At 40.9% G+C, this 119491-nt stretch overlaps 2 protein-coding genes and 1 long non-coding RNA gene across 3 annotated transcripts; all 3 read left to right on the top strand.

The window, feature by feature from the left end:
- Nucleotides 1–11491: 11491 nt before the first annotated feature.
- On the top strand, nucleotides 11492–14332 carry LOC311065514. Its single transcript, XR_014602841.1, has 4 exons — nucleotides 11492–11578; nucleotides 13032–13114; nucleotides 13281–13352; nucleotides 14054–14332. It is a non-coding gene; the product is annotated as an uncharacterized lncRNA (long non-coding RNA).
- Nucleotides 14333–28848: 14516 nt separating this feature from the next.
- On the top strand, nucleotides 28849–37901 carry LOC311034057 (uncharacterized protein; the record flags this gene model as incomplete). Its single annotated transcript, XM_084041797.1, has 8 exons — nucleotides 28849–29026; nucleotides 29406–29791; nucleotides 30169–30372; nucleotides 31208–31322; nucleotides 33069–33186; nucleotides 33741–33932; nucleotides 35838–36028; nucleotides 36538–37901. 8 exons carry the CDS (start codon nucleotides 28849–28851, stop codon nucleotides 37899–37901), a joined length of 2748 nt encoding a protein of 915 aa, XP_083897923.1.
- A 19411-nt stretch (nucleotides 37902–57312) lies between these two features.
- On the top strand, nucleotides 57313–83301 carry LOC311033556 (solute carrier family 4 member 11-like). Its single transcript, XM_084041123.1, has 20 exons — nucleotides 57313–57479; nucleotides 63860–63910; nucleotides 65634–65729; nucleotides 66019–66062; nucleotides 66988–67207; nucleotides 67823–67904; nucleotides 68920–69043; nucleotides 69351–69560; nucleotides 72842–72926; nucleotides 73730–73855; nucleotides 74272–74385; nucleotides 74749–74881; nucleotides 75749–75822; nucleotides 77340–77586; nucleotides 78381–78487; nucleotides 79244–79409; nucleotides 80134–80307; nucleotides 81406–81601; nucleotides 82022–82191; nucleotides 82656–83301. The coding sequence occupies exons 1-20, from the start codon at nucleotides 57443–57445 to the stop codon at nucleotides 82720–82722; spliced, it is 2523 nt and encodes an 840-aa protein (XP_083897249.1). The 5' UTR covers nucleotides 57313–57442; the 3' UTR covers nucleotides 82723–83301.
- Nucleotides 83302–119491: the final 36190 nt, after the last annotated feature.

Genomic DNA, 119491 nt, shown 5'->3' with positions numbered 1-119491 from the left:
GCAGTTTGTCACTTGAAAAAGCCATTGATATTTGCAGGGCAAGTGAATTAACAAATACTCAAGTCAAAGCACTGACAGAAGAAGTGGAAATGAACACAGTAAAAACTGTCAGGAAAAAAGACTTAAGAGTAAAAACAAAGACAGAACAAAATGTGCCAAGTTGCAATAGATGCGGTTTCAAACATGGAACAAATAGATGTCCTGCAATTGGCCACATTTTCAAAATACAGCCAAATGAAAAAATCACTTTGCCAAAATGTGCAGATCACAGAGTCAGACACAGAGTCAGTCGGACTCTTGGCAGCAACAATATAGAAAGAGAGTGCATGCAGTAGAGCAAAGTGAGGAGGAAGATGACATGTTCATTGGCACACTCAGTAAGGAGCATGACAAGCACATCAGTGTGATGGAGTCTGCTGAGACAGAAACTGAGGGAGGGAAAATGGACTGAAAGCCTGAGATAAATACAAAAGTTGTGACATTTAAATTGGACACCGGGGCAGACTGCAATGCAATGTCAGTTAAAACATTCAATATGCTGGAGGTCAGAGGCAGGCTCAGTGCGAGTAAAAGCAAACATGTTGCTTTCTTTGGCAAAAAAATAGCGCCACTGGGCAAGAGAGCGTTAACATGTGAATATAAAGGCTAGAAGCACAACATTGAGTTTGAAATCACACAAGAAAATGTCCCAGCTATACTGGGAGGAGCCACTTGTGTGAGACTAGGCTTGGTGAAGAGGATGCATGAAGTTGGAATGGAGGATGACATCCTTAAAGAGTATGAGGATCTGTTCAATGGACTGGGTTGCATACCTGGTCAGCACCATATCCAGATTGACCACACTGTCACACCTGTCGTGCACGCTCCCAGGAGGATTCCTGTGGCGCTCAGAGACAGAATGGTTGAGGAACTACACCAGCACCCCGAGAGAGACTTTGCTCTCACACCCAATACCAGACAGACCATGGGAGAAAGTAGGGACTGGCCTCGTTTCATTTTGAGAGGATCTGACCCTTCTGTGTGTGGATTATTTCTCTAAGTTCCCAGAAATATTAAAGGTGAAAAACACCAGCAGTGTCATAGTGACACTGAAATCAATATTTTCTAGGCATGGATTTTGCGACCTTTCAATTTCAGACAACGGGCCTCAATATGCCAGTGCTGAGTTTAAAGACTTTGCAAACAAGTGGGAATTCAAACGCATCACGTCCAGTCCTGGTCACGCCCAGTCGAATCGTCAAGCAGAAAGGGCAATACAGACTATTAAGAAAGAAGAGTACAGCAAAGATGACCCCTACATTTCACTATTGGAGTATTGCAACACACCGCTGGAAGGTGTAGGATTGTCACCGGCACAGCTGCTAATGGGAAGGCTGCTAAAAGGAAAACTGCCAACTTCAACCTCACTGCTTACTCCAGACGGATCTGACAAGGTACGCAGCAAGCTGAGAGAAAAAACAAGCTAAAACTATACTTCGACAGGCAAACCAAGAGCCTGTCTGACTTGCAAGCGGGAGACGTCAGGGTGCAAAGAGGAGAGACCTGGCAGCCAGCTGTGGTCCTGCAGAAACATGAGCAGCCGAGATCCTTTGTGATCCATACACCTGATGGGAGACAGTACAGGAGAAACAGAAAAACAATGAGGAAACCTTTCAAGCCACTAGTGAACAGGACATTGATCTGAACACAGACTCGGAGACAAAAGACTGTGACACAAGTGTCAGACATGCTACACCAACAGGTTCACCAGAGCACACCGTTGTTACAGACCAACCAAAGACAACTGGTGAACACTCTGAAACACTCTCATATCAAAGCAGGTCTGGCAGACAAGTTATACCACCTATTAGATACGGAGTGTAGGTCGAATCTATGCATATACTGAACATGATTGTACTGTTTAAGCTGTGATCCTATTCATGACATTTGAGATAATCTGCACTTAAAGGGAAACATTTACAATTCAATTCAATTCAATTCAAACTTTATTCCAGACACACAGGGGTCCATAGAGTACATACAAATGATCAACATCACACAACAAATTAAACAAAAAAAAATAAAAAATCATACATAGAGGCTGACTCTCCAGTGTTTACGCAGCCTGGATGAGTACCGGAGACAGCTCTTCCCAGGATTGACTATATCTTCAATAATACTGTTCCGAGACTCATCCAGGGGAGACATGAATCCATACGTAGAGTGCCTTAATAGAGCCTCACGTGTGTGGATTCCACAAGTTACAAACAAGTGACTGGCACTATGCCATCTAGGGACCTTAAGTAGTATCCTCAGGGCATCATTGTAGGCCACTTTAAGCCTCCGCATGCTAGCTTTTTGTAACAAGAAAGCTGTACACATGGGAGTGCAGAATGCTTCAAAAAGTGCACACTTGGACAGGACCTGAACACATACTGAACCTGCAAAGCAACATATTAGCGTGGGCATAAAGTTTGCGGCACTGCCTAGAGATATCTCTATCATCATGGAGATTGTCAGTGAAAATGTGGCCAAGGTACTTCATTTCCTGGCACGCAGATAGACGACTGTCACTTAAGTGGAAGGCTGGGAAGGCCAATTTCTTGTCCTCATGGCTTCTCACTATCATGACACTATCTTTTTGCATTATAAATTATGTCATGATCATTGCCATCATTTCAGCACATTTTCAATAGCTGCTGTAACCCTCCACTGTATGGACTCCAGGTCATCAGCGTACATAAGGTGATTTATGATAGAGTTAGCTATAAGACAGCCCGTATTGCACTCATTTAATTCACTAGATAGAGTAGATCATCCATGTAAACATTGAATAAAACAGGATACAAAATCCCCCCTTGACGAACATTTTACAAACATTTTACAGCATGTAAAATGTTTTGGTTTGTGTTATTTTTAGTTTTGTACACTTTTGTCGTTGTCACGCCTCATCAATACATTACACCTCATATTTGCAAAACTGTTACTTTTCAGGATTCAAAAGCATTAAAAGTAGCAATTAATAGCGATTAGTCTATTTGATTCATCGAAAACAAATGGAACAAATGGAACCATTTGTACACTCTCTGAGTTATGGGGGACCAAAGTTTGAGAATCACTGCATTAAAGAAGTGTGTGTGTGTGTGTGTGTGTGTGTGTGTGTGTGTGTGTGTGTGTGTGTGTGTGTGTGTGTGTGTGTGTGTGCGTGTGCGTGTGTGGGTGTGTGTATTTGTGTGTGCATGCATGCGTGCGTGTGTGCGTGTATGGGATGATTAATCACTTTTCAGAAGCTTCACTCAACCACCTGTGATCAAGAGTTTTAATGGGAGTCAGGGAGTATTTATGTTGCCACTCAAGAGTCATTTTGTCAAAAGTAATGGGCTTTTCTCCACTAAGTCACCCAATCAATTGCACCTGGGGGGCTTTCATCTGTCGAGTGGGCTTGTGATGTATTGTCTAATTTTACCCCCCCCTTTTTTTCTTTTAATGATCCAGGCAGTCAATACCACAGTGCCCTCCAATTAAAACTTACTGGAATGGAAGAAATGACCACGGGTGTGATGAGCTTTAGTTTAGTTTAGCTGGCCTCTATTCTAGGAATCTTATTGCATGTTTTAAAACTGAACTTTGGCATGATGTAAATCAGAATAGTGTTGATCGATCATCTTTAGCTGTTGTTTCTGTGCTCTGTTGTGCATCTGCTATTTTTTAATCCTTTAAAAAATGTATCAAAAACATTTGGAAAATTTGATTTTTTTAACATGGCACAAAACAATTGCAGATGGGAGTCCATATCGAAATAAATATCAATTTGGGGGTCCTTGACTAAATCAATTTGCTGATTTGTATGGCAGGAGATTTTAACCACTTGAACTCTAGCATCCAAATATTTTTTTGGGGGGGGAACATTTGCCCCCTCAAAAAAAAATCGATCTACAAGCTCACAACATGCCCCATTGTGACACGTTGTAAGCTTGTAGATCGGCTATTTTTTTAGAAGAGATTTGGTGTACTAAAAAAAACGGTCCGATTCCAGAGTGTGCAGCCTGTTTTTATGCTGTTTTGGACAATATTTGTTTTGGGTTAATTGATTTCCAATAATAAATATACTAATTGCAAATAATAAATAATAAACTTGCATAAATCAAGCATATTTTTCCACTCCCATGTTAATAAGGGTATAAAAGACTTGACAAATACCTCTCTACGGTGCATTGCAAACAGATAAAAAATGGATAACGATAACGTTGTATTTTTTATTAAGGATGTAGAATTTGCCTCTGTGCTGATATAGCAGGCTGAATTAAAAACAAGGATTCACAACATTTTGTATAGTCGTATACTATATGGCCATAATGATGTGTGGTATAGAGAGTCCACAGAATCCCAAGGCACACCAGTGTGCCTCAGCACAGCGTTTCTGAACCCCTGCATGGAGTACAATTTGGTGCTTCTCGGCAGGCTGGCTGTGGTCTTCTGGGACTGAAGCATACAAAGTCCCACAGATCTCAGCCGGGGTCCAGCAGATACAGCGAGAGGCTCGTTCAGCCTCCACATAAACCTTGCATCTCCCAGTGGTGTAAAGTAACTAAGTACATGTACTCAAGTACCGTACTTCAAGTTCAATTTTGAGGTGTTTTTACTTCACTGGAGTATTTCCAATTTTCAATACTTTTACTTCTACTCATCATCATCTCAGAGGCAAATGTTGTACTTTTATTCCACTACAATTATTTGAAAACTAGTTACTAGTTACTTTGTAGATTTTGATTATTATTACGAAACCACTTCAGCCCTATAAACTTTGGCAATTTGAAAATAGCCGATCTACAAGCTCACAGCGTGTCGCTTTGTGGCGCATTGAGCTTGTAGATCTGCTATTTTCCAAGTATTTGTATACATTTGAAAACATGTGAAATATGACAGTCACATTCTACATAATGAGCACTTTTACTTTTGGTACTTTAAATATATTTTGATGCCAATACTTTTGTACTTTTACTCAAGTCATTTTGAATACCGGAATTTTACTTGTAACAGATTATTTCTACATTACAGTATTGATAGAAAAATGTAGTACTTTTCCCACCACTGCACCACATCTCTGCTAGCGCATTGGTTCTCAAAGTGGGGTCCGGGGACCCCCAGGGGTACTTGGGGAGGTTCCAGGGGGTCCCCAGCAAAATGTGATAATATAGCATCACAATAATTTTAACCACTTTAACCTTTTATACTTTGGCTATTCAAAAATAGCAGATCTACAAGCTCATAGCACGGCACCGAGTGCCGCGCTATGAGCTTGTATATCTGCTATTTTTGATAAAACGTGAACATTTGTGCAAACCTTTGAATATAGATTTTTTTAAAGCGAACATTTGTGTTCTCAAATCTTTGCTACTAGGGGTCACTGGAACAACATATTTTGAGATGGGGGTCCGTGGCCAAATACATATCATTTTGGGGGTCCTTGACATGAAAGAGTTTGAGAACCACTGTGCTAGCGGTATAAATCAGCACCATATGTTAGCTCCAGTCTAAGATGGCTGAAACTGTATACAGAATGTCAACAAGCTCACTGTCTTAAAACATGTTGCTGGAGTAATGGAAGTGCTGTAGGAAAGGAAGGAACAGTTGCTTGGAAAATGTCCCCCCGCGGGGGGGAGAGTTTCAACTTTCGGGGGGCCAGTCTGCGTCTGGTCAGCCCCCGGGACGGGAGGCCCCTGGGTATATCAGGTGGGAGGTTTCAGGGGTCAAGTTGAATTGGGGGCCCAGAGGAGCATCTGATACACCCCACGCGCACAAACACATTTGTATTACTACTGTGTACTTGTGAGGAAAACCCACTTTTTAGGACAGTGGTTAAATAAATAAATGCCTTTTTTTCTTCTTTTCTTTAGCCATTTTTGATCTTAAAGGAGTAGTTCACCCAAAACATTACTTATTTTCTATCAATTACACTCCCCGTGAAGCCTTGAATTCATGGACTATTTTTTGTTTTTGTCACATTCCTAAGCCAATACCAAAGTATTGGTATAAAAATGTACTCAAAGTATGAAAATTAAAAGTACTCATTGTGCAGAATGTCAAACTTCAAGTTTTCAAATGTATAAAAATATTTTGAAAATAGCCGATCTACAAGTTGTAGATCGGCTATTTTCAAATGGCCGAAATGTATATAGGGCTGAGGTGGGTAATGTATGTTTTGTAATAATAATCTAAATCTACAAAGTAACTAGCGAACTAAAGTTTTCAAATAATTGTAGTGGAGTAAAAGTACAATATTTGCCTCTGAGATGCAGTGGAGTAGAAGTAAAAGTATTGGAGATTGGAAATACTCAAGTAAAGTACAAATACCTCAAAATGGTACTTAAGTGCAGTACTTGAGTACATGTACTTAGTTACTTCCCACCACTGGATGTGTAATGCATCAATGTTCTTGAGCCGGCTTGCATTGCATATGAAGTATCCCATGTTGGCTTCTCTGAGGTTCTGGGGATCTATTGACTTTCTGTCCATCGCCTGGAGCTATAAAAGACCATAATACAGCAGGTTGTCAATAACATTTTGTTACGGAATTTGATACAAGTAAGTTAAAGGCTAAGTTAAATCCACAATATAAGCTCATTGCTTATTCCTGCAAAAGTTTGCAATATTTTATACAATAACTCTGATTGGTAGAAATAAACTACTTTCACCATTTATTTAAGTTTCCATCATTTATACATACATAATTATATCGACGCTGTCGGGTGGAAACCTCAGATGTCCAAAACTGTTACTTTTCAGGATTCAAATTCTAAAGTATCAAAAGTAGCAGATCTACAAGCTCAAAACACGTCGTTTTGCGGCGCGTTTTGAGCTTGTGGATCTGCTACTTTTGATGCTTTTGTGTGACGCTGTAGTATGTTCAAGTAGGGCGTTAATTTACGAAATAAAACACATGCACATGCACATGCTCACAACGCCTCAAAACGCCTCGTGCTGCAAGGCGTTGTGAGCTTGTAGATCTGCTATTTTTGGCAAAGAGGTATAGGTGTGGAGGGGGGGAAAAAAAGAGTAGACCAAGTAAAAAAAAAAAGTTGAACTTGCAACACAATTTTATACACGTAGAGGGGGTCCCTGCTTCATCTCTCTCTCAGCTAGGGGGTCCTTGGGCTGAAAAACGTTGAAGACCCACTGGCTGTCAACTGTGAATTCTTGAACTCTTTTGGCATACATTCCTATAGGCTGTGACTCACCGCCACCATCACTGCAAACTCTATATTATAAACCACACACCACAACACACTGTGCTTATTCTTTCCCAGAATTGCATAATAGTTATATTCCTGTGTCTTACACAGCCCTTTCAGTTTATATTTCAGAACTGGAACCGTTGTCCAATAGATCCAAAAAGATGAGACAACATAATTTGTCCTCTGTCTGCCAGCGGCTTGGGCATCACGGCCCGATACAGTTTCATAGAACGATTAGAAACCATATACTGTAGTATGCAGTATAGAGCTGCCCTTGACTAAATACATTCTTAGTTGAGTACTATAGAGGCTATGCGCGTGACATCATCGTACCCGGAAGTTATGCGGGAACGCCTACTGAACGGCAAAAAAAACTTTTTTTCTGGCCTTGACAGCCCATACATCCAAACAGAAAAGGCGTATCCGATTGTATTAAACAATGTTAAACTCACCAACATTGCAGCTGTACAGAAAGCTTGAATTATCCTCTTTCTATCTGCAATGTTTCATAAAAATCCACCGTAGACATCTAATGAGATACTTTCTGTCAATAAATTCCGTGCAGGTGATTATTATGAAGTGTCGTTTTCAATAACGCAACGTCCTGCTGCCTCCTGCATTATGTGACATTTAGAAACAGGTGGTACGCAGGAACGTTGAGTGATTTCCAACGAGCGCTTCCAAACTCCAACACTCCATGCATGCTGCTCAATGTTTTGCCACTCAGTCTCAGTGAGGGGGGCATGTCCGAGCGCATACTCTCTATAGTTTTAGGAATTTGCAGACTACCGGTATAAGGGAGAATTTTGTTAGTCCTGAGGTGGAAACTCAGTTACGGCTTCGCCCAGTTGATGGTTGCTCAGATGGTTATGATGATGAGCGCTCCGGGGGAGCAGTTAGGGGTTGAGTATCTTGCTCAGGAACACTGCCAACTCCTAGACCACAATCTGGCACCACACGCATTTTAGAACAAACATGGGAAAGTTCTCATTCTACTGCTCTGCCACCAAAATGTGGAATACCCTGAGAACATCCATTAAAGGATGTGTATCGCTAGTTTCTTTAAAAATGTATCTGAAAACATCTATCAGGAGACCAAAAGGGGAGATAAATGTGTACATAATTGTATGTTGAATGTATTGTATGCCATGTTGATTAATCAAATACATAGTCCCACAATGGAAACAAGTCACCAGGACTTTTTTTGTGTAGCTTTAATGTCTTTCTGTACCACGCGCTGTTTACATTTCTGACTAATAAAGTTAGTTTAATCAATCAAAACCATAACTCTAACACTGAAGATCTTTGCTGTGTTTCTGAGGTTCTGATCAGTGGTCAGTTGACTTGGGGGAAGTACACACGGATCCTTTACTCAGGGAAAAGCAGAGGCAGCACAGCTGTTTCTTTTTTCTCCCCGGGAAGGGAAGGGTTTTTCGCTGAACCCAGCATTTCTCTGTTCATCAGCTCACGGTTTCACGCTCATAGAGTTTCACACATTCACTCCTGGGAGCTGCCAGCTCACTATAGCATCTCCAGTCTCCTCCTGAACCACTGGAGCAATATTGTGGCTTTTTAAGTGTCAAGGGTTTCTTTACATTATAGGGGAAGGGAGAACATTACTCACTCAGCATTTCCCTCGCCCTTGTCTTGGGATTTGAACTCGTAACCTTCCTGCCAGTCTGCCAGTCTGAGACATAGTCTGACCTCTAAGCTACTGACGGCCGATGAAACGCACAACGTTACAGTATTTTCTCTTAAGCATAAAAGTATCACAATCAAAGACACATGTTCTTTGAGTAATTGTCCTTCAGAGCAAGGAAGTATTCCATCATTACAATATTAACCTTGTGGTTTAGGCTAAATAGGTTTGTGGTCCAATTATGCTTGGCTCTGATTGCTTCAACATTGTTTTATGGATCGACCACATCTGTAATGTAAAACTTTTAAATGAAAGCAATTACTGACGTTGCTTAGGTATTAGCTGACTGTTACGGTAAGCACATTGGTCACATCACTACGATCTTGGTTCCCAGGTGGTGTTGGATGTCAAGCCCCCTTTCTACGTGCCAGAACTAGTTTGTGCTGTCATTTTGAGACCGGGGCGTCATGTGCGGTTCCAGGGGATGGCAGTTGCCACCCTCTAGCATTCGCATTTAACCTCAAATTCAGTTATTTTGGGCATTATTGTCTCTACTTCTGAACGTTGTTTTGCAGACAGATCAGGTTTTACACCAGGGCGCATCTCAATCCACGCCCGTCCATCTACAGGGACACGTGTTTTCTTCCTTACATTCATTAACCATGCACTTTCAACCTGCTGACTCTATTTTCTGCATGTCATTATAAGCAAACGTTTCCAACCTTTATATAAATTATATACAGTGGTGCAGTGCTCATTGCCAGTGGTGTTAAATAACTAAGTACATTTACTCACGTACTGTACTTAAGTACAATTTTGAGGTATTTTTTACTTTACTGGAGTATTTCCAATGTTCAGTACTTTTACTTCTACTCCACTACCATGAATATTGTACTTTTACTCCAGTACAATTATTTGAAAATGTTAGTTACTAGTTACTTTGCAGATTATTATTATTTATATTATAAAATATAAATTAACCACTATTTTATAGATAGGCTATTTGAAAATAGCTGATCTACAAGCTCACAACGCATCGCGTCACGTCGTGTCGCATCGCGACACGTTGTGAGCTTGTAGATCTGCCATTTTCAAACATTTTCGTACTTTTACATGTACTTTTACGTGCACGTGGCACGCACATGCACAGATGTGGAAACAAACATTCACTCGTCTTACCAAAGCTTAAAAGGCTGCCGAGTGTCAACCATGTGAAATAACATATGATTGACCCTGGCAGGATGCATATTGGGAGGTCCATTGTGTGACCTCCCACACGGAAAGGAAATATATGAACATATATGCCAATATATGGCAGGTATATGCAGAATATATGCTGCATATATGTCATATTCAGGTTCATATATGTGCATATATGTTGATATATAGGGAATATATGTTTCATATATAGCTCATATATGTTCACATATATGCCACAATCAGGTTCATATATGTGCATATATGTTGATATATAGGGAATATATGTCTCATAGTAGCTCATATATGTTCACATATATGCCACAATCAGGTTCATATATTTGCATATATGTCATAAATGCCTACATATATGCCTACATATATAGCTAATATGTATTTGACTTTTTGCATATATGTCATACATAATGCCTATATATATATATAGCTCATATCTCCCTTTTTTATTTGCAAGGTAATATGTGCATATCAGTCCAAAGTTATATAAGAAAATGTATTCATTATTGTATGTATTTCCATTCAATGTAGATTGTGGTTTGTGGATTGTGGAATTATAACATAAAGACAATATTGTTTAATTAGGTCTGCTGCCACTCTTATTTATTTTAAAACACAACTAAAGACCTTTCTGTTTTCCATTGCCTTCTAGAGGCACAACAATTTAAAATGTTTTACATGATGTGAACATACTCATCATTATCAGTTATTATTATCATTAGTAGTTGTATCCTTCAACTTCTTGTTTATGCCCCAAATGACTGCTATACAGGTTTTGTAGCAATTTTGTAGCAATTATGGAAATATTAGACCCTAATTGTCGAATGTTTAAGAATGTTCTAATCATGTATACTTTATTTTACTTACAAATATTTTCCTTTTTTTTTTTTTTACATTTTGGACAAAATAGCCAATTTACATTGAGGTGTGCAGATATCCCATGCCGTGCCCATCTATCCTGTTACTTACAGCAGTGGTTCTCAACCTTTTCAGGCCGAGATCCCCCAAAATAATCATATTTGAACTGGGGACCCCCAACCCTAATATGTATTTGGAATGTAGGAGTTGATGCATTTAGTTTGACTCCACAGATCAATATTGTGAAAATAGCCGATCTACAAGCTCACAACAACGGCTTGATGGGTTATGTTTGCCTCTTTCTTATATTTTTGGCAATTTGGCCAATGTTTGACCATTTTTTTTGTATAGTTTGTTGATTACTTTTGATGCAGTAATAGTCTTTTTCTTTGCTTTCTTTTATTTATTTTTAAGGTATTAAAAAGTTTACTTAAATTTTACTTCACTGTCATCTGGGAAACTCCCCAAAATCATATGGGGACCCCCCTGTGGTTCCCGACCCACAGGTTGAGAACCACGCTCACAGAAATACGTCACGCAGCTCTGGGCGGAGCCTATTCGTTTTGAATTCGTCAGGTGGATCTAACGTCTGTCGGCGAACATTTATTTACAAACAAATCGGGTGCTTCCGTGCTTCTACTCTACTAGATAGCAGGTAAGTTCTTTAATTAGTTTATGGAATTATGTTATCCAACTTGTTAGTATCGTAAAAGTTCAATTATATTAGCGTATTAGCCATGGATCACACGACGCTCCGTCATGAGCGTCATGGCTGAACTGCAACCTGGTTTTTGTACTTTCTCTATTTACAACCTGTACATCCACATACACGTTCAGATTTTAAATATAAAGTGCTTACTCCATGGCCACGGATGTTACAAGTCTACTAGGGCACTCGGAAATACCTGTATTGTCTGTATTGTTCAATAAAAAGCATTTTAATTCGATCGGTGGCCATTTTTTCCGTATTTCCTCATGCTTTCAACTACGCGACCCTATTGGTTGGGAGGTGTACTGCACTCTGATACATTATAACTCTATGACACAATGGCCACCGATCGGATTAAAATGCTTTTTATTGAACCATCCGGAATAATACGAGTACTTACACCCACCCGAAGTGAATTGTAACATCCGTGGCCAGGAGTTGAGCACTATATATCTGAAATCAGAACGTGTATGTAGATGTAGGGCCGTAAATGGATAAAGTGCAAACACCAGGTTGAAGTTTCGTCATGACTGTCATGATACAGTGATTCGCTCCGGTTCAGCTTAAATTATGTTTTGTCGTAAGACTGTGTTGCACTCCCAAAAATCACTGATCTACAAGCTCACAGCGACGCATTGTGAGCTTGAGATAAGGTTTTTGGGTTGTGTAACACAGTCTTAGATATGGCATTAGCATATTCATTTCTCATGTTTCAGGGCTAATTAATTTCCATGTGGTGCATAATGAGTGTTTATTTTAGGTATAAATCAGTCCACCTCAGTGAGCTAATGTTGGCGTTTGTTTTAACTGTAATTCATTATTATTATTATTATTATTATTATTATTATTATTATTATTATTATTATTATTATTATTGTTATTATTATATCTGTGAATTTTGAACCTACAGAGACAGTAGCTAACAAAAGCAGGTAATGGTTCTCAAAGTGAGCACCAGGGACCCCCAGGGGTCATTGGGGGGTTTCTAGGTGGTCCCCTGGTAAAGCATCAAAATCAGTTTAACCACTTAAACCCTATACAAAGTGCCTATTTGAAAATAGCAGATCTACCAGCTATTAAAAAACTAAAGAACACTGTAAACAATATGTGTGGAATATTTTTGAAGCACTTTTGTCAAATCTTGAGTCTGCATAGCCAAGTACATACTAATTAGGGGGTACTTGACATGAACATGTTTGAGAACCACTGATTTGTATAACATGAGTTCATTATTCAGTTCTGCATTGTGCATTGTGAAAACGCCAAGTTCATCAGAAGAACTGAATGAATTATGAGAAGGGGGCACGGTGGCGCAAATTATGAGCAATCTGATGAGTTAACATTACTTTTTAAATTACTAACACACAAATAATGTTTTAAAATATTTCTACTATCACAGTTGCTGAAAGAAACACCTGGCTGGCAGTGAGCACCAGTGCAAAGACTGGACACGACAAGAAGAAGTGCGAAGACGATTTTCAGGTGAAAAGAATATCTGCTGCTACATGATGTCTTTACTTGCATTAGTCTGATGATGTCTTTATTTTTTATTTAATTTTGGGATACTGTGTACTTTCGTTTGATACTTTTTTTGTTGTTGTTTGACATTCTTCTCCTCTAAAATAATAATCATGAAATATTTCTTAAGGTGGCAAGCCAAAGCGAGGTGAAGGGGATCAGCTGGAAGCCCTGGACGCTGAGAAAAAGACAGCCATAATTGGTGAGTAAAAACAAAAGAATTGAGAAAGGAAAATGGGTAATAGTAATAGCTGATGCCTTAAGTTGGCTACTTTAACATCCCTGTTTCACTATTTATTAGCTATCAGTGGAGACGGCATCAGGTAAGCATCGACACCATTGGTATCTTGTACGGCTTGGCATCTACTGTAGGGTGATCATACACCAACTTTCCAATTGCTCACTTCCTGATCACAGGATTCTAATAGATCTGGCTTAGTCTGCTTCCACTGTGGTGGTCCTCTGTGTTAGAACACTGTTAGAACACCGGCATCTTCATCCCTCCTTCACCCATACTCACGCAATGACCAGACCATGCCTTTAATTCATTTTCATTCATGCCTTTAATTTATTTGCTTGATTGCGAAGCATATCTTATTGCTCTTACTGGTAAACAACCTGTGCTGATAATCTGTTGTTCGTACAAGTGCAGTTCATGTGATGTCAAACATACCATGAGATCATTTGACAAGTTGTCACTAATAATTGTAAACTTGGACAGACTCAATAAATGCACTGAATTTTCAGAAAGTTCTATATAATTTTAATATTAAGAAAAGATCATGACTAAAATCACTAATCAAATTGTTCCTCTTGCCATGGAGTGGAATGCTTGGAGTCTATATTAGACTGAGCATTTGGTCCTGTCTTCTAGCTCATTATCTCCCTTTCTCTTCTCTGTAGAGGCAACACAGAAGAAGTGGCCACATGCAACCAAAGGCCAGCTGGGTACAGCCATCAATTCCAAGCTGACAGAGCTCCGTTATCGCCAAAGGCAGACTAAGTGAAGAAAGCTGTGCTCCAATGTTTTGTGAGCTTGTAGATTAGCTATTTTGTCTGTTTTATATTGAAACTCAAATATTGAAAACATGCCCATGATGGGAAAGAAAGCTGTGCGCCAATGTTTTGTGAGCTTGTAGATCAGCTATTTTGTTTGTTTTATATTGAAACAAAAATATTGAAAACATGCCCATGATGGGAAAGAAGGCTGTGCTCCAATGTTAATTGTGAGGTTGTTGATCAGCTATTTTGTTTGTTTTATACTGAAACAAATATTAAAAACATGCCTATGATAGGAAGGATGTGGTAGAGGCGTGAACAATATATATATAATTTGTTTTGTTTTTCCTGAATAAATGAATGTTAATGACTTTTAGATTTGTTTTTTATTTATTTATGTAGGTAGGTATATGCATGTATTCCTGAACAAATGTGTAAATAAACATATATGACATATATTTAACATATATATTAAATACATATATGTGCATATTTAACATATATATTGAATACATATATGTGACATATTCGAAATTGGCCGCCTACATATATGTTCTAAACATATATAGACATATATGTGCATATATGTAATATACATATATGTGACATATTCGAAATTGGCCACCTACATATATGTTCTAAACATATATAGACATATATGTGCATATATGTACATATATGTAATATACATATATGTAGGCGGCCAATTTCGAATATGTCACATATATGCTGAACATATATGTGACATATATTTTAAAAATGTATGTTCATATATTTCCTTTCCGTGTGGGCTGCTAAGTACTGTATAGGTGTGTAGGCATGGTATACTGTCAGATGATCTGAAACAGTCCAAAGAGAACGTCTGGATAACAGTGGTGGCTGATGGATTCAGGAACTAAATTACAGAGGTGACGTCTGCAAGGTAAATGTATCCCCATTATGCAAGTAAATCTATAATACAATTTGATATAGTGTGGGTTCATAAATAGGCCTACATATTAAAGAGGTTATTTCAATCGGCGATCGCTCAAGTGACGTGTGCGTGTGTGCACGTGACTTGTGTGTGTGTGTGACGTCATTAAAATAGCGTCCCACCAGTTAAAAAAATCACCACTACAACACTGATTTTATATACTGTATGTGTATATATAAGATCGGCTATTTTCTTATCTTTGAAATGTGGCAATTTTTTGGGCATCCCCTACTTTCTTTTTTTATAATGAGGCCTCTGAGACTCTACAGACTGTATGATACAGTGAGTGAGAGTGAGTGGAATCACTTACTGTTCTGGTTCCCTGATCACAGAGCACGGAAACAACAGCTAAAGATGATCCATCAACAATATTTGGACTTACATCGTGACATGGGTCTGCCAAAGTTCAACACCGCTTTAAAACATGCAACATGGTTCCTATAGATTAGAGGCCAACTAATCAAAGCTTTTCACTCCTGTGGTCTTTTCTTCCATTCCAGTATAATAATTTAAAAATAAAACTGAGACAATGCTTGCTTGACTACTTGACAGATGAAAGCCCCCCAGGTGTAATTAATTGGAATTAGTGGAGAAAAGCCCATTACTTGCGACAAAATGACTCTTGAGTGGCAACATAAATACTCCCTGACTCCCATTATAACTCTTGAGCACAGGTGGTTGAGTGAAGCTTCTGAAAAGCGATCAATCATTGCATGTTCACACACACACACACGCACGCGCGCAATGGGCAAATTGATTTCTGCCCCACATTTGAATTGATTCAGTTCTGAGCAAGTTGTCCTTATCAGTATAAGGGTCTGTTGTGTTTAGAGTGGTCTGGGTGGTTGCTGTTGTGGTGAGGAGGAGGGTATTACGCTCCACAGGCTTCCTGTAGTTGGTAGCCTGGGCAGCGTTCCTTTTCGGGTATATGATCCGGTCGGGAGCGGAAGTAAACAAAAAAAAAAAGTGGCCAGATGGGCAGAACCGGAAAGACGTCTCACCCCAAAATAGGTCCGTGCTAATAAAATCCTTGATGCGGCATAGTTTAGCTTATTTTTTTAATGTAAATGTGCGTGCACTATCCGGAGACTATTTAGCGTCTGTATTATCCCACGGGGAAATTCTATTCCATTTAAATAGGGATCGGGGAACCAAAACAAAGCGGCACCGCAAAACCGGATGGGCAGAATCCGGAAAGAGGATCATTTTTTCTTTTTTTTCCAGTAGGCGTGGCCTAGACCGGATCATATGGGTCTTTAGTAACGCAGACCAGGGTTTCCTCCGAGGTGGAAAGACTGGTGATGCGAGGTTATGTAGATGGAGGTATGGATGCATCCCTCCATCTCCATCCCTGTGTTTAGATCAGTGGTTCTGAAATGTATTCATGCCAATTAAGGATCCCCAAATTGATACATGGCCACTGACCCCCATCTGAAAATGTTTTGTGCCAGGGACCCACAGAAGAGAAGATTTGTGTGTGTGTTTTTTTTTTTAATTAATCAAAATTTTCCAAACATTTTTTTTAAAACAAACAAAAAATAAATAGCAGATGTACAAGCTCGCAGCGCGCTGTAGATCATATAAATGGATCAACCGGTTAAAATGATTGTGATGCTCTTTTAACACATTTAGCTGGGGTCCCCGGACCCCACTTTGAGAACCAATGGTACAGAAAGTTATATATCCCACAATGTGAAGCGTGTTCTTTCATTGTGCCATTCAAGACATCATCTGAGAAAGCTTTTCTTCCAACAGTTTGCTATGAATGGATTTTGTGTTTGTGTTGTAGATTACCTCTTCCTGCAGAGCACTTCACACCAGACTTTACAGAGCAGCCACCGTGTACACAGCATGCGGTCCCCCTGGTCTGCAAGAGGTAGCAGTCCATGAATCTGAAATCATGTTTTCCTAAAACCAGTTTTGAAGCATGTCAAGTGACTGTTCATTGGGGTGGTATAGGCTCTGGGGGTCTCTAGACATTGAGGTATTTATCATTCGGGACACAAGTGTATACAGTAAGCTTACATAGACACTTGCATCCATGGATACAAGTATTGTAGAGTGTTTTTTTTTTTTTGTCGTTACACCTGTAAACCTGTGACGTTTGCAATAAAGTTGAGTTGGAGTTGAAGTTTTATGGCAGTTATTATAAGTATACTTTACTTCAGTATGAAGAATAGTATGAACTATTCCCACAAGGGTACAGTGGAATAAGTCAACATATTTATTAGCAAAAGTCGAGAGCTCTCTGAGACAAGATGGCAAGATTTACAAATAGTTACCCTGACAGACTATACCAACAGGTGAAAACATGGTTTGCTTACTGAACTGTGAGTTGTAAATAGATCTGCATAGTGGACAGATGTCCTCTTAGTTGAGGCTCATAGTAATAAATACATAAATGAAGGCATGGCAATCAAGGACAAAACATTGCGGTATTGTCATATCTGACATGACAGTTTCCTGCACCACTCAGGCTCACAGTCACCCAACGCCCACCCCCAGCAAGATCAGATACGTTTATTGATCCTGCAAGGGAAATTCAGTAGCGAAAGGTAGCACTGCCGGTAAGATACAGTTACAGGGCAAGATACAGATACAGCAGGGTAAAGACAAGACATCACAAAAAAAAGCACCATCAATAATGAATAAAATATACAACAGTGCATACTGTTGTATATGTCAGATAGTGTACTTACAGTACTATAATGCATTGGTTCTCACAATACTATAATGCATTGGTTCTCAAAGTGGGGTCCGGGGACCCCCAGGGGTCCTTGAGGGAGTTCCAGGGGGTCCCCAGCTACATGATAGATTAGGCACCAAATGGACCCTTATGGGTCTGTAACTCTGAGAGTGTACAAATGGAACAAAATGGACCCTAACGGGTCCATTTGGTTCCATTTGTACACTCTCAGAGTTAAATTGACATAGATTTTACAATATAAATTGCGGTCCAAGTGATAGAAATGCCATTAAATGGGGGTCTGTAGCCTCTAATGCATGTCAAACAGGGGGTCCTTGAAATTAAAATAGTTGAGAATCACTGCTAGAGCCGTAAAAAATCTTCTCTTATGGGGGTCCCTGGCATATCTTTTGAAATGGGGGTCCGCGGGCTAATAAGTGTCAATTTGGGGGTCCTTGACATGAAAAAGTTTGATAACCACTGCTATAATGAACTGTAACTATGGTACCTCAGGCAGTGTATGAGGACGGGAGAAAGAATCACTAGACCAGAGGAGAAGAAACATCTAGGGGAAAAGTCAAAAGCTAATCTAGCAAGCAAAACTTCAGAAGTAGACCACCTTTCTGACGAGAGCCATGTCGGACGCATAATGAGTACTTCCATGCCACAGTATTGGCCTGTACCATAGAGCGGGGGTTCTCAAAGAGTTTTATACGTGGTGCAGGGACGTGCACAGAGAGACTCTAGGTGGTGTTAGAGCACCTGCCCTTTGCCCTCTTGACCAGAAGTGCCCTTTTGAAAAGAAGAAGAAAAAAACGTGTTTTTTTTTTCAGTTTACAGCAGGGGTCTTCAACAGGGGGTCCGGGACCCCTAGGGGGTCCTCAGAGTTACTACAGGGGGTCCGCCAAATCTTTATGTGATATGATTTTTCTTTTTACCATAACCACTCCAAACCTAGCATCCCTTTTCTGAGGAGAACTTTAGCCAAAAATAGCAGATCTACAAGCCCACAACGCCTCGCGCTTGAGCACCTGCCCCTCAAAATGTCTATGCACGCCACTGACATGGTGTTTAAGTGTTTTATATTGTATACGTTGGCTATTAAAATAGCAGATATACGTGCTTGTTTATTTATTTTTTACACAAATCCTCTCTTCAGGGGTTGTCCCTGGCGCAAAACATTTTCAGAAGGCAAATATATATCAATTTGGGGGTCCTTGGCAAAAAAAAAAGTTTGAGAACTACTGCCTTAAGGTCCTAACGGTGCGTTTTAACAGCGGGCGATTCAGGATAGTATTCTCCGGAAGTGCATTATATGTCTATGAGAGCCGGCAACTACTGGCGATAGCTGGGCGAAGAGGCGAAGTGGGCGGGGGGACGATATTGATCTGAAAAGATGGATTTTATTTATCTTTTGGACGATGTCGTCCCGCAATCGTCCGGAGAGTCGCCCGCTGTTAAAGCGTACTGTTACACACCGGGGGCGTTTTTTTCATGCGAATAATACTTTTTCTTTTTTAAAACCCTATCAAGTCAATGCAAGCCTCCACATCAGTTTTGCGGAGTGAAAAAGCGCCTTTTATTTATTCGGACCGAGTCCGAATTTTGCGTATATTCGCATAATCGTAATGACCTTTAGAGCCATGGTGCTCAAAGTGGGGTCCGGGGACCCCCAGGGGTCCTTGAGTGGGTTCCAGGGGGTACCCAGATAAATGTTGCATAGTTAGTAACCAAATGGACCCTTATGTTTCTGTAACTCTGAGAGTTATGGTGGTCCGTGGTCTAATGCAGGGGTTCCCAAAGTGGGGTCCGGGGACCCCCAGGGCCCTACATACATCAGCTATTTTCCAAAAATCTTGATATTCTTTGAAAATGTTTGAATATTTTTTTTACATTTTTAACACCACATCTGGAACTCTTTTCAGATGGGGGTCCGCGACCAAATCCGCATTCATTTAGGGGTACTTGACCTGAAAAGGTTTGAGAACCACTGCTTTAGAGTGCAACAACACGATAGAGGACAGCCATGACAACACTGGAACCTCCCCAGTCCCACATACTATCTAATAAGCCTGACTAATAACTCATCTCAACCCCAGCCCTCACACCCATGGCAGGGGGTACTTATGGAACATTCTTTGCACTGCATCATGGGAACAGAAAGGAAGCCAGAAACGTGGCGGCTCCCCTGAATCCTTGGGGGACTGACTGCATGCTCCCATTAGACCCTTGTATAACAGCAGCCCCCATTTGACAGGCAAACACAGCTGAAGGAAATGAACATTAATTGAGGGTGTGATTCATTTAGTGTCAGCATGGACAGCAGCTCCTGTACAGTTTACACTGAAATGAAAGACACCCACAATTAATGTCATTACTTTCAGCTGTGTTTACCCGGCAAATGGCTGCCATGTGAAAAGGGTCCATGAGGACATGTTCAAGTTTTTAAGTTGTTTTGATGTTGTGTCCTAAATGCCACAATGGATGTACAGTATGTTTATCTATTTTGTATTAATGCAAGTGCATAGAAACAGAAGACAAATAACAATAACATTAATGATAGTAATAATAATAATAATGGTCCTCCTGATTCTTTTGAATTATTGACCCAAGAAATGGGTCCCGGCCCATTGTCTGAGAAACACTGATCTAGATCAGTGGTTCTCAAACGTTTTCGTGCCAAGGACCCCCAAATAGACACTTATTAGACCGCGGACCCCCATTTGAAAAGATAAGCCAGGGACCCCCATAAGAGAAGATTTTTACAGCTCTCTAGCAGTGATTTTCAACCATATTAATTTCAAGGACCCCCAGTTTGACATGTATTAGGGCTACGGACCCCCATTTAATGGCATGTATGTCTCTGGGACCCACACTCATATTGTAAAACCAATGTTAATTTAACTCTGAGAGTGTACAAATGGAACCAAATGGACCCGTTAGGGTCCAGTTGGTTCCATTTGTACACTCTCAGAGTTACAGACCCATAAGGGTCCATTTGGTCCCTGTCCATCATTTAGCTGGGGACCCCCTGGAACCCCCTCAAGTACCCCTGGGGGTCCCCGGACCCCACTTTGAGAACCAATGATCTAGATCAGTCAATCTAGTTTGATAAATAATCTGGGCTATGCCTCCCCCTATTGCTAGGGAAGAGCACTGCAGCCCCTCTCCAGTGTTCAAAACCAAAAGGACATTTGTTCTAGAACTGGTTCCGTTCTGGATTCTTGGAACCTCGGTGCTTTCACAAAATGGCCTGTGTTTACACCAGTGGTAAGGAGAGCTAGGGGGCAGTAGCTGAATGGTTAGAGTTAGAGAGCCCGCCAGGGAAGCAAGAGTCTCCGTTTTCCCCTGGTTCAATTCCAGGCCTGGCCAGCGATGTTGACTACGACCGGTCAAAGAGTCCATTTGGCAGGGCAAATTCAATTGCATTTACAGTTTCTTTTATAATGATTTTTTGCTTGCTTATGCCATTGTTTATATCGCATCTGCATCTTCCAACCTGTAGAATAGTGACACGCCCACTTTGTTTTTTCTGGCGCAGAAACAGCAAGTATTTTTTTCATTCCAGTTCTGAACCAATTCATTTTCAGTGGAAACACTCTGTACTGGTTCAAAATTAGGCAGGAAAAAAAGAACGGAACCGGTTCAAACCCGGTAGAAAATGGGCCTTTGAGCATCATTGTGCCCAGCAGCTAAATAGTTAGCAGTGATACATCACTGACACATAAGTATTGTTTTTTGGTGTACTGAAGGTACTGTGTCATGTCATTCTAAAAGAACGTCTCTTGTGGCTTTCTTAGCAGTCGCAGCTTGGCAGCTGGCAGTAAAACTGTATGTAGTCATGGAAACTCCAGGGAACAGAAATCGTTCACAAGTGCTAGAGTATACATACTGTATCAAGAAATGTCAAGTTTTGTGCAGATTGAAGCCAGGAGGAGAAGGCATGTTCATCATCAGATGGAAACACAAATGCCAGCTATTGAAAGTTCAGTGATTGAAGACACAAAGCAATTTTCATAATGCAAACAGAAGCCGCCTTGTATGGTGAAACATTGTAAGGTTAAACACTTTCGGGGTCATTATTATGATAAGGCCTTACTAAAGTATTGCATTTTAGAAATGAATGAATGATGCAGTCAGAACGGGTATGCTTTATTCTGAGGCTTAAACAAAGCATGCCATAAATGAATGAATGATATTAACCATTACAGTCCATATTTGGTCTCTTAACCCATTCAATCCAGGGATGCATCTCTGTCATTTTAGATTTCTTTGGCTATTCAAAAAAAGCAGATATACTGCTCATAGCTCATAGCGCGGCACCGAGTGCCGCACTTTGAGCTTGTAGATCTGCTATTCTTTTTTAAATCGTGAAGTTTGAATATGTATATATTTTAAAGCAAACATTTGTAACTCAAATCTTTGCTTCTGGGGGGTCCCTGGAATAAAATAATTTTACAAATGTTTGCTTAAAAAATATATATTCAAAGATTTGCACAAATTGTCATGATTTTTCCAAAAAAAAAGCACATCTACAAGCTCATATCGCAACATTTGGTGCCGCGCTATGAGCTTGTATATCTGCTATGTTTTGAATAGCCAAAGAAATCTTAAAATGACACACAGATGCGTTCCCGGTCTAACCCGGTTAAGGGTGTGCAAATGCATGGCAGATTCAAATGCAAGGCCAGATGAGATGGGTCTGTAACCCTTGTGAGTCGGACACATAAGGGTGTGTGTTCTACCGTGCTACGCTATATACGTAGTGTGACCTGCAGAAAGTGTTCACAGCCAAGCCTAGCCCTCTTCTAACTATTTCATCCATTGAAAACGTGTATCTCCACGACCACGCTCATGTCGTGCAGGGAATGATAATCATATCCCTCCAAAATAAAACTAGAGCACACCACTGAGAGTGCCAGTGTTCTAAAGTGCAGTTCACATGTTAAAGAACGTCTTTTCCTCACGGAAACCCTTCAGTTTATTTTTACAGCTATTACCAATAAATGATAGACATGGTTATAGAAAGCTGTCACTTTACCTTACCTCTATCCAGAAGCAATGCACTTAAGATGTACAGAGCCATTGCACGCTGGAATGTGCTCCCCCCACATTTGACTCTAACTAGAACTAAATGTGGTTTCAAAAATAAACTTAAGGAAGCAATTATCAGAAAGTAAATTAGATTAGATTAGGTTATTATTATTGTTTTTTTCCAGACAGACAAACCTGTTTTATTTGTCTTATTTTACTTTTAAGGTAAATTTTGTTCTCTAATTTTGTGTATTTGACCATGCTGTACTGCATTTTATGTATTGTGAGTTTTTTTTTGCCTGGACCCAGGAAGAATAGTCTCCACTACGGTGTAGACTAATAGGGATCCTTAATAAACAAACACGTCCTGTTGAATGTGAACTCAGGGTCAGTACTACCTGCTGAGCAGGGCCCAAATTACTGAAATATGGTTGTGAGAACCTCATCTGAAACCGAGTCGTAGCGTATTTATGGAAACAAATCCAGTACCTGTGAAATATGGCACGGCATGATGGTTCGCTTAGGTTTTTTTTTTTGTCAAAAAGAGCTTATTTAGTGAGCCCACGATTTCAGCCGGGCTCAAAGACTAAACGCCTTTTGGTGTTATGAGAACTTGTCACAAAAAGCCTTTAGAGAATAGTCACTTCCACAGCCAAGACACCTTGATCTGAAGTAAAGTTCCACCTTGTGGAACTTATTAGTGCCACCTCACTGCCTCCTGGCACCGCTCCCTGACAGAAAATATGTCACCCATCAGGTGTCATTATGGCTCCATTTCTTCTGGAGACCACAGTTCACCTCTGAGTCTCTACTCTCTCCAGGGGTGGAGAGTATAACTAAGTACATGTACTGGTGTGTGTGTGTGTGTGTGTGTGTGTGTGTGTGTGTGTGTGTGTGTGTGTGTGTGTGTGTGTGTGTGTGTGTGTGTGTGTGTGTGTGTGTGTGTGTGTGTGTGTGTGTGTGTGTGTGTGTGTGTGTGTGTCTGACTGACTGACTGACAGTGTTACTGAGTTCATGTTGTCCTAGTCTAGTCTTCATTGTCTTGTCCTATATGTTTCTTTCTCTTTTTCTCTTTCTTCTCTCTTTCTCTAGACTGCGCCCCGGGACAGTGTAATAAAAGGCTGTGTTTTTTCTTTTTCTTTTTTTTAAATCCCCGCCTAAAAATAACTAAATATTGAAAAAATCCCAGCTCCCTCAAGTATTAGAAGGACAACACCAGAAGGAACAGAAGGAAGCCACCAGAACCAAAGACAGGTGTTTTCGATAAATCTATCATATATAGGACAAGGTGTCTGATAAAATGAAAATCAAATGCCTAAATAGTGAATCAAGCAACTGAAAAACTGGGGTGCTCATCAGCCTGAGTAGACGTTAAAATGAGCCCAAACATGTTTGAAAGTGAAATATCCCTAATCTGAGTACTTCTTCCACTACTGGGTTTCTCACACTCTCTTCCATTCTGCTGTTTGGTCTAACCAGTGGGAGACAGACCGGTCAGGTCAACCAGAGCCCAGGGTCACTGATTACCTAATTGTTGCTCATTAACCCCGAAGGCGCCTGTGACCTCTTGGCAAAAGCTTTCCGTATCAGTTACAGCAGATCCCTAAATGCCAGCAAAAAACAGAGGTGAGATCCAGCAAAAGAGTTACGCCTACGTCTAATCATGATTAATTGGGGTTGTTAAAGTCAAAACAACACAAAACATGTGTCCCTTTAACCCATTAAGACCTGAATACAATTCTACAAATGCCTTCTAAATCAGTAGTTCTCAAGGACCCCCAAAATGAAATCATGAATTTGGCCGCCGGCCGCCATCTGAAAACGTTTTGTGCCAGGGACCACCAGAAGAGAAGATTTGTGTTTAAAATAGCACATCTACATGCTTGCCGTGATGTACAAAGTGACACATTGTGAGCTTGTAGATCTGCTATTTTAGAATAGCCAACACTAAAATCTAAATTGACACAGACGCTTTACCGGTTTTAATGGGTAAAATGCTCCTCAATTCATTTTGAGGGAGAAAACCAGTGAATATAATTTCCCAAAACACGTTGTGCTGTGACTTTGACATATTTCTTGAAGAATTCATTTGAATGATTTGAAATATGTTTAATACCAAAATCGGGGTCCCTGGCACAACAGCTTTTCAAATGATTGTCTGCGGCCAAATACATTTAAATTTGGGGGTCCTTGACATGGAAATGTTTGAGAACCACTGTTTTACAAATGCATAGAAAGTGCTGGTAATGAAGCCTAGCTGTTACCATTCAAGAATGCTGTACTTTTTTTAAAGGTTGAATTTCTTCCTCCCTTTTCAGTTTGCAGTGAAAGGGAAGACACGAGCGCACCGCAATCACACACTAATTAAATTCCAGCCTGTTATGATAGCAAATAATTATACAATTCAAATTCCAGGGCTCTTGAGTTCAAATTAGCGAACGTTAATTAATGTCTCCTATTTTGTAGGTGAATGAATACATTACTGAGGAAGAAGTTATCAGGGGAAAAAAATGACACCTAGAAAGAAAGAAATTCACTATCCATCCGTCCGGATGGATGGATGGAAGTACCTATAATTGGCTGGTAAAGCTTTCTTACTGGATTACTTGAGGACTTTGTGGTTATTGAAAAGGATCTCTGGCTAATAAGCCAAATATACCATAATACATTACAATTGTCCTCTATAACTAAAATGTAATGTAAAAACACCTTACATATTTTATTTATTTTAGAAATAGTTAATCTTTCACTCAATAGGGGCAATGCCTGTCGCAAGTTGATGATGTAATTTGCCCATGTGGATGCATGTGTGCGTTTGTGTGTGGGGGGGGCGTCCAGGGGGTCTACAGTTGTTGTGTTCATCACACCAAAATCTCTCTCTCTCTCTCTCTCTCTCTCTCTCTCTCTCTCTCTCTCTCTCTCTCTCTCTCTCTCTCTCTCTCTCTCTCTCTCTCTCTCTCTCTCTCTCTCTCTCTCTCTGGAACCTCTCTCTCTCCCTCTGGAACGTTTGTGCCGTTAAAGTGTCTATCAGTAGCTTTGTAGTATTTTTAGGCCCTGTCATCGGCTGGCTGTGAGGTGGCTATACATCCCAGCCCCACACAGAGCGGACACACACACACACACACGCGCATGCACGCAGCACGCACGCAGCACGCACGCACGCATGCACGCACGCACGCACGCACTATAAAGCAGCCTATAAAAGGGGCCTCCTGGGTGTCACAGCTACACACAGCAGAGAGCAAAGATACACCCATATCCACACAGACAGACAGACAGACACTGCAGGTATACATTCAACTGTCCACCATACTTCATTTGCAGGTAAGAGTTACATTATCAGACATGCACAACACATTTTATTCCTGAAAAAAAATAATGATATTCTTTCTACTCCAACCCTCAACTTCAAGTTGAAATTACATGTGTTACTGTTCATTCAGTATTGAGCTTTCATTTGTCATCATTTAAAGGACGACTTCACCCATTTTCAACCTTGACAATTTTGAGAAAATAAATCATTGTTTAAACTTAACATTCATATAATCCTCACTAATGCTCATTATACAGTATGTGTATCGGAGGAGGGCTGTGGACAGTTCAGAAACCTTCCCTACCAGTGACATCATCGATGGGGAATCCAACCTAATGGAAACTGCAGGCTTTCTATTCCTGGAAAGTTGCCGTGCTATAATAGAAGCCATTGTTCTCACGTTCAAAATAAAAAAAGTGAAATAATTGTTTTTTAAAAAAAGAAAAAAACCTGCCTAACGATGATGTCACTGGTAGGCGGGTTTCTGAACTGTCCACAGCCCTCCTATGAGACACAGAGTTTTTTTGGTTTGTTTTTTACCATATAATACGCATTAGTGAGGACCACTTATATGAAGATGGGTCGAAAATGGGTGAAGTCATCCTTTAAGAGGTGAACCCAATTTGACCCTGAAATGTGGTGGTTATTTATAGAGGGGGGTCGTCAGAAATGACCTCTCCTCCTCGTTTGGGGATCCAAGGGTTTAAAACAGAATGAGACTAGGCATTTGTCCATAAGGTATTATCCACAAAAATGAAAGCAATCATCTACCTCCGTGTGTAATCTGTCACCAATTATGTCACCGACACCTCCGTCTCAGACTGCGACACCACAATACAGAGACAGAGACTGAGACTGAGAGAGAGAGAGACAGAAAGAGAGAGAGAGAGTATTCTCACTGTACACTATAACCTTTGTCAGTGGCGTGCACAGACATTTTGAGGGGCAGGTGCTCAAGTAAATTATACATTTTTTTGTTTACTTGGTCTGCTCTTTTTTCCCTCTACACACCCACAACGCCTCGCAGCGCGAGGCGTTGTGGGCTTGTAGATCTGCTATTTTTGGCTAAAGTTCTCCTCAGAAAAGGGATGCTAGATTTCGAGTGGTTATCTTATCACATAAAGATTTGGCGGACCCCCTGTAGTAACTCTGAGGACCCCCTAGGGGTCCCGGACCTTCTGTTGAAGACCCCTGTTGTAAACTGAAAAAGGGCACTTCTGGTCAAGAGGGCAAAGGGCAGGTTCCCTAGCACCACCTAGAGTCTATCTGTGCACGTCCCTGACCTTTGTATGTGACTCATGCTTTACTTTATCTTATTTGTTTATCTAGACAGGACACCGCATTCATTATGTGGTAATGCGATACAGTACATGTTAATGAAATGTAAATACACCGGACTTAGCAAAGATGCTAATTTTACATCTGCAGTCCTCACAAAGAAAACACATAAAAACTAAAACATTAGACAGGGAAAACAGAGCGTAATACATAAATACAAGAGCAGAGATACGAAACAGGTACAAAAGGTGCAAAGTATATCTATTTGAGGCTAAGAAAAACATTTTTTACTTGGCTCATGTAGTATTGCACTAAGAAAATAGCAGCATTTATTTTATTTTTTTACTTGTGTGAGAACAATGGCTTCTAATATAGCATGCTAACTTTCCAGGAATAGAAAGCTTGCAGTTTCTATTAACTTGGATTCCCCATCGATCATGTCACTGGTAGGCGGGTTTCTGAAATGTCCAGCCCTCCTTTGAGACACAGACAGAGTAGACAAAACTGGTTCGATTTTATCATGAGCATTAGTGAGGACCAATTAAATGAAGAGAGGTTGAAAATGGGTGAGGTTGTCCTTTAAGGGTTGAACTGCTTTACCGGGCACGTTCGAGATCATTCCAATTATCACCTTGCGATTTTCATTTCAATTTCAATTATCACTTTGCCACATCTCACAAGTCAAAGCTTCATTGTTTCGGCGCATAGACTTACCTTCTGCCTGTATTTTGAATATCTGTATTTTTATCGTAGTTATTTTTATCCACACTGATGTGGAAGCTATAAGCACACAACATTCACTGCCTGCGATACCATCTGTACTGCACACGTATGTGATAATTAAGAAATAAACTTTTGAAGCTCTTTATCAGTATTTTAAGCATATTATTTGTATGCTGTGCTCCTGCAGGAAGGTAGGCATGGTGGACACACTAGCCCAAACCGCTATAAGAGGGTCTGACTTTGTGTGTCTGTTTGTCTGTTTGTCCGGAGCTAATCTCATAAACTCCTAATCTCATATTATCATTTAAAACTATATTTTATAGTGGAGGTCAACGGGGTGAAACCTTGCCCCTCATCACAATAATATGACTCTTATGTTTATAAAATGCCTCTAAACACAAACAAACAAAAACAGAGAAGACAGACATCACATTAAAACGCACGCACACGCACACGCACACACACACACACACACACACACACACACACACACACACACACACACACACATAATAAAATAACTCAATATTAAACTCCCTTTTTATCTATTATGTATGGATATTGATAAAATATAAATGGATATGGATTATTCGCCATGATGCTCCCCCTTCACCATGATATGTGCATAACCCCCATCTAAAATCATTCTCATTCCGATTCACAGATCTCTCACACAAAAGGAACTGTGAAAGATGGGTAATGTAGTTCAAATGCTGGCTGCCGAGCACTTTGAGTCACATGGCAGCTCTTTGACAGGCCACCACTCGGTCCCTTTTATCAGTAATACTCAGCACAACAATAGCAACAACTGTAACAATACCAACGTGACTGAAGAAGACCCCTTCCGGTTGGACACAACCACCACATCAGGTCAGTGTTGCCATGTCTGCTTATTATAGGTGTAGTTGCTTAATCTCAAATATTTTAATGTCTTGGACCCCCAAATGAATATATATTTCTATTACCTATAACCCCGACCAGGGAGTATCAGGAGCCCCTGTACCAGATGCCTGTGTTAGAATGTTTCAAACATCTTCCAAATATTCCACATTTTATTTCAAGATATTTTGAAAATAGCAGATCTACAAGCTACATCTACATCTAGCTTGTGAGCTTGTAGATCGGCTTTTTTCAAATAGCCGATGTATGCGTTGTATGTGTTTGATCAGCTAACTTTGCTGATTCGGATTTAAGTGATTATGGGTCCCAGGTTATATTTTATTTTAAGTAAGGTCACTCTAAACCTCAGGTCAACAGCTAACATCTGAGGATGGGACGACAAAACTCACCCAGCAGACGTCCTTCAAGATACAGGCCGTCCACAAAGAGAAGACCTCTGTCCTCAAGCAGGAATGGAGACTCGAGGTGACCTCCGTGACCTCCGTCAAGAGCAGCTTCGTGACAAAGCGGCTTTACGCTGCAAAGGGCACCCAGGCGTCTGTGTTTCACAAGTGGGCCGCTATGGACGCAGCGGGGGCCCCGTGGCCCCTGGGCGCTATGGACGTGGCGGGGGCCCCGCGGCCCTGCATGGCGAAATGCCAGCCGTCCGCTGACAGCTCGGCCTCCAACCTGAGAGTGATGAAGAAGAAGAAGAGTGCTCTGACGAAGCAGAGGCACGGAGATCACGGAGGCCAGGTGAACAGTAGCAGAGTTGAGTACTGTACTTAAGTACTTTATTTTTACTTTTTGTATGTTTGGATGCTGATGACTTTCACTCCACTACATTTCAGTGACAAATATTGCACTCTTGACTCCACTACATGTCGAGGAAGGGTAAAAGTACTTGAAATGTAGGGAAAATAGCAGATCTGCAAGGTCACGTATAGATATAGTTTCACTGTGCTATATAGTTATGTGTTTTTTTTCTGTTGAACAGACTGAAGATGAATATGTATATATATATATATATAAGATAATAGTCTTTATTGCCCCCTCACGGATCCGTGAGGGGACAATAAAGACTATCATTATATTATTGCATTTTAATATTTTCTTACATTGATGATAAGCAGAAGGACCTAAAGGACGGAGGTCAGGGGAGAACGATGGGAGGACAAGCCCAGGGCCCTCAGTCTGTCAGCGGGGGACACACGGACACAGGGGTGGGTGGTCCAAGTGTCACATCAAGCAAAAGGAAAACCAAGAGGGAACTGTATGATGCTGGTGAAGAGACTTTCTCCACAGTGGATAGACATGCTATCCACGCCGGAAAGGAGGTGAGCGTCTCCATGCAATGCACGCGTGTCAAATAGAGCCCGACCCATGGCACATTTTGGGGGTCCGATGGTGATCCCGAGTCCAAGACCACCGATGTTTTGATTGATATCTTGTATAGAAAAAAAAGTAATCTTAAAATCGATCTGAAAAACGTAAGTAAGTACGGTAAATCAGTAGGTCAGAGACGCTTATTGTCGGTATCAGCCGAGAATGCAGGAGTTACAATGCGCTATACCCGTGGTTCTCATCCAGTGGTCCGGGGACGGCCAGTGGTCCTTGAGGAGGTTCCAGGCAGTCCTCAGCTAAATGATGGAGAGTTGGTAACCTAATTTATAGGTCTTTAACTCTTGAGAGTGTAAAATGAAATCAAATGGACCCTTACGGGTCCATTTGGTTTCATTTTACGCTCTCAAGAGTTAATGTACAAGAAGTCTACACAATTAGAGAATGTAGAAGAATTGTTATTTTGATCAACGTTTGCCTGTTATCTCTCCTATGGTACCAACATCAATACAGCATGGATGGAATTGTGGACAAAATCTTATCCAACGATAACAAAATATTCAATGTTTTGGGTCTGAGAGGCAAAATCTCATCAAACGGTGGTTCCGTGGCTCAAATGCCCAATAAAATAATGGACCTTGATATGAAAAGGGTTGAAAACCACTGCCCTAGACCCCTGGGAGATGGAATGCTGAGGTGGTGCGCCAGCTCTCTACTTACCGCGCCGATATAGCGATATATTGGTTGGGCTCTGATGTAAAGGTAGTTAATTTCACGTCACTCTGTCATTCAATGCATTGTGATTTGATCATGGTTATCAATGTGTTTCAGCTTCGTTGCAGAGGGGTGGTCTCCCTCCAGACCATCACCCAGACCATTACAGAGGCAGCCCACAGTGAGCTGGAGACACTCCGGGCTATCTGGATCTGGCTGTGTCATTACATTGGTAACTAGAAAATGTGCTCCTCGGAGCACAGGTCTCCGCCAGCGGACCCGTGCTATTTTAACTAAAGGAAATCACTTACCCTATCTTTAACCATAGTTTTCTAGAAATGTTAGGTGTTCTCAGACGGACACACACGCACGGTCGGGTAATTTGTACTGGAAAGTACTGTTCCTGATTGATCCTGTCTTACCTATTTATATTACATTGTGATGTCACGTGAAGCTTGACCAATGTTGGGTGTTCTCAGACGGACACATACAGAGACGGACGGAGAGGAAAAGATACTCTCCATTAATCCTGTCAATATTACATATTGTCACGTGTCACTTGACCAATGTTAGCTTGGCTGATGGATAGGTGTGTCACTTCAAAACATATAAATGATGTTTTGAAGTGACATACCTATTTATAGGTCTCTATTTCATCATGTGTCTCGCTTGCCAATCAAAGCACAACATGACATATCAACATATTGTCACGTGTCACGTGAAGCTTGACCAATGTTAGCTTGGTGGACACACGGAAGGACGAGAACGAAAACATAGTCTCCTGGCGGAGACAAAAATTAAAATCTCCTGTTCTTCACTATATATAGAGAAGAAAATATATACTAGTCTTAACCACATTAACCCCTGACATTACTGGGATTTACACTGAAGCCTCACATGATCAGATATACACATAATTAACACTACCATCCACAGGTGAGGAACCACTGAGGACTTGGTGTTTTATTTTTACCGTTTGCTACGTTTGCACCTATCCACACTAATCAGGCATTATATTGACCCCCTAAAAGGGAGAAAACACTGTGACCCCTGTTTTGTTGTGAAAACTCCGGCATTGCGCTTTAGCGTGTACGGGGCGGCAAACCAATAGGACCTCACACAGTTCAGTCGTACCATGCCAGGCGTTCATTAATTAAGACAGACATTCAATTAAACCGTGTCTTTGAAATAGAAACGAAGCGTCTGCACCCACAGCTCAGCCTGTCACACGATAACACGAGCCCCATCATTATGTGACTAATTGGCAGCAGATTGTACCGTTCGGGTCATCATAGTTTACGAGGGAATCATTATTATGCTGTAGTTCAGCATGAGTTCACAGCTTCACTGTGTAGGCTATCTCATCATCAGCTGCAATGTTACACATGGATTCCTGCCAGGTTTCGGGGGGGCTGAAGAATGGATGCCACAAGATGCTGAAGTGATTAATTTCCTGATGATTTTACTGACAAAACCTGTCAGTAACAGTAACATCAGAAAATGAATCACTTAACCCATTAAGACCTGCATGAGGCCGATTCTACAAATGCCTTCTAAATCAGTAGTTCTCAAACTGCTTTGTGCTATGGACAAAACATTTGTATGTATTTGGCCACGGGACCCCCCCTTCTGAAAATGTTTTGTGCCATGGACCCCCTAGAAGAGATGTTAAATAAGATGTTTTAAAAAAAGCTGCTAAATATCTTCTATTTTGAGAACCACTGTTCTAAATTCTTAGAGTTTTTTTTTTTTCTTTGCCAAATAACGCTAAAATCTAAAATGACACAGATGCTTTCCCGGATTGAATGGGTCATTTCATGATGATGTTACTGACTAAAGACACACTGAGAGGGGTGTGTGTGTGTGTGTGTGTGTGTGTGTGTGTGTGTGTGTGTGTGTGTGTGTGTGTGTGTGTGTGTGTGTGTGTGTGTGTGTGTGTGTGTGTGTGTGTGTGTGTGTGTGTCAATTCTTCCTACAGAGTACGATGTGAGCGGCTACTTGGGTCTGACCGGCAAGCTGTGCGCTCCAGAGGAGGTCATTAAGGCTGGCAAGGCTGTCTGCTCCGGATACTCCAGTGTGTGTCTGCACATGTGCCAGTAAGTCAGTGGGTTCCCTCAACCGTGTGCCCACTATGCACGCTTGGGTGAGCCTTGAGACAAGTCCCATGTCGTGCCCTGGGATTTTGTGACAGCCCACACATTCTATTGCAATATCGTTGCTGTCGGGCAGAAACCTCTTATCTCCATATTTTAACCTTTTGTGTTTTTTGTGTTGGTCCTACTTGATCACACTACAGTGCAAAAACGTGGCGGATTCGCGCCGCGTTTCGAGCTTGAGGATCTGCTACTTTTTATTACATTTTTTATCCTGAAAAGTAAATGTTTTGGACATATGAGGTTTCCCCCCGACAGAGACGATATACCAGTGTGTGTTGAGATTTTGACTTGCCCATTGCTGTACCTTGGCCACAAAAGGTTTGAAAACCACTGCAGCATAAGTGAATACTGACTAATAATGATCCAGTATTTCTTCCCACGGTCATATCAGATTAATTCTACCATCTGGTTTGTGGTGTAATAACAATACACAGGCAAGGACACAGCTGGAGCGAGTCTGTTTATGCTAATAAAACAGCTCCTTTGTCTTCCAGGGAGGCAGGCGTCGAGTGCAGAGAAGTGCCCGGCCACGGCAAAGGCATCGGCTACAGACAAGGCCAGAGCTGCCAGAACACCAAGTCCTCCCACATGTGGAACGCAGTGCGTCTGGAAGGCCGCTGGTACCTGTTGGACGCCTGCTGGGGAGCCGGCCGAGTAGACATGGACAACAAAACCTTCATCAAGAGGTGACTTTGTCTTAAGACCGGGAACGCAGTCTGTGTCAAGCTCATAGATCTGCTTTTTTTATCGTGGAACATTTGTGCAAATCTTTGAATATATATATATATATATATATGTTTTAAATCAAACATTTTTAACTCTTTAACTTGTGCTTCAGGGGGGTCCCTGGAACAACATATTTTTTAGATGAGGGGGTCATCATTTTGGGGGTCCTTGACATGGAAAAGTTGGAGCACCACTGATATAGAAACATACTGTTGGGATTTAGAAATATTTTTCTGATATGTATTTGGCCGCGGCTCCCTGTCTCAAAATGTGTTGTCCCGGGGACCCCCCAGGACCAAAGATTTGACCCCCCCCCCCCCCCCCCCCCCAGCGGTTATTGTATTATTGTATTAGTTTTACTGAGGTTAAGGTTAGGAATAAGTTTAGGGTTAGGCATAGGTTTACTGACGTTAGGTTAGGTTTACGCATAGTTTTACTGAATTTAAGTTTAGGAATAAGGTTAGGTTTAGGCATATAGTTTTACTGAGGTTACGTTTAGGAATAAGCTTAGGTTTAGGCCCAGTTTTACTGAGGTTACGTTATGGAATAAGGTTAGGTTCAGGAATACCTGGTGGCGACCGTTCCGAGGTCGGCGGATTTGACCCGGGGCGAGCGTTCTTGTGTTTTTCTGGAAGGTGTCATGCACCCCAAAAATTGCCGACCTCAGCCGACCCACAGGTAGGTCAGCTATTGTTGGACACGGTCGTGTGACTAACTATTAATGGGGCTTTAGTATACAAACACAGCACACCACTTCTCAGCAGCACACACAACTTTTAGATAAGATAAGAGGTTAAAAATAACCTCTGCTATTTTGACAGGCTGCCAAAACACTAGTAACAAAAAAACGTAAAAGTCACATCAGTCGAGCCGAGTATTCCAAAATAAGCCCGAAATTATTCATTAACTGATCAAACTGTTTTAGATCCTGCTTCTCACTGTGAAATAATGCTCAACACCTGCTTACACACACAGAGACACAGAGACACATACGCACACACACAATCTACTTTGTGGCTTTGCAAGTTCAGGCTTTGATCTTCAATTCATGTTTTTTTTATGTATTGGTTTGATTCCTGTGTACATCAAAGGTTAAAAGAAATGCTTATGAGTGTAAATAAGCATTATTCAGCATATCTATTTCTCTACTATTAGTATACAGTAGCTGTGTATGTGAGAGATAGATGGACAGACAGACAGACAGACAGACAGACAGACAGACACAAACATGAGATGTATATAGCATCCTTGCTTGGCCCTCCAACTTACTTTAGCATTAAGAGAGGATAAGTCAGGGTGAGTTTCCGTTAGCATCATAGTTTAAAATGATAACAGCACTGTAATCCAGTGGTTCTCAAAGTTTTTCATGTCAAGGACCCCCAAGTTGACACTTATTAGCCCACGGACACCCATTTCAAAAGATATGCCAGGGACCCCCATAAGAGAAGATTTTTTTACGGCTCTAGCAGTGATTCTCAACTATTTTGATTTCAACGACCCGTCGACCCCCACTTTGACATGCATTAGGGCTACAGACCCCCATTTAATGGCATTTCTATCACTTGGACCGCAATTTATATTGTAAAATCTATGTCAATTTAACTCTGAGAGTGTACAAATGGAACCAAATGGACCCGTTAGGGTCCATTTGGTTCCATTTGTACACTCTCAGAGTTACAGACCCATAAGGGTCCATTTGGTGCCTAATCTATCATTTAGCTGGGGACCTCCTGGAACTCCCTCAAGGACCCCTGGGGGTCCCCGGACCCCACTTTGAGAACCAATGCTGTAATCTATGTGAACTGGATGTCAACTCACTCCAGATTGTCATGTGACCACCGTGCCAAACAATTCTTACTGTCCAGGTACGATGATTTCTACTTCCTGACTGACCCAGAGGACTTCATCAACTCTCACTGTCCGGACCAGGTGGAGTGGCAGCTGCTGGACTCTCCGGTTCCCCTGGAGGAGTTTGAGAAGAGGGTCCTGAGGACCTCCCACTTCTACACACTGGGCCTGACTCTTCTCCAGCCAGAACACTACAGTTTGGTGACAGGTAGGCTAAACATCTCTATATCAGTGGTGGTTTTGAAATGTTTTGGAGAACTTTTAATAAAAATATATATGTACTTTTGCTTTTGTACTTTAAAGCTGCACAATGTAACTTTCCTCTTCGTCCCCGGATTTCAACCCTGTTTCTTGCGCAAGTGCTGAATTTCTTTTACCATTGAACTAATAGAGCCGGCCTGCTTGCTCAGGGGATCAATTGAATCTTGACCATCATGGTCAACAAATTCCTGTGTCTAGGTCAGACATGACTTTGACATGATCTAAATGTCTCAATAGAAGAGCAGAGAGACAACATAACATATACTCTAGAGTTTGGACAACATTACATTTTATTCATAAAAAAAGTATAGGTATAACTTTATGCAAGGGAAAATTTGGAATACAGGATTTCCTATGTGACAGGAACATGCAAGTACTTCGTCCACTACTGTTCGGTGGATGCATGATGAAACTGTACGTCCATGTTTTCATCCAGCAATGATATTTTTTCCACAGACAACAACGGTGAGGCCCTGGTTTCCATGAAGCTCAGCCGGCCTGTGGACTTCACCTACCAGATCACCCAGAGAAATGCTCCTCAACCCACGGAGTTCAGCTGTCCCTCAGGTCTACTCACCGTGGCCCAAGACACAATGAGACTGCGGCTGCTGCCTCACGCCAGCGGCACGTATGACGTCATGATATTTGCGCGTCCCGTTAATAACTCGCCTCATGGGGTCTTCAGCTGGGTTTGCTCCTTCCAGCTGGAGTGTCTGGAGCCCAAACCTAGCGAAGAACTCCCCGGAAACCCCTTCCTGTGCTGGGGGCTGCAGAGGACCGCGGAGGGCCTCGGCGTGACCAGATGCAGCCATGGCTCCGAGATGGCGACGGCGGCACATGGGTCTTTGCAGTTGGATCTTCAGACCTCTAGGCCGCTTCTGATGCTCTGTGAGCTGAGCCACAAAGATCTCGAGCCCTCCGTGGCCGAAAGGTGCCTCGCCACACAGATTCAACCCGATCGCCTCGCTTGCCACGTGCTCTGCCCATATCCGGGCTACTACCGCTTGTCTGTGTTCGTCCGGGACTATGGCGGCCCCCAGCGGAGCTATCAGAACGCTGGAAACTTTCTTTTGCACTGCACGGGAGGAGGCGCAGTTAATCTGAATGATCTGTTCCCGTCTTCCCTCAGTTCGTCCTGCGGGCCTGGGACTCGGACCCGTGATGCCGGTTTGTGTAAATTCAGCCACACGGGGGCCGTGGCGAGCGCAGAGCGAGGCGAATGTAACATCACTTTTGAAAACCGGCGAGCGGACCTGGAGATCCACGCCACGCTGTCCAAAGACCATCGCAGCAAGACTCCAACGTATCCACTGTCCAGGTACATCCTCTTCACCCACGACGGCAACAAAGTCACCATCAGCGCGATCCTTCCCGAGTGCGGGCTTTACAAGCTCAGACTTTATGCAAAATCTCCCGACGACCAGGACTTTAGCCCCATGTGTGACTACATACTTAAGAACTCCTCTCAGGGGGGTTCCCCTTCCCCCCTGCCCCCGTTCCCATGCACTTACACCGCCTGGAGAAAGGGCTCTGTGTTATTTGAGCCGCGCAGAGGCCTCCTGGAGGCCAAGAGCTGGGTGAGGTTCAGGGTCAGGGTGCCCGGGGCTCGGAGGGTGAGCGTGCTGGTTCCGGGTGAGAGGCTGGCTGACCTGCACTTGAACAACAACAGCAGTCAGGCGGTGTGGGAGGGGGACGCGTTCACCGGAGCCGGTGGGAATCAGCTGAAGCTGCTGACTGCCACCGGCAGAGAAGGAGGAACCTCCTCCAGCGATATGGCCGTCGTAATGAGCTTTGACGTGCTGAGCAGTGGTGGGAAATAACTAATGTATTCAAGTACTGTACTTAAGTACTTACTTTACTTGAGTATTTCCAATGTTCAATACTTTTAATGCTTTGTTTTCTACTCCACCTCATCTAAGAGGCAAATATTGAACTTTTACTCCATACAATTATTTGACAACTTTAGTTACTAGTTGCTTTCTAGATTGTGATTATTATTACAAAACATACATTAACCACTTTCAGCCCTATATATGTAGGCTATTTGAAAATAGGCGATCTACAAGCTCACAACATGTCGCTTTGTGACACGTTGTGAGCTTGTAGATCGGCTATTTTCAAAAGATTTCCATTCATTTTGAGAAGTTGAAATGGGACATTTTGCATAACTTTTAGTTTTACTAAGTATATTTTGATGCCGATACTCTTGTACTTTTAACTCAAGTAAATTGTGATTACCAGACTTTCACTTGTAACAGAGTGTTTCTACATTACAGTATTGATACTTTTACTTAAGTAAAAAGTAATACTTTCTCCACCACTGATGCTGAGCCAGCAGAATTGACATGTAAAGGTGAGGCATGATATTCGGCAAAGAGCGAGAGATTTTATGTAAAGCTCGTTTTTTGAATTACTCATGAAAAATGGTGCTCTTTTATGAATGTTATCTTTTCAATATACGGTTATTTTAAATGAGTCAAAAACATATCAGTGCTCTGGGATATTGGTTTTATCCACATTACATGTAATGCTTCAGATAAAACATGTTTCAAGGAGCTAGCAGAGAGAATATTAGATAGAAACCTGAGTTTACTTTGGGGGGAAAATGCTTCCTACTACATACAGCGAAAGCCTTGGAATATAAAATCTGTGTAGATAGATATATACATTAATAATGTAGTCTATTGATTTGATGTATTATTCTGATAGAGGATCAGGACTTCACGATTGATCATGAATGAATAAATAAAAAAAACTCTCAACTCCCTGAAATCTGCTGCTATCTCTTTCATATATAACCCTGTATATATTTTTATTTTAGATGTCAGGTTTAGGGTTGGTTGAGTCATACGTTTGGAGTAGGAGTGTAACCGCTCTAAACCAATCGATGTAATCAATTATAAAAACATAATCGATAATGGATTGTTTAATAAAATAATCAATTAATAATCGATCCCTTCTTTGGGCATGTCATTAGACCCATCCTGTCTGCTCTACACTGGCTGCCAGTGAGTTACAGAATTCACTTTAAGATTTTATTGATCAGTTTTAAAGCCTTACACGGACTGGCTCCTAGTTACATTGTGGACTTGTTGGAACCACATAAGTCTTTGCTGCACAGCCTCAGATCCTCGGATAGGGCCCTCCTGGATCCTCACAAAACTCGCCGTTTCACCCGGGGGACCGGGCTTTTGCAGCCCCGGAAATTAATTCTAACTTATAGGAGTAAATATCAGGTCAGGGTTATAGATAAATTCATCTCTTTGTGACAGACATGTCAAAGCTAGTCTCCTTGTCATCATCTGCTCTCGTCCAATCACACGTGGGCAATGATAGTCGGCACACAATGCATTAACCCACGCATGCAATGGAGACGTACAGACGTTGGTACAAAAGGTCATTGGATATCGTTGTTGTCGGGCAGAAACCTCTATTTATTCCAACTTTTTGTGTTTTTTTTTGGTAAATTAACCCTTTACTTGATCATACTACAGCATCACACAAAAGTATCACAAGTAGCAGATCCACAAGCAGAAACCTTGTATCTCCATGTTTCAACTCTTTTATTTTATTTTTTTGTATTTGTAATTTCATGCATATACTTTGTCATACACAAGAGTGTTGCACAAAAGCAGTGGAAACAGCAGATCTACAAGTTTCTTTTAGATCTGCTATTTTCAAATCATCATCATACAAAAGGAACGGTTTGGTTTCCACCCGACAGAGACGATATATATACAGTATATATATAGCTCTAGTTCCCCGTAGGCAGAAATCAGACACAGATTAAGGATTCTATGTTCTATTAGTATTAGAATAATAAAACTATTAATAGTAATTATAGGGATTCTATGTGAACCTGTATGTGGCATAGATCGGTCCAGTGGTTTGCAAGATTAGCTCTGGACAGACACACGGACAACCGAGCCCCTTTGACGTCCAATATAGAACATTATGTGAACAAAATAAAAACTAAGTGGGATTCTATGTTTGATCTCCTTTCCCCCTTGCCCCCCTCCCCCCACTCTTCTCCCGGAAATAACAATACGATGTGAATTATGTACAAAAACACATTTCACCCACTCTTTTACTTCTGTAAACCTGTCATGTGACAATAAAGCTGACAATTCTGAGCCTGGCAACAGTGTGCACGAGAACTTTGGCGGTCCATCAGTCCAGCAGTTTGCGAGATTTTCTCCGGATAGACACACAGACCCACACGCCAAACTGTAAAAAAAAAAAAAAAAATCACACCCTGTGTGAAGAGAGTGGTGCCTTTGATGAGCCCCGTGTTGATGTTGTCATCAATGTTTGTCTTTTGGACATACACACAGACAAAGTCAGATATAGGAGTGGTTCGCACCACTCAAAAGGGACGATGGTAAGAGATGGCGGGTGTCGATGGGCATGTTCTTTCCTACTGAGACTGCCGGGGCATCAGGCGTGGATGTTTTCCCAATGGATGGGTCGCATCCTGTCTCTGCCTCCTTGACCTACCGGCCAGGCTTTCCACCGGCCTGTATGACCTACCGGCCAGGCTTTCCACCGGCCTGTAAACATCTGTGGCAGTAGCTGAAGTTATGCCGGTCTGGGAGGGGGTGGACCCCTTGGTCTAAAATGTGGTAGGAAGCCCCTGTGGTATCTGCCTCATTGGTTGGCTGCCCTGGTCTGGAGCTCTCTGAATCTCGTCACCTTCACCTCCCCTCAGTCTCCCCGGGTGCCGACGACGGCTGGCGTAGGAGGGCGTGCCTGTGCTGTTGTTGCGGCATCTCTCCTTCTGGGGCGCTCTCTGCGAGTACCGGGGCGTGCGGCGTTTGTAAGGTTTCCAATCGGCGGCGTACTTGTTCCCTTGCACCGGAACACCTCCTGGGCCGGTGACGTTGGCCGCCTCCACTCCCTTGTCCCGTTCGACCACGTCGAATTCCACGATCTCTCCTCCTCCGACGCTGTGAAGGTAATTACTTGGGTTGTACTTTTTTATGTCCGTCTGATGCACAAAGACGTCCTCTTTTGTGTCATTCCTGTTGATGAAACCGAATCCATTCTTGACGTTAAACCACTTCACTGTGCCCAAGACCTTAGTTGCAATGAGCTTCTGCTTGGCAGAGGCTGCATTAGCAGGCTGCGGCGGTTGTTGCATGTCGGCCTCGCTGCTCATGCTTGCTGAGCGGTGGTGTCAGTCTAGTATTATGTTGCTCGGTTGCTAGATGGTAACCTTGGCCGCCGGTGGTGGGGGGGCTGTTGTCTGCTTTCCTCTATACTCTCGATAACTCTCTCGGTTTCTGTCTATCACCTGTCAAGATCTAAAGTATTCTGCAGCACCCTCACCACCTTATATAGACTGGTCACACAATGCACAAACTGTTGCCATGCGTGCCTCTGACAACGCTCATTTGTGCAGGCATTCTTATCTGCACACATTTCTCTTAATGTTTCTCACAGCAGCCATATTGTGAAGAAATTCACAGGTGTTGCCAATGATACTAATGAAGGCTCTGTTCCATTCTGGTCAAACAGAGTCAGAGTGCTGATATTGTGCATGTTGGCTCACTGGAAACACTCTGCTACACCAGTGGGTGTAAAATTGGGGTCCAGGGACCCTAATGGTTCCTTTGAGGGGGTTCCAAATGGCCCCTTACGGGCATGTAGCTCTGAGAGTGTGGTTCCATTTGTACACTCTCAGATTTATGGGGGGTCGTGGAAATTAAAAAGTCTGAGAACTACTGTGCTACACTAAATGGAACAGAGCCTTCATTAGTATCATTGGTAACGCCTGTGAAGGAAGTGATAGATAATATGGCTGCTGTGCATAGAGCCTATTGCTAAGACACATTTCTGACACATTTCTTGAAACCTTCACCCATTTTCTCAAAACGTTAAACACAAAACACACCTATCTTACACTCACGCAGCACAGAATGGTGCAAAGCTCAGAGCAAGTGTCATTGCTAGTTTACAAATGATACATGTTCATCCATGTGTAGACAGGGGTGGAAAAAGTACTCAATTTGTTTACTTAAGTAAATGTATCAAAAAATGTGCTTGAATAAAAGTACAAAAGTATTTGCATCAAAATATACTTAAAGTACCAAAAGTAAAAGTGCTCATGATGCAGAATGTCCCGTTTCAAAAGTTATCATTATGTGTCAAATATATTACAAAAAAGCACACAACATGCAAAGTGTTGTGTAGATCGTCTATTTTCAAATAGAGTAGATAGGGCTGAAGTGGTAAATGTATGTTTTGTAATAATAATCCAAATCTACAAAGTAACTTTTAACTAAGGTTTTCAAATAATTGTAGTGGATTAAATGTACAATATTTGTCTCTGAAATGCAGTGGAGTAGAAGTTAAAAAAATTGGAAATACGCTTCAAACATTCAAGGCATATTTGCCAGCACTAGCCTATATATGGATAAACTTACAAAGTCGTCATAGATACCTGAACGTGTGTCATATATACGGAGTCTGACATCAGCAACCTCTGCCCAGATCTCCATATATAGAGATAACCATCACGTCCAGGACTGACGGCATAGTCCCATATTCGGGCATAACCGACGTAGGCCGATCCATATAAAAGTCATAATGGTGTTTGGGAACATACAGTATAGCAGTGGTAGCAAAGTTTTTCGTGCCAAGGACCCCCAAAATGTATATATATATATTTGGCCGCGGACCCCCATCTGAAAATGTTGTGCGCCAGGGACCCCCAGAAGATTTTTGTACAAAAAAAAACGTGTATATCTGCTATTTTTGAATAGCCAACATATACATGGATGAAGTGGTTAAAATTATGCTATAAATACATTTTGCTGGGGACCCCCTGGATTTTTTTGAAAAAGCCCAAAGTTCGAATATGTAGATAACAGGTTTCTGCCTGACAGCAATGATATACATATATTATAATTTTTCGGACACTTCACCGTCTCTTGAAGATAAAAATGTAATGCCTTCATTATTTATGACCGTGTAACAAATTAACGCTGCAGATATCGAGGCTCTGTGTTTTGTATCGCAACAGGTGCTATATGTTCTGCAACGGTTAATTAGACTGTCTAAATTCAACCGTGTTTTCCTATTTTCCCATTAATGAGACGTGCGTGCACTGGAATTGTCATTCATCGTGCATTAGCACTGAATGTTTTTTTATTATTGCATTGATGGAACACCAATGAAAGCAGGGACCTTGAAATGAGTTCTATAGCTACTATAGCAGATCCTACCTATAGGCACATATAATGGAAAGAATCAGTCTGCGATGTATGTGTGTTTTCAATGAACATCACATATCGTTGCTGTCGGGCATAAAACTCTTATCTCCATCTCAACTTTATGTGTTTTTTTCATAAATCAACGCCCTGGTTGATCATACTACAGCGTCACGCAAAAGCATCAAAAGTAGCAGATCTACAAGCTCAACACACGTCGCAAGCTTGTCAATCAGCTACTTTTGATTCTTTAGAATTTGAATCCTGAAAAATAACAGTTTTGTACATGAGGTCTTCCGCCCGACAGAGACTAAATGGTAATCCTCACATTTCCAGTCCTCTGGTGTACAAAAGAGTGACATTTTCACATGACTAATCGAATGCAGTTTTGCTCTCAGGGAAGAAGTAGAGAAAAAAGAAAACAGACCTCCTTAAAGAGATCATAATAAAACTGGGACAGCCATTTTATTCTCAATTGAGATGCTAGAAAGGACATTACATTCGGCAGAGCATTGAGCCGTTCACCGACAATAATGCTGCTGCTGCAGCCCAGCGACCGTTTTGCCCCGCAGGCAGCTAAGCAACAGGGCCCTTCTTGGCTGTGTTGTGTTGTGTTGTGTGCTGGCTGCAAGCCTGTGAGGCACGCTTTAGGGCACAACACTGAACAGCCTGCGTACACACAGTGTGTACACCGCTTCAGTTTGGACCACAAATAGCCTGAAGGGTGATGAATGGCACATTGGAGAGAGAGAGAGAGAGCGCTCGTGACTTTTGTGTGATTAACAATGTCGTCCCTGCCGATTCATAACTAGCAGACCTACAAGCAGCGATGGGAGATGTACTCACATATTTCATTTAAGTAAAAGTATCAATACCGCAATGTAGAAATACTGTTAGAAGTAAAAGTCTGGTATGCAAAACTGACTTGAGTAAAAGTACAAAAGTATATTGGCATCAAATTATACTGAAGTACCAAAAGTAAAAGTAGTAATGCAGAATGTCCAATTTCACAGGTTCAAAATGTATGAAGATCTAATGTAATATCTTCATACATAAAAATAATAATAAAAATAGCTGATCTACAAGCTTACAACGCGTCGCACAGCGACACGTTGTAAGCTTGTAGATCAGCTATTTTCAAATAGCCGAAGTATATAGGACTGAAGTGGTTAATGCATATCTTGTAATAATCGTAAATCTAATTCTATAAAGTAACAATTAAGTAACTGAAGTTATCAAATCATTGTAGTGGGGTGAAAGTACAATATTTACCTCTGAGAGGAAGTGGAGTAGAAGTATAAAGTATTGAACATTGGAAATACTCCAGCAGAGTAAGAATACCTCAACATTGTACTTAAGTACAGTACCTGAGTAAATGTTCTTAGTTACTTTCCACCACTGGTCACAATGCTGCGACGCATTGTGAGCTTGTACAGACCGTAGTCTGCTATTTCTGACCCGCAACACTGTTGTGCGACGGAGAAAATAAATGAGTCTTTACAATGGCATTAATGTGTCAGAATACAATGTTTGTTTACGAGCCATTTTTTCGAGAAAATCAATATCCTGACCCTGTAGTCTTCAACTATCGATCGTTGAGTAATTATGCAGTTGAAGTGGCGAAGCTGTACTAAACAGGTCACTTTTGTGTATGTCCTAGAAGTTTGTCCAAATGGAAATTATCTTTTAAATCTCTATAGACCAGGGGTCTTCAATGTTTTTCAGGCCAAGGGCCCCTTAGCTGAGAGAGAGATGAGGACACACACACACACACACTACATATTGTATAAAATTGTGTTGCAGATTAAACTGTTTCATAGATTTCATAGAGTGGTACAGTAAAACATTAAGACAAAAAAGTCCTGTGGACTTGTTTCCATTGTGGACCTATGTGTTCAAGTCATCGACATAGCATAAATAATTAACACAATAATACATGTCATACAACAAATACAAACAATATATGTACAAAGGAGAAAAAGAAAAACTTCATCAGTGAATGACGCCTAACCTGACTCCAAATGGAAGAAGAGTCAGGTTAAATGACACCTCCTTTCGATGGGAATTTATATTTATCTCCCCTTGTGGTCTCCTGAAAGGTGTTTTTTCAATGTTGAAAGAAACCGGCAATGAAACACATGTACCCAGATGTCCCTGGTGGACATTTTGCCCAAAGTAGCCGATCTACAAGCTCACAGAGCAGAGGCTTCACAGTGGTTAACCATCATTTTAGTTTTTGTGTTATTGTCCAGGCAGGAGGAGACGACCACGGGAGAACGATATCCTGACGGTGTACAGGGAGATCCACAGGGAGAAGCAAGTGTTTGAGAGGGAGAGGAATGCATTGGAGGATGCACGATACGAGGAACGGCAGGCCGGACGCCAGGAAACGCGCCAGAGGGCAGATGAACACCGCCCAGAGGAGGCAGGAGATTGCCCTCACTGACGCATTCCAAACAGGTTTCCTGACCACGCTGGGCCAGCTTGTGCATGAGTAGCCGCCGTGGATGTTAAGCTAGATTAAAGTGTGGATTGTATTTATTTATATGGATTTGCACTGCCCCAGGACTTTCAGAACACTTATATAGTTTTCTGTACTTTTTCTAAGTATGTTTTTACTCTGAATAAACAATTTTATTAACATCCATTTGGTTCCATTTTTACACTCTGGGTTTACAGATCTGTAAGGGTCCATTTGGTTTGTATCTATAGCTGAGGTAAAAAACAATTCTTATATTCAAATATAACCACACACACATTTTTTTTTGTTTTACTTAATACTCAATAATGTGACGACAGGACTTTAACTATTAGCAAGTATTTCAACTTGCAGTGTTCACAGCTACAAAATCAGAGTTCCTCCACCTCTACTGCCTGCACATTTGATTTCATTGGTGTACAGCAACTGTTCTCAAACTATGGGTCACGAGTACGACCCAAAGTGGGGTCGCGGGAAGGTGCCATTGGGGTTGTGCATTGGCAACTGTGGGGTGATGGGGTCTCCACAAAAAAAAAACTCATAATATGGGGTTGTGGTATAAAAAATGTTTAGAACCCCTGGTGTACAGGATCTGTACTCCACTTGTACTTGCATTACAAAGGCGTGTCAATGGCCGTAGTCTGCTGTGCATAGCTGTGGATTCGCGCGGTTTACATTTCAGGTGCTGAACACATGCATGACAAAGAAAGGCAGCCGTTGAGTCAAATTACAGCAATAGGCAACAATCTCCACCTGTACTTGCATTACAAAGGCGTGTCGATGACCGTAGTCTGCTGCACACTAGCTGTGGATTAGTTTTACATTCAGGTGATGAACACATGCATGACAAAGAAAGGCAACCGTTGAGTCAAATTACATGGCTGCTCCAAATACAATTAAAATGTTGATACAAGAAATTAGCTAGCTCGCTTAAGGACGAGAAACCGGGGGGAGGGGGATACTGCAAGGGGGTACTTTTGTGTAATGCAAACGGCAGTCATTTTGGGTGCTGGGCCATGCCGTGTGGTGTTGTGTGGGGCTAAAGTGGCAGTGGAAATCCAGAGTGCCAAAGTAAAATGTGTCAGACTGTTTTGAAAATAGCTGATCTACGTGCTCAAAATGCATCCCCATGTGACGCGTCGTGTGCTTGTAGATCAGCTATGTTTCAAATAGCCAAAGTACAAAATTAGACTGGTCAATATATGAAAGAACATCATACAACCCCCAAAGAAATGATACAAAATGGTTGGAGAGACAGAGAGTTTAGAAAGGTCGCCAGCAGCCACTGGGAGATGAATGCAATGCAGGGATGAGGAGAGGGGTTGTTGATGGGTAAAGGTGTGAGATTTGGGGGGTTTACATGTATTGGCTTCACATAGACAAGAAATATTCTGCTCTGTAACTGTATCTGTTATTTTTATTGTATAATTGTGTTTCCTTTGCGTGACCCTAACCCTAACCCTATAACTATAACGATAACTATAAAAATATAGTTTTAAAAGTCAGGTGGATAAACTTAACGATATAGTAATTGTTATCGTTATAGTTATAGTGCTCAGTGTGAATGACGCTTAAAGCAGGGGGTCTAGGGGGTCCCCAGCTAAATGATAGATAGTTAGGAACCAAATGGACCCTTATGGGGCTGTAACTCAAATGGAACTAAATGGACCCTAACGGGTCCATTTGGCTCCATTTGTACACTCTCTGAGTTAGATTAACATTGATTCTACAATATAAATTGGGGTCCCACAGATAGAAATGCCATCAAATAAGGGTCCGTAGCCTAATGCATGTCAAACATCCTTAACATTTTAATGGTTGAAAATCCCTGCTATAGAGCCGTAAAAATCTTCTCTTATGGGGATTCTTGACATTATCTTTTCAAATGTGGGTCCGCAGGCTAATAAGGGTCAATTTGGGGGTCCTTGACATGACAAAGTTGGAGAACCACCGGCTTAAAGCACATTGAATTGCCTTGTCGTTGAAATGTGACACAAATAAAACTGCCTCACCTTGCCTATATTTCAAAATCATATTGGACACAAACCGTTTCTTCACGTGAGTGACTGGCACACAATAAAAATGGTTGACACAGATTTCCGCAAGGATTCCTTGCTCCTTGAATGGCTTACGTAGCAAGGACTGCTTAGCCATTGTGATTGTGAAACCCTCTAGCTTAGGGCCCAATAAAAGGCCACAGTATGTACAAGTTGTCTTGGTTGCTCTGCAACAGCGGTTACATCACATAGTTAAACAGTAGTGCAGGCCAGTGGTACAGGGTCCAGGCAGAGGCACCACTGACCCCATGTCAAGTGATGGACCTTGTGTTTAGTGGGGAAAGCCAGTATCCTATCCGGTGTGGGATATCACAAGTGGAGGCATGATCCATTGAATGAAAAAAAAAGTTTGACAATCCCTGGTTTAACCAATTATGCCCCATTCTCTATAGTCTCTGTCATGCAATGATGATAAGCTGATCTGCTATTTTCCTAACCTAGTATAAGCCCACATTTAAAGAGGTTCAGAGTAGAAACCTCATATGTCCAAAACTGTTCTTTTCAGGATTCAAATTCAAAAGCAAGATAGTGTGATCAAGTAGGGCGTTAATTTACGAAAAAAACACAAAAAGTAAAAAATATGGAGATAAAAAGTGTTCTGCTCCGACAGCAACGATATGTATGTTTCTCTTTACTGGCAAGTAAAGAGAAACCAAGAGATAGTAGGTCATGATGTGTGTGTGTGTGTGTGTGTGTGTGTGTGTGTGTGTGTGTGTGTGTGTGTGTGTGTGTGTGTGTGTGTGTGTGTGTGTGTGTGTGTGTGTGTGTGTGTGTGTGTGTGTGTGTGTGTGTGTGTGTGTGTGTGTGTGTGTGTGTGGGCAATCAGGGTGTAATTTAGCATAACAGTAAAGTAGCTCACAGCTCAGAGAGGAGGAGGCACTACATACAGTTATGTTTATCAAAGGTGCCCAGCATGGGTTAAAACCTGGCCTCATCATCACACCTGCCCCCCCCCTCCAATGCCTTTCCCGCCACCTCCTTACAAATTCCAACCTCTTGCACACAAAGGCATCTGCGATCTCATTGGCAGAGAAGACATTAAGGTGTTATTCATTGGTATAGTGGCCATGTTCCAGTCTTACCTGCAGGCCTGTAGGATCACTCATGCTGCACACATAGAACAACACAGCCTCAGGAACAGGAACTAACCCAGGCTCCTGGCCATCCATCCGTCCATCCATCCGCCCAGCACATGCATGCATGCATGCATGGTTCATCTGTTCTGCTCCGTCTTGTTGTGGTTCTGATTGAGGCCGATCATCATCCAGCTTGGAAACCCACCACAGCAGCACCATGAGGACCGAGAAGGAGAACCGGGAGAAGGAGATGCCGGACGCGGTCATAGTGAACACCTTTGCAGAAGGTAAGAGAAAGTATACGTTTGACATTGCGTTACATTTGAAAGGCATTGTTTCTTTAGCGTAGAAGACATGACATGGAGCCCAAAACAAAAGCTGAGAGCCCCCCACATGTGCACGCATGTGTGCGTGCTCGCTCACACGCACGTGCACACACATGTGGCGTTTATGCTATAGCTCTTCTTCACAATGATGTTACAGTACATGTGGGAGACATGCAGCTATGTTAAAAGGATAGTTTAACCAACAAAAAAAAAATTCTATCGATTAGTCACCCCATGGAGATTGGAGATTTTTTTGTTTATGTCGCATTCCTAAGCCAATAATTTGATGACCAACGGACCGGTAGGCAGCAGTTCCGGTAGGAGACACAAAGGAGACTCTTTTGTGTCTCCCGTAACCGCTGCCGGTCATCAAATCATTGACTTAGGAATGCTTTAAGTTGACAGAAGGATCACAGATATCGTACGACGATGTGAATGAAAAGCAAGGACCTAAATGATCAGGAGAATTAGTTCTATGACTTTGTGTAATGTTGGACTACCACAAGCAGACACTGCCTCAAGCCCCCCTTTACAATGCTTGACCTCAACTTTTTGCATCGACCTATACTGTATGTGTGACCACTTGCTGTGTTTTTTTTTCTCGTAAATTAACGCCCTACTTGATCATACTACAGCGTCACACAAAAGCATCAAAAGTAGCAGATCTGCAAGCTTGTCGATCTGTTACTTTTGATACTTTTGAATTTTGAATCCTGAAAAGTAACAGTTTTGGACATTACACATAATGAGGTTTCCAGAGAGACGATACGATATGATATGTTTGTTGTATGTGCTTTTTGAACACACCTTTGTTGTGTTGTGCTTTGTTAAGTAGAGCTGGCAGAGGGCTTGATAACCTTGTGTTTAGAATGAGGTCAGGGTGTTGACATGATAAGCAGCCGGTCAGTGTTTCCATCTGGTGTTAACCCATTCAATGTGGGAACGCATCTCATGTCATTTTAGATTTCTTTGCCTATTCAAAAATAACAGATATACAAGCTCACAGAGTGCCGCGCTGTGAGCATGTATACACAAAATACTTTTGAAAAATACTGGGGTTACTTTTTAATTGATGAAAAGTTGTGACTTTGTTTAAACTTTTTTAAATCTTTTGAAATATATATATATATTTTTTTTTAAATAATTGTTTTTTTTTATGTATAGGAAACCCATAAAAAATGGTCTGCGACCCAAACATGAGTCCAGACCCACTGTTTGGGAAACAGTGGTGTAGTGCATTGGTTCTCAAAGTGGGGTCCGGGGACCCCCAGGGGTACTCGAGGGGGTTCCAGGGGGTACCCAGCAAAATGTGTAAATATAGCATCAGAATAATTATGACCTTTTTTGAAAAATCTTGAACATTTGTGCAAATCTTTGAATATATATATTTTTAAAGCAAACTTTTGTAACTCAAATCTTCGCTTCTGGGGGGTCCCTGGAACAAAATATTTTTAGATGGGGGTCCGCGGCCAAATACATATCATTTTGGGGGTCCTTGACATGAAAAAGTTTGAGAAGCACTGGTGTAGTGTATACAAGATATGTGTCTATAGTTAGTACATAAGTACATAAGTCAGACCAGTGGTTCTCAAACTTTTTTTTTTTTTAATTTCAAGGACCTCCATAACTCTGAGAGTGTAAAAAACAATGGAACCAAATGGACCCGTGCATTCTCAGAGTTACAGACCTGTAAGTAAGGGTCCATTGGAACCCCTTCAAGGAACCATAAGGGTCCATGTGGATCCCACTTTGAGAACACACAGAGTTAGACATTAATGTACCCAAATGATTGTCCACTGAGCCTCTTTGCAACGATCAATTCAACTTTGAGTCTTTTACCGTGTTAATGATGCAATATATCTTTCCACAAAGTGACCAAATGAGAGCTCTCTCTCTCTCATTGCACTGTCAGGCTCTACCATGTGATTAATGATCACACATGTGTTCTCAACAGTGGTGGAAAAAAGTACTCAAATGTTTTACTTTTAAGTACTCTGTTACAAGTCCGGAATTAAAAATGTACTCCAGTAAAAGTACAAAGGTATTGGTATCAAAATGTACTTGAAGTACCAAAAGTAAAAGTACTAAAATGTTTGAAAATAGCCTAGGTATAAAATAGGGCTAAAGTGGTTAATGTATGTTTTATAATGTAATTTATATCTGCAAAGTAACTAGTAACTGAAGTTTTCAAATAATTGTAGTGAAGTAAAAGTACAATATTTGCCTCTGAGATGTAGTAGAGTAGAAGTAAAAGTATAGACAATTGGAAATAAATTGGAAATAAAAATGTACTTAAGTACGTACAGTACTTGAGTAAATGTACTTTCCACCACTGGTTTGCAAGTGTACACAAAACGTAATGGTTGACTGCAGATGAGCTGCCCAGCCGTGCGTGCTGTAAAGACATTTATAGCTCTCATTCAGTAACATATTTTCAGCTACTGCATTTCTTCAGTAGTTATGACCGGTAAAAGTAGGTCAGAGCGGCTTATTGCCGGTGTCAGCCGAGAGCGAGGGCACCTATATCCCCACTGTCAATGCGCTAGACTAGACACCATGCAGGGAGATGACGTACCATCAGCTTCTAGTTATTTACCACACCCGCTGAGAGCAGTTTTTTCTGGGCGGGGCTAAACACCTCACCTGATGACACACACTGACAGATATCCACAGGTTGACAAAACTAGACATAGCTAATGTTCTGGACACTTTATTTTATATTGTGTACATATCAATGTATTATAACTCTTTGGTACATCCATAGACATTCTACCCGTAAATAACGCTCTACACGTTTGTTTACAAACATTCAGACCTGGTCCATACAGGTATGATTAGCATAAAGGCTCTTTCATTGGAAGAGTGGTTAATTGGGAAATGTGCTTAGCACAGGCCACAGTGTAGTGATTCTCTATTGAACCAGCAGAGGGAGCTCTTTCAACACTAAGCCAGTCTATAGTACTAACTATACAGTGGTTCTCAACCTTTTCGGGCTGTGACCCACCCAAAAGAATCATATTTGAACTGGGGACCCCCCCCCCCCCACCCTGATAAGCAGTTGGAATTGTAGGAGTTGATGCATTACATTTAGTTTGACTCGGTTCCACAGATAAACATTGTGAAAACAGCCGATCTACAACAAGCTCACGTTGCGAGGTGTTGTGAGCTTGTAGATCAGCTATTTTCACAATGTTATGAATGTTATGTTATTTATTATATGATTTGACAATTTGGCCAATGTTTGACCAGTTTTTGTAGTATAGTTTTGTTTGTTGATTACTTTTGATGCAGTAATCTGTCCTCATTGTATACAGTGTGGAAAAACAAAAAAATAAATAAAGAACACCAGCAGCTTTGGCAAATGTCACTATTGAGTGAAACGTCATATACATCAATTCTGGCCAGAGCTGTCAGAGTTGTGTGAAGTTTTAAACATAAATGCACAGTTTAAAAGGTAGAGTAAGTGATGTGTTTTGGTTAAAATAAGTGTTAAATAGCTCCATATTCTTTGATAGTACTAATTGATATATAGAATGGAGTCTCCATGTCTCTCCAGCTCGATCTTTAGTAAGCAGAAAATGCATTTTCAGATCAGGATACCTATTTAATCCACTCGCACAGGATACAGATTAAACAGAATTGGAAGTGATGATACAAAGAAATGAGCAGACGATATTGGAACTGGAACACTATCAAATTTAAGCTGATTAATGGGTACTCTTTCCTGATTTGCTGATGATTGGTCGCCCACCTGAAAATGTATTTTGTGTTTATCAAACAGCTGGAGAGACATGGAGACCCCTGTTACTGAACAAACACTCTATGCAGGGGTCTTCAACAGGGGGTCCGGGACCCCTAGGGGGTCCTTACTACAGGGGGTCCGCCAAATCTTTGTGTGATGTGATTTTTTTTTTACCTGAACCAAAAAATAGCTTGTAGATCTGCTTGAGCTTGTAGATCGGCTATTTTTGTGCAAAGAGGTGTTTGGTGTAGAGGGAAAAAAGAGCAGGTCTACCAAGTAAACAAAAAAAAGTTAAATCTGAAACACAAATTGTATACAATATAGAGGGGGTCCCTGCTTCATCTCTCTCTCAGCTAGGGGGTCCCTGGCCTGAAAACGTTGAAGACCCCTGCTCTATAGCAATGATTACTATCAGTATATAATGCTTTAACCTTTTAACTAAACACTTTTTGTTTTAACCAAAAAATATCACTTACCCTACCTTTAAAAAATCATGTTATGATTATCATCATCATCATGATTATTATGATTATTATGTAACCTCTCCTCAGTGAGTCAGTTTCAATCGATGCTCTGCCTTTGAAAACCAAGACATGTCTGCCATCTGCTGGTAGAGAAGTAGACAAAGAAAAATAATCACTGGTGTGTAGCCTATACTCACCCAATAATTAATCGCTGCCACTTGGGGTCAGATATTCAGGAGGTGTATTGTCCTCTAGTTTCATATTCATTTGAAAGTTCTGGCAGAAAACGTGTGTTTTGTATATTATTTCCATTTTTCTACGAAGATTCACACAGACAGTATTCTGCTACTAAACCAAACGAACCCGAAATAAATCTGCTGGACTGAACAAAAGAAAACTTCCTTTGTTTGGGAAGCACCAGCGGTGTAAACGTAAATACGTACATTTACTCAAGTACTGTATTTAAGTCAAAACATTTTTTTCCCACACCTGTCAATTGTGTGTGTGCCCCATACATAGTGATCCCCACAGGAAGTGTTCATGTTCGGTGCAGCAGTCATTTCGGTCCCCGTCGCGGGCAGAGACAGTCCTCCGTGTGAATCTTCGTGTGAAAAGTGAAGATATTTTACTAAACACACGTTTTCTGCCAAAACCATCAAATGTATATGAAACTAGTGTACAAAATATCTGTAGTAAGTAAGTCGCAGCAATTCATTATTGGGTTAGTGACGTGTGGAACAAAATGTAATGCCGTCCAGATGACTCTGCTACCCGGGGGCATGGGGGTGAGTGATCTATGGCTGTGTAACGGAATACATGAAATATGTGATATCACAGCCATTCTAGAGCATTACTTGGTCTGCTGAATGATGCGATGCCACGCCAACTTCCTGGTGGTCGCCAAGACGACATAAGTTGCAGGCGAGGCTTGCAGCCCCAAAGCTCCTCCTATATCCTATGGATGGAACTAACTCACTCCCAGCCAATGTTGCCAGATTCTGCGAGAGAAATAAGCAACCAGGTCTACGAAAACAAGCCCAAAATAATCTAGGCCACATGAGAACTTTATACTTTAGTTTAACTATGCGCATCGGATATTTGATCTGCTATATATGATAGTTTTTAATCTTGAAAAAAGTGAAACATTTTGAATCTTTTAAAAACATTTTAACAACACAAAGGATTCCCTGTTACAAAATATATTTAGAGAGAGAGAGAGAGAGTGTGTGTGTGTGTGTGTGTGTGTGTGTGTGTGTGTGTGTGTGTGTGTGTGTGTGTGTGTGTGGATTGATGTACTTTATTTAGTAAGACACGAGAACAACAGTAGGCCTACGTGGAAGTACACATTCACAATACAAGGTCTACTAAACTGGAAGGCTCCTAAAGCACCAAGCTTGTTTAAAATGAGATCCCCACGCACACACAAATCATGATGACATGTAAGAGACAGACAGATAGTTTGTGTGTGTGTGTGTGTGTGTGGGGGGGGGGGGGGGGGGGGGGGGGGGGGGTTGGGGGTTCCTTGACATGAAAATGTTTGAGGACCACTGATTAAACAACATTAGGAAACAAGCCCAAATAAACAACTACACTTTAGAAACAAGCTCCAAAAACCACAACCCCCAAGAGACTTTACAGAAAAACAAGCCCAAAATTGCTTTTAATAAGCAGACATGGCAATATTTCTCCCAGATCAAAGCTGCCCCCACCCTCATAACTCTATGCTCTCAACCCACCCATTCAGACTCTCATTCCCTATACCTAATTCAAATGCCCCTTTTACCTTTTAATTCTAACAATTTCGTTTTTTTCTTCCTATTTTCTTATTTTTGTTTACCATTGTAACTAGTTATTTTCTTAATAAGGCGCTCGAAAGGCGCCATATAAATTGCATTTATTGTTATTATGATGATGATGATGATGATGATTATTATTATGTTTGCCTCCACCCGCTCATCAAAATGCAAGCTGCCCTGTATGAAATAAAAACATTACTGAGAGACTAGAGTGTGCCGTGTAACTGCCTTTGATGTCATTAAAAAAAAGAGGTAATAAAGTTTTACAGGGCTGTGTAGCCCCTCAAAATAGAACCAGCCAGCCGGTATGTTGTTCAGAGTGTGTGTAATAATTACATCATCATCAGGATTTCAGGCAGTGGTGGAAAAAGTACTCAATTTTTTTTTTGCTTAAGTAAAAGTATCAATACTGCAATGTAGAAATACTCTGTTACACGTAAAAGTCAGGAATACAAAATGTACTTGAGTAAAAGTACAAAAGTATTTGTATCAAAATGAAGTGAAGTACCAGAAGTACACCCAGGCCCTATGCACAGCAGCCATAATTGGAAAGAAATATGGCCTCTTCCTTACTTCCTTCACAGGTGTTACCAATGATACTAATGAAGGCTCTGTTCCATCTAGTGTAGCACAGTGGTTCTCAAACTTTTGTCAGAAAAGCCCCCCCCCCCTCGCTGCTCGTTGCAGGCCGTGCTCTCTCTCGCCACTGACTGTTACGCCTACCTGTGTAAGTCTATGGCGGCGAGAGAACAATAGCCAGTCATGGCCGCATGGCCTCAATGCGCATACTTAGTTTCACCATGGTGGCGAGAGAAGAATCGCCAGCTCTGGCCGCTCGCAATTAGCATACTTAGTTTCACCAAGCATGGGTGGGTGGCCTCATTTACGTTCTCATTCATTGCATGATTGAATACACTGCTCAGGTCTACCAAAGGTTTCACCGTTCACCCGAAAACCGAGGACTGAGAGACGGAGACGCTGCTGTGATTCTGAATGCTGAAAGTCCTTGGCCTCCATGTGTGAGTCTAAACTTCAGACTCACCCACAGGAGCCAAGGACTTCCAGGGAGTGAATCTGTGGTTTTCCCTCACAGACGCAACCATAGTATCTGCGTCGCCACAAAGACTGCAGTCCCGGCTCCCGGGGAAGCTGAGCTACTTAGCGGTTTATACAACAGGGAATTCCTGCCCAGCCCTCTTAGAATACGAGAAGCATGTTGTAATGAGTCCATTGTCACCGCCATGTATGCCACACGGACAAAAAAATGTCTCAGTGACGTACCTTTGGTGAGACATATTGACATATGATATTATGTACACACCCACATACACACATGGTAGATGGAAAGCAGAGTCCCAAGAGACAATGCTAGCAAGTAGACTATAGTGTTGCTGTCGGGCCAAACCTTGTATCTCCTGTTGAGCAGAAACCTCTTATCTCCGTATTTTAACTTGATCATACTTCAGCGTCACACAAAGCATCAAAAGTAGATCTGCAAGCTCGAAACACGGCGCGTAGCGATGTGTTTTGAGCTTGTAGATCTGCTACTTTTGCTGTTTTTTAATTTGAATCCTGAAAAGTAACGGTTTTGGGCATATGAGGTTTCTACCCCACAATACTGTACAATACAATACTGTATTAGGCCTACTGGTCTATTTATACTCAACGTTATTGTGTTATAGCTCTATTCTAGTTCCATTAAAAACAAAAAATAATAGTCACCTGAGTAAATATACTAGATTTATAAATTATGCCTACATCAAAATGTAGGCATACAGTACGTGTACAGTAGTTTTTACCGGCAGCAGCCTGGTCTCCCTCCCACTTCCCTCAAACCCTCCCACTTCCCCCCGGCCATGTGCTGGAAGAGGCGCGTGGGGGAGGTGATCTTATTACTCACAGTGTGTGTGTGAGAGTGTGGGAGTTTCTGTGTGTGTGTGTGTGTGTGTGTGTGTGTGTGTGTGTGTGTGTGTGTGTGTGTGTGTGTGTGTGTGTGTGTGTGTGTGTGTGTGTGTGTGTGTGTGTGTGCGTGTGCGTGCACGTGCGTGTGAGTGCACGTGTGTGTGTGTGTGTGTGTGCCTCCAGAAGGCACTGCTGCCAGTGTGAGCAAGCCGGTGTTAGAGAAGTGAAGTTCTCGCTTGGATAAGGAAGATGATGATCATGGGCTGAGCTATAGTAGAGGAAAGTGTGTCTCAACTCAACTTGTAAACATGGAAGCCAAACAGGTCCTCCATTTCGTGCCATCTGGTAAGTTAAGATTTCACATTGAGGTTGTGGAGGGAATACTAGAGAGAGAGAGAGAGGAGAGAGAGAGAGAGAGAGAGAGAGAGGGGGCTTTCACCATGCAACATGAAACCACCACATGACAAACATGTGGGGGTCTGCTCTGGTCTGCTCATATGCTATGTACAGTATGCTGTTTCTCTCACTGCTCATATACTCATATAATCACTAGTGTTGTTGGTGGAAGGTGATATGAGGTGACATTTATTAATAGTGTTGGTTTTATTATAGAGGATTTGATTGATTGAAATAGTACTATACTACTACTACTACTACTACTACTACTACTACTACTACTACTACTACTACTACTACTACTACTATACTACTGTATAGCTGCATGTCTCTGCTTTGTCGCACTCTGTATTGTACTGTAACTCGGCTATAGTTGCTATTTAATTTTTAATTCTTGGGAGTCTTGGGTGGTTTAATCCATTCAACCTGAGGAAGATGCCTTTATTGCCCGGAAAGTTCAAAAGGAAATGGGGATCAGTTCATATTTACAGATCTGCCTATGAATGGGACACTTTGTCTGGGGAAATGTGAGCATGCACAGCTGAAATAATCCTTGATGTTTGTTTTAACCTAGTTGGAAGGTTGGTTCTTACTGTCATATAAACTGTCCATCAAAATCAGAAACATACTAAATTGACTAAACGACAAAAATAATGTTCCTATTATTGTGTAAAGTGATAGTGATTGTGTAAAGTAAACATTCAGGGAGTCATTTAGTCCTTTATCAGCTAGTTAACTTGACATTATCATATTGCATTTTCTAATGTAATGTACATGGCAGACTACAAATACAGTTTAGTTTCTGAATGGATAAAATTGTTATCCCAACCTGAAAATGTAGATATTTTCTGTTTAATAGAGAGCTGGAGAGAACCCTGTCACAAGCCTTTCAGGCCGTGACCCCTCAAAAGAATCATATTCGAACTGGGACCCAGGTTGAGAACCACTGCTTTATACTATAGCAAATATCACACAACTCATCTGGTAGGCTATCTGGGCAGATTAGAATAAACACAAAAATGAGTTGACAACATATAGCATTTATACTGTTTTTGCTCTAGCTTCTATCCACAGCACACTGTGAGCATGCACCTGGTTAATATATTCAATATAGTAATTGATTCAGTGCTGTGAATAGGGCTGGGCAACTAACCGAAAAAGATATCGAAACTGACATTTAGAGCCAATAACCGACTTAATCTTGCTCAATATAGTTAATTGAATAACCCAGAAGCAGATATTTTTTTCTGTATACATATATCAAATGAATCAGCACACAAAAATATGTATTTGATTATTTACTAAATAGATTTGTCTGATTAAGCCCTGTATACAAATATAGCAAAAATAGCCAATCTATAAGCTCACAGCGGGTTGCATCGCAACGTGTTGTGACCTTTTACTTTTTTAAATAATCCTTAATTAATCGTTATCGAGGCAAAGGTTTTAAATAATTGTGATATTGATTTGAGGTCATATCACCCCGCCCTAGCTGTGAATACACTGCGTTTTTGGAGTCAAGAATGGCACAGAAGTCTGATCGTTGTCATGACATGATCTGTAATGGCGATTCGGTATACCTTTAAGGGTTAAAACACTTCGGTTCCATTTTTTCTCAGGCTGAGGCTTAAGAAGATTATCCACTAGAAAAATGTTCAAGATTCTAATCTTTCCACTCCCCTTGACTGCATTATTAGGCTCAAACTGTTGAAGACTGGAATCATAGTGTCATGTTGTTTACATTTATTCAGTTGATTCTTCCTGTCTCATATATGATGTACACACTCATTGCTGTTGTCAGAAACCTTGTATGTCCATATTTCATCTTTTTATGCTTTTTCTTAAATTAACGCTCTACTTTGGTCGCACAATTAGCCTAGTGTGACGCAAAGGTTTCCAAAAATAACCGATCTACAAGCTCACAACACGTCGCGATTTGACTCGTTGTGAGCTTGTAGATCTGCTATTTCTGCTGCTTTTGAAAATGTTGGACATGCAGTGAAAGTGAAAATGGTTAAGTGTGTCTGTGGGTAAGGTTAATACAGTAATAATAACTGCATTGGATCCATTAGAACACAGGTAGACTTTGTTACATTCGCTGAAAGGTAAAAGACAGAGCTGTGATACCCTGGTTGGCTTTATTCTTCTACATCACAATCCTTTAGGCTTATAGGGAAGCAGCAACGTTTTGTTTTATAATCCACTTGAAAAGCACATAATGAAGTGAGTTCTGTCATCTCTTCCAGGGAATTACAGCTCCCTGTGTCACAGAGAATAGCTGTCATGGAGACGAGGTTCTTTCATGTCTGTCTAATTGTAAAAAAAAATAAGTCACTTGAAAAATGTAAGCTGTTGGATCATAGGCAGGAAGACTGCGTGACCATTTGTCTGTGCAATTGTCATTTGGTCCAGTGATTCTATCTCGTCTCTGTCTATTGGAAACCTCATATGTCCAAAACTGTTACTTTTCATGATTCAAATTCAAAAGTAGCAGATCTGCAAGCTCAAAACGCGCCGCTTCGCGCCGCGTTTTGAGCTTGCAGATCTGCTACTTTTGATGCTTTTCTGTGACACTGAAGTATAATAAAGTAGTAGGGCGTTCGTTTATGAGAAAACGCAAAAAAAAGTTATAACATGGAGATAGGAGGTTTCTGCCCCGTCAGCGACGATAATGCTCGACCGCAACGCACACTTTCAGGTGTGTGTGAAGTGTTGAAGTGGAATGAACTGCAGTTCCTCCATACACAATGCACACACCACGCTGTGTGCATTGTGAAGTTCACCCGGTGTTCTGCAAAGCCACCGGTGTTTCAAGTGCATGCACAAGGCAAGGCAAGGCCAGGCACTTTTATTTGTGTAGCACATTTCCACTACAGGGCAATTCAATGTGCTTTACACAGGACACCAAGCAAAGGAAACACAATTATACAATGACATGTATAGATATTACAGAGCAGAAGAGAAAAGAAAATAGGAAAAAGAAAAGTATAACTCAATCAAAGGCAGCGGCAAACAGAAAGGTCTTTAATTGTGTTTTGAAATAAATAAGATTGGCAGCAGACCAGGGAGTTTGTTCCAGTTATGGGGTGCATAAAAACTAAATGCTGCTTCCCCCACGTTTATTTTTGGTTTTAGGGACAGAAAGCAGTTGACATGCATGGTCTGTATGGTTCATGACATCGTACAAGATCAGAAATGTATTTGGGCCCTAAACCATGTAAAGCTTTATAGACCAACAGTAGTAGTATTTGACACACAGGGAGCCAGTGTAAGGATATAAGAACTGGAGTGATATTCTCTTGGTATTAGAAAGGACTTTTTTTGCACAGAGTTGCACAGAGTTCAAGTTTAGTCTTGCGGGAAAAGGGATTCATATTGTGTCTCAGTGTTAATCACAATAGAGAAGGAGAGCAGCATTGTCAAGGAAGAGGTGGCGATGAATGTCGTAGCTTCGAGAGCGCTGTGTCTGTTTTGACAGCATGGCCTTGTGAGTTAACAGATATAGTTTGAGAATTCATGACATTTACAGACGTTGTGGAAAAAAAAACAAGGCCATGTCAGATTAGTGTTTTTCTTCCCTCAAGCACATTATAATAACTAACCAATATTATAATAGTAATTCCTTCTCAATTAAGAAAGGCTGGTAAAGTGTTGTTAACCCCAGTTAAACCCTCTAATCTTAGTAAAACGGACCTGAGTTGCAACTGTATTTGAACCACTTCTTTTTTCCCCGTCTACAGCAAATCTCTTCCCCAAAAAATAGCCAACCTACAAGCTCACAATGCTTCATGTTGCGACGCGCTTGTAGATCTGCACATTTTTGGCTAATGTTCCTCCTAGAATATGGATGCTGCGGGGTTAAATTATGGCCCAGGTGTACTGCACTAAGCCAAAGCAATAGTAACTATACGCAAAGAATCAAACTGAAATAATATGAATATGAAGTGTTTAAACTGGCCAGCCAAATGGGTTATAACTTATAGGTATATAGAAGTGATATTACTACTTGCCCTACTTGATGACTACAGTGTCACAGAAAAGCATCAAAAGTAGCAGATCCACAAGCTGGAAACGCAGCGAGCTTGTAGATCTGCTACTTTTGCTATCTTTTCATTTGAACCCTGAAAAGTAACAGTTTTGGACAGTATGAGTATGAGGTTTCCACCCGACAGAGACGATATGAAGTGGTAGCTTATTGTTTGTGATAAAATAATCCCTTTGAGGTGGAGGAGGCATGGGAATATACTGTCTACTGCTTTGAGATAAAGTCCAGTGCCGGAGCCCATGGAGCCAAACTCTGTGCTTTTTGGCAAAACAGATCTCCTCCCCTACGCCTCACAGATACCTGACCACATACACAAACATAGCACACTGCTGGACGTCACATTTGCGTTGTAACCTAACATGCTCAGTCCTCGTAACCTTGTTCTCCCCAGAGAGGTCCAATTCTTGGGTTCCGTTCAGTTTCTCAGGGATACGACAAAGGATTAACATTTACACTATTCAATTCAGTTTCTAGATACAGTACAACGATTTACAATTTAGGCATTTAGCAGACGTTCTTAATCCAGAGCGATTTACAGTAAGCAAGGTAAACACAAGGTAATACATCCAATGCATAGACTCAGTAATCCAGATAAACCAAGAACCTATCATCAGTCTAAACATTATGATATCAAAAACATATATAATATGTACATTGAAACAATACAAACTATAGGGTGCCAGGTTAGCAAACGAACCTGGCGTCTGTCTAAATGAATATCTAAATAACCTTTGTTTTTGACAACACACATCCTACTTTCTTTGTTCCCCCTCTCTGCATGGTCTCCTGGATAGCATGAAGAATGTTTCTCGTAAAAATGGAAAAAATAGAATATTGTCCAGGCCTGCATGCATATACAGTAGAGTAGATCAATAGGTTTAGTTGAAACATACATGTTTTTTTTGTTAACTGCTGGAAAGCGTCAGTCCATGTATAATAATAACAGCAGTTGAAAAGTCTGCCACATGCTGTTGTGCCTGGGATTTCAATATAGTTGTTGTGACAAATGTCACTTCTATCTGTCAGCTATATGTCACTAACATTACTCAACGTCGGGCTTGGGGGCCACCAAGGTTCCAAACGGATCCTTAAGGGTCTGTAACTCTGACAGTGTACAAATGGTCTGTGACTCTGACAGTGTACTAATGGAAGTATGTATGGAACCATTTTATATTTGCACACCTACAAAGGCGACAGGTGCGTAGGAGAAGACCAGATCTTAAGGGCTAAAAAACGGACCAAAAAACGTTATTATATATGTTCCCATTTTTTCTTGCATTTGAAGACATTTATTTTTATTTATTTTTCAAACTGGGGATCCTTGAAATTCAAATGGTTCGAGTGTCACTGAGCTACACAGCATGACGTTTGTTTTAAAGGCCATCGCTGAAACCAGAAGCTCTGGGGTCAGACCCAGACCCCCGCCTGCAGGGGCCCTAGTTTCACAGAGCAGAGGCCCACCCAATCTGGGTTGTGCACTTATCGACTTAAAACCATGGGCCTTCTATAGACGGATTTCCGCGCGACGTCATCACAGAGCAGAATGCGCAATCTGCGCATGCTCGGGGGAAACGAATTGTTGCGCCGTTCACTCTGTTGTTGTGTTCGGGAGTTAGATAATTCTGCTATTATAGGCATAATAGGCATAATGCTGCTATTATATACAAACAGATCCAACTTCCGACAAATCATTTTATTGAGTAAACAAGGTATTACAAACTGCATAATTTAATCTACTTTCATTAAACCCGGTGAAGATAATTTCTTTTATGAATGGACATTTGACCAGAGCTGCTGCGGGTAATGGCGCCCTCTATAGGCTTCCCCCTCCTCTGCGCGGTCATATCCTCTCAATGTTTACAAACATGAAACCCGTCTATAGGGGGCCCGGGAACCCTAGGGGGTCATCAGAGTGACTACAGGGGGGCAACCAAATCTTTGTGTGATAGGAAATAACAAAAATAATAATAATTTATTAACCACTTGGACCCTTGCATCACTATTCTTTGTAATTATTATTTCAAAACATTTTCGAAAAATGTTCAGAAATTAAATAGAAACAGTTTTCCAGAGAATTTCAGAAATGTAAAAAAGTGGTTTAGAGGCCCCTCAATGTCTGATTCAAAGTTGGGCTGTATGACATGATGCCATACAGCCAGGGATTCTCAATACAGCAACCGCCGTTGCAGACAGATGATGGAACGTTGAACAATGAAATACAGAATGATTTGAACTGATATATCTCATACTGTATGATCAATTGTCTTTCTTTCTGTCTCCACAGGGGCTCCATCAACGGGGAGGTCCAAGAACGGATATGTCTTCCAAGAAATGGGTGTGTACTGTTACGCTGTAATGCATCTTACTAGTGCAGTGGTTAGGGTTAAATTCGCTCTTGTCCATAGCGTTAGAAGGAGTTCTCCTTAAGGCTATGTTACTTTCGAGCCGTTGTCCGCACACCCTCAATAGTGCAGGCTGCGCAGCCTCTCGTCTGTAGTGAAAATAAAAATACACTTTCGCCATTCACCAAAACTTAATCAGTTTCAAATTTGTTCCCAAAAAATTGCAAACATAACTGATCTACAAGCTCACAACCGACACAATGTGCATGACAAGGTTACAGCGACAACATTTTCAAAGCAGGTTGAACGGATCGTCTTTTATTTTTGTATCATAATCACCAACCTAATAAACAGACACAACGGGATACTGGATGGTACTTTAGCCCTCCACTCCAGAGCGAGAGAGACAGGCAATGCAGAACAACGCTCAAGCTCAAGGTCAAGGACACACTGCTCGAAAATGCGAAAGGACTCATAAACGATTGGAATGCTTTTGCCTTTAGTTATATAACCACAAGTTTTCATGACCTAAATCAGTACCAAAAAAAATGAATATCACTTAATTTTGACATGTTTTTTTAAAACAGAAAAACTTATATTACGGTCTCCTTAAACAGGATGAAACTGATGCTAGGTTTTTATATTAGCTGTTCAGTAACAGTCTCCCTGTCTCTCCAGCTCTTTAATAAACAGAAAATACATGTTCAGGTATAGGTGACAATTCTTCAGCTAATCAGGAGAAAGTACACACGTATCAGCTTAAATTGTATAGTGGTGCAGTTCCAATTTTTTCTACTCATTTCTTTGTGTCACCATGCACTTCCACATTCACTTGTTTATCCTGTGTCCTGTGTGAGTTCTCTCACCTGATTGGATAAAATTGTTATCCCGACCTAAAAGTGCATTCTCTGTTTAATCAAGAGCTGGAGGGACGGGGAAACTCTTGTTACTGAACAAACACAATGAGTACTGTCAGAATATAGAGCAATTTAACACTTATTTTAACAAACAAATATCCCTTTCCCCTACCTTTAATGCTAGATAATGTGCACACAGGTGACCCATTTCACGGGCTAGTGAGCAGCACTAGCTAGTGTCGTTGCTGGAGTTATTGACAAGTTAATTAATGGGCGAATAACAACGTAAGTGATCTATGAGGTGAAGACAGGTGGTGCTGGTGATATTCATCCATAGATCATGGGGAAGGAAGGGAGAGCCACGGTTCGCCAGAGCTAATTTCAGAATCCAGCAAAAACAATTTTGTTTATGAAGGCAATTTTAATTCCCCCTCCGCGCCATTTCTTGTCTCCTCATAAAACATTCTAGCAGCCATATTTCTGTTCTATACGATGAAGGAATTTACGAGGGGCTGATATTGTTATATAGCCGCTTGTCTGGTTTAAGGGGGATATTTTTATTGGGCCTGAGAGTGTCGTCCTCCCTTCTGATCCTCCCCCCCCCCTCCCTCCTTTGTTGCTGTGTGCTGGTCAACAGATGGCGGGGTGGTGGGAGGGCAGAATGAATACTTTTTATTTATTGTAGACATTGTTAAATCTAGTCAGTATTGCATCTTAACCTTGAGAAAAAAAAAACATGTTTTTTTCCCTATTATTAGTATGGCAGCCACCCACCGAAACCATGTAAACGTATGTTTTCTCATGCCAATAAAGCTGCTTGAATTGAACATTTAATTTGTTATTCATTGTGTGTTTCCAGAACTGCACGATGGGGAGCAGGAGAACTCCGAGGAGGGCAAAACGTCGCCTGTCTCTACCAAGGACCTCATATTCAACAGTCAGACCCACACCACAGGTGTGTGTGTGTGTGTGTGTGTGTGTGTGTGTGTGTGTGTGTGTGTGTGTGCGTGCGTGCGTGCGTGCGTGCGTGCGTGCGTGCGTGTACGCATGTCCGTGTGCGTGTGCTTATTGTATCATGATGACATATGCCATGTTTTCGTGAATGTAACCTTAACTGTAAGAAATAATAGAAGTCCGCACAACACTATAACTTTACAAGAAGCTCCCAGTCAAGGCTTTATTTGTACATTCTATGTTTAAAACGATGCTTATTGTGTCCACTTTTTATGTGTTTTCATCCTCAGACCCGGACAGCCCTGGTTATGGGCTTCTAAACACAACCAGAAAAGTAAGATTATTTTTATTTTGTGATGCCTCCCAAGCAGTGCCGCTTTAGACTCCACAGGGGCCCTATGCACGTGCGCTGCGCACGCGTGCATGTGTGCGTGCATGTGTCCGTGCATGTGTCCCGCGGATAAAGTTACTTTTTTTGTTACTTTATTTCGGTTTTAGTGTGCTGCGCAGCCTGCGCTGATGTGAACGCAGTAATGCACGTTATTTTCTGCTCAAGGGAGGGGGCGGAGAGGGGACCTCTTTGATCGGCGGGTAGGCGGGGCCCCACGCAACCTGCGTAGAGTGCGTGTAGGGAGAAGCGGCCCTGCTCCCAAGTTACAACTTAATTCAGTATTCCCAACTTGTGGGCCGGCGGGGCCCACTGGTGGGCCGCGAGGGTATTGCAAGTGGGCACCCCAAATAATTGGCAAAACACTTAAGATTTTAATGATTATGATAATATAACTATTTCTATAACACATTTTTTTTGTTGTATTTATTTCTTTAAAACCTTGAGAAAAAGAGTTTTCATTGTGATGCAGATAAATAGTTCAATTCAATTCAATATTTATTTTATTTTAAGTTGTCTCGAGATACTTTACATGTAGAGCAGAGACCCGACATTGGCAGTCGTTCTGCTGTCGTGTTAAGTGTTCAGTTAAGTGTTCAGTTCTGTGGTGCCGTTTTTCAAATTGTTTGAGTAGCAAAAGTAGCAGATCCACAAGCTCGAAACGTGGCGCTTCGCGCCACGTTTCGAGCTTGTGGATCTGCTACTTTGGATGCTTTTGAGTGACGCTGTAGTATGATCAACTAGGGCGTTGATTTATGAAAAAACATGAAAAAAATAGAATATGAAGATAAGAGGTTTCTGCCCCCGACAGCAACGATATCCAACTGTTATGCTTCCTCCTACTGATCCGCGTCTCTCTCAACTTCAATAGTATGTCAAGCCGATGAACTTCCTGGAAGAGGTCCGGGCCCACAGAGACCTGGACGGCTTCCTGGCCCAGGCCAGCATCGTGCTGGACGAGAAGGCCAGCACCCTGGACGAGGTGCTGAGGCGCATGCTGACCCACGTGGTGGACGAGGGCCACGGCAGCTGTGACGTGGACGAGGTCATGGCCTCGCTCTTCACCGACTCCGGTGGGAAGGAGCTGAATGGTGAGTTACAGCAGCAGTGACGACGCTATGGTGCTACATAGGAAGCTGAAGAACCATTAACCACTTTCAGGGCAAATAATGTTAAATCACACTTTGAGGGGCCTCTAAACAATGCAGAACCAAACGCAAGTTCACTTCCATCCATAGGGGGGCTCTACAAACGTGACAAATGTCACTGCTTATTGCTGAAACATGATTTGTTTTCTTCACCAAATTAGGTACAAATGGTCTCGTGAGTCATGAGACAAAATGACCGGGTTGACAGGGTTTTACTAGTCCGTACCGTAATTGTGGTCGGAGACTATTTCTTACAAAAGTTGTTGCGTTCTAATATCATGAACGCAGCATCCAATCATCCCCAAATTGGAATCGCATGTTATGGGGCTTCTATAGAGCGCACCTTCACATGCACTTTCACTTCCACTCCATAGGGGGTTCCAAAAATTGCACCATTTGTCGTACAAAGTCTATTTCCCCCCCGCGGCTTCCTCATGTCCTGAAGGCTGCACCACACAACCGACAACAGCCCTGTTGTAGGCAACCCAGCCTGGCAGAGGTCTTTGCTCAGAGGAGCGCACCTTTCTAATGTTTTGTTGTTTTTTTATGTTCCCACAGTGCAGCTTCTGTCAGAGACCATTCAGGGTGTAACCGCTACATCCACGGGCATCCACTACCAGCAGTCCTGGCTATGTATACTGTGAGTACACAGGTTTTAGTTTTTAATGAAAAGCTCTGACTGCGCCCCAGGCCAGTGTAATAACTGGATGGGGGGGGGGCGCACTGCAAATCCTGCACCTATGAACCTGTTTCAACTCATCCTTTGACCAGCTTGCTGGATAAAGGGAAAGATGCTCACAGAACCAAACATTACGTAACTAGGGCAGTAACTATCGATCATTTTCTTAGCAATTATTTTATTGATAACGTTTTTGATTAATCAAATAATCAATAAGCACATACCAAATTAGAAATACTTAATTGTACAACGGTGTCATACAAAAATAGCTAAAATAGCCGAGCTACAAGCTCACAACGCAGCACGATGTGACACATTGTGAGCTTGTAGATCCGCTATTTTTGCTCTTAAAGTAAAAAAAAAGAAAAAGCAACACTTCAGTTTCCCCCCCAAATCGACATTTTTATTTAAATCGATTACCGATATGTTTTAAAAGAAATAATCGATTTGTTTGATTATCTGTTGGTTGTTGTAGTAAGGGGTGTAAAATCTCACACAAATACCTTTGAATGGCAACAACACCAGCACAGCTGTTCTAATGGAGCAGGGCCACAGTATTTATCTTCAGTATGCTGTATGTAAACAGTGATAGCACAGTGTGTGAACGCTCTCACTTACACAGACATGTTGGGCAACAACAGGGCAGAAACTAGGGGACAACATTGTGTACATACAGATAAAGGCAGCGTGAATACAGCTGGACCCCTGCTCACTGTGAGGACAAAAAGTACCTGTCTGTCTGTCGGTCTGTCTGTCTGTCTGTCTGTCTGTCTGTCTGTCTGTCTGTCTGTCTTCAGCTAAAGGAGGTGTCATTGACTGGCGCCGTCTTTCCTTTTTCTTTTTTGTTCATATATGTCTTGTATGTGTTGATGACGTGTATTATTGTGTAAATGTTTTATGCTATGTTGATGCATTGAATACATAGGACCACAATGGAAACAAGTCCCCGTGACTAATAAAGTATTCAATCAATCAGCTCCACTGTGAGGACCCTCCAGCGGCGTCATGTTTGCATCACCCGTCTGGAGAGACCCCAGAACTGGGGACAGAACTGCTGCGAAGCTCGCTACGTCGTCCTCATCCTGGCCCCTCCCAGAACGGTAATAATGTCCCTTTTCCCACTGCGACCCCCCCCCCCCCTCACTTCTGTCACTATAGTACCAGTACCCCCATAACTCTGATTTGTTTTGGCTAATAAATCGAATTAGTCGATGCATATACTGACACAAAAATTGACTTTTCTGACATACAGCTTCCGTTCGCTGCTTTCAGAAGGCGTATAGTACAGACTGTATATAACATTTTAAGATTGCAGAATTGTTGTCTGGCTTGAGAGACTAATGATAACCTTCATGAAATAATATAAACAAAATGAATAAAATCCCCAAATCCTATCTCGCCTTCCAGAAAAGCACCAAAACGGCCATTGAGCTGGGCAGGACGTTCGCCACCATGTTCTCGGACATCACCTTCAGGCAGAAGCTCCTGGAGTCCAAGAGCCAGGAGGAGTTTGTCCAGGAGCTGGTCTACCAGCGCCAGCAGCTCTCCATGCCCAGCGACAGCCCTGAGGTGGAGGAGGTGGACGACACTGACCCACGGAAAGGCAAAGCCCTACAGGTCTGCAGAACACCTGGACACAAACATCTGCCAGAGCAGAAACCTCCTATCTCCATATTCTAACTTTTTGTGTTTTTTCGTAAATTAACCCATTGAGACCTGAAGCCGGTTCTACATGTCTCCTAAATCTCAGTATTCTGAAAAACGTATGTTTCTATATCAGTGGTGCTCAATCTTTTTAATGTCAAGGACCCCCAAAATGATATGTATTTGGCCGCCGACCCCCATCAAAATATTTTGTTCCAGGGACCCCCAGAAGCAAAGATTTGAGTTAAAAATGTTCGCTTTAAAAATATATGTATTCAAAGATTTGCACACATTTTCACGATTTTTCAAAAATAGCAGATCTACAAGCTCGTAGCGCGGCACTCGGTGCCGCGCTATGAGCTTGTATATCTGCTATTTTTGAATAGCCTAAAGTGTAAAATAATGCTTTTTAGCTCAAATCTAAAAATGACACAGTTCCAGGTCTTACTTGATCATACTACAGCGTCACACAAAAGCATCAAAAGGAGCAGATCTACACGCTCGAAACGCGGCGTGAAGCGGCACGTTTTGAACTGGTAGATCTGCTACTTTTGATACTTTTGAATTTGAATCCTGAAAAGAAACAGCTTCGGACATATGAGGTTTCCACCCGACAGAGACGATTATGACATATAAATAATACAAATACAAAATAAGTAACTAGAAAATGTGCTCCTCGGAGCACCGGTCTCCGCCAGTACTGTTCCTGATTAATCCTGTCTTACCTCACTTCAAAAGATATAAATTATCTTTTGAAGTGACACACCTATTTATTGGTCTCTATTTCATCGTGCGTCTCGCTAGCCAATCAAAGCACACCCTTTCAACATATTGTCACGTGTCACGTGAAGCTTGACCTATGTTAGCTTGGTGGACACACGGAAGGGCGAGAACGAAAACATAGTCTCCTGGCGGAGACAATAAATAATAATAATATGAATGTAATGCAACCAATCACGCGCACATTGGAATCAAATGTTGAGGGGCCTCGCTGAAGTGCACATCCAAAACCGTTTTCACGTCTGCCCATTAGCCCACAGAAGTATTAGAGATAGCAGTGCCAGCACACATATCTAATGGTTCATTAGTGGCCTGCTAGTCAGTATACAATGTATTTCTTACCATACCAAGAAGTGGCTTAGGCCGTTGGTTCTCAAAGTGGGGTCCGGGGACCCCCAGGGGTACTTGAGGGGGTTCCAGGGGGTCCCCAGCTAAATGATGGACAGGAACCAAATGGACCCTTATGGGTCTGTAACTCTGAGAGTGTACAAATGGAACCAAATGGACCCTTATGGGCCTGTAACTCTGAGAGTGTACAAATGGAACCAAATGGACCCTTATGGGCCTGTTTACTTTTTTGTACTCTCTCAGAGTTAAATTAACATTGATTTTACAATATGAATTGGGGTCCCAGAGGTATAAATGCCATTAAATTGGGGTATGTAGGCTAATGCATGTTAAACGGGGGGTCCTTGAAATTAAAATGGTTGAGAATCACTGCTAGAGCCGTAAAAAAAAATCTTCTCTTATTGGGGTCCCTGGCTTATCTTTTCAAATGGGGGTCCGCGGGCTAATAAGTGTAACTTTGGGGGTCCTTGACATGAAAAAGTTTGAGAACCACTGGCTTAGGCTATGTTGTAGATCAGTGCAATCATCATGCAACCTACTGTAGCGTACAGTTAATATAGCAACAGGGAAGCTGGGTATTACACCAGCCATGTCATGCATGGCTGCTTGTAAAACAGTGCATTTATCTCTGCACGTGTGGAGAGACCACCCTCGTATTTTACCCCTCCATCTAGTCATTTAAAGATGTGGTCCAGTAAAAAAAAAAAAAAAAAAAAAGTAGTTAAAACTCATTATTTGATCCTGTTTTCCACACTCTATCAACCCGCTCTAGAAGAATGCAGAGCAGCTGGGCGGCACATTGAATGGCTGCCAGGTTTGCCATGATGGTCGTCTGGCAGCAGAATGCTATGCGGCCCCATTGCAACGTTGCCAGATTTTGCGAGAGAAATAAGCAACCAGGTCTTTGAAAACAAGCCCTAAAGAAGCAACTAGGCCCACATGAGCACTATACACACTATTTGAAAATAGCCGATCTTCAAGCTCACAACGTGAGAAGCACGGCTTCAAGGCTTGCACATCTGCTATTTGTGAACATTTGAGAGAAAAATCTGTTTTCAATCATTTTGCATATTTTAACACAAATCTTCTCTTCTGTGGGGGTCCCTGGCACAAAACATTTTCAAATGGGGGGGTCCACGGCCAAATAATACATATCATTTTGGGGGTCCTTGGCACGAAAAAGTTTGAGAACTACTGATTCAGAAGGCATGTGTAGAATCGGCCTCAGGTCTTAATGGGTTAAGTAATCACATCAGGGTACTCGTTCCACCACTATTTCATTATACTCAGTGTTTAAATCAAGAGGACATGTGTGCACTGAGTAGGGCACACATTGCCCAGAGACAGACCAAAGCATGCACTTTTATAAGGCAACACTTACTGACCACAATTTATAACAGACTGAGGCTGAACTTTCAATAATAGCTTTCTTTGCTTCTGTCATCCAACGAAATGTATGTAAAACTCATCCCCTCTGTAAGTTCAAAATGTACAATGTTGGACATAATAGGTATGACTCAGAAATTGACAGAGTTTCAGCAACATTCTTGTAGTTAGACAATACCACCAGTTTTATCAGCCACCTCTGCTCGAATGGAGCATTTCGATGCTTGCCAATAAAAGAATGACTTTTTCCTCTAGGGGTACACACAAACTGTACACTGGAATTAGACAATGAAAACAATCTGCCATGCTTATTATACATTTTTCGACAAGCCCACAACGAGCTTGTCAATCTGCTATTTTCTGCGAGAGTTTTCCCCACAATTCAGATGCTGGGGTTTAAGTGGTTAGGGTGTGGTCACAAGCAAACTTTAATTCTGCCTATGCTTTTCAATGGGAACGGAGTGTGTTTTTTGCGGAAATCCTCGAATATCAACAAACCGCTCCGTTCCCATTGAAAAGCATTGGCAGAATTCGCCCGCATAGGCAGAATCAAAGCTCGTGTGACTGCACCCTTAAAGATTTTTTTTGTTGAACACATCAGTGGTGGCTTGAATGAGTTTCCCCCTGAAATCCCCACCTCTCTTCATCTTGTTCTGCATCACCAGCTCACTGCTCATCTTGTTCCGCATCATCAGCTCTTTGACCTCCGCTGACAAAAGTCTTGTTCTATCTCTTCACAGACCAAAGAATTCTTCAAAGCCGGCAAAGGTGTCTATGACGACCTCCGTCGCAGACTACCTCTCTACCCCTCCGACTTCACAGACGGTAGGACCGCTCGCTCTGAACATCACTATGGACCTTTCATCCTAAACTTAATTTTTCATTAAAGAATGTTTTATTTAATTGATAATGCTGCCTTATTAATATCTAATGATCAATCCAGCTACTGGGTTGTTTTTGGCTCAAGGGGTTGGTTTTCAACGTGTGGGTCTGGACATGATTTGACCCACATGATTTCACATGGTCCCACCCCAGTTCAAATATGATTATTTTCGGGGGTCCCCACTTCAAATATATATATATTTTTTTGGGGTCGTGGCCTGAAAAGTTTGAGAACCACTGGGTTAAGACACTGGTTTTCAACATCGGGTCCGGGGACCACCACAGGGTCCAAATGGACCCTTAACGGGGCTGTAACTCTGAGAGTATACAAATGCAACCAAAGTTAGACCTGTAAGGGTACATTTTAATGTACACTGATCATTTTACAGTGTAGATTGGGGTCCCAAACATAAAAAAAAGTTCCATCTGAGATACAAACGTTGAGAAACAGTGAGAAAAGATAATACTTTATCAGTCAGAAATGTAAACTGCACGTGGTACAGGCTAAAAGGATAACACAAAAAAGTACTGGGGGCTTGTTTCCATTGTGGTCCTATGTATTCAATTAATCAACATAACATAAATTCACAATAATACATGTCATCAACAAATACTATGTACAAAAGTACATACATACATTTTCAGGCCAATTTTTTAAAGAAACCAGTGTTACACAATCCTTTAATGGGTGGTGTCAGGGTATTCCACATTTTGTTAATGCTAACGTTTGTGTGCTTGGTCCACAGGTATGACAGGGAAAGACCGCTGTCTACTGAAGTACACCACCACTGCTATCTTCCTCTACATCGCCATTCTGCTGCCCGCTATCGCCTTTGGCTCTCTGAATGACGAGAGCACAAGAGGAGAAATAGGTACATAACGTATATGGACTCATAATGTGATGTAATCCTGAGCCTTTGACAAATTATTACATATCGTTGAATTTGACTCAACCACATAATATGCTGCACACCACAGTCAAAATACTAGCATTTACAATACAGTATGTTTTAATCTTGTTGTTTTTTTTAAAATTATATTTGGCTGTGAATTTTGCCACATAGGGCAGGCAGCTGAAAATGTCAATGTTATATACTTCCTAAGGGTGCGGTCACACCAAACTTTAATTCTGACTATGAGGGCGGATTCTGCCAATGCTTCTCAATAGGAACTCACCCTTAACGACTAGTTTGAATTGTTCTCATGGGATACGTGGTCACTGACTCTATTAATCTAAGAATAATTTGCGTTGAGTTATTAAAAATATGCTTCCCTGTGTTTTTTAAAGATGTCCAGAAGACCATAGTTGGTCAGAGCATTGGAGGAATCATCTATGTGCTGTTTGCTGGCTCTCCACTGGTCATTCCACTGACTACGGCACCACTGGCTATTTTCATAAGCGGTATGTATCTGAACTGAGACCCAATGCAAGGGAAATAGTATTGACTGTCCCATACTTAAGTCATTTAGATGTACCAATTTTAAGCCCTGCATGTTATCCACAATTGTAAAAAAGTGTCTAAAATAATAAAAACAGCCGATCTATAAGCTGTGAGCTACTTTCACAATTTTTCTGACCTTTCTGAATCTCACCGCTGACTGACTACCCCAATACAATAAATACAAAAATATATACTTAACTAACTAAAACTAAGCCTTTCCAGAAACTAAACAAAACTAGCAAAAACTAAATAAAATAAAAATAGCAAGCTAATTAAAAATGCAAAACAACAATAAGCTTGGTCTGTACATGTGTGTTTTCCAGTGATCAGGGGAATCTGTGATGACTATGACCTGGACTTCCCTGCATTCTACGCCTGCATTGGCCTGTGGAACAGTCTCTTCCTTATCCTCGGAGGCCTGTTCAACGTCAGCCTGGTGATGAAACTCTTTAAACGGTGAGTCCATATATACTGTAACATCAGGGAGTTTCACTCTGAAAATAACCACCATTACAAGAAAATATGTCTTTACCAAAACTGCCTAATCGAAGTGAAAATGGCCACGGGACACACATACCTAATATTGCCGTATGTATACTTTTGACCCAGTAGATTTTGTCATATTTTCAGAAGACCCATAATAAATGAATAAAAGAACAACACTTCAAGTTTGTTTTGCGACAATGGACGGGAAATGTTTTTTGTTACTCCACTGTGCCCCCAGATAGTGTCAATAGAGAAATTCCATTGACCAGGTCTGTAATGGGCGCAGTGGAGTAACTCAAATATGTTTCCATCCGGTGGAATATTTTCTTTCCTGGCCAAAACGTGTATTTTAGACGGTGGGGTCTCAGAGTGTTGCCACTGAGGAAAGTCTTAGGCTTTAAACATATTGTTTTGGTGAGTAGCAAAGTGATGCTACCGGGGCTAAGCGGGCAATGCCCGAAAAGTCACAGTAGAGTTTAGGTTAAGGAGAACTCTTTCTAACGCTATAGACCAGAGCTAACAAAGTATGTTGAGTTCTAACTATGTGAAACAATTATGGAAGTCCTACTGTATATACTTATAATAACTAGACTACACTAATGTTGAAAAGAACCAAATCCTGCCTTTCACTGAAGTCTACTCACTGATAAGAGAGGCTGGTCTGTTTTGTCTTCCTATTCTCTCTCATACAACTTTTTGTTGAATGTACCCTCTATCTATCTACCACCCACTGTCTTGCCTTGAATGCGCTGCTATGTCTGCCCATATCAAAGACATTGTTCTGATAAGAACATGCATTGGTCTCACCATGGCTGTTTTGTTTCCTGTGTCTCGCAGGTCGACAGAAGAAGTCATCGCTCTGTTTATCTCCATAGCTTTCATCGGGGACGCAGTGAAAGGCACCGTCAAAAGTGAGTGCAGCCGCCTGGGTCAGATTTCGCCCAGCATGCTGTTCATGTTTGTGCCTGCTGGGTCTGCAATTTCACTGTAATGTAGGGGAGTGTGTAAACGATCTGCCTATCATTTGTCATGGTTAATGTAGTCCAGCGAAATATTCATACAGTGTCTGTCATGGGGTCTTTAGTTTTCCCAAACAGTGGCTCCGGATCCATTTGTGGGTCACGAGTAAATATCCCCTTATATTTGTTTCCCCCATTTAAAACAAACAAATAAATATATTATTTCAAAATATATTTAAAAAAAAAAGGTTTAAACTTTTTCAAGTATTTGATAAATACATTTAAAAAATCAAATACATTTTCATAAATAAATAAAAAAGTAAAGTGGTGAAAATAGCAGTTATGCAAGCTCGCAAAGCTGCTTGCAAAGCTGCGCGAAGCGACACGTTGTGAGCTTGTAGATCTGCTATTTTCACTATAGTTTCAGTCCCGGGACAAATGTCTAATTTATCTTTTGGGTCTTGAGCTAAACAATTTTGGAACCACTGGTTTAGAGGAAAGGCAAGCATGTGGTCAAAGTAGACCGGCCCTCCCCAGGTGCTGCAAGACAACTGACGACAACCATGTAATGTGCATAGTGTAGTCTTTCACATTGCCTCTCTTTACATCTGTTTCTGAAGGGTTTTACCACAAAAAAATCAAGGGCTGTCCAAATGGTGGATGGATTCTTTAGAGCTTCATCTCCTTTTCCTTTTAGCCTAAGGGCTATTAATTACACTACAACTATACTATAAAAACAGAATTATGTTTTGATGTACAGTGTTAAATTTTGTCATTTTTAGATCTAAAAAATCATTATTTTACACTTTTGGGCTATTCAAAAATAGAAGATATACAAGCTCATAGCGCGGCACCGAGTGCCGCGCTACGAGATGTGCTACGAACATTTTTAACTCAAATCTTTGCTTCTGGGGGTCCCTGGAACAAAATATTTTGATGGGGGTCCACGGCCAAATAAGTATAATTTTGGGGGTCCTTGACATGAAAAAGATTGAGCACCACTGATATAGTAACATACGTTTTTCAGAATACTGTTGAGATTTAGGAGACATGTAGAATCGGCTTCAGGTCTTAATGGGTTAATCTAAAGTGTTGGATATGACAGTGTGGTGAGAGAGATACAAAGTAAAATGGACATAACATGTCGGGTGGGAAGCTCATATCTCCAAAACTGTTACTTTTCAGGATTCAAATTCAAAAACAGCAACAGTAGCAGATCCACAAGCTTGAAACGAAGTGTTGAGCTTGTAGATCTGCTACTTTTGATGCTTTTGTGTGACGATCTAGCATGGTCAAGTAGAACGAAAACAGCAACGATATAGAGTTCAAGTGGTTAAATGAGCGTTCAAGTCACAGACCAGACCAGCAAAGTGCAATAACCTCCGATCTATAGCCTACTGCTTTTCATCATCATCAACCCCCTTTTTCCCTTTCTTTCTTTCTTTCCTCCCCGGCTTCTCTACATACAGTCTTTGAGCATTTCTACCATGAACCCACCCTGGCCACCACTAACAGCACAGCCGTGCTCCTGCAGATCCAGGAGATTCTCCGGCAGGCTGAGAACGCGTCGGCGGGGGGGAACGGGACAGAGGGACACCCGTCTGTGTTCCTGCCTGACTCCCTGGTGCTGTGCACCAGGGAGAGGCCCATCCTCTGTCTGCTGCTCATGCTGGGGACCCTGTGGCTGGGCTACGCTCTCTACCTCATCAAGAGGAGGTAATAATTCTGCATGCATTTCAAAACATTCAACTTCATTTATTAATACATTATTATTCTCACATGTAAGTTACATAAAGATGTGCTATAGATATTTCAGATTTTTCTACAAAAAAACAACAAAAGAAAACAGTGTAGTGTTAGCTCACATATAGCTGTTTTAGGGTGATAGGGGGTTTGAAAATAATGCCCAGTAAGTATGTTGATCAATCAAGGTTTAACAACTGCAGCTGTGTCATACTGCAGTTATTGTTTTTTTAAGTTATTTGTTTTTTTTCTCATTTGGAATTCTTTATTTTTTAGCATTTACAGCAGGGATCTTCAACCGGGGGTCCGGGACCCCTAGGGGGTCCTCAGAGTTACTACAGGGGGTCCGCCAAATCTTTGTGTGATAGGATTTTTTATTTTACCTTAACCACTTGAACCCTAGCATTCCATTTCTGAGAACTTAAGCCAAAAATAGCAGATCTATAAGCTCACAACGCCTCGCAGCGCGAGGCGTTGTGAGCTTGTAGATCGGCTATTTTTGGCAAAGAGGCATAGGTGTAGAGGGAAAAAAAGAGCAGACCACGTAAACAAAAAATGTTGAATCTGAAACACAATTGTATACGATATAGTGGGGGTCCCTGCTTCATCTCTCTCTCAGCTAGGGGGTCCTTGGCCTGAAAACGTTGAAGATCCCTGATTTTACAGTATATGATAGGAAAACTTCTCACGTTCTCAGGGAATTTTACATTCCTTAATTGCATTTTCTCAACACTGATGTAATAAATGTGATACTTTCTCCCCCGCAGCCCGTATCTGAATGCCAGGGTCAGAGAGGTGGTGTCTGACTGTGCCTTGCCCACCTCTGTGCTCATCTGCTCTTTCATCGGCTCCTACCTGTTCCTTGACGTACAGCGTGAGTAGCAGCTCTGCTTTTTTCCTCTCTCAAATGAATGAAATACTGAAGGAATATGTATGACTAGTGAATGACAGGAATTAGACAGTTCCAATCAGAGACCCGTCGGTCAAGTTGCATTTCATTTTATGTTTTTCGTTAGAGATGATTGCGTTAGAGGGGACTTAGCTTAGCTTTAGGGGACATTATTTGTAGCCTAATGCTTCAATGATGGTGAAACGAGAGCTGTCAGCCACCTTTCGAAATTCCTTATAAACTTTGGCGAGTTGGTCCTTTTAAAGTCATTTGTTTCTGTTTTTCTATAGTTAGGTAAGTAAGTTTAGAAATTGTATATTTTTCTTTTGGTTAAGGATTAGGTTGGGGTAATCTTTTCTTTATTAGTCAGTTATTTTTACTACATTGTAAACCTGAAGTAATTTTCTCTGCTAAAAATAAATAAATAAAAGCAATTCACTTTTGAAACGACTGTTGTCCTCCATTACCTTAGACAGGGGGTCGTAACATAATTGGTTGTGTAGCAGTCCTTCAAAGTGGACCAGTGGCACCAGCCATACCTTGGCTATACCGTGTTAATTCGCCTCTCTTTTCATGAAATGTTGAAAAATCTTGACAAAAATGTTTCTTATGGGGGTCACAAATATTTTCAAATATATGTTGACATATAATTGACAAATATTAATTTTGGGGGTCCATGACATGAAAGTGATTGTGAACCACTGGTCTAAAAATGTACTGTAATGTCTCTTTTCCCATTAGTTCCTGTATTCAACGTCCACAACGGCCCGGTGTTCAACTTTGCTCCATTCGACAAGCTGACAGGAATGCAAACTCTGAGTGCCGTTGGTCTGGGCTTCCTTCTGGCACTGCTCATCTTCATCGACCAGAACATCGTCATCTCACTCACACACGTACCAGAACACAAGTAAGGCCCTGTATACCTGCGTTTGGCTACCAAGACAAATGAACGATGTTGTTTTGTGGTGTTGACACATCATGAATTGTACCACTGTTTCTCAACGTTGGGCACAGTCAGACACCACCTCTCTGACCCTGGCATTCAGATACGGGCTGTGGGGGAGAAAGTATCACATATATTACATCAGCATTCAGTAGCCAAGACCTGACCAGGTTTAGCATACTGATGCACTGTCATCATATGGAATGCATTTATCTCAAAACAAAGTGAAAGCACAGCCTGCTGGGCACATCGTTGAGAGATTAATTATAGACTGGGGGTGATGTTGTTGCGCTAGTTCTCTCTCTGAGACGTACAGGCATGGGCATGTTGTTCACACATGTGTTGATGGCTTCTCTATTGTCCTTAACTATCGTAGTTGATTGTGAATAGAACGTAGAATGACTGACGGTGTGAATGACTGAATGAGTCTTTACAATGCGTTAAGTAGTAGGCTACTGACATTTCAACAGAACATTGAAGTGAATCTAGCTTTCCTCCTGCCTGTACAGAAACGCTCGCTGGGAGGGTTAGCAGACATTACACGTATTTTGTCAGATTTTCCCACATAATTAGCCTCATCAGTATTCTGTACATTAATTGTCTCTGATAGTATCAGAAAGGTGCTTTGATAGTAACACTAAAAAGCCAATTAACGTGTCGTGTTTTGTGTGAATGTCTATGCCAACAGGTTGCTCAAAGGCACAACGTTCCACTGGGACTTGATGCTGACGGGCTTCATCAACATCCTCATGTCGTGTCTGGGGCTGCCATGGATGCACGCCGCGTTCCCACACTCCTCCCTGCATGCCCGGCAGCTGGCCAAGACTGAGCAGCACGTGGAGAACGGACACGTCTACACAACGTGAGTATGAAAAAAAAACACACGTTTACACGATGTGAGTATGTTACAGGTACCAGAATATGGCACCTAGTAGCAGATATATTTTACCTGGAAAACAGGTTAAAGTAGTTTAGAAGAAATAGAGACAGTGAAACGTGGTCAGTTTCCACCGAGTCTTCTCTCAGTTATGATTTATTTCAAACACATACAATTACAATATAAACCCTAACTGTCTGCTGTTTGCATTTGTCCTTTTTACTGTTATATTTTACCCAGCATTTAATACTGCATCCTTTTACTCAGCATATAACAATACTGCATTTTTACTGTCTATCTAGACAAATTGACATTCACTTGTTCATAGAACCTTCACCACTACATCAAAATCAAACAAAATACAATAACCATTCTGTTCAATTCAATTCAACACATTCAAAATAAACACAGCTTGTAACCTCTTGTGTCTCTTATCTGCATTAACACTTCCCAAATTCGTTTTGGTCATTAATTAACTTGCATCTAAAGTGCATTTTTCACATAAGATGCTCTAAGCACCATTTAGGACTGAGCATAATCAGTAACAGTAACACTACTAAATGAACATACTATTTACATCTGCATGTTTTACAGTTACATGGTTTGAAACCATTTCCCTCAAAACCGTTAACACTGTTCACAAAATACATACACATTATTATGAGAAGAACCAGCAGCGCATGCGCACTAGACTACCTCAACGACAATCTCAGTGGGCAAAGCAGGTTGATACCATGGTGTTGCACTGCCACCTATTGACCAAAGTTATTATTGTTTTGGTGAAAACATTACATAAAGACACAACCTGGGTTTGAAAGGTAAAATAAAAATACAAACACTTCTCAAAACACTGTGACACAAAACAATCACACTTCTGTGATGACACTTTAGTGGGCATCACACACTCCCTGACAAATAAAAATGGCTCCTGACATTTCCAAAAACACTCAGATTCAGCTCAATTCAACTCTTAAACCTTTAGTCTTTCTCTTAGACCTCTAACAGGTAAGCATTGTGGGTGGAATGTGTGTGTTTGAGAACCACTGCGCCTAATTGACTAAAGTCTATTTCTCCGTCCTACAGAATTGTCAGCGTGAAGGAGACCCGTCTGACCGCTCTGGCGGCCAACATCTTCATCGGTCTCTCGGTGTTCATGCTGCCCATCCCGCTCCAGTGGATCCCCAAGCCCGTCCTGTACGGCCTCTTCCTCTACATCGCTGCCACGTCCCTGGACGGCAACCAGATGATGGACCGCATGCTCCTACTCATGAAAGAACAGGTGAGGACACCAACAGAAGAGAAACTGTCGCTTTTTTTTATATCCTCTTTGTTTTTGCCTCTGGGGGCACCACCTCCTTTTTTGTGTAGAGACAGGAAATCGGTTTGGCTCCTCCCCTTTCTTAGTCCACTTCCTCCCGGGTGCTTCTGTGTTTAAAAGTACATGTTTACGGCAGTGGTGCTGAGAGATTTTGCTGTTAGCAGAATCTGATTATTTAGTCACACGCTCTTGTTAGAACTTTTCATTTGTTCAATATGTATAAAACCACTTTGACTTTCAAAAATAGCAGATCTACAAGCTCACAACGCGTCACATTGCGAGCTTGTAGATCGGCTATTGTAGATGGTCTGTCGGTTATTGTTGACCGTCTATTTTCGCTATTTTGTTTTTACAATTCAAACCCTCATCCTCTCCTCTCAGACCTCCTACCCTCCGACCCACTACATCCGGCGGGTTCCTCAGAGGAAGGTGCACTACTTCACAGCCCTGCAGATGGTGCAGCTGATCGTCCTGTGTGCCTTTGGGATGTATCCGCTACCCTACATGAAGATGGTCTTCCCTCTGCTCATGATCCTGCTTGTTCCTGTCAGGTGAGACTGAGACTGCAGTGACTGCTAAGTTATACATTGTTGCTGTCAGGCAGAAACCTCCTATCTCCATAGTCTGTTTTTTTTTTTCATGAATTGAAATGAATTCCCTACTTGATCATACTACAGTGTCACACAAAAGCATCAAAAGGAGTAGATCCGCAAGCTCGAAACGCAACGCTGCGCGTTCTGAGCTTGTTGATCTGCTCCTTTGTTGTTTTTGAATCCTGAAAAGTAACAGTTTTGGACATATGAGGTTTCCTCCTGACAGAGACGATATATATTACTGTGATATTATTACTTTACATAGTAACTAGTAGTGTGACGTATTACAATTGCCAAAACAGTCATAATATTACAGTTTTCCAATTAACTTTGAGTTATTAGGACTAAGTTTAGGGTTAGGCTTTATTTTTATTTTTTTATTAATCAAAAGCACCACTTACTTTTTTAATTTGTCATTTCAGGACCAGCTTGCTGCCAAAATTAATAGATGCCAAGTATCTGGACATTATGGACTCCCAACACATGTAGACACCCATGGTGGTGCTGTGAAACAAAGACAATTCCAAGGGAACCAAATTGCTTACGTTACTGACATGACTGTCACAGTACAAACATGAGTGTGTCATAATGCATTATGACACACTTATATTTGTACTGTACACTCATATTTGTACTGTGCACTCATATTTGTGACTGAAGTCAGTGTCTTTGGATGGATGATAAAGTTCACCCGCTCATTTGCTTTCTCAATGATGAATTGCATACATTTACAAGCTACATAGTTCTCTGTCATATTTGACATATACCTGTGATGTTGTATTTAACAATTGTATCCAGTTTGCAGTCCTTCCCAACAGATTCTTTGACTTTTTTGTAATTACAAATCTATGGCCTGGCGTACTTGATTTAGGTTTTATTATTGCCTTCAACAGTACATGACGTAATACTGGACACAATTTACAAATGGTTACATCATTTAACACATAACTACAATAACTGGAATTCTTCAATTTGCCAGAGTTGTTGAAATATGTACTGTAGGTGATTTCACAGTTTGTACAATTGATATGACCTACACTCATTCATTTAAATATTACACATATATGTTGAGCACGGTCAATACAATTTATGCAACTTCTGATTGGAGTATCTGGATGAATTCAACATGTTGTCAAATAATTAAAAACCTTTGTGATTGTGTTTTATTTTTTTCTCCTTTTTTTGCCTGCACCCATTTGGATGTCCAGTTTCAGTCCGGTAAAAGGTGAATGTGTACATCCATGAGTGCAGAATAGACCCATCTCTTCAGTAACAACACGAATATAAGTTATTCATATTAATAGGTACATATAATTGCAGTTATTACAGTATGCACTACTGAGATGCTACTAGTATGCAGGATGGTGACTGTATTATGTAACTAACTACCTACGTCACGTACTATATAGACACAGCACAGCGAACAGTTGTTCCATCACAAATCCAGGTTCTATTGTTCTTAAGGAATTTGAGTGATTGTGTACAAATTAGGTTTCTATAGGGAGTAATTGACCTATTTCATTGTCCTCTTGAATGGCCTATGTTAATTGAATAGCAAGTGGAGAGAGATACTCTCATTCACACATGGGTACATGGATAGCTTACATGCAAATGGGGGGAAGATGTGTGGACTGGACAGCAGTGACCTTAACATAATAAAAGATGGAATGTAGTTTACAATTTAAAATGTAGACATTTAGCAGACGCTCTTAATCCAGAGCGATTTACAGTAAGCAAGGTAATACATGCATAGAGACAGTGGGTAATCTGGGATCATAAACCAATCAATATATATATAGATATATTGTGACTGCCCCTGGGACCTTTGCTAGGGTTCTGTGCGTGTGTGTATGTGTGTGTGTGCTTTTAACTGCCTAAAACCAGATTCCATTGCAGTGCTGGTTTGGATGGTGGAGTCTGAGACAATCAGGGGAAGGGGAGACACCTGGCCATGGTCTCCCCAGACACTATAAAAGCCCTGCTCTACAGTATGCAGTTTATTTTATTTTTTAGCAAAAATACAAGCCTGGAGATCGAGGCTAGTTTCTTCAGTCCTCCACAGGCGTGCGTGGCCACACAGGAGTGCATTTCTGTTTGGTTTAGTTATGTCGGTTTGTTAACCTCAGTTCCAACGGGCAGCATGTTTCCCGGCCTGATATAATTTGGAAACTTAACATGTTGCTGTCTTGAAGTATTTCACCATTTGTTAATAAACCTAACACTTATTTATGCAGTACCTCTGTGTCGTTTCCTCTTTTTTGTTATGGCCTTGGAGCCAGACCATAAAAATATGTACATTGAAACTATACAAGCTATAGGATGCCAGATCAACAAATGAACCTGGCATGTGTCTAGTTAACATACTATCTAAATTACATTGTAACCTTTGCATAGTAAGACTGCATGGTCGTCAAGGCTAGTGCAAGTGCTACTTATGACGTAGTGTTGTGGGCTAAAGTAAAATGTAAAGTTTACATTTTACTGTTCAGTCAGAGGTAATTTGAGGTTATCTAAATTATGTAAGCTGCTGTGTTTATAGTAACTCCAGTAAGAATATTATTCTCATGTAGACCATTAAAACAGCAACATACGATTTGGAACACAGATAAAAACTGACGGTTACTACTTTAGTGAAAACAGCACCAACTCGACTCAGTCCAAGGCTCATGGACTGAAGAATGTAATTGTTGTGAACCCTGTCAATTCCTTCAAACATCTTATTTTGTCAGCTGTTGAATCTTGCCCACACAGGGCATATTTTAGAGTATGATATGGCTGTGACATTGCCATTATGGATACAAAGTTTTGACCTTAGTTCTGTGACAGAAATTGCTGATGCTGACTGTACTAGACTACTGTTGCACATGGTCTAACAACAGTATGCAACTGCAAGTGATTAAAGAAGGATACAGGTCAATAATGGAAGCAATGACAAAACAATGTATATTGATTGGTTGAACACTTTATTAGTCAGAAATGTAAACAGCACAAGGTACAGTCAGATATATAGGCTAAAGGCTAACACAAAAAATGTCCCAGGGACTTTGTGGTCCATTGTGGTCCTATCTACTGTATTGTAAAATATATTTTTCTGTCTCCCTCCCTCTCTTGAATAGTCGCCTGGACTGTCTTGTAATCTAACAAGGGAGAAAATAATAATGGTAGAGGGCAAACATTTAAACACAATGGCATGTAAAACTGTGTACTTTTTCCTTTCGCTCTCATTCCCTCTATTGAATGGCTGTGAACTTGCTGCGTTTTTGTTTAGTACTTTTTTGCTTTTTGTACTGTTTTTTGTCTTAAGTCTTCATGCCTTAAGCCTGCCTAGGAGACATACTACAATTTGGTCTCAGCAACTACTTTGGCCTCAGCAAATTGTGTTATCACACTCTCCATATCCAATGACTTTCTGATGTCATGCTCAATGCAGAGAACACCGAGGTCAGTCAACCCGTCCTCCTGTGACATGGTTGATCCGAGGTAAGTTTTAATGAGCTTCAAGGATGAGCAACTTCTCTCACCCGAAGCCACCGTCACAGGGAGTGTGAGAAGCAGCCTGAGAGCTATGCTCAAATTGGGGTAGATGTGATTTATATTTTCCCTATAAATGTAGTCAAGCATCTCATATGGTGATGTGATGTGTGTGGGAAAAGCTCTGACAGCCCCCTTTACCTCCCGCACCAGATCCGTTGCCTCCATGTCATCCATTGTTTGCTCCAATCTCTGGCAGCATTTGTCCAGTTTCCCTGTCTGCTCACTGATTCTCATCGTGTCAAGGGAGTAGAGAAATCCATAAATCTCATGTAAGCTTTCCATATGAGAAAACCTCTCCTCCAATGTGACCAGAGTTGAATCTAAAAGGGGCAGGACAAACTCCCTATGGAACCTCTCCTCTGCCGTTGACTCCTCCTCTCCCTCTGGCCAGCTCATCTCCACCTCGAGGCTTTCCGCCGTCTCCCTTGCATTTGCTTTGGCAGAGGAGAGGCCATGATCACGATATTCCTGCAGGTATTGTGTCACGCCCACGGCTTCCTTTCTCAGTGTCTCAATAGAAACCTTTGGGCTCTGCAAGGTCTGGCTCACTTTGTTGATCTGGTACAACACATCGTACCATACAACTGTGCTAACCATAAAAGGCCACGTCTCCATCTCCTGGCAGATGCTTGCAGCTGTTGAAACAACGTCGGCATCACGTTTTTCTGTCGCATGCTCCTCCAGGGCAGTCAATGCCTCCACAATTTCAGGCAGCTGGTAGCGCACGGCTTTAACGCAGTCCACACTACACTCCCACCTGGTTGTTGACGCCGGTGCTTTCGCTGTAAGGTCCTTGACATGGTCTCTAAGAATGGCCCAGCGGTGTGCTGAGGAACTAAACAGAGTGTAAAGCCGCCGTAACAGACCAAAAAAGCGAATGGATGCTACAGATGACATGGCTGCATCACTAACAACAAGGTTAAGAGTGTGACTTTCACAAGGAACACATAATGCCTTGTTATTAACTTCCTTCACCCTCTTTTGGACCCCGTGTTTTTTGCCCTGCATGTTACTCCTGTTATCATATGACTGACCACGGCAGTTCTTAATATCCAAACCCAATGTATCTAGGTGACCTAAAAACGTCTCAACCAAGCCCTTCCCTGTGGTGTCGAGTACACTCAGAAAACCAACAAAGTGCTCATTAATGGAGATGCCTTTTGAGGGCTCACAGTTGACCACTCTTAGCACCACTGACATCTGCTCCTGGTGACTCAAATCTTTAGTGCAGTCCATGATAACAGAGTAGTATCTAGCTTGCTTAACTCTCTCCACAATGGCATCAAGTGTGCACTTTGATAAAAGGCATATAAGCTCATTTTGGATGTGCTTGCTGAGGTAACCATCACTAATCTCTTTTGCCTGTATTCTCCTCAGGTGTTCTGCCATGACTGGGTCAAATTGAGCCATTAATTGGACTTGCCCAAGAAAATGTCCATTTCCTGGCTCAAACAGCCTGTCTGCAAAATTGTTCTCTGCCAAATGGTTCACAATTGCAATTAGTCTTCGCGAGACTTCTTTTAGTCTGTTTACTTCCAGCATAAGTCTGTCTACTAGATTGAGCCAACTTGTAATGTTTTTCAAGTGTTCATGAGATATTCCATGTTCTTGTAAGTGGCATTTTAAGTTTTTCCAATCTTTGTAGCCATCTCCACTTAAGTGGCTTAATCCGTTTCCAAAAAGAAGGCAACAAAGGCAGAATACACAGTCCTTGCTTTTACTGTACAAAAGCCATGGTCTATAGAGTATTTCTCCATTTATCACGTGTATGTAGTAGTCAGATGTTGTAAACCTGCGTCTATCCTTATTTTTGGGACAAACCATGTCTCTAACCCATAATGGCCCTTTCCTGACTATTGAGCAGCGCTCTTTGTCGGTTAGGGGCTTTGGCCACTGTGCTGGATCATCTCCCAGTGAAACAGTCACGCTACAAGCACCACCAACGTGTGTAGCACTAGCAGCAGCACTAACGCTGGTTGTTGGTGCTGCTGTAACAACAGTATCATCAGGAGGTGGGGAGGTGAAAAAGGAAGTTAATTTGGGGAGTTTATTTATCAACTTCGTATTTTCTTCCTTCCTCCTCCGTTTTTGTGCGCCGCTTTCAAAGCGTCTTTTCATAATTTCCCCCAATTGACCAGTAAATATCTCTGACTTTCTCTGTGTCTTTCTCTCTCGTCTCAATCTCCACCTGAGCACAACCACAGAGCAGCTATTTAAAAAAAAGAAAAGAAAAGAAGGTGTTTGTGTATGTGATACCTATAACAAACAGTTGTCCAAATGGCAGATTTGTTGTGTGTTCTGGAAAAGAAAACAAACAGCAATAAGTATAAGTATAACATACATATAAAAATGTAAATAAAATATATGAAAATGGTCTTAAGTATGATGCTACCATGTAAACAGTGGTGGAAAGTACATTTACTTAAGTACTGTACAATGCTTAGGTATTTGTACTTTACTTGAGTATTTCCAATACTTTTACTTCTACTCCACTACATCTCAGAGGCAAATATTGTACTTTTACTCCACTACAATTATTTGAAAACTAGTTACTTTTCAGATATAAATTAAGATATTATGAAACATACATTTACCACTTTAGCCCTATTTTACACCTAGGCTATTTGAAAATAACCGAGCTTGTAGATCTGCTATTTTCAAACATTTTAGTATTTTACTTTTGTTACTTTAAGTACATTTTGATACCAATACTTTTGTACTTTTACTAAAGTACATTTTGAATTCCGGACTTTTACTTGTAAACAGAGTACTTCTATATTGCAGAATTGATACTTTTACTTAAGTAAAACATTTGAGTACATTTTCCACCACTGATCTTTAGTTATGAAAAAATGTCAAATGGAAATACTACGATTAACAAAAACAGTGTCAAAACGTACCTTATAGCTTTGCAAACGCCCAGGAATGATGAAATCTGTCAAGAGGATTTGATGCTGTTTCTCTGCAGACAATAAGACTGTTTGAGCAACTGATACATTTCAGGTGCTTCACACCCCTTTTAAAGGTTGTGTGCAAGGTAGACGACCACTCCCATTGGTCCATTCATGGAATGTCGTCACTCGTCACGCCCAGCTCTGGTCACTCCCACATCACACGCCCACATCACACACACACACACACACACACACACACACACACACACACACACACACACACACACACACACACACACACACACACACACACACACACACACACACACACACACACACACACACACACACACACCACACACACACAACCTGTGATGTTGTATTTAACAATTTTGTCCAGTTTGCAGTCCTTCCCTACAGATTCTTTGACTTTTTGTAATTACAAATCTTTGGCCTGGCATAGGTGTTTATAGACTGTGACATTTGCTGTAATAAACACTACTTGGTTTAGGTTTTATTATTGGCTTCAACAGTACATGACATTATACTGGACACAATTTACAAATGGTTACATTTAACACATAACTACAATAACTGGAATTCTTCAATTTGCCAGAGTTATTGAAATATGTACTGTAGGTGATTTCACAGTTTTTACAATTGAAATTACCTACACTCTTGTAACATTAATTTAAATATTACACAAATACGTTGAGCACAGTCAATACAATGTATGCAACTTCTGATTGGAGTATTTGGATTAATTGTGTTTTATTTTTGTCTGTGAGATAGATATAGACAGACAGACAGACAGACAGACAGACAGATAGATAGATAGATAGATATCTGATGGGTCCACAGACAAACAGACACATATACTGTATATATGTCTGTCTGATAATTCTATTCCAATCCAATCTCACTACTTTGTTAGAAGTTCTATTCATAGTGAATGAAATTAATGAATGACTTATGAAATTATGACCTCAATAAAAGCTTCAATGTGTAACATATCACATAGTATTGCTGTCTCACTCTCTTTCTTTATCTCTGCTAATGGCAGAGAGAGGGTGGGTCCACACATTTGCGAAGTGGACACTTTAGATGCTAAAACCGGAATATTCGCACAGTGTGTTTGTTCCTGCATACTGAGACCTAGTATGGATGGTATGGTATATGTAATTGTAACTACGTCACATTCTATATAAACACAGCAGCTATTCCAACACCAATCAAGGTTCTATTGTTCTTAAGGAATTTTGGAGTGAGTGTGTGTGTATAGTTGTGGTTTCAATGGGGATTAATTGACCTTTTTCATTGTCCTCTTGAATGGCCTGTTAATTGAATAACAAGTGGAGAGAGATACTCTCATTCACACATGGGTACATGCATTGAGCTGTCGGTTTTACATGTAGATGGAGTCCTTCCCAACAGATTCTTTGACTTTTTTGTAATTACAAATCTATGGCCTGGCGTACTTGATTTAGGTTTTATTATTGCCTTCAACAGTACATGACGTAATACTGGACACAATTTACAAATGGTTACATCATTTAACACATAACTACAATAACTGGAATTCTTCAATTTGCCAGAGTTGTTGAAATATGTACTGTAGGTGATTTCACAGTTTGTACAATTGATATGACCTACACTCATTCATTTAAATATTACACATATATGTTGAGCACGGTCAATACAATTTATGCAACTTCTGATTGGAGTATCTGGATGAATTCAACATGTTGTCAAATAATTAAAAACCTTTGTGATTGTGTTTTATTTTTTTCTCCTTTTTTTGCCTGCACCCATTTGGATGTCCAGTTTCAGTCCGGTAAAAGGTGAATGTGTACATCCATGAGTGCAGAATAGACCCATCTCTTCAGTAACAACACGAATATAAGTTATTCATATTAATAGGTACATATAATTGCAGTTATTACAGTATGCACTACTGAGATGCTACTAGTATGCAGGATGGTGACTGTATTATGTAACTAACTACCTACGTCACGTACTATATAGACACAGCACAGCGAACAGTTGTTCCATCACAAATCCAGGTTCTATTGTTCTTAAGGAATTTGAGTGATTGTGTACAAATTAGGTTTCTATAGGGAGTAATTGACCTATTTCATTGTCCTCTTGAATGGCCTATGTTAATTGAATAGCAAGTGGAGAGAGATACTCTCATTCACACATGGGTACATGGATAGCTTACATGCAAATGGGGGGAAGATGTGTGGACTGGACAGCAGTGACCTTAACATAATAAAAGATGGAATGTAGTTTACAATTTAAAATGTAGACATTTAGCAGACGCTCTTAATCCAGAGCGATTTACAGTAAGCAAGGTAATACATGCATAGAGACAGTGGGTAATCTGGGATCATAAACCAATCAATATATATATAGATATATTGTGACGGCCCCTGGGACCTTTGCTAGGGTTCTGTGCGTGTGTGTATGTGTGTGTGTGCTTTTAACTGCCTAAAACCAGATTCCATTGCAGTGCTGGTTTGGATGGTGGAGTCTGAGACAATCAGGGGAAGGGGAGACACCTGGCCATGGTCTCCCCAGACACTATAAAAGCCCTGCTCTACAGTATGCAGTTTATTTTATTTTTTAGCAAAAATACAAGCCTGGAGATCGAGGCTAGTTTCTTCAGTCCTCCACAGGCGTGCGTGGCCACACAGGAGTGCATTTCTGTTTGGTTTAGTTATGTCGGTTTGTTAACCTCAGTTCCAACGGGCAGCATGTTTCCCGGCCTGATATAATTTGGAAACTTAACATGTTGCTGTCTTGAAGTATTTCACCATTTGTTAATAAACCTAACACTTATTTATGCAGTACCTCTGTGTCGTTTCCTCTTTTTTGTTATGGCCTTGGAGCCAGACCATAAAAATATGTACATTGAAACTATACAAGCTATAGGATGCCAGATCAACAAATGAACCTGGCATGTGTCTAGTTAACATACTATCTAAATTACATTGTAACCTTTGCATAGTAAGACTGCATGGTCGTCAAGGCTAGTGCAAGTGCTACTTATGACGTAGTGTTGTGGGCTAAAGTAAAATGTAAAGTTTACATTTTACTGTTCAGTCAGAGGTAATTTGAGGTTATCTAAATTATGTAAGCTGCTGTGTTTATAGTAACTCCAGTAAGAATATTATTCTCATGTAGACCATTAAAACAGCAACATACGATTTGGAACACAGATAAAAACTGACGGTTACTACTTTAGTGAAAACAGCACCAACTCGACTCAGTCCAAGGCTCATGGACTGAAGAATGTAATTGTTGTGAACCCTGTCAATTCCTTCAAACATCTTATTTTGTCAGCTGTTGAATCTTGCCCACACAGGGCATATTTTAGAGTATGATATGGCTGTGACATTGCCATTATGGATACAAAGTTTTGACCTTAGTTCTGTGACAGAAATTGCTGATGCTGACTGTACTAGATTACTGTTGCACATGGTCTAACAACAGTATGCAACTGCAAGTGATTAAAGAAGGATACAGGTCAATAATGGAAGCAATGACAAAACAATGTATATTGATTGGTTGAACACTTTATTAGTCAGAAATGTAAACAGCACAAGGTACAGTCAGATATATAGGCTAAAGGCTAACACAAAAAATGTCCCAGGGACTTTGTGGTCCATTGTGGTCCTATCTACTGTATTGTAAAATATATTTTTCTGTCTCCCTCCCTCTCTTGAATAGTCGCCTGGACTGTCTTGTAATCTAACAAGGGAGAAAATAATAATGGTAGAGGGCAAACATTTAAACACAATGGCATGTAAAACTGTGTACTTTTTCCTTTCGCTCTCATTCCCTCTATTGAATGGCTGTGAACTTGCTGCGTTTTTGTTTAGTACTTTTTTGCTTTTTGTACTGTTTTTTGTCTTAAGTCTTCATGCCTTAAGCCTGCCTAGGAGACATACTACAATTTGGTCTCAGCAACTACTTTGGCCTCAGCAAATTGTGTTATCACACTCTCCATATCCAATGACTTTCTGATGTCATGCTCAATGCAGAGAACACCGAGGTCAGTCAACCCGTCCTCCTGTGACATGGTTGATCCGAGGTAAGTTTTAATGAGCTTCAAGGATGAGCAACTTCTCTCACCCGAAGCCACCGTCACAGGGAGTGTGAGAAGCAGCCTGAGAGCTATGCTCAAATTGGGGTAGATGTGATTTATATTTTCCCTATAAATGTAGTCAAGCATCTCATATGGTGATGTGATGTGTGTGGGAAAAGCTCTGACAGCCCCCTTTACCTCCCGCACCAGATCCGTTGCCTCCATGTCATCCATTGTTTGCTCCAATCTCTGGCAGCATTTGTCCAGTTTCCCTGTCTGCTCACTGATTCTCATCGTGTCAAGGGAGTAGAGAAATCCATAAATCTCATGTAAGCTTTCCATATGAGAAAACCTCTCCTCCAATGTGACCAGAGTTGAATCTAAAAGGGGCAGGACAAACTCCCTATTGAACCTCTCCTCTGCCGTTGACTCCTCCTCTCCCTCTGGCCAGCTCATCTCCACCTCGAGGCTTTCCGCCGTCTCCCTTGCATTTGCTTTGGCAGAGGAGAGGCCATGATCACGATATTCCTGCAGGTATTGTGTCACGCCCACGGCTTCCTTTCTCAGTGTCTCAATAGAAACCTTTGGGCTCTGCAAGGTCTGGCTCACTTTGTTGATCTGGTACAACACATCGTACCATACAACTGTGCTAACCATAAAAGGCCACGTCTCCATCTCCTGGCAGATGCTTGCAGCTGTTGAAACAACGTCGGCATCACGTTTTTCTGTCGCATGCTCCTCCAGGGCAGTCAATGCCTCCACAATTTCAGGCAGCTGGTAGCGCACGGCTTTAACGCAGTCCACACTACACTCCCACCTGGTTGTTGACGCCGGTGCTTTCGCTGTAAGGTCCTTGACATGGTCTCTAAGAATGGCCCAGCGGTGTGCTGAGGAACTAAACAGAGTGTAAAGCCGCCGTAACAGACCAAAAAAGCGAATGGATGCTACAGATGACATGGCTGCATCACTAACAACAAGGTTAAGAGTGTGACTTTCACAAGGAACACATAATGCCTTGTTATTAACTTCCTTCACCCTCTTTTGGACCCCGTGTTTTTTGCCCTGCATGTTACTCCTGTTATCATATGACTGACCACGGCAGTTCTTAATATCCAAACCCAATGTATCTAGGTGACCTAAAAACGTCTCAACCAAGCCCTTCCCTGTGGTGTCGAGTACACTCAGAAAACCAACAAAGTGCTCATTAATGGAGATGCCTTTTGAGGGCTCACAGTTGACCACTCTTAGCACCACTGACATCTGCTCCTGGTGACTCAAATCTTTAGTGCAGTCCATGATAACAGAGTAGTATCTAGCTTGCTTAACTCTCTCCACAATGGCATCAAGTGTGCACTTTGATAAAAGGCATATAAGCTCATTTTGGATGTGCTTGCTGAGGTAACCATCACTAATCTCTTTTGCCTGTATTCTCCTCAGGTGTTCTGCCATGACTGGGTCAAATTGAGCCATTAATTGGACTTGCCCAAGAAAATGTCCATTTCCTGGCTCAAACAGCCTGTCTGCAAAATTGTTCTCTGCCAAATGGTTCACAATTGCAATTAGTCTTCGCGAGACTTCTTTTAGTCTGTTTACTTCCAGCATAAGTCTGTCTACTAGATTGAGCCAACTTGTAATGTTTTTCAAGTGTTCATGAGATATTCCATGTTCTTGTAAGTGGCATTTTAAGTTTTTCCAATCTTTGTAGCCATCTCCACTTAAGTGGCTTAATCCGTTTCCAAAAAGAAGGCAACAAAGGCAGAATACACAGTCCTTGCTTTTACTGTACAAAAGCCATGGTCTATAGAGTATTTCTCCATTTATCACGTGTATGTAGTAGTCAGATGTTGTAAACCTGCGTCTATCCTTATTTTTGGGACAAACCATGTCTCTAACCCATAATGGCCCTTTCCTGACTATTGAGCAGCGCTCTTTGTCGGTTAGGGGCTTTGGCCACTGTGCTGGATCATCTCCCAGTGAAACAGTCACGCTACAAGCACCACCAACGTGTGTAGCACTAGCAGCAGCACTAACGCTGGTTGTTGGTGCTGCTGTAACAACAGTATCATCAGGAGGTGGGGAGGTGAAAAAGGAAGTTAATTTGGGGAGTTTATTTATCAACTTCGTATTTTCTTCCTTCCTCCTCCGTTTTTGTGCGCCGCTTTCAAAGCGTCTTTTCATAATTTCCCCCAATTGACCAGTAAATATCTCTGACTTTCTCTGTGTCTTTCTCTCTCGTCTCAATCTCCACCTGAGCACAACCACAGAGCAGCTATTTAAAAAAAAGAAAAGAAAAGAAGGTGTTTGTGTATGTGATACCTATAACAAACAGTTGTCCAAATGGCAGATTTGTTGTGTGTTCTGGAAAAGAAAACAAACAGCAATAAGTATAAGTATAACATACATATAAAAATGTAAATAAAATATATGAAAATGGTCTTAAGTATGATGCTACCATGTAAACAGTGGTGGAAAGTACATTTACTTAAGTACTGTACAATGCTTAGGTATTTGTACTTTACTTGAGTATTTCCAATACTTTTACTTCTACTCCACTACATCTCAGAGGCAAATATTGTACTTTTACTCCACTACAATTATTTGAAAACTAGTTACTTTTCAGATATAAATTAAGATATTATGAAACATACATTTACCACTTTAGCCCTATTTTACACCTAGGCTATTTGAAAATAACCGAGCTTGTAGATCTGCTATTTTCAAACATTTTAGTATTTTACTTTTGTTACTTTAAGTACATTTTGATACCAATACTTTTGTACTTTTACTAAAGTACATTTTGAATTCCGGACTTTTACTTGTAAACAGAGTACTTCTATATTGCAGAATTGATACTTTTACTTAAGTAAAACATTTGAGTACATTTTCCACCACTGATCTTTAGTTATGAAAAAATGTCAAATGGAAATACTACGATTAACAAAAACAGTGTCAAAACGTACCTTATAGCTTTGCAAACGCCCAGGAATGATGAAATCTGTCAAGAGGATTTGATGCTGTTTCTCTGCAGACAATAAGACTGTTTGAGCAACTGATATATTTCAGGTGCTTCACACCCCTTTTAAAGGTTGTGTGCAAGGTAGACGACCACTCCCATTGGTCCATTCATGGAATGTCGTCACTCGTCACGCCCAGCTCTGGTCACTCCCACATCACACACACACACACACACACACACACACACACACACACACACACACACACACACACACACACACACACACACACACACACACACACACACACACACACACACACACACACACACACACACACACACACACACACCACACACACACAACCTGTGATGTTGTATTTAACAATTTTGTCCAGTTTGCAGTCCTTCCCTACAGATTCTTTGACTTTTTGTAATTACAAATCTTTGGCCTGGCATAGGTGTTTATAGACTGTGACATTTGCTGTAATAAACACTACTTGGTTTAGGTTTTATTATTGGCTTCAACAGTACATGACATTATACTGGACACAATTTACAAATGGTTACATTTAAAACATTTAACACATAACTACAATAACTGGAATTCTTCAATTTGCCAGAGTTATTGAAATATGTACTGTAGGTGATTTCACAGTTTTTACAATTGAAATTACCTACACTCTTGTAACATTAATTTAAATATTACACAAATACGTTGAGCACAGTCAATACAATGTATGCAACTTCTGATTGGAGTATTTGGATTAATTGTGTTTTATTTTTGTCTGTGAGATAGATATAGACAGACAGACAGGCAGACAGACAGACAGACAGACAGACAGACAGACAGACAGACAGACAGACAGACAGACAGACAGACAGATAGATAGATAGATAGATAGATAGATAGATATCTGATGGGTCCACAGACAAACAGACACATATACTGTATATATGTCTGTCTGATAATTCTATTCCAATCCAATCTCACTACTTTGTTAGAAGTTCTATTCATAGTGAATGAAATTAATGAATGACTTATGAAATTATGACCTCAATAAAAGCTTCAATGTGTAACATATCACATAGTATTGCTGTCTCACTCTCTTTCTTTATCTCTGCTAATGGCAGAGAGAGGGTGGGTCCACACATTTGCGAAGTGGACACTTTAGATGCTAAAACCGGAATATTCGCACAGTGTGTTTGTTCCTGCATACTGAGACCTAGTATGGATGGTATGGTATATGTAATTGTAACTACGTCACATTCTATATAAACACAGCAGCTATTCCAACACCAATCAAGGTTCTATTGTTCTTAAGGAATTTTGGAGTGAGTGTGTGTGTACAGTTGTAGTTTCAATGGGGATTAATTGACCTTTTTCATTGTCCTCTTGAATGGCCTGTTAATTGAATAACAAGTGGAGAGAGATACTCTCATTCACACATGGGTACATGCATTGAGCTGTCGGTTTTACATGTAGATGGAGGTAAGACGTGGTGTGAAAAGTACTCACATTTTATAAGTAAAAGTATCAATACTGCAATGTATACTGTGTTAAAAGTAAAAGTCCAGAATTAAAACATTTACTTGTGTAAAAGTACAAAAGTATTGGCATCAAAATGTACCAGAATTAACTAAGGTAAAAGTACCTATGCAGTCCCTTTTAAAAGTTTTCACACAAGTTTTCAAATAAATCTTTGAAAATAGCAGATCTACAAGCTCACAATGTTGATGCTACGCATTGTGAGCTTGTAGATCGTCTCTTTATAAAGATTTATTTGAAAACTTGTGTGAAAACTTGTAAAACTAAAAACTGTACTTGAGTACAGTATTTGAGTAAATATACTTAGTTACTTTACACCACTGGGGATAAGACATGTGGAATGGACAGCATGCAGTGAACTGCACAGATAAAAGATGGAATGTAGATTACAATTTACAATTAAAAAGTTAGGCATTTAGCAGATGCTCTCTTGCAGTAAGCAAGGTAAACGCAAGGTAATTACATCAAATGTGCCTCAGTAATCTGGGATCATAGGTAAACCAAGAACATATCATCAGTCTAAACATTATAATATAAAATACATACATAATCTGTACATTGAAACTGTAGGATGCCAGTGGGCTAAACTTCAATTCAAAATCATCAGTCATAATTTGAGGTTATGTAAATGGTGTAACCATACTGTGTTTATAGTAACTTCAGTAATGTTATTATTCTAATGTAATGCTTTGGCAATGTAAACGTATGTTTTCTCATGCCAATAAAGCCCTTTGAATTGAATTGAATTGTATACCATCAAAACAGAAAACTAGGATTTGGAGCACAGAAAATACAAAGTTGGTTTTCTTACAACTTTAATGAAAACAGCATCAACTCGACTCAGACCAAGGCTCATGGACTGAACAAAGAACCATGGCAAAAAAACACCACTTTTGTGACCAGTGTGGCAAACACTTCCCTCTCATGTCCAGCCTTAAAGGTCAAGATACTAATTATATTAGCTCCATTGATTAGAAATTGAACATTCAATAAATATACTCCTCATTGACTTACATTGTACGGTGAAACAGCTCTCAAAGTCACGCTTTTAGCACGTAAAGGAGACTTCACACTGTAGAAAGACCATACCACTGTGACCAGTGTGGGAACGACTTCATGAAAGAAATCTCACTGGGGACACTGGGGAGAAACCCTGTAAATGTGATCAGTGTGGGCAGTTTTGTCTTGAAGATGTGGATTATACTGCATGGTTTATTTGAGTATTGTGTGATTACAGGCAACAGGCAAGGCAATTGAAGTATGTTTGTATAGCACATTTCAAGGCAAACACATTATAAAAGGACCAGTGGTGGAAGAAGTACTGATTTTAAGTAGCAATACTACAATAGAGATACTAAATAGGTGTTTATTTACTTGAGTGTACTGTCATAAAAAACATTATTATGTAGAATATAAAATGAAAGTACTTTAAAAAAATAGCTGATCTACAAGCTCACAACGTGTCACAATGTGTTGTGAGCTTCTATATTGACTATTATTGAATATCTGAAGTATAAATGACTGTAGGCCTTAACTGGTTACTGCATGTCTTGTCTTAATAATCTGCAAAGTAAATAGTAACTAGTAACTAAAGCTGTCAAATAATTGTAATGGAGGAAACAGTACAGTATTTGCCTCTGAGACGTAGTGGAGTAGAAGTATAACGTATTGAACAATTGAAATACTCAAGTACACAATGTAAAATCACCTGAAAATGTATACCACCTCAAAATTGTACTTGAGTAAATGTATTTAGTTAATTTTCCAATACTGAAAATTATGTTTTATAAGTAGTTTCAGTCAGTCACATCAAAGTCCCTTTGGCAGTCCAATCACCCACCACACCTTTTGGCCTCGTAAAGCCTTGCATGGCCCAGCACCCAAAATATCTCCGGTTTCCATAGCACAAAATTACCCCCTCTCAAAATCAAATCCACAGGTATGCGTAGCCGACTACGGTCAGACACTTTGTGATGTAAGTAGGTGGAGATAATTGCTTCCTGCCTATACTGTATAATGTATAGTTATTGTCCTGTAGCTATACAAATGCAGATCACCTCTGTAGAAGTACACTGAGATATCGAGTATATCGTCCCTGTTTAGGCTGCCTCAGATATGGGGCCTGAAGTGGTGCCAAAACCGGCACCCTTTTCAACCTAAATTACATTTTAGCCTTTGCATAAGCATGCAAGGTCGTCAAGGAGGCCAAGTGCTACAGGCTGATTGTGTACAAATGAGGTTTCTATAGGGACTATCTATGACTCTGCTTGAATAACACGGTGGAGGAGAGATACTCTCATTCACATATTACCATGAATAGTGTTGTTTGGTTTACATTTAAATGGAGTTAGTGCAGAATTGACAGCAGTGACCTTTATAGACAAAATATGTCCCATATTAGAATGAAACGCCTGTAGAAAGTATTATTTTGTTACATATTACAATTGATGGGACTTTACCATTGTATGTATATTAAATCTCTGCTGGATTGGAATCCTGTAACATATAGGACACGCTCCAGTGACTGGCTCACGCTAAAGGTCCCCAAAGTAAAGACTGAACTGAGGAAAACAGACTTCCCCCATAACATATGGGCAATTTAAATCTTTGATTGCAGACCTATCCACAAGTGTCTGCAACTGGCAACTGAAATGAATATTATGAAAATGAAATTGTACTGTGATGTATCTCAGCGACTCTGAAAATGAGGGCAACCTCAATAATGTCCTTCGAGAATAAATAAAGGTTTGAAATGAAAACAAAAATACAGTTTGAGAATTGCTGACGTTCACAAGCGCGTAGCAATTCTAGAGTCTTGTATTATTTAAATGATACACAATATTTTAATAATTCATGTGATGAAGATGAGTTCAGCTAATTAGTCCTAAATTGATAGTGACACATCTTGTTTAAACAGTTAACCATTTGAATGTCCCATCCCTAATTCTCATGGAGCCCATCAATACCATGGTTTAAGCTGTTAAGACCGGGAAAGCATCTGTGTCATTTTAGATTTTAGCTGTATATATATTTGTGAGAATGCCCGACTTTGGAATTAGTACAGGGGCCTTGATAGGGTGCGACCATAAAGGTGTATTTATTCTGATTGTTCACCAACAATACAAAAGATACATGAACACATAGGAAGCTCTCCACCCAAATGCTATGGTGGTGTCCAGCTCTCATCCTATTACCAACTAAGTGTGTTTGTGGCTGGCAGCCTTTTATACTCAGCTGGAGGCAATTAGTTTGGACTCAACCATGTCAAGGGGTAGATTACCGAATAATACACATACATAAATACAGATAACATTAACTCTCATAACATCTATTAAAACTCCACCAATAATGATTCTACTACAACATAAATATTAGCAATTGCAAACACACATCACATCATAATCCCCTCTCATTACCTGCATAGATCCAGGGGCGGACTTAGGCAACTAGTATGAGGCCCCTGGCTGCGGCTCACACACAGGGCATATTTTAGAGCAGTGGTTCTCAAACTTTTTCATGTCAAGGACCCCCATTTGAAAAGATACGCCAGGGACCCCCATAAGAGAAGATTTTTACGGCTCTAGCAGTGATTCTCAACCATTTTAATTTTAAGGACCCCCGGTTTGACATGCATTAGGCTGCGGACCCCCATTTAATGGCATTTCTTACTCTGGGACCCCAATTCATATTGTAAAATCAATGTTAGTTTAACTCTGAGAGTGTACAAATGGAACCAAATGGATAACAGGTCAATTTGGTTTCATTTGTACACTCTCAGAGTTACAGACCCATAAGGGTCCATTTGGTTCCTATCCATCATTTAGCTGGGGACTCCCTGGAACCCCCTCAAGAACCCCTGGGGGTCCCCGGACCCCACTTTGAGAACCAATGTTTTAGAGTATGATATGACTGTGACATTGCCAGCCTGGATACAAAGTTTTTACCTTAGTTCTGTGACAGAAATTGCTGATGCTGACTGTACTAGATTACTGTTGCACATGGTCTAACAACAGTATGCAACTGCAAGTGATTAAAGAAGGATACAGGTCAATAATGGAAGCAATGACAAAACAATGTATATTGATTGGTTGAACACTTTATTAGTCAGAAATGTAAACAGCACAAGGTACAGTCAGATATATAGGCTAAAGGCTAACACAAAAAAATGTCCCAGGGACTTTGTGGTCCATTGTGGTCCTATCTACTGTATTGTACAATATATTTTTTCTGTCTCCCTCCCTCTCTTGAATAGTCGCCTGGACTGTCTTGTAATCTAACAAGGGAGAAAATAATAATGGTAGAGGGCAAACATTTAAACACAATGGCATGTAAAACTGTGTACTTTTTCCTTTTTCTCTCATTCCCTCTATTGAATGGCTGTGAACTTGCTGCGTTTTTGTTTAGTACTTTTTTGCTTTTTGTACTGTTTTTTGTCTTAAGTCTTCATGCCTTAAGCCTGCCTAGGAGACATACTACAATTTGGTCTCAGCAACTACTTTGGCCTCAGCAAATTGTGTTATCACACTCTCCATATCCAATGACTTTCTGATGTCATGCTCAATGCAGAGAACACCGAGGTCAGTCAACCCGTCCTCCTGTGACATGGTTGATCCGAGGTAAGTTTTAATGAGCTTCAAGGATGAGCAACTTCTCTCACCCGAAGCCACCATCACAGGGAGTGTGAGAAGCAGCCTGAGAGCTATGCTCAAATTGGGGTAGATGTGATTTATATTTTCCCTATAAATGTAGTCAAGCATCTCATATGGTGATGTGATGTGTGTGGGAAAAGCTCTGACAGCTCCCTTTACCTCCCGCACCAGATCCGTTGCCTCCATGTCATCCATTGTTTGCTCCAATCTCTGGCAGCATTTGTCCAGTTTCCCTGTCTGCTCACTGATTCTCATCGTGTCAAGGGAGTAGAGAAATCCATAAATCTCATGTAAGCTTTCCATATGAGAAAACCTCTCCTCCAATGTGACCAGAGTTGAATCTAAAAGGGGCAGGACAAACTCCCTATTGAACCTCTCCTCTGCCGTTGACTCCTCCTCTCCCTCTGGCCAGCTCATCTCCACCTCGAGGCTTTCCGCCGTCTCCCTTGCATTTGCTTTGGCAGAGGAGAGGCCATGATCACGATATTCCTGCAGGTATTGTGTCACGCCCACGGCTTCCTTTCTCAGTGTCTCAATAGAAACCTTTGGGCTCTGCAAGGTCTGGCTCACTTTGTTGATCTGGTACAACACATCGTACCATACAACTGTGCTAACCATAAAAGGCCACGTCTCCATCTCCTGGCAGATGCTTGCAGCTGTTGAAACAACGTCGGCATCACGTTTTTCTGTCGCATGCTCCTCCAGGGCAGTCAATGCCTCCACAATTTCAGGCAGCTGGTAGCGCACGGCTTTAACGCAGTCCACACTACACTCCCACCTGGTTGTTGACGCCGGTGCTTTCGCTGTAAGGTCCTTGACATGGTCTCTAAGAATGGCCCAGCGGTGTGCTGAGGAACTAAACAGAGTGTAAAGCCGCCGTAACAGACCAAAAAAGCGAATGGATGCTACGGATGACATGGCTGCATCACTAACAACAAGGTTAAGAGTGTGACTTTCACAAGGAACACATAATGCCTTGTTATTAACTTCCTTCACCCTCTTTTGGACCCCGTGTTTTTTGCCCTGCATGTTACTCCTGTTATCATATGACTGACCACGGCAGTTCTTAATATCCAAACCCAATGTATCTAGGTGACCTAAAAACGTCTCAACCAAGCCCTTCCCTGTGGTGTCGAGTACACTCAGAAAACCAACAAAGTGCTCATTAATGGAGATGCCTTTTGAGGGCTCACAGTTGACCACTCTTAGCACCACTGACAGCTGCTCCTGGTGACTCAAATCTTTAGTGCAGTCCATGATAACAGAGTAGTATCTAGCTTGCTTAACTCTCTCCACAATGGCATCAAGTGTGCACTTTGATAAAAGGCATATAAGCTCATTTTGGATGTGCTTGCTGAGGTAACCATCACTAATCTCTTTTGCCTGTATTCTCCTCAGGTGTTCTGCCATGACTGGGTCAAATTGAGCCATTAATTGGACTTGCCCAAGAAAATGTCCATTTCCTGGCTCAAACAGCCTGTCTGCAAAATTGTTCTCTGCCAAATGGTTCACAATTGCAATTAGTCTTCGCGAGACTTCTTTTAGTCTGTTTACTTCCAGCATAAGTCTGTCTACTAGATTGAGCCAACTGGTAATGTTTTTCAAGTGTTCATGAGATATTCCATGTTCTGGTAAGTGGCATTTTAAGTTTTTCCAATCTTTGTAGCCATCTCCACTTAAGTGGCTTAATCCGTTTCCAAAAAGAAGGCAACAAAGGCAGAATACACAGTCCTTGCTTTTACTGTACAAAAGCCATGGTCTATAGAGTATTTCTCCATTTATCACGTGTATGTAGTAGTCAGATGTTGTAAACCTGCGTCTATCCTTATTTTTGGGACAAACCATGTCTCTAACCCATAATGGCCCTTTCCTGACTATTGAGCAGCGCTCTTTGTCGGTTAGGGGCTTTGGCCACTGTGCTGGATCATCTCCCAGTGAAACAGTCACGCTACAAGCACCACCAACGTGTGTAGCACTAGCAGCAGCACTAACGCTGGTTGTTGGTGCTGCTGTAACAACAGTATCATCAGGAGGTGGGGAGGTGAAAAAGGAAGTTAATTTGGGGAGTTTATTTATCAACTTCGTATTTTCTTCCTTCCTCCTCCGTTTTTGTGCACCGCTTTCAAAGCGTCTTTTCATAATTTCCCCCAATTGACCAGTAAATATCTCTGACTTTCTCTGTGTCTTTCTCTCTCGTCTCAATCTCCACCTGAGCACAACCACAGAGCAGCTATTTAAAAAAAAAGAAAAGAAAAGAAGGTGTTTGTGTATGTGATACCTATAACAAACAGTTGTCCAAATGGCAGATTTGTTGTGTGTTCTGGAAAAGAAAACAAACAGCAATAAGTATAAGTATAACATACATATAAAAATGTAAATAAAATATATGAAAATGGTCTTAAGTATGATGCTACCATGTAAACAGTGGTGGAAAGTACATTTACTTAAGTACTGTACAATGTTTAGGTATTTGTACTTTACTTGAGTATTTCCAATACTTTTACTTCTACTCCACTACATCTCAGAGGCAAATATTGTACTTTTACTCCACTACAATTATTTGAAAACTAGTTACTTTTCAGATATAAATTAAGATATTATGAAACATACATTTACCACTTTAGCCCTATTTTACACCTAGGCTATTTGAAAATAACCGAGCTTGTAGATCTGCTATTTTCAAACATTTTAGTATTTTACTTTTGTTACTTTAAGTACATTTTGATACCAATACTTTTGTACTTTTACTAAAGTACATTTTGAATTCCGGACTTTTACTTGTAAACAGAGTACTTCTATATTGCAGAATTGATACTTTTACTTAAGTAAAACATTTGAGTACATTTTCCACCACTGATCTTTAGTTATGAAAAAATGTCAAATGGAAATACTACGATTAACAAAAACAGTGTCAAAACGTACCTTATAGCTTTGCAAACGCCCAGGAATGATGAAATCTGTCAAGAGGATTTGATGCTGTTTCTCTGCAGACAATAAGACTGTTTGAGCAACTGATACATTTCAGGTGCTTCACACCCCTTTTAAAGGTTGTGTGCAAGGTAGACGACCACTCCCATTGGTCCATTCATGGAATGTCGTCACTCGTCACGCCCAGCTCTGGTCACTCCCACATCACACGCCCACATCACACACACACACACACACACACACACACACACACACACACACACACACACACACACACACACACACACACACACACACACACACACACACCACACACACACAACCTGTGATTTAACAATTTTGTCCAGTTTGCAGTCCTTCCCTACAGATTCTTTGACTTTTTGTAATTACAAATCTTTGGCCTGGCATAGGTGTTTATAGACTGTGACATTTGCTGTAATAAACACTACTTGGTTTAGGTTTTATTATTGGCTTCAACAGTACATGACATTATACTGGACACAATTTACAAATGGTTACATTTAACACATAACTACAATAACTGGAATTCTTCAATTTGCCAGAGTTATTGAAATATGTACTGTAGGTGATTTCACAGTTTTTACAATTGAAATTACCTACACTCTTGTAACATTAATTTAAACTAGACCATACCCGGTCGGCGCAACGCATCCGTGGGGGGATATGCGCACATGATCTGGCAACCCGGGAGGCAGTTCGTCCCATAGCTGGGCAGCCCCGTAACCATGGCGACAGTGTTTGACACAAAAACGCTAATAAGAAGCTGAGATTTGATGAAATTGAAAAACGGGCTTCACAGTTGCGTTCAGATGGTAATGGTCAATGGCTGTGTGCAAAATCAGAGCAATTGGTCCAGCCAGTGAGGAGAACCGGGTATCTTCACTCACGTACTCACCACCACTACAGAGGTTACTAGAATTATAGTAGGATAGTAGGATATTACACAAATACGTTGAGCACAGTCAATACAATGTATGCAACTTCTGATTGGAGTATTTGGATTAATTGTGTTTTATTTTTGTCTGTGAGATAGATATAGACAGACAGACAGACAGACAGACAGACAGACAGACAGACAGACAGACAGACAGACAGACAGACAGACAGACAGATAGATAGATAGATAGATAGATAGATAGATAGATAGATAGATATCTGATGGGTCCACAGACAAACAGACACATATACTGTATATATGTCTGTCTGATAATTCTATTCCAATCCAATCTCACTACTTTGTTAGAAGTTCTATTCATAGTGAATGAAATTAATGAATGACTTATGAAATTATGACCTCAATAAAAGCTTCAATGTGTAACATATCACATAGTATTGCTGTCTCACTCTCTTTCTTTATCTCTGCTAATGGCAGAGAGAGGGTGGGTCCACACATTTGCGAAGTGGACACTTTAGATGCTAAAACCGGAATATTCGCACAGTGTGTTTGTTCCTGCATACTGAGACCTAGTATGGATGGTATGGTATATGTAATTGTAACTACGTCACATTCTATATAAACACAGCAGCTATTCCAACACCAATCAAGGTTCTATTGTTCTTAAGGAATTTTGGAGTGAGTGTGTGTGTACAGTTGTAGTTTCAATGGGGATTAATTGACCTTTTTCATTGTCCTCTTGAATGGCCTGTTAATTGAATAACAAGTGGAGAGAGATACTCTCATTCACACATGGGTACATGCATTGAGCTGTCGGTTTTACATGTAGATGGAGGTAAGACGTGGTGTGAAAAGTACTCACATTTTATAAGTAAAAGTATCAATACTGCAATGTATACTGTGTTAAAAGTAAAAGTCCAGAATTAAAACATTTACTTGTGTAAAAGTACAAAAGTATTGGCATCAAAATGTACCAGAATTAACTAAGGTAAAAGTACCTATGCAGTCCCTTTTAAAAGTTTTCACACAAGTTTTCAAATACATCTTTGAAAATAGCAGATCTACAAGCTCACAATGTTGATGCTACGCATTGTGAGCTTGTAGATCGTCTCTTTATAAAGATTTATTTGAAAACTTGTGTGAAAACTTGTGTGAAAACTTGTGTGAAAACTTGTGTGAAAACTTGTAAAACTAAAAACTCTACTTGAGTACAGTATTTGAGTAAATGTACTTAGTTACTTTACACCACTGGGGATAAGACATGTGGAATGGACAGCATGCAGTGAACTGCACAGATAAAAGATGGAATGTAGATTACAATTTACAATTAAAAAGTTAGGCATTTAGCAGATGCTCTCTTGCAGTAAGCAAGGTAAACGCAAGGTAATTACATCAAATGTGCCTCAGTAATCTGGGATCATAGGTAAACCAAGAACATATCAGTCTAAACATTATATAATAAAATACATACAAAATCTGTACATTGAAACTGTAGGATGCCAGTGGGCTAAACTTCAATTCAAAATCATCAGTCATAATTTGAGGTTATGTAAATGGTGTAACCATACTGTGTTTATAGTAACTTCAGTAATGTTATCATTCTAATGTATACCATCAAAACAGAAAACTAGGATTTGGAGCACAGAAAATACAAAGTTGGTTTTCTTACAACTTTAATGAAAACAGCATCAACTCGACTCAGACCAAGGCTCATGGACTGAACAAAGAACCATGGCAAAAAACACCACTTTGTGACCAGTGTGGCAAACACTTCCCTCTCATGTCCAGCCTTAAAGGTCAAGATACTAATTATATTAGCTCCATTGATTAGAAATTGATCATTCAATAAATATACTCCTCATTGACTTACATTGTACGGTGAAACAGCTCTCAAAGTCACGCTTTTAGCACGTAAAGGAGACTTCACACTGTAGAAAGACCATACCACTGTGACCAGTGTGGGAACGACTTCATGAAAGAAATCTCACTGGGGACACTGGGGAGAAACCCTGTAAATGTGATCAGTGTGGGCAGTTTTGTCTGTGAGATGTGGATTATACCGCATGGTTTATTTGAGTATTGTGTGATTACAGGCAACAGGCAAGGCAATTGAAGTATGTTTGTATAGCACATTTCAAGGCAATTCAATGTGCTTTACATCAAACATTAAGCAAGATAAACACATTATAAAAGGACCAGTGGTGGAAGAAGTACTGATTTTAAGTAGCAATACTACAATAGAGATACTAAATAGGTGTTTATTTACTTGAGTGTACTGTCATAAAAAACATTATTATGTAGAATACAAAATGAAAGTACTTTAAAAAAATAGCTGATCTACAAGCTCACAACGTGTCGCAATGTGTTGTGAGCTTCTATATTGACTATTATCGAATATCTGAAGTATAAATTACTGTAGGCCTTAACTGGTTACTGCATGTCTTGTCTTAATAATCTGCAAAGTAACTAGTAACTAAAGCTGTCAAATAATTGTAGTGGAGGGAAAAGTACAGTATTTGCCTCTGAGACGTAGTGGAGTAGAAGTATAACGTATTGAACAATTGAAATGCTCAAGTACACAATGTAAAATCACCTCAAAATGTATACCACCTCAAAATTGTACTTGAATAAATGTATTTAGTTAATTTTCCAATAATGAAAATGATGTCATAAGTCATTTCAGTCAGTCACATAAAAGTCCCTTTGGCAGTCCAATCACCCACCACACCTTTTGGCCTCGTAAAGCCTTGCATGGCCCAGCACCCTAAATATCTCCGGTTTCCATAGCACAAAATTACCCCCTCTCAAAAGCAAATCCACAGGTATGCATAGCCGACTACGGTCAGACACTTTGTGATGTAAGTAGGTGGAGATAATTGCTTCCTGCCTATACTGTATAATGTAGAGTGGCCAATTGTCCTGTAGCTATACACATGCAAATAACCTCTGCAGGAGTACTCCAGGTATCGAAGAACCACCTTACCGTAGGTCTGTAAACTCAGAGCATAATAATTGAACCAAATGGATGTTCTTAATAAAACTGTTTATAAACAACAACAAATCACAGCTAAACCAGTTCAAATAACATCAAATTGAGTGCAAAACTATACACATATAGTATATACGCTACATACATGTTCTGAAGACCTGGGGGGGAGCAAATACAGTCCTCAGTTCAGTCTGGCGAAACATCATGACCATGACCAATCAGTAGCAAGCAGAATTACACATCAAAGGTTTGTCCCTGTTTAGGCTGCTTCAGATATGGGGCCTGAAGTGGTGCCAAAACCGCCACCCTTTTCGACCTAAATTACATTTTAGCCTTTGCATAAGCATGCAAGGTCGTCAAGGAGGCCAAGTCTATACAGGCTGATTGTGTACAAATGAGGTTTCTATAGGGACTATCTATGACTCTGCTTGAATAACACGGTGGAGGAGAGATACTCTCATTCACATATTACCTTGAATAGTGTTGTTTGGTTTACATCTAAATTGAGTTAGTGCAGAATTGACAGCAGTGACCTTTATAGACAAAATATGGAATGTCCGTGTCCCATATTAGAATGAAACGCTTGTAGAAAGTATTACTGTGTTACATATTACAATTGATGGGACTTTACCATTGTATGTATATTAAATCTCTGCTGGATTGGAATCCTGTAACATATAGGACACGCTCCAGTGACTGGCTCACGCTAAAGGTCCCCAAAGTAAAGACTGAACTGGGGAAAACAGACTTTTGTTTTAGTGCCCCAACCACTTGGAATGACCTACAGCTTAAATGTAAGATCTGTTCCCCCATAACATATGGGCAATTTAAATCTTTGATTGCAGACCTATCCACAATTGTCTGCGACTGTGTATCATACAATAGGGGAACATTTCTGTTTTTGTTTTGTTTTATCATTGATATGAATATTGATGTTAAAATGAAAATGAAATGGTACTGTGATGTATCTCGACAACACTGAAAATGAGGGCAACCTCAATGTCCTTCGAGGTTTTTCCTTTTTGTCCTGCTGACGTTCACAAGCGTGTATCTAGAGTCTTGTATTATTTAAATGATATACAATATTTTAATAATTCCTGTGATGAAGAAGAGTTCTGTTAATTACTCCTAAATTGATAGTGGATAACTATTTTAATGTACCATCCCTAATTCTAATGTAGCCCATCAAAACCGTCGTTTAACCTGTTAAGACCGGGAAAGCATCTGTGTCATTTTAGATTTTATATATATTTCATATAGCAACATACGTTTGTCAGAAAACTCTTAGGATTTAGAATTTCGTTGCTCTCAGGCAGAACATTTTTATCTCCATATTTACAGGGACAGAGCTCTCAGCTCTGTACCTGTTTTATTATTGGCAGTATTCTGTCACTTCTTCTTCTTTTTCTTCTTCTGCCACTTTTCGCAGTTCTGGCTGAACCGTGCTGTCGCTTTTTACTAAACTCGGCCATATGGTAGATGGTCATGAAAAACGATCAAAAAATAATTCTCACAATCTTTCGTCCAAAGGTGGCGCTAAAGCACTCAATTGAAAATGCCAACTTTGAACAGGTACAACTCATGCCCTGTTTGACCTACAGCCATGAAACTTGGATACACATATGCGTCTCCTCATGCTGAACTTTCACACTCTGACTTTTGACCTCTGACCTTTAGATCTCCCACCATTTTGAATTATATGAAAAACAGTCATTGGCTCCTAACTTCTGCATTTTTTCACTTATGGAAATTCCGCCGCCTAGAAGTTGTCGGCAGAGGTCCAAAGTTCAAGTGTTAAACGTTTCGTGCAGATTGCTCCAAAATCCTAGGATTCCATAGATTTTAACTATTGCAGTTTTATGAAAATTATTCATCTGCGCCTAAAACATACATGCAGACTCACATTTCTTTGAAACTTTGCAGAAATGTACAGGGTCATTCCAAATATCACTGAAACCAATCTTACTCCACTTGGCCAAAGGGGGGCGCTATAGCAATTTTTTGAAAATGCAGACTTTAAACAGGCATAAGTCATGCCTCGTTTGGCCGAAAGTCGTGAAACTTGCTTACACATGTGCCTTGACTCATGAGGAACACACGTATCGATTTGACCATTAAGCTCCGCCCTTAGATTTTCCGCAATTTTGAGCAGTTTGAAAAATACTTGTTTTTGCCAGTTCTGGCTTAACCGTGCATACGCTTTTTACGAAACTCGGCCATATGGTAGATGCTCATGAAAAACTACCAAGAAATAATTCTCACACTCATTCGTCAAAGGGTGGCGCTATAGCACTCAATTGAAAGTGCCAACTTTGAACAGGTACGACTCATGCCCTGTTTGACCTACAGCCATGAAACTTCGATACACACATGCGTCTCTTCATGCCCGACAACTTTTGTGGTCTGACTTTTGACCTCTGACCTTTAGATCGCCCACCATTTTGAATTACATGAAAAACAGCCATTGGATCCTAACTTCTGCATTTTTTCACTTATGGAAATTCCGCCGCCTCGAAGTTGTCGGCAGAGGTCCAAAGTTCAAGTGTTAAACGTTTCGTGCAGATTGCGCCAAAATCCCAGGATTCCATAGATTTTAACTATTGCAGTTTTATGAAAATTATTCATCTGACCCTAACACATACATGCAAGACTCACATTTCTTTGAAACGTTGCAGTAATGTAGAGAGTCATTCCAAATATCACTGAAACCAATCTCACTCCAATTGGCCAAAGGGGGGCGCTATAGCAATTTTTTGAAAATGCAAACTTTAAACAGGCAAAAGTCATGCCTCGTTTGGCCGAAAGTCGTGAAACTTGCTTACACTTGTGCCTTGACTCATGAGGAACACATCTATCGCTTTGACCAGTAAGCTCCGCCCTTAGATTGTCCGCAATTTTGAGCAGTTTGAAAAACACTTAAACCCAGGATTTTTCAGCTATTTGCGTGAAACTGTATCATCTGTGTGATCTCCTTTTTCACAGTTCCTTGTCTGTTGGTCCAATGGTGTCTCCCTTAAATGAGTGCCTCACAATCTCAAGGTCGTCAGTTCAAGCCTCACTTGCAGACTTCATTTAAGTTGAATTGCAAACAACATGACTGTATCAATGAATACATGTGCAAATGGTAAAGATAACCTGAAATGCATATTTGAGAGTACGTTTTTCAACGAATGACATACTTCATTCTGAAAATAGCCGATCTACAATCTCAATCTATTCCGTTTCCATGGCGCTCTCTCTCTCTCTCTCTCTCTCTCTCTCTCTCTCTCTCTCTCTCTCATCTATTCCGCTTCTATCTCTCTCTCTCTCTCTAGTTTCCATGTCTCTCTCTCTCTCTCTCTCTCTCTCTCTCTCTCTCTCTCTCTCTCTCATCTATTCCGCTTCTATCTCTCTCTCTCTCTCTAGTTTCCGTTTCTCTCTCTCTCTCTCTCTCTCTCTCTCTCTCTCTCTCTCTCTCTCTCTCTCTCTCTCTCTCTCTAGTTTCCATGTCTGGCCCTGTATTATCGCTGCTTGCAGCTATATTTTAACTTGTTTTTTTGGAAATTAACGCACTACTCGATCATACTACAGTGTCACAGAAACGCGTAAAAAGTTGCTTCGCTTGTAGATCTTTGTAGATCTGCTACTGTTGCTCTTTTTTTTATTTGAATGCTGAAAAGTAACAGTTTTGGACATATGAGGTTTCCACAGAGATAAATATGCCTCAGGTTAAAACACACATAAAAATGAGGCTTGGTTTGATTCTTTAAATTAAATCTCAGATCCTGGGCTGGCTCATGGATTGAAGAATGTAAGGCACGAACCTTGTCAATTACTTCAAACATATGATTTAGTCAGCTGTTGAACCGTGTCCTTATTTGAGCAATACACAAGGGTTAATAACAAGAATATTGTACATCACACCTCCCAGTCACAGAGACACATTTATTTCTAATGTAGACCATCCATGAATATTTTTGGGGAAAAGGTGGCCCAAGATCAAAGGTCAGAAAAGGATGAAAATGGGTGCAATTCTTCACCCATACATTGTTCAAGCTTTTGACAAAGAAATGTTTAAACATGCTAACCTTCATTATTTTGATTAATAACAAGAACACTCATTTATTATCACAGCTGACAGGACTATGTTTCTAGTTGAATGTTTATTTGTGTCACTGTGTCAGCAAATTGCTACTGTATGTACACACCTCCACTGTATAATGGTAGTCTTTGACACAGAATTAATAATCAAGTATAATTAGTTTAGTTGTGCTTAAGACTTCTGTTGATTAGTAGTTTTGTTTCCTACCTATGTTGAATGCACTTATTGTAAGTCGATTTGGATAAAAGCGTCTGCTAAATGACTGTAATGTAATGTAGTAGTTGATGGCTATTTTGGTAAAACTCCATGTATCTGGGAGTATCTATGTCTGGGGGGAGAGGGAGGGGTAGACTGAATGTGGGGGCAGGTAGGGGTATGTCAGGTAGGTTGTGATTGGTGGATGGTTCTATCGTTCTCCTCTTTGACCAATCATTCCAAGCCTCCAGCTCAGGCGCTCTAGTATAAGAATAGTTTGTAGTTCCTACAGGATATCAGTCATTTCAACCAGAAATGAATATGAACTCCAGACTTCAGGTGAAGATGACCTCTCTTAACCCCACCAGGGACAATCATTCTGCTGAACAGCAGGAACTTAGAGACCATCAGCATCTCAGTAAGTTACTTTCTCTCCTGCCTTTCTCTTTTTTCCTGTCATGTGTTCATCGTGTTTACCGATGTGCATTTAATTTGGAAAATAAACATGTTTGAATAATCATTTAAAATTTGATCTGTAGCTTTGTTATATGTTCGATTTGATTATATGTTGATGAATTGAATACAAAGGACCACAATGGAAACAAGTCCCAGGACTTATCCTTGTAGCCCAAATGTCTGACTGTGCCTTGTGCTGATTACATTTATGTCTAATAAAGTATTCAATCATGGATATATGATATAAAGTATGTCATATGGACTATCATGGATTACGGATAAGGCCTATGCCACGGTTTTAAATTAGCCCTGAATTTAGCCATACATTTAAATAAAGGCCAAAGAAAATAGGTTAAATGTATTATGCTGACTAACCTAACAGTATTTGTCATTTGTAAAAATATATATATATCTATCTCTAAAATATAGAAAGATATACATTGGGGATGCATGACAGCTTAATTCTATTTCAAACGTATATGCAACTCTCCAACTAACTTCCCTTTCTTTTTATTTTCAGTTTATCCGCCCACCCCTGTCCTGCCAACAGCAAACGAACATAGAAGCTTTGTTCCTAAACCAAAACGCCACTGTTGTGACCAGTGTGGACGACAGTTCACTCTGAAGTCTGGCCTTAAAATGCACCAGATCATTCACACACATAACGAGAAATCACATAATTGTAATAAATGTGGAAAAGGCTTTACTAAACTGGAACGTTTAGTTTACCATAATTGCGGTCACAGAGAGAACCCCCACTGTTGCGACCAATGTGGGCGGAGCTTCGTCTCGAAAGAACGCCTCAGGGTTCATCAGCGAGAACATACGGGAGATTTCCAGTGTGAAGAATGTGGATGCAGTTTCATCTACATCAACAACCTGCATGTTCACCGCAGAATGCATAGAGACCATCAGCCATTCCGTTGTGACCAATGTGGGCAATGCTTCACTAAATCGTCTAATTTAAAAAGACACCTGAGAATTCACCTGGGAGTCAGATCCACAAGCTCAAAACGTGTCGCGAAGCGACGCGTTATGAGCTTGTAAAGTGGAGTTTGTAGGGATGGTTTGTGGTGCACTATTAGGCTGTTTGTTTATAGTAAAAACAGGGTTTTTCATCACGTTTTACTGATGTACATTTAATTCTGAAAATAGACATGTCTCAATGTTCCTTTTAGCGTCAGTGTTTTTAATTTGACCTGTAGCTTTGCTATAAATTGGATTTATAGTACTTCTGTCTTTTTTAATATTGCATATTTTGTTAATCTTTTGTTTTACTTATAATATTAGGACAATGAGTACTTTTACTTTTGGTACTTTAAGCATATTTTGATGCCAATACTTTTGTACTTAGTCTGGTCACTCTGGAGATAATCCCATCTGTTACGAACAATATGGGAAGAAGTTTGTTTTAAACTATTGCGTGTAAAAGCCTTTGAGATTGTATTATGTATTTACTTTTTTTCTTACTTTTGGCTTTTTTGCAATAAACATTCAAACGAATGAGATGGTGTATGGTTTATTTGGAGTATTTATACTAATTTAAGTCAATCACACAAAAAGACCCTTGGGGAGGCAATAACAACCCCTGTAATGTTACAGCACATACCATTTTTTGCCACATAAGATACGATGCTGTAGTGTACAACTGTTTAAACACAGCCTATAGAGTGGTCGTTCCTTCATCGCAACAGGTCTATTGTGGTGCATTTATATAGCGCTTCTATCCGAAGCGCTTTACATTGATTGTGCCATAAACCCATTCACACACACATTCATACACCGATGGCGGAGGAAACCATGCAAGGCACCAACCTGCTCATCGGGAGCAATTAGGGGTTCAGCGTCTTGCTCAAGGACACTTCGACACTAACTCTAGGGGAGTGCCCCAGCCCGGGTTCAAACTGGGAACCTTGCGGTTTTCCAGTTTACTCTACCCGGCCACTCTACCCCTGAGCCACTGCCGCCCCGTAAGTGGACTGATCACGTACAAATTAGGTTACTATATGCTGGGTTCCACAGGCCGGTCACCGCACCACACCGCACGTCTACTTGTGCTGCCGTTTCATACACAAGGACCAGGGCCAAAGTGGGCTCAGTGGTTCCCACCAATAGCTGGAGTACTCCTGCTGTCCTGCACAGGTGTTTTACATGTGTTGTATACAGGACAATTGGTCCAAAGGGTGCAGGACTTGATTACCCTATCTATCTCTGCTTGAATAACAATGGAGGAGAAATACTCTACATGTAAATGGAGACAGGACATGCAGAATGGAACATACAGGTATAAGATGGAATGTGGTTTTACTTTTGAAAGTCAGAAGTAATTTGAGGTAAACTATAATCTATGTAGTTTATAACTTTAGACATCATGTCATTCTCTCATAGTGCTCGCAGGCACGCACGCACACACACACACACACACACACACACACACACACACACACACACACACACACACACACACACACACACACACACACACACACACACACACACACAAACAAACTACTTGGACATCCTGAAGAGCTAAAGATTAAAGATGAGTGCAATCCTTCATGAAAGTAACTTGTATGTACGCTCAGGATTATGGTTCTCCTGAGTTCTGTTGTCTTTGGAAGCTTAATTTTCTTTGAAAGTGTAGATTTGTATCAATGGAAAAAAGAGACAGCTGTGAATGCAAGCCAAAACCATTCCTTGTAGATCAGGAGTCTTCAACGTTTCATAGATTTCATAGATAGCTTCATAAACTAGTTGGACAGCACTATCATCACTCAGTGTCTGTTCAATTCATGTTAATGTGTAGTAGTAGTAGTAGTAGTAGTAGTTAATGTATAGTTAGTAAACTTGACCTTTCACACTAGTACTTAGTCTGCCCTTTCCCCCTCTACACCAAACCTATTTGCTGAGCATAGCAGATCTGAGTTGTGAGAAATATCTGTCCTGGTTTTCAACATTCACTACCACAGTGTCCCGGTTTTCTCCACAGTTACAATAATAACACTTGTTTTGTGTCACATGCAGTCCACTCCTCAGTCCTTGGACTTTAACTGTGATATTAGTGTTTGGACTTTTACTCATGTATTCCTGTTCTGTTCGGTTTTGGTATTCCAGTTGAACTACAAACTACATAGAACAAGACTAGTTCTATGTAGTTTGTTTCCTTGATGTTCTGTATCTTAGTTTGTAGTATAATTACGAGGGTTTCCTGTCTGCCTAGAGTTGACCTGTCTTGTCTCACCTCCCTGTGATGATTAGTTATCCCCACATGTGTCCTGTTTGTCCCTTAGCCAATCGTGTCTTAATTGGCTGTTGAGTCCACCTGTGTCTTTTTAATCCCTGTGTCTATTTAAATCCTGTTTTTATCAATTGTGGGTTTTTGGAGAGTCTATGTTTGGCAGTTAGCCGTCTGAATTTATAAATGTACCCACTTGTGTATACATGTCCGTCCTTGTTAATACATATATTTGAGTTTACTCTGCCTGCCCCAAGTCAGTTTTGAGTGCTTTACATAGATGTTTATCATGTTCTGGTCTGTCCTGTTAAGCTAAGGTGAAGTCTCTAGTTGTGCTAAATCTTAAAATAATTGTACCCTCCATCCTGATGTAGCCCTGAAACATGACTGTCATACCAGCGTCATGTGAACCATGGCTAATCCTGATGAAAACACCAAGGAAAAAAAAACGTTTTAAAAAATCTAATTGTCAAGTGAAATAGCAGATCTACATTAGTGCTGTTTTCTGTTGCTGCTTTTATTTATTATTATTCCATGTGGTGTGTGGACACAGCAACATGTTGTTGCACAGCATAGCCACTAGAGAGCACTGTTGTGCAGAAAGCCAATGCAACGCCTCTTCAACAGATTCCTCTCAGGAAGAGAGACAGAGTATCAGAGATCAGAAGAGAAGAGATTAAAAAAAATAAACAGACAGACAATATCAGAGGGAGCCTGTCTCAGTGTCTCACACTGTTTCTCTCTCTGTCTTATAATACCCTCAAAAAGAAGAACAACACCCCACATTCTAATTATTTTCCTGTTTTCCTATTTTCCTGCTCACAACGTGTTGCAACCTTAGAGTTAAACATAATTGTCCAGTCACTGTCTGTCCAGTCCAAGGGGCAAGGCTGAGATATTTACGATGAGGCCGACAAAATGGCCAGAGTGGCGCTGTTTTACCCTGCGCCGACCTGTGGGTTCAGAAAGAATTTATTTTAGCGCAAGTGAATGGGTTTTTTGACAAACTTTAGACTAGATTTTCTTACTGTAATAAACATTGTCATAAATTCTATATGCTTCCAGTCGCTAGTTTAAAGTCTCCTTTCAATCATCAGGATATGCGTTTTGCTAAATTATGGTTCTATTTATTATAAAATTGACGATAAAGTAGGCTATTCTCTAGGAGGGGCGGGATGATTTGATTGACACGCTACACAACCAATAGCATTCATTCCCCGCCCCCCCGCTCTTGATTGACAAGTTACCCAACCAATAATGGTCTGAACTCATTCTGACGCATATTGGAAGATGGCGGACCTACAGTCTTGCAGCAAAGGCTTCATTTTCGGTCTGTAGAAAGCAGCGGAGGGGGTTTGTCCATCTCATTTATACAGTCTATGGTCCAGTCACATCATGAACCCACAGTGCCACCACATGCATTCCTGTGGCTCAGCAGCCCTGAGTCAAGCCCTCAGCTCTGCTGCCCCCTGGAGGACTGTTTGCTGCACGCTTCTGGATGACAGACAGACAGACAGACAGACAGACAGACAGACAGACAGACAGACACACGGTATAGGTCTATGTATTGCATATAGACCAATTATTTGTTTACTAACATTGAGACTGGACGCACAGGTGATTGTTTCACGCAATCAATTCCCAACCTGTTGTTTTGGGCTGCGCTGGTTTCAGCACACCCCAACCCCCTCTTGTGTGTTGGCTAGTGAGGAGCGTCCTAGCGAGACCTGATAGAATGGGTTTCATTGCACGCATACTGGTTGCACGCATACTGGTTCTTATCAGTGTGACGTCGTCTGTTAAGGGGTCTATAGGCTATCTACAGTTTTAAACAACCTGTTCAGCACAAGCTATATCCTGTTTTGTTCTCCTGCACACAAACCATAAAGACATAGTGGTATTTTCAGTTCAACTCTGTAATAACTTTGTAACTTGTCATGATTCAGTGCTCCAGGACGCTTGTGCTTCTAGCTCTCTCACTCCTTCACAACGTGGCCTTCATTTCTGCAGCCTGGGCAAGGCCAGATAAGAGCTATGCTGTTGCAGACCAGAAGAATGACGTTATGCCCTCTTCAGGTGGATTTTTGCAAGGATGGATGGATTCTTTCTTTCTTTCTTTCTTTCTTTCTTTCTTTCTCTCAGGTGAAGGTGATGACAGGACAGGGCAGAGTAGGACTCTATGCTTGTGAACAATTCCTCCCTCGGCCACCACAGCTTGCATCTCAGAGGACATGTGGGGGGGGGGGGGGGGGGGGGGGGGGGGGGAGAGAGAGAGAGAGAGAGAGAGAGTCTGGTCATGAGGCTGGCTGACCTTTCACCTTCTGACATCACAGACCCCAGCCAGCCTCAGGACAGTAACAATATCACTCAGAAGATCACAGGCAGGTTTGGTCATTTCTAACCAGATCTGAAACATTTTTTTTAATTAATGCATGTTTTAATGGCTTCTATTTCAGGTGGATTTTTTTTTTGCAAGGATGGACAGCTGCAGCAGCATGAACTGACTCATATGACAGATTTATACTAATATGTCGATATACCTGATGAAACGTCGTATCGATATTAACCCATTAAGACCGTAGGCCGATTCTACAAATGTCTTCTAAAACAGGTTTCTGAAAAACTTATGTTACTATATCAGTGGTGCTCAAACGTTTTCATGTCAAGGATCCCCAAAAGGATATGTATTTGGCCGTGTGTGTGTGTGTGTGTGTGTGTGTGTGTGTGTGTGTGTGTGTGTGTGTGTGTGTGTGTGTGTGTGTGTGTGTGTGTGTGTGTGTGTGTGTGTG

Source organism: Gymnoscopelus microlampas (assembly GCF_963454915.1).
Source record: "Gymnoscopelus microlampas genome assembly, chromosome: 18".
In the NCBI taxonomy this organism is placed as follows: Eukaryota; Metazoa; Chordata; class Actinopteri; order Myctophiformes; family Myctophidae; genus Gymnoscopelus; species Gymnoscopelus microlampas.
Note: the sequence above shows the minus strand (reverse complement) of the source record. Positions and strands in the feature narration are given on the sequence as shown.

What these genes read in the sequence shown, in the direction of transcription:
- LOC311033556 (XM_084041123.1), top strand. Translation starts at nt 57,443, where the DNA reads ATGGAAGCCAAACAGGTCCTCCATTTCGTGCCATCTG. An exon ending in CTCTACCTCATCAAGAGGAG is followed by an intron (nt 77,587 to 78,380) that starts GTAATAATTCTG and finishes TCTCCCCCGCAG; the next exon opens with CCCGTATCTGAATGCCAGGG. An exon ending in ATCCTGCTTGTTCCTGTCAG is followed by an intron (nt 82,192 to 82,655) that starts GTGAGACTGAGA and finishes TTGTCATTTCAG; the next exon opens with GACCAGCTTGCTGCCAAAAT.